The sequence below is a fragment of the Arachis ipaensis genome, chromosome B8, assembly GCF_059453495.1.
Source record: "Arachis ipaensis isolate K30076 ecotype BB chromosome B8, ASM5945349v1, whole genome shotgun sequence".
In the NCBI taxonomy this organism is placed as follows: Eukaryota; Viridiplantae; Streptophyta; class Magnoliopsida; order Fabales; family Fabaceae; genus Arachis; species Arachis ipaensis.
Genome location: NC_142443.1, coordinates 140865529 through 140969907, shown reverse-complemented (window position 1 = coordinate 140969907; position 104379 = coordinate 140865529). Strand labels below are relative to the sequence as shown.

The following is a 104379-nucleotide window of genomic DNA, read 5'->3' as shown; positions in this document are numbered from 1 at the left end:
AAAAGATGGATTTATTTTTGATGTACTGATAGTATAACATAATCGTCTAATTCATTTTTTTATTTATGCGGTGAATATAAATTGTAATTATTTTTGTTGATGTGGTGTTATATATAAAATATTATATGTACGTATAAAATTATTTTATAACGTCAGTATACTAAAATTAATTTCTTATCTATAATTTTTTGGATATTATGATAGATTTTGTTTTCTTTTGAAATTTATTTTATTGGTGTTAAAATATTTCTATTACCATTTTGTGGTTTTCAAACTCCTCATCTTCTTATGTAGTGCATTTTGACTGGTCCACTATCATCAACTAACTCCATTTTCTTTTCTTTGTTTCTCTTCCAAGTAAGTGATAATAATAATAATAATAATAATAATAATAGAAATAGGAGAAGGATTTTTTAGGTCTAAGAAATTAAGCAAATTCTCTCATTTGGTTACAAGAAAATGAGCCTTCTACTTAATTACTATATTGCCTAATTAAGCAAATAAGTAGTAGAGACTCTAGAAATGTTAGAACCAATAGTGTGATTAAAAGAAGAAGGTATTATTGGAAAAATAAACAATCTTAAAAAGAGTTTTATCTCTATATAATGAGTTAAAATATCAAGCCTATTTTATTTTATCCGCAATATTACTAAATATTATTATTTTAGATTAATATTTAATTAATAATAATTTATATTAATATCTATTAAAATTTATATACATAAAACACACAATTTATATTTATAATTATTAGAATTTATGTACATATAAATTAATATAATTTATATTTATATATTTATTAGAATTTGTATACATAAATTAATAAAATTTATTTATTAAAAATAATTTAATATTTGTACTGATTAATTATATTACTGATCAAAATTATCAAAAAAAATTTCTATTTATTTTATCTCACTCACATACACATCAAAGAATTAATATCTAGAGACACAAGAATGTGTCATCAAACCAAACCTGTAGTCACTCAAGCCAAATTTATATAATGTCCAAATAATGAACAAATTTTGGATAATAATACTTAAAAAACAACTTTATTATTATATGTTTTATTATATATGTTTAACAAAATTTAATAGGTAAGATTTTGATGTATATCGAACTCATAAATTTGAAAAAATTAAATCCCTATTCACATTGTAAAATTTGTAACCAATTTTGCAGTTAAAGCTTTGCTTGGATTGTTATGGATAAATTAAAAAGGATGAAGACCCGTGTAAATAAACAGGAATTTGTGGGTCCTATTTTTCTCATAAATAAATGAACAAGAATTAAATTAAATAAATTAAGAAGGAAAAAGTCGCCATCTCAGTAGAAAACAATAGAGTCAATTAATGATATTTAAGTGGGAGATATGCCTAATATTTTTCTTTGGCTTTTTACGATCGGAAGGTAATAATAATTATATAATAATAAATTGCATATTATTATTGTAGCAAAAGGAAATGAAAAAGGAAAAAAAATTGGGATTATTAAAAGAAAAAAATTATAAAAAGTTATTTCCAACCAATAAAGAATAAAAGGATAAAAGAAAATTAAAATTAAAAAACAACTAAAATCTTTCTTGATAGTATTGAAAATGAAATAAATTACGATTAAATAAATTTCTAGTCCTTATAAAATATTTACTTTTTTACATTTTGATCCTTATAAAATTTTTCTTTTGGTTTTAATCCAATATAATTTAAATGATATTTATTTTAGTCCATATCGTTAGTTTGTCCAGTTAAGTATTGATGTACTTAACAAGTTAAATTCTATGGCAGAAACTAAAACAACTTTTTATGTTTTACTAAATTAAAATAAAAATATTTTATAAAAATCCAAAACAAATTTAATTCAAGAAATTAATATCTGATGTTTAGCTTCTTATCTAACAATTTTGCATTTTTTTTACGGTATTTTCTAATTCAGAAAAGTTAAAGACTAATCTGAACTCTATTTAAGGGTTTGTAGTTGACCAATGAACTACTGTATACACAAGACAAGATTCGAAAGTTTCTAGTTTCTCATGGTATTCCTCAACCCGATAGACAAATAACAAATTCGTCGCAAATCTGAGTTTCATTTAATGATTTACCACTAGCCAATAAATTACTACATATATAAAGTAGTATTCAATCCCCAACTCGTACTTAAGCGAACTAATAAAATAACTACTAAATTTGGTTAGTTTTGTATTTATTTATTTATTTTTGTTTCTCACACGGTATCTCTCAACCGAACAGGTCAATGACTAATCCGCCACGGTATTGAACTCTATTTAAAGATTTGCCACTGGCAAATAGGTTGCTGCATGCACAAGGCGGGACTCGAACTTCCAACACTTATTTAAGCGGATTAGTGAACTAACCACTAGACCAGTCCAATTTGATTTATTTATTTATTACTACACACAATAGTCACACATGATGTTGGTTGGTAGTGCTATCCAAATTGGGTTTTTCATGACAAAAACCATATTGATGGGGTCATTGATAATAAGATAAGATTGATGAGAGAAAGAGAGAGACAGATGGAATTGGGCTTAAGTTGTTTTGACCTAATTCTATGATCCTTTATTTAGCCCACACAACACACATACACTTCCTCCACAATTACTCATGAGAGTGGGGAATGGGGATTGATTTCATTAGGTGTTAGTCTTTTCTTTGTTTCTCCTTTTCCTCTTAAAATTAAAATAAAAAGGAGTGATAAATTAATTATTATTTATACATTTTTTATAATAAGTATTACTTATTTTTAAATTTTGTTTATCCTTAAATAATTAAAGTATATTAATTTTTTTTATAAAAAGGTTTTATTCCTATTAAATAGAGAGTAGAGGTAAAAGGAGATCAAAAAGTAATAATTAATAAATTAAGGACAATTATATAAAATTATACATAATTTTATATCTTACATTGAAGTTCCTCCTGTTAAAAAAAATGTATATACTTATCTGATGATAATTAATGGGTATAATAATTAACTTAAATGTATAGTTATATGATGATAATCAGTATAAATAACTTGATACAATTTTTGTCTGATTGATATAAATGCTGAAGATAATAATAGGCGATATGATAAAAATGTATCTGATTATTGTGTCTTTTTTTTTTTTATTATTATTTTGAAAGTGTAAAAAAACATTTAGAAAAATCATAAGACATATCTCAAATTATTATATAAATTGTTCCTAAACAGTAACAACAATAATGTCTAATTCACGAAGTGGAATCGAATAGCATATCTTGTGAATCTAACAACATCCTCGTTATTGCATTGTATTATGATTCTAAATCAATGTCATTATCCTAAAACATAAAAAAGTCTTAATTGTCTCCTCTATTTCTTAATTTGTCGTCCAAGCATTTTTACATGAGTTTAATGTTAATACATTAATGACACTATAAAATATTTTATATAATTATTTATTTTTTAATAATTATTTATACGATTAAAATAAAAAATAATTATTCTTTGTTAATGTGACAAGATATAATTAGATGCACATGTACTATTTATCAAAATTAAATTCTATTTATATTTTCAACAAATTTATATTTTTTTATAAATTTAATTTTGATATACTAAAAGTGTGAAGGAATTTTAGTGTATATTCAATTACGTATCACTATAGCAATAAAAATAATTATTTTCAATAATCAACATGTAAATAATCATCTAAACAAACAGACGTAATTAAATGACTATTACTGCATCTAAATTAAATTCTACTTTTATATATGGACACGATATAACGAGTATAATTAAACTTACTAAACCAAGTTGGATTGGTCCAGTAGTTAACTCACTAGTTTGCTTAAATAAGTATCAAAAGTTTGAATCTCGTCTTATATATATAGTACTTCATTGACTAATAATAAACTTTTAAATGGAACTTCAATCTACATTCAATTAAAAATAGGTTTAATTACTCTGTTGGTACCTATAGTTTCGCGAAATTTTCAATTAGGTTTCTATACTTTTTTTCTTTTTAATTGAGTCCTTATACAATTTTTTTTTTAATTGGGTCCCTACACTTTTTTTTTTCTTTTATTTAGGTCCCTATACCAATTTTTTTTAGTTGGGTCCCTATAAAATTAAGCCAATTACTACTAAGAGGGACTTAATTGAAAAAAAATTAGTGCAGGGACCCAATTAAAAAAAATATAAAGACCTAATTAAAAATTTCACAAAACTATAACAGAATAATTAAACCTTAAAAATACCGTGAAAAAAATAAATAAAGTTACCAAATAAAACATGAGAGCGACTAGAAAGTGAGTCTATAACAGAACCAAAAGTTCTTATCAAATCACTTATTCAAATTCAACTCTTTTCAAGAGACAACAAAACCTATTCATATATATACATATGAAATTAATTAATCCACGACAAGCTATGTATATATATACATGAAACATGCAACGTTTCTTCCGTTAAAATTGATAAATAGCTCCTATAGAATCTAGCAATTAAAACAGCATGTAGCAGTTTTATGTCTAGGTACTTTTCAAAAGAAAGCCGTTAATTTCGGTTGGTATCGGTTAATTGAACTCATTTTATGTTCCATTACCTTAGCTTCCATGTTTGATGTTTCACAAACTCCTTCACGCTTCAAGTGGAACGTGTCATCCAATATTATTAATTATTTCATTCATCATGCATATATTATTAATTATTATATAATTATAATTGCACCCTTGAAAAGGACATAGTAATAAATATATATACTGCATTCAAATTAAAGCACAGTTTTTTTTTTTCTTGTCACGTTATCTCCCAACCCGATAGGTCAAGGACTAATCCGTCGCAGATTGGAGCTCCATTTAAGGGTCTGCTGCTGGCCAATGGGTTGTTGCATGCACAAGGCAGAATTCGAACTCTCGACACTTGTTTAAGCGGACGAGTAAGCTGACCACTCGACCAACCCAAGTTGGTTAAGCACACTTTATATAGGAATAGGAATGATATTCAACTTTGAATACTGCATTTACATTATGCATGCATGCATGAATGGATCGGAGCCATCTTAATCAATATTAATTGGATCGGAGTTAATTTCTATCCTCCTCTTTCAAATCTTAATGGAAAAAAAAAACGAAGGAAAAAGTTTGTATTCCAAAATAATAGTTTCATAATTTGGTGAAATAAATAGTGAAAACACAATAATCTTATTTCTTTTTGAAAAAATGCCGAGTGTTCACAAAATTCAATTGTCAAAATCAGTTATCATGTATTTATGTAGTTTATTTTTTTTAATTTGTATTTTGTATTATAATGTGTATTTTATATTGATAACTAATTTTAGTGGTTGATTTTATTGTATGCCTAGCTAGCATAGTTTTTTTTATCTTTAATTTTTGTTTTTATTACCTTAACTCACCTTTTAGAAAAATTTGAATATAAATATATGTAAGAAATAAAATCAAAATCTAGATAAACTGTAAATAAAAGAGTTTTGCTAGGTTTAATTTCATTTATGTTGAGTGTTTTTATAAAGAGAAACTTAGTACGTGTTTATATTTTAGATAATGTTATAGAACATTATATTTTTCCTTTTTTTTTGGTTTTATTAGGCTTCAAACCGTTATATAATCTTTTACGGTGCTTTTGAAATCGTCGCAAATTTTAGTGTTACAAAGATTTATAATCCTTGTATGAGAAGGACTAGTTTATACATCTCAAAATGTTATTTTTGATGGGTCTATATTTCTATATGACTAAATCCCCATAGTAGTCCCTTAGATTCAGCCGGTGCACCGATCGATTTAGCCCCTGAGATTCCAGTTGCACTATTTATGTCCTCTAGATTGTGCTCCGGCCAACATAATGGTCCTTTGGTATAATTCCGACGTGACTCAGCGACGGCCTTGCTTATGTGGCACAGCCACTGCCACGTTGGACATCCGAAACGACGTCGTTTCATGGGGAAAACTTTTCAAAGCCCAAACGTCGCAGTTTTGATTACAGTGAATGTAATAGTTGCTTGGGAAAAGAATTTGGCATTCGTTACGTCTTCTCCATATTTTCTCATCTCTCTCAACGCTTGGTCTCCTCCTCCATAACCAGAGACAGTGGCGATAGCCTAAGGCACTGCTGCTTGCTCACTGCTTTCTTACCATTGTTGCATTGAACTTGGGGGAAGGTTCGTGGGAAGCCATTGAAGCAACGACTGAGGAACCGTTAATCTAGCTTCAAGGTAATTTTTTTTTTAAATTTTTTGGATCATTTTTTCATTCCTCGGACGGGCGATTGTTAAAGTTGCTCGTATATGATGCATCTAGAATTTGTTGGAATCCATATGTTATTAGGGTTTTACTTGTTCATATGTTCCAACCAGTAATGGATGCTCTATTTCTTTTCAATAGAACAGGGGGCAATCTCTGATGGTGTATAATGTGGGTGTTATTTGTTGTTTTTGTATTGCATGCGTGTTAAATTTATTTTTTCCTCTGTTATGTTGCAGATGGACACCGAAGTGTTAGACATAATGTTTCATCATGGGAGAAATTTTGAGAAGGGTAAGGATGGGAGATGGACATATTATCCTGACAATAAGTACTGTTTGGGTGATCTGGATGTGGACAGGTTGGATGTATTCTACCTGAGAAATTACTTCAAAGAGCTAGGCTCTGAGATAATGAAGGAGGTTTGGTGGAAGGTGCTAGGGATGAGCCTGGAAGTGGGTTTGAGGCATTTAGACTCTGATATCGAGTTGAGAGAGATATATTCTCAGGGTGGAAAGAACAATAGGGTAGTTAATGTCTACATTGAACATGGTATTTCAGAACCTGAGATACTACAAGGGCAGGATGTTATTGTGCATGTTGATGACCAGGTAAGGGATCTTGGAGAGCAAGCTAAGTTGAATGCCAGGACTGTGAAAAACCCCCCTCCGAAAATTACTACCGAAAATGACCCTCCGATGAGTTTAAGCATAGTAACATACAAGCCCCAAGCTAAAGAGGCATTACCGAAGGAGACCAATGTGAATTCAAAAATGGAGTCCAAGCCAAAGCCTAAGAAAGTTCCCAAATCCAAACCCATACCCACACAAAACAAAGTCACTAGGTCTAGGAAATACTGTCTGAGGTCTTCAGGGAAAGGTTTTTCAAAAGCAAAGGAAAATGGAGGTGACTATGTTGTTCTATCCTCTGACTCAGACTCTTATGACAGCTACGAGAGTGCTGAGGACAATGCGTATAAGCCACAAGAGCCGGATGATAGTTCAGGTGAATTGAGCATCGGATATAACATTCCTTCACACAAGAAGAAAGTCAAGAAACCCAGTGCAAGGACGAAGGTCCAGGCAAAGAGTGGAAAGAAAAAAGAGAAGGCCAAGGTTTGTGTTGATGATGATGGATTTGTGCAAGATGTTTCTGATGAAGATGTGGACATAGGATTTGTGGGGGGAGGGGGAAAGGCTGATAATGAGGACGCTTTTGATTCGGGGTCAGAATCGGATGGTGCCAATTCATGGCACTCTTTGGAGATGAAAACACCACCTAATTCAGAGGATGAGTTGGTTGGAGAAGAAAGTTCGGATGAGGTATTTCCAGTGTTAGGCACGATGCTAGGTTCGAGGAATTGCATTTGGAAGTCGGCATGAAATTCAATACTAAGTGGGAATTCAAGGAGGCAGTGAGGGAATTTACTATACAAGAAGGGAGACGAATGAGGTTCAGGAAGAATGGTGATTGATGATACCTCTGTTATTGTTTGATTAGTTACTATACTTGTGTGGTATGCTGTCTGTTATAAGTTAGATAGATTCTGAATGGTGCAATTCAGGGACTATTATGGTGAACGATTATGAAAGTTAAGGACTTTTATGGTGAGGAGTGATAAACTTAGGGACTATTATGGTGAACGATTATCAAAGTTAGGGACTATTATGGTGACTGACTATTGTTGTTTGTGTTTTTGTAACATGATCTTTGCTGCCTTCAGAGATTACTGCCTACCATGAAAGCGGTGATGCCTGATGTGGGTCACCGTTTCTGTGTCTGGAATCTGTGGCAAAATTTTAACAAGCAGTGGAAGGACCTGGAGTTGAGGGGACTATTATGGGAGTGTGCATGAGCAACTACATTTCAAGAGTTTAAGGTATGTAAGGACAATGTTCTTTTTTTGGCGTGAGTTTACATGGACTTTTTTCACCTCTCTCAATTCTTGCCATTCAGGAATACATGGACAGGATAAAGAGGCTGAATGAGGATGCATAGGCGTATCTTAACAAGTGGCCCAGGGAGGCATGGACGAGGTCACAGTTCAGACACAACCCCAAATTGGACTCGATTTGCAACAACGCTTGTAAGGTTTTCAATTCAAAGATCAAGAAAGCAAGGGGAAAGCCAATGGTTACTCTTTTAGAAGAGGTGAGGATGTTTGTCATGAGGACTATGGCTAATAACAAGGTCAAGTTGGACAATCACCTGGGGCTGTTACCACCGGTAATCAAAAGTAGGCTAGAAAATGTGAGGAAGGAGTCCAGGAATTGGCCTGCTATATGGTCTAGAGATACTGGTTATGAGAAGTTTGAGGTTCATGGGCGTCCTACAAACCATGTGGTGAACTTGGGAAAAAGATTATGTACCTGCCAGTTTTGGATAAAAACAGGTTGTTTTTCCCAATCATCTTTGTTCATGGATATTTACACTTGTCTTATAAATGATTTTTTGTAACCTGAGCTGCCTGTATATGAGCACTTGTAGGAATTCCATGCGTTCATGCTTGTGCTGCACTAGCCCGAGTGAACAAGCACCCAGAAGATTTCTGCCACAAATTGATAACCATGGAGCCTTACAAGGAAACATACAAGTACCACATAAATTCTATACCTGGCCAAGCCTTCTGGGAACAAAGTCAGTATAACAGGCCATTGGCACCACCAATCAAGAGGAAGCCAGGGAACCTTCAAATAAAGAGGAGGAAGGACTCCAATGAAGGCACAAGTTCTAGTAAGAAAGCTAATTCAGGTACAGCCATGAAAAGACAGCTTCAACAATTCACCTGCAGGTACTGCTTGCAAAAAGGTCATATCAAGAGAGGGTGTAAAAAGAAGAGAGCAGCTAATGCTTAGCTGCAGCAGCTACAAAGGCTGTGGAGGCTGCTAAAGACCCTAAAAATGCTACTGCCCAGGCCACTGCCACTTCTACTGGCAAAGCCACTGCTACTTCGTCCACACCTACTGCCACAACTACTGCCCAGACCACTGCAACTATTATTGCTACTAGTACAATTATGACTACTGCTACTGTTACAAACAATATTCCGTCTGCAACCAATTCTGCTCCTATTGGTCAAGCTTCAGAGATTGAACTGTCACAGCCAAGTTGTTCTGAACCAGAAGATTCTCAAAAGGTACAACAGTAATTCTATAATACACCTTTTTATTAATTCTTCACTAATAACTCTAAAAAAGGTTTAGTGAGTGACGAATTTGGGTTTTCGTTTGTTGTTGGTGTTTTGTGTAGTTCACTGAACTAAAAGCGGAACCAGCCACAAGACCTGCCAAACTACCTGCTAGAAGAAGGTCATCACCGCCAACCCCCTCTACAGCACTGGACCCAATGAAGGGTGCGAGTTCAGCCACTGCCTCACAATTCACAAATTTTCCGAAGTTTGTACCGACTCCTGGATTTAAGCACCCCCGGAAGAAGTGAAACTTAATATTAGGACATTACACTTGTGAAGTGTTTATTTTTTGTTAAAAGAAACTGTCGAGTTAAGAAATTAACTAAATTAATTAGTGATGACAAACATTATTTTTGGGCAAAATAAATAATTAGTGTTAAGTATTAATAATTATATGTTGCTAATTATTTATTATATGTTGCAGGCTAAAACTTAGTTCAGCAGCCCAAATTGGTATGAAAATAATATAGCAAGGTTGGTGGGTCAAATAAATAAACAAAGCCCATGAGGAAACAAGGCTGAAAAATCAAAACGGGCAAAAAGAAGTGATTCGATCCAAGCCCGTGTCCATCAATTCAAGTTGATCCAAGCTTCTCATACAAGATTGAAGTCCTCATTCCCTCTCACTTGCTTTTACCAAAGCAACGTTCCTTTTTCTCTGACCATGTCAAATCACAAAACTCAGAAAAGTAAGAAAGAGAAAGAGAAAGCTTCTTCCCTAAGGTGATCATCAAAGAAGCAAGAAAGAGAAAGTCCAAGCTTGAAACTCAGAAGTCTAATCAACCATTTCAAACCAAATCAAGCTTAGGTTAAAGGTAACCCATTTCTTCATACATGCAACACACTTTCTTCTCTTCATCTTTAATTTCCTGTATCTCCATTTTGGGTTATATGAAAAAGAGTATTTCTGTTCTTCTCTGCTGTAAATTCACGGTCTCAAACATGTCTTGGGAATCAAGTAGTTTCTCAATGGCTAAGATCAAGTTGACCATGGGAAGATTTCTATGGTTACTGCTTTATGACTTTCGGTCAAGATGAAGAAGTCAGAAGCAAAGTTTCTACTCTAAGGATTAAAGTGAAAAAGTGAATCTGTGGGTTGGAGAAGCTCAAGGCTCAAGGTGTTGACCTTGGAAGAAGAACCCAACAACATGCAAGGAGATAAAAGAGGTTTGTTGTTCATTTAGAAACCAAGGAGAGAAAACCAGTGAATAGAGATTTGTTCTGAGAGAGCTCTTTGAAGAAGTTCAACTAAGTTGACAGTGTAACCTAATCAAAGGTGCATTCCACCAGTATGAAGAACTGAATCAGAGGCTTGCCAATCTGGTTTTTCGCATAGCACAGAGGCTGTTGATGAAGTCAATCTCCTTCATGTTTTACAGATTGTAATGTACTTTTCTATGTTTATCTTTCTGTAATTTCTTGTGAGAAAAGGCATATTGGGAGAGCTCAAGTAAAAGCCATGAGTGGAAAAAGGCTGAGTGAAACACTTGAGAGAAAAGCCTAGAGTTTGTTTCAGATTTCTTTAGGTATGTCTATGTCTTGTATCTTGTACCTGTAAGGTATCCCTTTCTTAGTTGGGTTAGCACTAAGAGTGAATAGTTAGGTATTAGCATAGCCAATGTCAAGTTAGGTTAGAACTTGAGTGTGAAAGGATTGGGTCAATCCTGTGAAATTGGTGTATGTAATACTGTTAACTATAGTGAAAATTCTTCCATAGTTGTGGAGGAGACTGGATGTAGGTTGCATAGCACAAGGCAACTGAACCAGGATACATGCTGGTGTTAGCTTTTCTCTTCTCTGCTGAGTTCTGTTTTCTGATATTCATGAGACAAAAATAAATTGTCTCATAAATTTCCACTGGTGAGTTCAAATAGAACCTGAATTGAAAGTTTATTTTAAAAGGATAATAACAGTAACTTACAAGGAAGACATAGATTCAACCCCCCTTCTCTAAGCCTACCACAACCTTTAGAAACTGTGACTGTGCTCACTCTAAACAATAGTTAATTTTGTTGATTATTAGTCAAATATGTCATATTACTTGCTCAAATACTTATGGCTGTAATATATAAAAACTATGAATGATTTGCCGTATCTTGGTTTAGATTAATTAATACTATGCATGGTTTGAATCAACCTTTCTATTACTTATTTACATGTACTGTTTATTTATCTAACAGGATATTATATTATAATAAACTCAGATCAGTTACAGAAATCTTGTGATGTTACCCCACAACACTTTCATTCATTAAATTAGGTACTACATTATATTGCCATGTTCTCAACACTTTATTAGCACCATTCCTACAAAAACAACAACTACCAAAAACCCAAACCCAAGAACTTGAGTAATGAATTTCAAATTTCTAATGTCTGCCTCCATCTTGCCCAACCGCCATGCAAAGTTCATCTTCCAGTCACCATCATCATCTCCTGAAATAGCTCTTTCAGGCAGCTCCTATTGCACACAATCTACCCAGACGAATAAGCCACACCATTTTTTTTCACTTGTTTGCAAACAACCATCCACAATTTACCGTCACAACTAAAAAAAAAAATCAATGAATTACAAATAAGTTACCTTCACTAACATTATAGTTGGGGCAACCAAAGAAGGGCTTGTTAGGATGTGTCTCCGTTGCTGACCACCTAAGCACCGGGCGACAACCACAGCCGCACCAGTCCGGAACCCGCCCTTGCCTGCTTCGCGTTGTGCTTCTTATTCAGTTGTTCGTCGATGATGACCGGTTCGAGCTTCCTGTAATGTGGCTCCCAGTTCCTCTCATGGAGGATAGCTATTGGTGTACATAATAGATGAAGAAGGATACATTGATGGAGAGAACCAGATTTAGGGGAGGCAAACGAAGTTTTAGGGTTTAAAAAGGGAAGAGGGACTACATTGGGAAATTTTACAATACAATCCACATCATCTGTTCACTATGACGTCCAATGTGGCAGTGGCTGTACCACATAAGCAAGGCCGTCGCTGAATCACGCTGGAATTCCACCAAAGGACCATTATGTTGCCCAGAGCGCAATCTGGAGGACATAAATAGTGCAATTGGAATCTCATGAGCTAAATCGGTGCACGGGCTGAATTTGGGGGACCACTATGAAAATTTAGTCTTTCTATATACTTAATTGTTTTTACTATATAAACTAATACGTCACAAAGTTTAGAGGAAAAAACTACCTAAAATAGTAACCATTGTTTTTTAGCATCCATAGACATTAAAGACTATGAGAGAATAGTACAAGGTTCTTATGAGAATTAACACATGGATGGACTTTGGTCCAAACTCCTCCTAATGCCTATATTATAGGATGCATATGGATTTTTGTTATTAAAAAAAGAGTAAATAGTCATTTTTTATTATGAAAAATTCAGAGACTAATAAAATTGATCATAAAAAATTAAAATTAGAATTATACCCATAAAAGATAAGTTATTTTCGACAAAAATGACCAATAAAATATGCGTTAATAATTGAATTCAAGGCATGCACAAAAGAACATGAGATGTTGTTCAATACGTATGATGATTTCAGGTTGTACGAATTTGTAGATTTTGACTGGACTGTAAATTTAGAAGACAAAAAATTATTGTTACGATTTTGTATATACTTGGGAACTTAGTGTCTTAGTATTTTAGGAAATAGACCACCTTTAATGGATCATAAAATGAAGCTAAAGTTCAAAGTTTGACAATTTGTGAGGTAAAATTGGTCTATGGATAAAAAAATTGCTTATGAAATTATAGATAAAGCTTTAAATTTCTCCACCTAAATTTTGTGATAACATGAATATAGTCTTGCTTGCGGCCAATTCAATTTTGCATAATAAGATAAAACATTTTTAATTAGATATCCAATTTCTAAGAGATAAAATGAATACAAAAATGCTTTATGTGGTTCACATTTCAGGTAGCGAGTAAATTACTGATATTTTTACAAAAATCATTGTCATCTTTCGTTTTTGATAAGCTGTGACTCAAACTAAGAATAGTTTTAAGACCACTAATGAGTCTGAAGATAGTATAATTAAAGAAGGTAAAGAACATTGTTACAGTTAGTTATAAGTGTTGATAGGAATGCTAAATTACAAGTTGTTGTAGCTTGTGTGCTGAGTACGTGTGCTGTGTGCTGAGCTTCACTCAACTGCTAAGTCAGTTGGAGGGAGTTAGTTAGATTTGTGCCTTGAGCTTTCTGTTTTAAGAAGTTAGTTAGGAATCAGTTAGATGGTAGTTTCTAGAAGCTAATAGAATCAGTTGTATGCTTAGCTTACATCTTCTAGAGTTTACACTCTTTTGCACTATAAAAGAGATCCCACCCTTATTGTTTAGCTCAGTTTTTCAGGAATCACAATGCAGATTCACAGATTCCATTTCCAACTTTCTCTATTTCTTCTTTTTCTTCTTCAATTTTTTATATTCTTCTTCTAAACCTTATATCTGAGTTTCTCGTACCTTTCATGATATCAAAGCTGAGGCACCATAGCTTTCGCAGGCAGCAGAACAGATCTCAAGAACGATAGCACAGAGCTTTGTTGCAACTCCAATATCCATGAAATTGGATGAAAACAACTATCTACAATAAAAAGATCAGGCAGAATCAATAGTTGAAGGTAATGACATGATGAATCATCTCACTGGAGAGGATATTCCTCAAGTCTTTCTTGTTGATGGCTCGGTAAATCCAGAATTTCAGAAGTGGAAGCAGCAAGATGCTCTCCTGAAATCTTGGTTGCTGGCTTCTATGTCAAATTCTTTCACCACAAGAATGGTTGGTTGTACACTTACTCATCAGATCTGGAAAAGGCTAGAAGATTATTTCTCTTCTCAAATTAAAGCCAAGGTAATGCAGTTAAAGAACAAATTGAGTACTATTCAAATAGGTGCATCAGTTACTGAGTATGTGTTAAGTACTATAGATGCATTAGCCTCAGTAGGTGAATCAATGAAGGAACGTGACCATGTTAATGCGATTCTACACGGCTTGACTGAGGAGTATGGTAATATGGTGACCTTAGTCTTAGCAAGATCACATAGCATAACTGTAGGAGAATTAGAAGCACTGCTGTTAGCTCATGAGAGTATGCTAGCAAGATTCATAAGATCTGAAAACCTTTGTGCAAGCGAATATAGCTCAATATTCACAGTATTCACAAAGTTAACAGAGCCAATTTCTCTCCCAAAATTCAGCAGCAAGAGGTAACTTTAGAGAAAATTTTTGTGAAAAAGCAAGAAGAATGAACTGAGGAGGCAGAATGATGCAAGATCTGCCAAATGGAGGAAGAGGAATGTCAGGCCAGTATACTGAGAATAAAGAAATGCAAGAACAATCACATTATAGATATGGAAGAGGACAGTATGGAAGAGGCAAAATGCATGATAGAAGAACGCAGTATGGACAGTATGAAATATCGCAGTATGAGAGGCCACAATGTCAAGTTTGTGACAAGATAGGACACATAGCCAAAACCTACTGGTACAGATACAGTGAAGAGCCATATGAAGGAAATTATAGTGATCAGATCAACTAACCCAAAGCCAACTTCAGCAATGTGCTAGCTAAACCAGTAACCATTTAAGACCCAAAATGGTATCCTGACTCAGGAGCTACACACCACATGACACATGATGAATAGAATCTGATTGAAAAAGAGGAATACATTGGTGATGAGCAAGTTGTGATAGGAGATGGGACATGTTTGCAAATCAATTCAGTTGGTAATGCATGCATTAAATCTGACTTGAGCTCTAGATTGTTTGTGCTAAGAAAATTGTTATTTGTACCTGAAATCACAAAGAATTTGATGAGTGTACATCAATTCTATTGTGATAATAGAGTTTTCTTTGAATTCCATGCTGATAAGTGTTGCATTAAATCACAGAAAACCAAAGAAATTGTGCTCCAAAGGAAGGTTGATAAAGGCCTCTATAAATTCCTTAATTTTACCACAATACATACACTAGCAACTTTTCATACCTCTCTGAATAACAAGACCAGTCTTTAAATCTGGCATGCTAGATTAGTACATCCAAGTCAAAATGTTGTGTCAAAAGTCCTAAATTTATGTAACATTTCTGTTTTAGCTAGTAGTCAAATAAAATGTCCATCCTGTTGCATAAGAAAGTCACACCAGCTCCCCTTTCCCACTTCATAAATAGTGTACTCCAGCCCTTTAGAACTTGTATACACAGACATAGGGACCTTCACCCATAGCTGACAATAATGGAAACTGGTATTTTGTGAACTTCATTGATGCATTCTCAAAGTTTACTTGATTATATCTCATTAAATCTAGAGCTCAGTTAAAGTTAGTTTTTAATCACTTCCAACAAATGGTTGAATTGCAATTAAATACAAAACTAAAAATGCTTCAAAGCGACAATGCAGCAGAATATAAAAGCTTATCAAAGGTCTTGCAGGAAAGAGGAGTTCAACATAGGTTCTCTTGTCCCCATGTACACCAACAAAATGGTTCAGTAGAGAGAAAACACCGGCATATAGTTCAAATGGGCTTAACACTGATGGCAGGAGCATCAATGCCAATAATATTTTGGGAAGAGGTGTTTACTACAGCAGCAAAATTAATAAACATGCTCCCTACACCTGTACTGAATGGACAATCACCAATAGAAAAGTTACTGAGAAAGAAACCCTCTTATGAGAACCTCAAGGTATTTGGATGTTTGTGCTTCCCTCACCAACGAGCCTACAACAAACACAAGCTTGATTTCAGGTCCTCTCCATACACTTTCATTGGATACAGCACAACACACAAAGGATACAAGTGTCTCACTTAGCAAGGAAGAGTTATCATAACTCCTCATGTTGTTTTGTTTGAAGATAGTTTTCCATTTCAACAAACAGGAAAGATAGTCAACAATGACTATGGTTCAGAAGCCTTAATTCCAACAATTCCAACAATTCCAAGAATTATTGAAGTCTCACAACAACATCAAGGTGCGGAAGACAACCCTCAAACTGAACCCTAGTCATCAAGTGTCTCTCCAAGCAGCAATCCTAGGGCTGAAGAAATAAATAGAACAGTACCATCAGGCCAGCACAGATCAACAACAATAGTCCCAAGTTATTCCAGAGTTAAAGACTTAATCAGTACAGAATCAATTTAATAAAGACCAGTCCCAAATTGTTCTAAAGTTGAAGACTTAATCAGGACAGAATCAGTTCAAAAAAGACCAGTAGCAGTGTCAGCAATTCCCATTCCAATGCCAATTAATGATATAGAAATTGTACTACCACTCTCTGAATCAAAAGTTCCCTATGCAGCATGCAATTCAAACAATTCACATCCTATGATCACTAGAAGCAAAGCTAGTGTGTTCAAGTCAAGAGCCTTTGCCTTTCAAGCAAGTGTAGAACCAAGAAGTGTGCAACAAGCTTTTAATTCACCTCACTGGAAAGAAGCGATGGACCTAGAGTATGAAGCATTGATGAAAAACAAAATTTAGGAGCTGATTACTCTCCCTCAAGACTGAGAAGCAATAGGGAGTAGATGGGTCTTTAGGATCAAATATAACTCTGATGGATCCCTACAAAAATACAAAGCAAGGTTGGTAGCACAAGGCTATGCACAGAGGCCTGGTTCTGACTTCACTGAGACATATAGTCCAGTGGTAAAGCCTACCTCAATCAGAATACTCCTGTCAATGGCTCTGGCCAAGTCTTGGGTAATCAAACAATTAGACGTCAACAATGCGTTTCTACACGGGGATCTGGTGGAAGAGGTATACATGAAACAACCAGAAGGGTATGAAATTGGTGACTCCTCACTGGTGTGCAAGTTAACAAAGGCCCTCTATGGCTTGAAGCAAGGCCCAAGGGAATGGTATCACAAATTGGCAGGCGGGTTAGCTGAAATTGGTTTCCAAGCAACAAAGTTAGATGTCTCGGTATTCTTGAGGAATGTAAGTGGTGTAAAGACCTTTGTACTGGTGTATGTAGACGACATCATCATTACTAGTGAGTCTAAATATCATGTAAGAGAGGTAATTGAGAAACTGAATGCCAGGTTTTCACTCAAAGACATGAGTGATCTCCATTATTTTTTGGGAGTCCAAGTGGTCAAAACAAGTACTGGAGGCTTGATCCTGTCACAACAGAAGTACATTGGAAATGTATTAGAGAAGGCAAATATGGCTGGGTGCACAAGCTGCCACACACCTTTGCCATCCACTATGAAGCTTTCAGCCTTTGGGGGCTCAAGCTTTAGGGATCCTCAACTCTACAGGTCAGTAATTGGGAGCCTGCAATACCTGACAGTAACCAGACCAGAAATCTCCTACTATGTCAACAAAATGGCGCAATTTGTTCAAGCTTCCTTGGAAACCCATTGAAAAATGGAAAAAAGGATACTATGGTACCTCAATGGGACAAGAAGTTATGGCTTGCAGTTAAACAAGGATAGCTCGATGCAAGTGAACTGCCTATAGTGATTTAGTTTGGGCTGGAGACTTTGATAATAGAGTATTCACAAGTGGATATTGTGTGTTCCTTAACTCAAATTTGGTCTCTTGGAATTCAAGGAAGTAAATAGTAGTGACAAGATCCAGTACAGAAACAGAATACAGGAGCATGGCTAATTTGGTAGCAGAATTACTCTGGATAAAGAACCTAATAATTGAGCTGCTGTTTTTACTAAAAGAAGCACCACTGATGTATTGTGATAACTTAAGTGCAGTACTGTTAGCAGCCAATCCAATTCTTCACTCCAAGTCAAAGCACTTTGAGATAGATTTACACTTTGTGAGGGATCATGTAAATAATAAATCTGCCAGGGTAAGTCACATTCCAAGGGTAGTTCAAGTGGCAGATATTTTAACAAAAGTTGTACCATCAAAGTTTCTTGTACTTTAGAGCCAAGCTAAGCATTGCTGAGCTAGAGTACGAAAAGAAGACAGAACAACTAAGAGAATAGAGTAATGACAGATAAAGCCTTCTTTTTTTAAAAAAGCAGAAAAGAAAAGAAAGTGGAGATGATGATAGAAATGCTATACTACAAGTTATTGCAGCTTATGTGCTAAGCATGTGTGCTGTGTGCTGAGCTTCACTCAACTGCTAAGTCAGTTGGAGGGAGTTAGTTAGTTTTATGCCTTGAGTTTTCTGTTTTAAAAAGTTAGTTAAGAATCAATTAAATGTTAGTTTCTAGAAGCTAATATAATCAGTTGTATGCTTAGCTTACAGCTTCTAAAGCTTACACTCTCTTACAACTATAAAAGAGATCTCACCCTTACTGTTTAGCTTAATTTTTCAGAAATCACAATGCAAATTTATAGATTTTCATTTTCAATTTTTTCTATTTCTTCAATTCTTCATCTTTATCTTCTAAACCTTTTATTTGAGTTTCTGATTTTTTTTTTTTTTGGATTATTAGTTTCTTCTATACCTTTTATTTGAGTTTCTGATACCTTTCCTATGGATTATTAGTTATATTAGTTAATTCAGTTACATAAGCTAGTGTAATTGATTAAGATCTATGTATCTGGTAATTTTATTTTATTTTATTTTATTTTATTTGTTTCAACACAAACCAATAAATCTATAGATAATGATGATGATATTACTTGATTTAATTATCTGCATAGACCATAGTCTATATATAAAATAAGTAGATGGATGGATGAATCCATAAGCAAAAGACAAGATATAGTGGCCTACTTTAATTTGTTTGATCACATTTCAAATATGCCTCAAATTTCATGGTAGCATTTTACAGATATGGAAATTGTATAGTCGCATTCAACACGTTCAAGTACCAAAAACAGAAATTTGTCAAATACCAACCACTTTATTTATGCTACACTTGAATTTCTTACAATCAAAATTATTTTTTATTTCACACACTCATGCCGGTGGTGGTTACAATAATATATTATACTTTTAAAATTATCCAACTCATAAGTAAAATAATAAATGAATAAAAGTAGAGTCATACTATAAAATAGGTTTAATATTATTCTTCATATAAAATTCTACTTGTACACAACTTGTCACACAACATGCTTTAATTTATTTAGAGAAATAAACATATGTTTGCAATTTGCAAATATAATAAAAATTACTTAAAATGTATTTTTATTTTATATTTATAACATATTTTTGGGATTTTAATATTTTATACTCTGACCTGATATTTATAAATACACATGTCTATATACCTTTATTTTAAAAAAAAAATTATTCCACTATATATAAAGCATATTGGTCATCATGAGCAAGTGTGGTGGATAAATTTTGATTTTTTTTATATAATATTTTTTCTCCAATAGATAATTCAATAATAATTTTGAAGGATGACACATAAACGAGTCATATTAAAAAAAAAACACAAAGAAAGAGAAAAAAAAAAGATGTTCATTTTGGGTTAAGAATAACCTAAAATTTTAAGATAATTAATAATATAAAATTTACACATATACTCTTTTACTTAATCCAATAGAAATAAAATTTAAAATTCACATTTAGAATTTTAGCAAACTTCTCTTAATGTGTAGTATTGAAAAAATTTCAAGTGTACCGAGAACACCAGTATTCTAATTATATATTTTAACTGTTAATTTTAATTAATTATATTATATATATTTTTTATAATTCAGATCAACGATTAAAATAATTGAAACATCGATGTTCCTGGTACACTTAAAACTCTTCTGATTTTTGTTCAGTCCCATACTAGTGTTTATATATATATATATATTTTCTATTAATAGAATTCACACAGTCATGCACTGTAATGTGGGGAATCAAATCCCATAAGATGCCAATGAAGCATGATCAAATAATATTTAAGGGGTAAGGGGTTACAGTTTGCAATGGGGTAGGTTATGGAATTTAATTTTAATTTTAATTAATTTTAATCTAATCTAATTCTGAAGAGACTAATAAACATTAGATATGTCGGTGCATGGCAGGGTCAAGAAGTGTGGCTTGCACACTAATTTAATTAATTTAATGTATACACATACCCCAGCTAGCTGTGTGTACTGGTGACCAAATTTTGTTGATAAATTAAATTAAAAAAATTTCTCACATGGAAGTTGTGTAACAAAATTTAATTTTTTGCATGCAATAATATTGATAATTTTGTGGAAGTTAATTATTATGTAACTATTTATAATTTCACTAAATTTTTAATTAAGTTTTATAATAAGATCAGAGCTGCTATTTTTTTTAAAGTGAGGCCAATTAAAAAAATATAATAGTTCTAAAAAATTATTTTTAAAATATTCTATAATTTTTATCCTGCATCAAATACGGAATTGAATATTCCAAAGATATTTTGGTTTTTTCTTTTGACAAAATATAGTTAGTAGCCTTTTTGTAAAATTTTTAATTTTTGTAAATCCAATACATTTATTTTTTTAGTCCAAATATAAATTTAAAAGTAGATATGTATCTGATAACGAACGAAGTATTTGACAATGATTTCTATATATGTATAGTTTTTCCATCTACTAGAGTATTGTATTATTTCCCCAAATTAAGCACAACAATATGAAAGAATATATAATATAATTAATTAGTTGTTGTATCTTTATCAATGCATGTCATGCGTGGTATACCATGTTTTCAACTAGTTACCCATGCAAGGGCACTACACTAATAAGAATTAGAACTTTAATGTGGCTACCTTTGATTATTGTTTTGTCTAGTAATTCGAATCGAGGTATAACTTTTTTTTCTGTGTGTATAAAATTTTTTTTGTCCTAAGAACACAGATATCAAGTTATATTTTAGTCATTAAAAAATTCTATGCTCAAGTTAGTAAGAATAGAAGATAAATATGAGTTATTTAAAATAAATAGCGTATTTCTTTATGTTATGAGTGGATGTATTTATAAAATTGTTGTACAGACAATTACTTAGTGGGTCTAATATTATGGAACTGTTACTTAATAGGTCTAATTATGTGATAACTGCTCTTTAGTGAGCTTGTTTAGAGAGATTTACGAAAAAATTCTTGTGTCCATCTGAGTTGGCACGTAATTATTTAATTTTATAGGATAAATTCGTTAGAAGATCAAAATAAATACTCTCCACGTATTTTAATATAACAAGTGTGTATTTAGTTGTAATTAGATTTCGATTTATAATTTGACTTGAGTTAAATTATAGTCAACGGATGAATTAATTATTATTAGAGATAGAGATATATATAAGTTGCTGCGGTGTTTTTTTTTTTTTTTTTTGTATAGATCAGATGTGTATATTTAATATAAAAATGGTATATAGTAGCAATTATTATCCTTTTTTTGGTTAGTTTACTTAGCTATTAAGTAATTAATTTTGCTAGGTAGTATTTGTTTTTAAAGATTAGAACGGGAGTTAAAAGAACTTTGATTTAGTATTATATTTAATAATCAAAGATTAAAAATAATAGGACATAAAATTTTAATTTTTTTAATAACTTTAGAAAGTAAAAATACAAAAAATTGAATTAATTAAATGAGGACTAAAATTTTAATATTTTTTTAATAATTAAAAGTATTTTAATAAATATTTTTATTTTATTTTTATATTTATCTTAAACTAAATAAGATATTAATACATAACTTAATCTTATATATTTTATATTAAATATAATATAAAAATTTAATTTAATTTTAATCTTTCGGTCTTTATTTTTTGGTTTATATTTTCCTTCTAAACGCAATCTTACAAATATAATCTCATATTCTATGCTTCGTGAATATATATGGAAATTGATTCTCTTAATTTTTTTTACAATTAAGAGAGTAAAGTGTGATCTTTCACTATTAATTTTATAAGTAGGACTAAAAATAAATATAAAAAAATTAATAAAAAATTAAATATCACACTTTACACTCTCAATTTTTTTTAACAATTAAAAGTATCCATTCTCAATATATATAACACAAGATGTATCCAATCTTCAATTAATCACAAAACTAATAGAATCTCTCACTCAAATTCTTTTATGGTATCACAGAACTTAGGTTAGGCATTTTTGGCTACTAGCACAGAATCATAAGTTTTCAAAGATTAAAAAACAAAAGATTATTACTTTACGACATGGCTTCTCTTTTGTGAAAACAACTTTTAAGAATCGCATGTTTAAAAGTACACATATATATTGGCCAGGTTTGGGCTAAATTTTAGAATTATTTTTATAAAAATCTCTAAAATTAAAGTATAATAATCTAAAATTCAGCTCAAATTAGTAAAAAAGTATGACATTTTCTGTTTCTAAATACTTGAAAAAGATATGCACTATGTATTGTTATACTATGTATATCTTTTTTGTTTTAGCCAAAACAAATTTTTTACCATTTATTAAAATTGAAACTCTTATTCTTGCACATAAAAAAACAATTGAACGCTCTAGAAAAATAAAATTAGGCTCAGTTTAGGCTAATTATATTCAAACTTATTTTTAAAGTTGAATTTCTTTCTTTTGTAAGTAATAAAATTATAATCTAAAATTTTTTTATTATAGAAATGTTGATATTATTTCATAAAATTATTTTCCACAAAAATTTAAACTGATAAAATGATATCCATAAATAGTTATGAAAGATACCAAAAATTAGTGAGTGAGAAAAAAAAGAATAGACTTTTAGAGAGAAGATGAGCAAAGAAAAAAGAAAATTTGTGATTATTATTCTGATTCAATAATGTTGTACATTTAGTTTATTACAAGTTTATATATGCGAGCAAAGATAGTGAGCCACTAACAAACTTTCCTGTAGGGGTGTGCATGATCCGGCCCGGCCCGAAGACCCAACCCGGTCCCGAACACTTTAGGGACTAATTTGGTGTGATTTCATCGGGTCTAGGGCCGGGTATGGGTCTCAAAAATAGACCCGGTCATAATTTTGGGTCGGATCCGGGCCATAGTTTGGGTCACCCGAAATCGGCCCGGTGGCCCGGTCATCATATATAATTAATATTTTGTGTTATTAGTGATGGATGATGGCTATTATTATGTGAAATTTAAGTGTTGTAAACCTTAATATTTTGTGTTATTAGTCATTATATATAAGATTATAAGTTAATATTTTATGTTTAAAATGCATAAGACTTTAGACTAATGCATAATATTGTGTTATTTGTATTGATTTAAATATTTGGTGTTATTAGGCAATATTAGTATTGATTATGGTTATGCTTTAATTTTAGAGAAGAGTTGGTTCTTAGTATATATTTCTAAGTGAATTTTACCATGTCAAATAATGATTGGAGTCTTGGAAATTTGGATATTTTTACATGCTAACTTACAAGAAGATATCAAGGTAATATAATGTTAACGGCCCGGTTTTCACCCGGTTTTTACCCGGTATAATCGTGGCCCGAAAGTGTATAGATTTCATCGGGTTTAGGGTCGGGTTCGGGTCTTAAAAATAGGCCCGGTATATATTTCGGGTTGGGTTTGGGTCACACCAAACCCGGTTTCACCCGGCCCATGTACACCCCTACTTTCCTGCCTCAGCATAACAGAAAAGAAAAGTTAAACTAACTCAACTAACTCTTCTAACTGATTACTTGCTCAGTATGTAATTGAGTTCATAACTTTTTCTCTATATAATCTACATGTGTTTCTCTATCATGTTCTCTATTACTAAATCTGCACTTTTAGTTTGTCCTAAAGTTATGTATGCAATTTGAACTGAACTAGAGACATGGCTTGTTTGAATAATTTTGTTTGTGACATAATCTCTTATAAAATGCAAGTTTATTTTAAAATGCTTTGCTTTTGAAGAAAAGATCGAATTTGTTGCGAAGAGCACAGCACTTTGATTATCACAATATATTATAGGCACTTTTTGTATAGACCATTTTAACTCACTTATCAGACCTTTAATTTGATCTAAATTAATTCTGCCATTAAATCTGTCAATATTCTGCTTCTATACTTGATCTAGTCACCACTCATTTATTAGACATTTATGGCTACTAGCACAAAATCACAATCTTTCAAAGATTGAAAAACAAAAGATTATTACTTTATGACATGGCTTCTCTTTGGTGGAAATAACTTTTAAGAATCGCATGTTTAAAAGCATACATGTATATTAGGTTTGGGCCAAAATTTAGAATTATTTTTTTAAAAAATCTCCAAAATTAAAGTATAGCAATCTAAAATTTAGCTTAAATTAATAAAAAAAAAAAAAGACATTTTTGCTTCTAAATACTTGAAAAAGATATGCATTATGTATTGTCATAAAATTATTTATCACAAAAATTTAAACTGATAGAATGATATTTATAAATAATTATATGTTGAACATTATGAAATTTATGATTAATATCCAACCACCATACACAATGTTATCCATATGACTCATCGTATCTTAGAAATTAAAGGAATTGGTTTATATTGCAATCTGTTATTGGTTCATTTTGGTTCACAGCTGGTTGATATGATTGTAAAAAGTTTTATATCACGCATGATAAGTGTATATAACTAAAGTCCAATTATTTTTCTATTAATATTTGATTGGTGATCTTTCAAAGATGACGATAAGATATTAATATATTATATATTTTCAAATATGATAAGGTTATTTTATTTAAGGTCATTGTAGAATTAGCCAGCTTCACATTTTTCTTTTTATAAAATCACACTAACCACATCTTCATTAACAATTGAGTTGTGCTGTGTGTGGTGTCTATTTTTCATTTTTTATTTATTGACGTTGTGTGGTGTTTATATATTGATTATAAACAAAATTTAGGTAAATTCGGTACTAATCAATTAATTAACCTATAAACTTATAAATATAAATACTTATGGATTGTCTATATATATATTCACACTCATCTACTCATTATCTAATGATGGAATACGTGTGTTATTACAATAATAAAAATATAAAATACAAATCATGCCAAATATAATATAAGTATTATAAAGTGAATATATAATAATAGAAACTCACGTATAGTTATTTTTATGTGAAGTTGGTAGTTGAAAACTGTTAGATAATTTAATAATTTTATATATTTGACTAAATTATTATTTAACGATTCTCAACTATCAACTTTACATAAAAATAATTGTACAAAGATTGAGCTAATAGAAGAATTGAAGAGTAAGTGTGTCAATCGACTTATAATTGATAAAAATAAATACAAATTGTTATCTCATCCTAGATTTTAAAAAAATTAAACTATTAATCAATTTTAGAATTTATGATCTAGGGTTTAAATTTAAAATAAATAAAATAATTTTAAAAAATTGACTGAAAAAAATTGATTATAAATAGTTATAAATAATCAGTTAATAAGTGGTATGATATCTACTTTAATTTTGTATGTAGAAACCACGTCAAATTGATTCATCATGAAAATGACTGAAGTAATTAACCTCCTCTACTAAGAAGACAAATTAAGCAAGGAACGTACTGTACGATTGATTGTACGTAGATTGTGGCCTTGGACCACTATATGATGGTGCAATTTGACCTTAATAACCATAATAATATCATGATATTCTATATGTGTCATTTCACCAAAGAAAACAAAGTGTATTTTTGTGGAAGCTCCTACAAGGGTTATCTGAAATTAGGTTATTTTTTGACCTGATCATGAGGTCTAGATTTTTTTAGGGGAGCGTCCGATTTCTATTAGTGTCGAGGTGTCGCCGTTTAAGTTACTCGTGAGGAGGTGAGGGTAGAAACATGCCTACTTTATACTGGAGGAAGGGGTTTGAACCCATTGGAAACATTTTGGAAAATTTTCTAAAAATCAACACAAGTTGACACTTGGCAGCGCTGGAGGGTTTAGAGCACGGTGAAATTGCAAATTGTTGGTCCATTGTACATTCACCTTCAACGTTGACTGAGCGGTTCGGACCGGTCCGATTTTTGCCAGTTTTTATCGGTTCACACCGGGTTAGACCGGTTCTCTACCTTAAACGGTCGCAAACTTGGACCAGACCGGTATTGAATTTGATTTATTAATTTTTCGGTAGAATCGACCGGTCCGGTCCGATTCTGACAACTATAATTAAGATCTCTCTTCTAGATTAATAAAAAATATCTTAAGAATTAGTTATTTATTTTAATAAATAGAATTAAATTTATGTTTTTATGTCTGACTTCTAAAATGTTAGAATAATTATCAATCAGATAACATCTTTTGATTAGACTTTATTTATTTTAAATTTGACTGTATTTTAAATCCGTATATGAACAGAAGTTAATGTCAATTTTAATGTACTAAGTTGAGATATTACAAGGTACGTGATAAGGTTATACATACCTAGAAAGCAAACAAATTTAAACATTTTATTTACGCCTACTAATTATATCTTTGTAACAATTGCCATGAAGTTTAATTTCCTAAAATGATGTCATCCACAAAATATATGCTGACAAAAAAAAGTTGTCAAACTATATAATATATACACCAATACTATTGATCATGAAAAATGATGAATAGTCGGTAGATTTCAATTGTTAATATTTTCCCCCTACACTAATCGAAATCTATATTATTTGATTTTAATAATGTTGACATTTGATTATATGTGTTAGAAAGAGAAGAAAGAACAATAAAAAAATATTTATCTAAAATAATATAATATAGAACAGTATTTATAGGTGTTAAGAGAATTAAAATAATAAAAATATAATATTCTATAATAAATATTTAAATATATTAAATAATACTAATTGATCAATAATTATATTCTAACGATATGTAAGAGTAAATTATTTAAATGGTAACAAAAATAATTTTAGAAAACAAAAATAATAAAATTTTTGAAAAATTTTAAATAACAATCTTGTCATTGAGCACAAATAGTAAAATACTGACGTGAAAAATACGGGTATATTTTAATAATTTATTCGCATTATCATAATAATGAAAATGCAAGTGTCAATTTTTGTTACATAACATAAAACAAAGTTTATAAATTGCTTGGTCCTAATCTACAAGCTAAGAGCTAAGGCTATAAAAATGGACATTTAATTAGTACAGTATAATCCGTATATGCATGGTTGTGATGTCAAATAATTAAAGCACGCGTGCTATAAGAATATAAACAGAACACAAAAACAAGACTCTATATAAATACAGGTACAATATAAATATATAATTTGAGACTATAAACAATGTATTTTCTCGAAGAAGATAAATTTTTTTGTTGGACATGTGAAGAAGTTTTTTTGGAACGATACCTACTAATAAGCCCATTTTCAAAAAATATTATTCTTTTAATTTTGGGCCGAATTTGACCAAAATAATTTGGAGCCAGGATGTCAATCAACCAAAAACAAAAGCCTATATATTTCTACTTTCTAAAACAAAAGGTTCTAGTTAAAAAAAAAAACCAAAAGATTCTATTTTATTTTTTGGTCATACAACACTCAATACACACAATGTCAATGGTTCATCTAGGCAATATTTGATTTGAGAGACATAGACACTGAGACACAGATACAATAATACATATTTATTGTTTATTTGTTGAGACACGAATTTTTATCAGACATGGATGGAGCTCGTCCATTCGTTGGGTGATCCCTTGCTCTCACGTTCGAGTGTTTGCTCGTCGTTTAGGCCGGTGAGTGAGAATTCTGCTCATTGCAGTCACCTTCGGGGTTCTTCGCACCTGGATAGTACCAGGACCCTTGTGCCCCGGCCCTTGATCAGATAAATCCGCCCGTCCTATGACCAAAAACGAAATACAATTCGAAATGAGCGCAAACATGAAAACCTTCTATTCTACCTTCTAAAATGAAATTAGCTCAATACACACAAGTTCGCAAGTACATAAATACACAAAATTTGTATCCTTAAACAACGGGTGAAACACAATTTTTAGACATAGACACAATTATTTCAATTTTCTAGACATCGACAAAAAAAAAAGACATGGACACAATTTTTTCCCATTTTTTTTAATTATGTCTTTTACAGATTTTCTTTTCCCTTCTTTTCATTTTTCATGCTTTATTTCTTTCTGCAGCAAATCTTCTTCTTTTTCTCCCTCACACCCAAACCACTATCTTCATCTTTCTCCTCCCTTTTTCCAACCAAACAATCATTGCCTCTCTTCCTTCCCTCCTTCCTCTTTTTCTTTATTCTTCGCTTCTATTCCATTACCGCTGCCGTCGCTTTTTGCCATGGTTGCTTCCAGATCCGTTTTTCACATTATCTCCATATTTGCTGTTCTTCTTCTCCCTTTTTGAGTCCGCCACTTTTGCTTCTCCTCTGTCGCCTTTCTACTGCCGCATCTCTCCTACTCTTTCTCTTTGCCCACTCTTTTTTAAATTTGTTTTAATTTTTCTTCTTAAAAAAAATTGTTGAATTGATTATTAAATAGAATTCTTGTAAAGAGTCTGGTAACAGTAATAGTGAAAGTAAATAATATGGATACTATAGACTTTTTAATAATTTATGTATTTTGTGTGTTTATGTTCCAAACATAAAATATGTATACATGTATTGTATGTCTATATTTTCTTTATTTATGTCTCAGTATCTATGTCTTTTGATATACACTAACCAAACGCAGTCTATTATCTCTAGTGAGACTTGAACCAAGGTACAGCATTTTAAGAGACATGATAATGGACTACTAAGCTAAAGCCTCAGCCGTAAAAAGGTTTTACTTTGAAAGAAAAAAGATTCTACTTCTATTTCTATTAGAAAAGCATTAAAGCAACTTGGTGGAGTAGTGATCCCACTTAAATAAGTGTCAAGAGGTTCGAATCTTGTGTTATATATGTAGTAATTTATTAGTTAACAATAAACTTTTAAATAGAATTTAAATTTACAACGAATTAATCATGATCTTGTCAAATTAAAAAATACCATAAAAGACTATAAAAAATAAAAAAAATATTAGATAATCAACACTGAAAAATATTATTACATAATTAGAATAAATTATTATTTTTACTTACGAATATTTAGAATGTTGACAAATTTATTTACGAAAAAATAAAACTAATCTTTATCCATTAAATATGAAAATATAAAATTCTCTTTATAAAATTACTCAAATATAATCTTAAAGAATCATTTAAAATGTCTAAATTACTTTCTAACCTAATATAATCCCAAATGTAATCTTACTCCACTACCATCAGTCCACCGCCATCAGAACAAAGTATATCTGTATATTGTTAAATCCTAATTAGTAAAAGCTTTGAAAATCAGAATAGGTAACTATTATGGTTTGATTTGCTACAATTTTTTTTTTTTATATTATTAGTTTGTGCAGGTATATCCAATCGATAATAAAGCATTATATGGTACATTACCAAGACAAAGGACATGCTATTTAAACAAAGATAATTTGGCTTCTTAAAGAATATAAAATAAAGAACGGTTCTATCATTTTAATAAGTTATTTAGCTAACTAGCCCCTTGAGTGATAAGGCGTGAAACGAGGAATACTATGAGTATATTTGATTTTGAGGATAGAATAAGATAAAATATTAAAAATAAAATATAAAAAATAAAAATATAAAAATTAATGTTATTATATTTTATTTGATAATAAATTAAAATAAATTATAAAATTTTAATTTATTTTTATTTTTTATTTAAAAATTTTAAAAAGAATATAATTATAAAAAAATAATAAATAATAAAAAAATAAGTTATATTTTTTATTAGTATTTCAGTATTATTTTTGTTAGAATGGATACAAAATATATTAATTTAATATTTTTAGATATAATATTTTTATTCATATTTCATCTATCAAATATTATTTAGTAACGTTGTATTTCTATCTTAGTATTCTGTTATTATTATAAAAATGAAATTTAGCCACTAAATTTTAATGATAAATATTAAAATTGTGATAAAAATAAATGAGTGTGTCTTTTATTTATTATGAAATATCGTCATAGTTGCTAAAATTTAACATTTTGTCATAAATAATATTTTTTGTAGCTTTTGAATTCGAAATTTATACTCATCTAACAATGTTTTCTCCGTATAAATCTATTTTTTTAAATAAATTTATTAATTTATACTATTATTTTTTTAAATATTCTGACATTAACACAAATTTATGAAATTAAATTCAAACATATAAAAAAATGAATTTAGATAAAACAAAAAATTATAAAGATTAAGATAATATTTTAATATTTGAGTTAATTATAAATATAAAATTTATTTAGCTAAAATAATATAATTTGGATAGATAATAAAAAAATCAGTAATTTTTAAGCAGAAAAAAAAGTTTTCAATGAATCTTTTAATAAAAATAAATTGTTTTATCATTTGTTGAATTTAAAAGAAATGAAGATAAGTTTTCAATGAATCATTTGTTGAATTTTTTACATGATTTTGTGATTTTTTGAGTTCTAATATTTAGTTTGTTTTTTTTATTCAATTTTGTATTCGGTTGTAGACACTTCTATAGAAAAAATCACAACTCGCAAAATGTCGACAATTTAAATTTGGCATTTGAAAAATGATGAAAAAAAGTTATGATGGAACTTGATGGCGATGGACAAGGTCGAGATAATGGTGCGAACTTATTGATACGGTTTCCGGGTGTAATGGCTCGTAGAGCTGTAAATTGGAACGGTCCTTGGGGCTGAAAATTTATGGTGTGTAATTAGTTTTAGTAGTATTGTATATTTTAACAAGTCTAAACGTATTTTTAGATTTATAACCGGTGGAGTCTCAGCAACGTATCTCAACAGGTTAAAATTTTAGAGAAAAAGTTATGAATATGAAGAAATCAAAATCCAGTTGGTAGGTCAAATTTTTGTTATCAAAATATGATGATAAAGTGCCTAATCTATTCAGTAATATGCCAAATATTTAGTTGGTGTATTTAATAAGTAATAGTTAAAGTTTTATATATATTTATTCTAGAAGATGTTAGAATTTTTTTATTTATGTTAAAATTTTTCTTATTATTGTTATTATACTGAATCGGTAAATCCTTATTAGTATATTTTTTATTGAAAAATGTTAAATATTATATATTTAAAAATTTTGATTTTTGTTATTAATGTTATATATAAATATAATTTTAATTTAATAAAACTGTTCAATTAGCCACGGTCAAACTAAAATAAAGGCTACAAATTATTAAAAAAAAGTTAGCTATGGAAAAACATAGCAAATTAGTACAAATTCGTCACGGATTGTATGTGAAAAATAGTGCGAGTTAGCTACAAAAATAATGTGATTAAATAACCCAACATTAGACACGAAAAAAATTGTGACTGAAAAATTCGGTCTGTATAAATTAACTACGATGAAGTGTGGTAGAATTATACTTTTTGATTTGATTATTCTTATTTAGCCACGCATTACGCGTGGGCAATGATATACAAATCGTAGCTCTTCGAAGGTCTCCACGATATTTAAAACAGTGGCTAATAACTCCAAAATCGTGGCAAATTGAAAATCCAACCCCCCGATTAGTCACAAATATTCTTTCGTAACCAATGTATGGTTGCTACTGTTATTTTGGAGTTTAGCCACAATTTTTTTTCCGTGGCTAAACCCCTTATTTCTTGTAGTGTGTGTTTTTAAACATTACTTTTATTTATTTTCATATTCTAAATTTTGAATTAGAATAAATGACCATTTGTACTCATGAAAGATGAAAACGCCGACATATGTACCCATAGTAGACCGAAACTGATTTTGTACCCATGCAAGATGACAAAAGTACCCTGCCTTAGATTGGCACTTGCTTCGTGCTTATACAAACCTACGTGGCACTCCAACCCTCCAAAACCCTATCTACGTGGAATTGAACGCTGCTATATGGTCGTTTGATAAGGATTAACACATCAAGTCGAAACCCTAGGGAGTCATCTTTTTCAATTTGAACCACACCCCAATAAATGCAATCGAGTTAAATTTCATCCAATGTCAAATGCACCTAAGGAGATAAAGAATTATCTCGTGAGCCCTGGAATGTCTTTGCGAAGATTTAACTCTGTTGCAAATGATGGAAGTCACAGCAGTTCTTCAAGTTCGAAGATGATGAAGGAAAATAAGCTCGACGGCAAATGCTTCTATGGGAGGATTGTTGTGTTGCTAGAGTCTGGCACCATGACGATCCCTAATAGATGGTTCATCAGATGTCCTGTGTGGGCGGTAATGGACAGGCTCTGTTATTGTTGAGGTGAGAAATCTATTTTTGGCATTATAGTTGATATTTGGGCTCTTTTTTTTTTCTAGACAAGAGACTGCAAATACTTTGTGTGGGTCGATGAAATTGAAGAAGGATGGGAGGGCCTAGCAAGACCTTTAGCAAAAAGAAATTCCGAGCAGTCTTATTCAAGGCACAAAGATGGACTGACTGTCACTTCTGGTGGGAAAAATCAACAAGCATCCTCAATGATGGTTAGGAAGATAGAAAAATTTAGGGGTGAACTTAAGAGAATGAGACTGTTGCTTTCAACCATTGCGTTGGGGATAGCATTTTGTTTATTTTATGAGTTGTATTTGGTGATAAAAATGTAAGATTTGTGTGATTTGGGATCTTTGGTAATAAGATAGTGAATTTTTTTTTCTGAGATTAGCATGACATGATGCTTAAGTCATGGTTACGTTGTTTTAGTTTTTTTTTTTTTATTTCTGATGCATTGACATATACACCAATTCTTTGATTTCTGGTAGCGTTTTGTTTAGTTTGTAGTTGTTGCTGCCATGTAAATTGACATAAAGTTTATCTTTAGACAATGCCAATGTAAATTCATATGAATCTCTCTATTCTTCTTAAGAAGGCAATTATCAGCTAAACAAGAAACATGGCAAGATGATGGTTTCAGTTTCGAATTCAAAGTTTCTTCCAAAATCAAACTAAGGTGCTATTAAAAGACTCATAAAATAACCATTGAAATTAGTTGATTCTGATTCTCAAAAATAGTAGTTATCACATAAGCCAATGAAGGCAAGTTTGGTTGCTCACAAGAGGCCCTCAATCCAGCATAACTACTTTACCCTAAAACAGACCATGAGCATGCATAACACAATACAAGAGTCTTGGGTCGCTCTTTAATATAACAAAACAACAAAAGGCAAGCATGAGTAGTCGACGATCAATGTCGAGTACATGAAAATACTAAAACATAACATTCTAAAAGCATTAAATTCCTCTCTTGGATACGTCTACAAACCCATCAGTTTCTATCAAATTGGGGTTGAGTTACTGCTCCCACTTGAGACACCATTTTTTGTTCTGCTTAATGCGCCTATCCTGCCACGTCCTCTGCTTTGACCTCTACCTCTAATAGCTGTTCCTCGGCCTCTAGCACCTGGAGTCAGCCCCGGTATTAGCTTGAACTGCACGAGTCGTGTGGTTGTCCCTACACTAGTACCTTATAGTGGATGAGTTGTAGTTTCAGAGTTGTGTGTGGAGGGTGTAGTAGATGGTTTGTTGGCAGATGGGGCAGGTGTTTGCTGTGTTTTTGCAGTCGGAGGTGGTCGCTTAACACTTCTTCTTTTAACTTATTTTTTGGATGTTGCGTTGTTTGTTGGAGGTTGTTGTTGTGTGCTTGTTGGCGGCAACATTCCCTGTGGTTGCCGAAATCTAAAGAACAAACCAATCAGAGGTCAACAATATATTCTTAAAGCAAATTAACAAATTCTTACTCATGTAATGCACTTACTTGAGCAGTGTGTGGTGTTGCGGAATTGTTTCTGTCCTCAGTGGCTGCTGCTTCAGCATCTGCAGCCTTTATGTCTCCTCCCATAATATTTCAGCCAGCATGTCTTCATCCTCATCCCCTGCAGGCACTTGCGAAGCAGCACTCCCTTCACCCATTGTCTCTTTTCTCTTTTTACAACTCCTCTTATTATGACCAGCCTAAGGCAAATAATATTCAATGTAAGTTCAACATGAATTGGTCACAGTATAATCATAGCATTTGGTAATTCTATTGGTCTTAAATTTCAGGATTCAATAGCTTAACTATTGAAGGGGTCAAGAATTGGTCACACATACCTAGAGGCAGTATTTGCAGACAATAGTTTCAATCCTCCTCTTTGTTCTATAAGGTCACTCTTATCAGCAGGGGCATCGTTTCTCTTGTCTCTGTTTGTTGAAGGTCTACCTATTCATTTTCTGTACCGTAGTGGCAGAATGGGTAGGGTGTCAAGGTGCTCCTAGAACTCCTGGCTTGGAACTGGACGCATAGAACACTGATACGCCGCATTGTATGCACCCATGGTCAGCCAGTTATATGCATACTCTTTCGGGTCTCCTGTTTTGGTAACCTAAAGCAGCACATGCATGTTTACACGGTAGCCCAGTTAGTTGCCAAAGTCTACAACTGCACGTACCTTTGCCCAAATCCACACTTACCTTCACGGATAGACATTGCACTTCATAAACATTGCCCGCATCATCTCCGGTGGGAAGAGGCCTCCACTTGTTGCTCTCTCTCTCTTCTCCCTTTCTAACCTGCTCTGCTAGGTTAGGGCTAACCTTCCGCTGTACCCAACCAAAGCCTTTTTATTCCTAGCCGAAATCCTCATTACGTAGCACCTCACTTCCTCTAACATCGTAATTATTAGTTTGCCCCTCATCTTCTTCACCTTGGCATTAAACACCTCGCAGTTGTTGTTTGTGTAGTTGTCCATCTTTGGGTATTCACTAAAATGGTCTCTGCTCCATTGTTTTGGACTGATCTTGTCCAGGTAATCCCATGCCCCAGCATTGACCTTTTTTGGCCTATCCATGGCAGCATTGAAGCCTTGTGTTGTGGTTGCCTTAGCACATGACCACATACACATTTTCAACTGTAAGTCACTCCATTTTTTGCAAAAGTTTTGCCATATATGCATGGCACAGAATCTGTGGTTTGTATTTGGGTACATTTCTTGCACAGCAGGTATTAATCCCTGCAGGCATACATCAAAATCAACAGCTCAAGAATCTTTCAATAAGATTAATAAGTGACTGACAGACTTCAATAAGTTCAAGAATTGATCTTTTAGTAAGTTTAATAAGTGACTAATCAATGAAAAAATTATAATAAATACGATAAATATCTGATTATATATCTTTAACAACAATATACAAAATCTACAAAAGCAAGCACAATCACTGCTGGTTGTAAAAAATATGTATAGGCATAATTAAAGTCACAACGAACTGATGAATGAAAAGCAAATAACAGAAGAAAAAGCACTTTAACCAAGTAGAATATATAAGCTAGACAACGCCATGCAACAAGAAGCACTTAATTGCTATAGCAAAAGCACTTTAACCAATAAACGATTCTTAAAATAGACTTCCAATATCCAAAAGGATATATTTTGATTCCACTATAAAGCTAGTAACCATGATTGATGGCAGAGGATAAAATTAACCTCCAATCATATACGCTAATTTATCAACAGGGTGCATATAGCTAGGTGTAAAATAATTAGACTTTTTACCCTAAACAAGCATTTTGATATACATCATATACATCAATTATCCTAAACAAGAATTTTGATATACATCAATTATGCTAAACAAGCATCAGGATATAAGTCAATATACATCAATTATACACATCAATATACTAAACAATGCATCAGAATATACATCAATATAACTCTAAACAAGCATCAAGATTGCAATATACACCAGATTTCATTTTAGTATATGAATCAGAATTTATTAAAAAAAGGTACCTTTTGCATATCTGATATGAAATTAAACCCATTCGCTTGAAAATCTCCCATATCCTCCTGAAGTATCTCTAAAAATCACTTCCAACTTTTTTTGTTTTCTGATTCCACAATTGCACAGGCAATAGGATAGATATGATTATTTGCATCGTGTCCTATTGCTATCAGTAACTGCCCCCTGTAATACCCTCTAAGAAAGGTCCCATTCAACCCTATTAAAGGTCTACAATCACCCACAAATCCTTTCTTGCATGCATCAAAGCACACAAAGATAGTGAAAAAGAGGATTCGAATTAGGCATAGGATTCATGTGTATCCTTACTGTCGAGCCAGGGTTAGTCTTCAGTATCTCATTAGCATAATCACGAAGTCGTGCATACTGTGCAATATCGGAACCCTCAATCCTCTCCTTTGCCTTCTTCATAGATCTATAAATTTTCCTCTCATTGATTAGTACATCATACTCAGCTATGAAGTATTGGTCAGCCTCTTTCACTGTCAAATTTGGTTGAATTTTAATCCTCTCCTCTAGCTCATCTATGACCCATTTTCCATCTGCTGACTTATAGTGATTGTCTCTGTTGTAGGTGTAACACCCTAAGTTTTATACTATCGCGGAGGTCTTTAAAATAAGGTGCCACACTTGATCAAGAAAAATAATGACTTAATCGTTGCGCAAGGAAGGAGTAAATGCGCGTAGAGCGGAAGATGAGTAGCACTAAAACGTTGGAATTTGAATAAAAGTGAAATAACATATTAACCATGAGTACGTTTCAAAATACTTATAGGAAACTAAAACAAGAAAAGAAACTAATTACGTCCTAAACTAATCTCGTCGAAGAGGCTCCCATACTTGCATCATATCCTATCCTTGATCAGGACTCTTCAGTTATTCACGAATCGAGGTACCAAGGGTCTCCCTCCAACACCTTTTCGCGTAGTGAAGACCCGGTTCCGTTGCGTGGGATGAACCAAAACTCGACGGGGTGCCGAAGTGGGGGAATAGGGCACGTATTCCACCCTTGGACTTCCGCAAGGGTTCAACTCCTCCTCTGGATCCTCCTCCATGGTGTCTTCCTTCTGGTCAGGGTTGTCGGATTCCTCTTCCTCGGTCTCGGAGTCGGACTCGAGGTGTACCACCTTAGGTGACCGCTTCCTAGATGTTGAAGCGTTCCTATCTAGGAAGGTTACGGCGGGCAGCTGGGGTTCTTCTTCCACGAGTTCTCGACCTAAGTAGATAGTTTGGAGCACGGTAGTAGTGGTCGCAACTACCCACGCGTGCTTTGAGGGGTCATACTCAGAAGTTACCCTCGGGGGCACTGCGTCGTCTCTATCCGCTGTACCATGTTCCTCTGGTGACAGTATGGGAAAAGAAAGGGAGTGGGAACCTAACGTCTCAGTAGGAGTGCTATGCAAGACCTCCATATCCATCTCCAGCCCACGTGCGGGATTTTAAAAAAAGGAGCGTATAACATGGCATGTAATATGCATCTTTCTTGTAAAACATGTGTGCAAAAAAAGGAAAGCATATAGGAAAATAGAAGGATAACATCTTAAGTAACATCAACATAATCATAATTAAATCTAAAAAGAAAAACATAGAAATCAAACTTTCATTCGTGCCTTCTCCTTTCTTAATTTATAACTTTTATGGAGGGTATTGAGCTCAAACCGGTATAAGTGAGAGTCCCCTTCCCTTACCGAAGGTTCTTATCCCAAACGTTTTGGCGATCACCTTCCCTTACCGAAGGATCATTCCCTCGATTCAATTTACAATTAGGTTGTTTAAACATACACGAGAGAAAAATCATATAAGAAGAGATCATGCAAGAAAAGGGACGATTGTGATGATAAAGGGATATATGAAAATCATGAGACTCTAGCATGTGTATGGATTTTCTAATTAAAAGATCTTGGTAATATAATAGCATGGATTGAAAGAGGTCCTATCAAAGTGCAGAAAGTAAGGCATTTTAAATAATTGCACAAAATATTAAAGAAATTATGTATTCTCGATCCTAAAGGAATAATATAATGGTGCAAACAATCATATAGGTGTACATAATAAGAATAGAGTATATTAAATATTTGAATAAAATATTTAAGAAAGCATGTACTCTTGACTTTAAAGGAGTAACAATAACATAATGATATGCACATAATAGAATAGGGTATATTAAATATTTGAATAAAATATTTAAGAAAAGCATGTACTCTTGACTTGAAAGGAGTAATAATAACATAATGATATGCACATAATAGAATAGGGTATATTAAATATTTGAATAAAATATTATAAATAATAATATAATAATGTAAGAGATCACACATATGCATATAATAGAATATGGTATGTTGAACAAGACAGTATAAGAAGGCATGTATTCTCGGCCCTAAGGGAATATTAATATAATAATATAGGAGATTGAATAAGCATTATAAGAAGGCATGTACTCTCGACCTAAGGGAATATTAACAATATAATCATATGAAAGAGCACAAAATGAGTATAGTGAATAATTGAATGAACATCACAAGGAGACATATACTAATGATTCAAGAAGAAATGAATGACATGGTTGACAGACATGATCAACATGATGAGTGAAAGATAATTAATGCCATGATAACATTCGTGAATGGAAGAAAATAAAAATGGAACATAACACATGCCAAGCATTTTAAAAACATAATTCCCTACTCTTTTTCCTAAGGCTTCTTTGAGCTTGCCTCTTGTGTTTGCCCGCAGAATATTATTTCTTTGTAGAGAGAGAAGGGAGAGGATTAGTGTTTGAGAGGAGTAATTTTTCTACCTATGTGTGCTCCCCTATTTATATACATTTGGGGATAGGGTGGTTGGGATATTTTAAATTTCAAACGAAGGGTGGTTACTAGGTTCTTATCCAAAAATTCAAAATTTTAAGCTTATCTCCCAACTGATTTTCAAATTTCGAATTTAACTTTTGGTTTCTAGAAGGGGTGGTTGTTACAGCAGGTTTGTTCATTTACAAAGGTCTTTACTTGATAACTTGTTGGAAATATCCTCTTGGCACTGTATATTTGCCAAGGACAGTGCTCATCGTAGCATATAGCCTTTGATCTTGTAGAATCACAAGGAGCAAAGAATATGCTCCTTCCAAATGTTGATATTAAACTTTCGGACAGCCTTCCTGAAATGGTTGAGAGTCTCAAACTCCATCCCCAACTCCAACCACACCTGGCTAACCGGGGCATCAGCATTGCTCTGAGGAAAAACTGGAGTCTGGTCAGTATCTTCGTCACTTGCTATTCTATGCAAGTCCTCTGACTCATAGCAATAATGTCCAGGATTTTCATCAGAAAAATCATCCTCATCAACTGGGACATAGAAGGTTGGCGGCTTGTCCGGATCAGAGTTCGGGATGAAGGATTGCCCCGAAGGGGGAGGCCTCCTAGTTGATCTCCTCTTGTTCACCTTTGGTCATCCATCAACCTCATTTGAAGGATTGCTTTGATTATTTTGGGGAGTCCAATTGGAACCAGAGGGTGGGCCTGACTCAGGGATTGATTGTGAAAGTGGATTCCTACACGGCTGTGGGATGTATTGGGTCAGTTGTTCAGGTGCAAGAGGTTCAGAAACATTGGCTTCAGAATGCGGGGATGGATATGAACAATCAGTGTGTAGTGGTTGCTGATCTTCTTCAAAAGGTGGCTGGAAAGGTTGGGACTGACTTGATGGTGGTTGATTTGGTAGGACAGGTGTTGAGGGAGGCTAAGAAACCTGTCCTGCTTCATGGGATGATGATAGTGGTGGATCTGCTGTCTCTTGGGGCATACTGACACTGTCCAGTATTTGGCCTCAACTTCAGCCTGTTTATTTTCTTCATGGGCCTCTTCCTTGATCTGGGCCTCACCCCTTCTTTGGTCCTCTTTCACAACTTGCACATGACCTACAATTTTAGCATCGTCATCATCTTCTACTACTAGCAATCTTCTTTTTAGACTCTTCTTAGGAGTTGGAACCCTTTTAGCACATGTCTTTATTCTCATTTTTGATGGAGTCATATTCTTCTCCTCAACTAACACAGGCTGATCCACGGATGCTCTGTATAAACATTTATTTTGTTACTATTCTTCACGGTTGCCTCATAGATTCTAACTATGTCCATATCAACCCTTAGGTCCCTCAACCCATCATCAAACTCCTTGCCAGGTTCTAGCCAATAAAAATCAGTAATAGACGTATATCCAATATCCTTCAGCAAATTAGATATGAAAAAACGATTGAGTGTATTAACGATAACCCTCTTGATTTCTGTGACTTCACCACCAGTATAACTAACCTTCCCACACGGCCCTCTCGCAAACCGTCCTCTATGATTAATACACAATGTTATATGGATGGTGGCCATTCCTAGAAGTGAAATTAATCATCACAAGCTAAGAAAATATTGTATATAACTGTAGCTCACACAAACCCTAAACCAACTTTTCTAACAATTCTCAGCAATTACAGGATTTGATAAGGTAATAGAATCTGTTTGACTAGTGGCAATGACATGAAATTAATCAACAATGGCAATGGCATACCTCTGTTTTCTGCGGACCAAAGGTAGTGACCTATGCGTTGTCGACGACGAGACCCCTGGGTTCGAGCTTTGCTCGATAATCTTTACAGTTCTCTCTATTACGTATTCGTGCTGAAGGCTTCGTACTTCTCCGGACGTCTTGTCCGAGTTGGGGATGACGGCGACGAAACCCCTGGTTTCAGGGTCTTCGCTTCGGAGTGCTCCACACGTCTTCTCCGAGTTGGGAACGAAGCGCCGACAATGATGAACTTCTGCTAGGGCACAGTAGATTCTCCCGCGAAATGTTCTTCAATCTCCAAACCCTTAGTAAAAAAAAAAAAACGTTTAATTCCACGTAGATAGGGCTTTGGATGGTTGGAGTGCCACGTAGGTTCGTATAAGCACGAAGCAAGTACCAATCCAAGGCAGGGTACTTTTGTCACACAGAGCGCATCTTGCATGGGTACAAAATCAGTTTCAGTCTACTATATGTCAGCGTTTTCATCTTTCATGGGTACAAATGGTCATTTATTCTTTTGAATTAATTAGGTTTATTCATGTTTAGTTGGTCTGAGATGTAGTCCATTATTCACATTATTCACAATCTCTATTGTCTACCTAGCGAAATTATAAAATAAATTTTTATTTAGTTTATTTAGTTCTTGTTTTTATTCTCAACTTGTTTCATTTTATTGTGTCTAGCTTTTTTGTTAAAAAAAATATTACGCATCCAAGTTTTTTTATGAACTAAGTCCAATCAAGTTAAATAATAAGATTTAGAATAATACTAGGCATAACTAATTTTTGTTATATTAGATTAACTTAATTAAACTTTGTTAACAAAAAGATTTGAATGCATAGCATTAATCAAAAAAAAAAAAATCCAGTTGTGTATGTATGTGCATCATATATATGCTTGCATGTTACAGACAGTTAAATACAACCATGATAGATATGCACTAAAATTAGTCATCATTATAAAATATTATTAAAATATAAAATATATATTAAAAATAAATTAAATTTTATATATATATATAGTTTAATTACTCTATTGGTCCTTGTAGTTTCGTGAAATTTTCAATTAGGTCCCTATACTTTTTTTTTTTTAATTGGGTTCCTACACCAATTTTTTTTCAATTAAGTCGGTCTTAATAGTAATTGGCTTAATTTTATAGGGACCCAATTAAAAAAAAAATTGGTGCAAGGACTCAATTAAAAAAAAACTATAAGAATCTAATTAAATTTTTTTTGAAATTATAGAAATCAGCATAATAATTAAACCTCTATATATATATATATAAAATAACTAATTTTAGTGAGTAAATAATATTTTTATTATAAACATAATTGCATCTAGCGATTCTTCTTTCATAAATGGAAACATGTAGATGACCTGACAAGTAATATATATATATAATGTTGATATTCTATTACTTATGTCTTCCAGAATTAAGTGAAGAGGAATAATGTTAGGTAGACAAAAAAAAAATTATTAGAATTTGTTTTATTTAGTATTAATTAATTATTGTAACAATTAATGAATACTAAATAAAGTAAATTATGGTTGTTTTTGGCTGATTTTCTTTAGTTACCAAATATTTCTGTTCTTTTTTTTTGAAAACTTAATTAATTACTTTATTGTATTTTATTTGTTAATCACAGTCTAGAATAAAAAGAATAAACTAACTTGAGTTAATTTAATAGTTAATTTATTAATTTATTTAAATAATTGTTAAAAATTTAAATCCTGCCATGTGTATGTAGTAACTCATTGATCAACAATAAACATTTAAATAGAACTCAAATTTTGCATTTAATTTGTCAGATTAAAAACACCATAAAAAAAATATGGAAAAGACGATCTGGTACACAATTTTAGTGTTAACATACGTTAGAAAAAGAGCTGCACCCAACACTCCTAAATATGCGTAATTTTTTATGACCTCCTGTTTATGTTACAGTTGAATCTGCAGAATTTTGGATATAGTACATGCACACATGACTGAGAGAAAAGAAATACTAGTGTCAAGTCTTTACATACTAGGTGTTCTCAACTTCTCATAGTTTGGGATATTGCTTTTGCTTGGATACACAAGGGTTAACATACATAAACACATACATTATTGTGAAAACGATAAATTAAAAAAGGTGAAAACTCAACTTTATGTAAAGTTGATAACTGAGAGTTATTAGATAAAAATTTAGTCAAATTAATCAAATTATCTAATGACTTTGATCTATCAACTTCATATGAAGTCGACTGCACTTGAGTTTTCACCATAAAAAAAATACACTATAACTATTTTGACCATAGTTATAAGAATTGAATTGGAATTGTTAAGTTATTAATTTATTAGTTTATTAATTCAACCGATAAATCACTAGTTTAACTGATAGAATCGGTCTTATATAAATAAAAAATGGTAAAAAAACTAAAATTAAAATTTAAAATATATATCTTCACTAATATTTTAAAAACAATCAAGTTTTAACAAATTATAATCAACAAGTTATAATTTAATTATTATTAAATAAATATATAAAATTCTAATATTTTTCATGATAAAAATTTTTTAATTTTATTTTGTTATTAAAGTATTTTTATATTTATTATATTGTTATATACTATATGTATTTATTAAAAAATAATATTAATAAATATCGTATAATCATAAAAAATAATTTTACTGTAATTAATAAAAATATTTAATATTTTTTATTTATACATATTTAATAATATTTATATTAATAATTATAAATAATAAAAAATATAATTAATTTAAATATAAGTGAATATAAAATTAAAATAATATCTACAAAAATGGATAAATCACACAAACAAATTAGATAATAGAGATTAATATTACACCAATGTCCTAAAATGAAATAGGTTACATGCATGTTATAAAATAACTTTATGGAAATCGAATCAACTAAATTCGATTTACATGTATGTGTTGCAGAAGTAGTAAATCAAATCAACTTAATTTGATTTACTATTGTTCCCTGTAAATCCAATCTTCCGTGTGTAAGGCCCAAAATGGTTTTCCAAAAATGAGTGATCAAAAAGATCGAATCACAATCCGAGTAATCAACTGCTTTTTTTATAAAATCTGCTCCCCCTAACTGTGAATTGAAGCTGGCTGAAAGCGTGACAGGCCAGCTAAGCCGGCATAAATTGAATTAGATAGATTCGATTTACATAAAATTGAATTTGAATTTGAACATGCATATAACCATTCTTCATTTAGGACAATTGTGTAATATTGAACTGCATTTATTTTATCTATGTATTTTACCCTAAAAAAAGTATTATGCGATTTTATTATATAATTAATAATTAGCATATGAAATAACAAGGAATAACATAGATTAATGGCAAGAGGAGTATGTAGTACAAAGAGAATCTAGATTCAAACCACATTTTTATCGACTCTGATTCGCCAATTTTTTTATTGAACCGATCGATCTAGGCCAATTTTACATCTATGATTTTGAGTTTTTGACATTAACAAAAATATTTTCAAATTTTATTATTAACAAAAATATCATTAAATAATATAAAAATATGTCAAAATTACCTAACTGCGATTAGAGATTTGCTTTATTAACAAAAAAAAGCGTGACATAATTTACTTGTCAACGTCTCAGTTTACGAAAGTATTTTTTTAATCACATTTTTTAATAATTTAAAAATATTTTTATCTGTAATAAAATAATTCAAATATAGTCACAAAAAAAAAATTCAAATATATTTTTTATGGTTTAACCCGAAAATATGCCATATAATATTTTTCTTTGTTAAAGGGATGATATAGAATGAGATGTTTGTTGCATGTGACTTAAAACAGAGCTATGGCCAAGGGGAAAAAATAATAATAATGGATTATCACTTTTGTTAAGAGGAAAATGCTAGAAACTAAAGTCTAAGTAGGAAAAAAAATCACGCTCAAACTAGTAGACAGTAGAGGAGAAACTAACGTTATTCTATAGCTAATTATCATATTTATTTATAAAAGATTTCAATATTGACAAAATTTTTCATAAAAAAATTAAACTCATTTTGTGTAAACTCGTAACGCTAGTATTTTAATTTCTTTTGTGCTGTCGAATTATTAGTTTATTTATCTCCAACTTTTTTTTATAAGTCAATTGTTTTCCATAAACGAGTCATATCTTTGATTAAAAAGAACGCTTAAACTTTAGAAATTAATTTTTCTTATTTGTCTTATATTAGAATTAACACTAGTCAATTCTCTAATTATTTCACTAAAAGTGTTTGTCTTCCACATTTAAAAACAAAACTAGAAATTTAGTGAAGAAGATAACTTTTTTGTCTCAATGAATTCAAAGTGTTTTCTTTACACTACCTTTATTGATTACCTTAGACGACACCGTTTCGCACGCCGCAAAAGTGAAAAACCTCTCTCTGTCGACGCTTGAAGATAAAAACAAAGAAACGAACCTCTCTGACTCTCTTTGAAGAAAGAAAAAAGAGACACGCACTTATTCTCTTTCCTTTCTCTCCCGCGAACTGTTTCAGAAAGAAACGGCGTCGTTTATGCTTACACTACCCGCGCACGACTCAAACCAGAAACAAACAAGACTTTCCCTTCGATTTTCTCGAGAAAATCCTCCGCCGAGAAAATCTAGCTCCCTACTCTACTATACATAGCTTCAACTGATGGATCGGAGGAGAACCGCTAGTCCGGTATACGGGCGGCAGTGGAGCGGCGGTTCCAGTAGCACCGGCTCATCGTCGCCGGCGATGTCTCCGGCGCATCCTCAGTCGCGGCTAGGTCCGTCTTCCACTGGAATGTCCACCGTCAAGCGCACGCAGAACGTGGCGGCCAAAGCCGCCGCGCAGCGTCTGGCTCGGGTGATGGCGTCTCAGGCAGCCGCTGCCGACGACGACGGCGAAGACGACGATGACCTTGACTTCCAGTTCGCTGCTCCTCGCGCTCCAGTTCCTTCTTCCTACTCAAGCAATGCAAGTAGTCTCAAGAGCTCCGGTGTTGGCACCACCGCCACCACCATCCCTCCGATCTCGCTCGCCAGGCCTAACAGATCTCCTTCTCCTGCGGTAGTTCTCATAATTCTCACTGCGACTCTTCCTGTTCATTCGGTTCCGATGCGTTTTCCTGAATTGTTTACATGAATTCGTTTGTTGAATTATGGAAAAAAAGGAACAAATATTTTGCATGCTCAATGCTGGAAATTTGATTGCTCTTGAACTTTTTTCGGTGGATGATTGGTTTGGCGCCATTGATAGTGATTGAGTGTGATCTAAGTGTTAAAATTATGGATCTGATTCAATTGTTATTCACCTGGTTCTTGTTGTGCTAATAAGATTTTGGTGCTTTTTGTTTAGTTAGGTCGGAACTTTGCAGAGCATACTCTTTCGGTACGGTCGACCTCAGCTGGAAGACCGGCAGTTTCGGTTCGCTCTGCGGCAGCAGTAGTACCTCCGCCGAGCAAATCCACAATCCGAACACCTATGGCTGTTCCTCCAATTGATCCTCCTTCCAATCGGACCAGAGAGAAAAAGTTGTAAGCATTACTTTACTTTCCCCAGCCTTACTATTTATAATTGCAGCTATTGGAATTAAACAAGTAAGGTTCTGTACGCCTTGTAGGCTTGTAGCGTTTCCAAGTAGGCAGTTTTTGATGTTTCAGACTGTTCTATGTCCCTAATAAAAATGAATTGAGTGAGCACAACCTTGAACTTGGATCTAACACCCTTTTATACTTGAGACCATGTTTTGATTGGTGGTAAGTGATGGAACAGAACATTATAGAATAAGATGGAATGCAGGAATGGAGAGTGGAGTGAGTAATATAATTATTCCACTTCATTATTTAGATATTCTAGTAATGTAATGGAGTAATGTTTCATTTCACTATTTAGACATTCAAAGAATGGCGATAATAAGTTTTTTATTCCAATAATATTGTTGCATCAAATACATTAAGATGGAATTACTTATTTAATTATTTCTTAGTTAACGAACTAGATTTAGGCCCCATGTCCTCTGAATAGGAGGGAAACAATCTGAAGGAGAAAAAAGAGATAAACCCTGGGAGAAGGGGGTGGAGGTTGTAATAGGATAGAACCTATTCTATCATATTCTGCTCTACCTTATTGGGAGTTCTCCATCCAAACAAAGGAAATTCATTTAGTTCCATTCTACTACATTACATACCAACAGGGCAAATATACCTGAACAAGTGACATGTTTGTGGCACTGGCTTGCACTCCCTATAAACGTGGTCTTTTCTTGAGATTCACGAGTGTCAAGACATCTATTCCTTATAGTATTATTAATAGTTCATTTATTTCACACAAATATAAGAGGAACAATATATCCAGGTCCATATTTCCTGAGGAAATTTATATGGGGGTTCAATAGGCTTTTTAGTTTTATATTCAAATATTTACCCGACATAGATGTAATAAATTTTCATTTGATGTATGAATGAGCTCAATCCTTATTTATCTATTGAGGTCATACATGCATCTATAGCTGTGTGTAGGCTGCAGTGGCCACTCTAGCCGTATCTGGTCTCTATCCTTCAAATTTTAATCACTGCTTAATGATTTCAGGTTTACTCCAGACGTCCCTATCAAACCAGTTAACTCGAGAGATACAGGAGATCAACGTGAAGCTTCTGCACTCCGTGATGAAGTATATATTTGAATGCATCAAATGCTCTGTCTCCAAAAAATTGAATCTTATATTCTTTATACTGGTGCTGATTTGGTAATTCATAAAGTATGTGCTTTGAAGCTGATTCATCTTTTATTTTGCAGCTGGATATGCTACAAGAGGAGAATGAGGTTATATTAGAAAAGGTGGTGCTCTTTCTTGCCTAACAAAGTTGGTTTTAAGCTCAAATATGTGATATTTAACATATCTGGTTGACTATATTGACAGTTAAGAGTTGCAGAGGAAAAACGCCAAGAAGTGGAGGCCAGAGCTAGGGAGCTTGAGAAACAGGTGAGGGTTCCCCCTCCTTTTTTCAACCCAAAAAAAAAAGATATTAACTGAGCTTTGAAACCTAACAATATTAATGTATAATACCATTGTTTAGATGCCAGTTTGATTTTTCATTTACTTAATACTTACCAATAGAAACTGCTTTACTCCTTGTACTGCCTTTGCTGATTTTTCGTGTCCTTGTTCATTTTAATTTTGGCAGGTTGCTTCTCTTGGAGAAGGTGTATCCCTAGAAGCCAAACTTCTGAGCAGGTAAGCTAGTTTTGAAGTCTCACATTATATGCTGCCTGGAGCTGAATATGTTTATTCGTTTAGGTCTTAATCTAAGGTTCTTGTGTGCTATTTATGCAGGAAGGAAGCTGCGTTGCGACAAAGAGAGGTATGCCAGAAGAATGGATATTAATCATATTATATGTGGCAGAAATATGAACTGAATGATGGTTGGAAGTTTGAGCAACAAGCTCACTAGTGCTGTTCTTTTCAAAGAATTTTGTGGAATACTCAAATTTATATTTATTTATTGTCACAGGCTGCTCTCAAGGCTGCAAAACAAACACAGGATGGGAGAGATGAGGAAATCACAGCCCTTCGCGTGGAAATTCAGGTAATTTTTGAAGAAAGCGTGCATTTCTTTCCATATTTAAATTATTTGTTATTCGTTATGAAGTTATAGCTATCTTCTTTTCTTTGTCTTTGTCAGAATCTAAAAGATGATGCAGCAGCAGCTTTGGAACAACAGCAAGAAGCTGAAGCTGAAGCAAAAGCTCTTCGTACAATGACACAGAGGATGATTTTGACCCAAGAAGAAATGGTTGGTATTTTCCAATAAAATGACAATTACCAGGTATTTCTGTTTGTCTCAATTATGTTTCTTATTTGTTGTTTAGGAGGAAGTTGTCCTGAAGAGATGTTGGCTTGCACGCTACTGGGGTCTTGCTGTAAAACATGGTAACAAACTTACTAGCGCACTCTGATTCTTACAGAAACAGTATCTAATCTTTATTCCTGCTACTCTGAAAAAAATATGCTAGTCGTGCTTTTTTTTTAATCTGAAAAACCATGGCTTAAAAATTTGTGAAGTGTATTTTACAGAACTCCATTATAATATTAGCGCTTTTAATTTTTGTGCCATGTTTCTTCCACACTTTTTAGGCATATGTGCAGACATAGCACAATCCAAGCATGAACATTGGTCTTCTCTAGCGCCTCTACCTTTCGAACTTGTCATCTCTGCTGGACAAAAGGCTAAGGAGGAATCCTGGAACAAAAGTGAGCATGAGTAAATACTCAGTTTGAAATTGTTTCTGTTAAATTATCTTCAGTGGGATCTAATTAAAGAGCATGTGCCAGGTGCTGATGATCCAGAGAGAAGCAAAGAAGTTCGTGATTTGAATGATCTCTCTGGGGAGGGAAATATTGAGAGTATGCTTTCAGTTGAGATGGGTTTGAGAGAACTTGCTTCTTTAAAGGTTCTCCATGAATATTATTAAAGTTAATCCTTTGTTTGCTCAGTAAATCAGTTCTTCATCTCATTTTCCTCTTGAAAATGTTAGACACAGAGAAGCATACTTTTAACAGCTTTTACCATTTTTTTTAAAGAGTGAATATCAAGAAATCAAACTTCTATACGTGCAGCTTGGTTCAAATCCTTTTCCTTTGTTCTTGACTTTAAAAAAGTATTTTGGTCAAATTTTATTTTGTAGGTTGAGGATGCTGTTGCGCTTGCATTAGCCCAACATAGACGCCCAAATTCAGTTCGGCAGTCTGTTCTAGGTATGTTAGTTCATCATCTTTTGTGGGTGTGTGATCTTTACCCTTGTCTCCAATCTCGAGTTCCATGCTTCTATTCGTGTTGATCCGTTTTAGGCTTGGTTTGGTAAAACTTTTACTTTTCAAAAGTAGCTTATAAAAGCTAGCTTTTAAAATATAGCTTTCTAAAAGTTGTAGCACCTATGTTTGGTAAATCAAATTAAAAATGGGTTTCAATAAGCACAAGCAACAATAATTGCGTTTGGTAAAATAGTTTTTAAAATTTAAAAATATTATAATAGACATAAGTGTAAGAGTTAAATTGAAAATTAATTAATGTATGAAGTTATATTAGACTTTTTTAATTTTGATAAGTACAAGCTATCTTTGAAAAGCTCCACCTTAGGTGCTTTCAAAAGCACCCCCATCTTTTAAAAGCTACAAGCACAAGTACATGATCTTTTTGATTTACCAAACACAAAACGAGTAGCTTATGCTTTTGAAAAGCACAAGCACCTCTTCAAAAAGTTTTACCAAACCAAGCCTTATTACTTCTTGTTCTTTTGTATGATGTACCCACAGGCTGTGGTTAGTGCAAACTCTTATTGTTTGAGCTGTTTCTTTTCCTCTTTTGATTCAGTTTTTGGTTTATTCATGTCTTGGTTTTATGATTTGTTTTGGATGCCCTTATAGTGGTGAGAGTTATGTTTTCTTCGATTCATGTACACATTTTTTGAAATTTTTCTTTAAATGATGGTTCATTCTGCGACTAACCTAAAGAAATAATAGTTCAGTAAAAGATTATTCGAATTTTGAATTAAATTGATAATTGATCATTTCTATTAATTTATTCTCAGATTCCAAGTCACGTGGTGATGCCAAATATGTGGAGGCATTTGGTAAGAAATAAGTTCTTATATATATTTTGGTGCGTAAATGTCATAAAGTTATGGTGGTATGCTTTTTAGGATTTCTCTGCTTGTCTTATGTTAATATTTTGTAGTATATGACATCTGTATTTTTTCCAACCATTTCTCATCGTCATTTGGTAACCTTTTCACTATAGAACACAAATCACGATTACCTTCTACAAACTAAAGGATTAAAATATTCTGGTTGTGTAATATGTATTTGATTGCATATTACACCCATGACTGCATCTAGCCATTCTTCGATACATGGAAATGTGTCTGGCAGATGACCTGGTGAATAATGTTGATATTCTCTTCTTTTATGTCTTCCAGAATTAAGTGAAGAGGAAGCAGAAGATGTTATTTTCAAAGAGGTTAGTAACTGTCCTTGAATTGTACTTCAGCATTTCCATTTCTACTAGGTTCTAATCATTAGATGATGGATAGAATCATGTCTAAGTTGGATTCAGGGATTTAGACGGATATGTCTGAATTTCCTGACTTGAGTCTTGACGTTATCAGGGAATCAGTTGTTGTGATTTTAAGATTTTGGTTCTTTGTTTAATTTCTTTCCATTCAAGATATATTCGTTTTTTAAAAAATCCAACTGATTACTTTATTGCATTTTTACTCATTAATCAGTCTTAAGAATGGAATCTCAAAAAAAAAAAAAAAAAAAATCTCCTTAATATACATGTTTTTTTATGACCTGTTCTTGTTACAATTGAACCTGAAGAATAGCTATTTCGGATATAGTATATGCACACATAACGTATTTATAAACTCTAAATATTTACAGGCATGGCTGACTTATTTCTGGCGAAGAGCTTTGTTTCACGGTGTAGAAGATGATATTGCAGATGAGCGACTTCAATTTTGGATTGCACGCAGTGGGCAGTCAGCAACTTCACATGATGCTGTCGATGGTAAGCTGTTGTCTTTCTCGTCCTCTTTTGTGGTTCTGGAGAGAGTAAATAACTTGATGAGTAAATAACCATGAAATTACAAGCGGGTACCTGGTCTTTCCCAGAAAAATTTGGGTGGTTATTTTGTTTCTTTTATCTGAATCTGCAACCCTACCAATTGGCTGCAATAACTAAAATACCATCTATGATGTTTAAGTTTGTTGTCCCTTAAAATCATAAAATGTTATATTACGAATAAAATCGAAGGGAGAATGACCTTAAATGTGTTCCTTAATCGGGGACTAAGTAGTTCACGAGATTTTGAAGGTGATAGATTTGTCCTTCACAATGTTCTTACTAGACAAATTTGTTATTCAAAAAAACTGAACATATTAATCTATGTTCATATACTAAAGGACTAATATTTTACCATTTTGAATAGTGAAGGATAAGTTTATCATTTTCAAATCATAAGGGATGACTTTATCTTCCATGTTTGGTCAAGGGACAAAACTGGGGTTTATCCTTAGTTTTTTTTTTCCCCCTTCTGATGTGTTCTTGAAGGTTTAGTATATGAACTTCTAAGCTCATTGTGCTTCCTTTTAGTTGAGCGAGGTTTGGTGGAGTTGAGGAAACTGGGTATAGAACAACAACTTTGGGAAGCTTCTCGGAAGGGAATTGATCAAACTCAAGGGTTGGCAGATGCTAATAATAAGACAACCACAGACTCTGATGCCTCGTCTTGATTTCGCAATCCTTCATTTGTTGATTGATTCTTTCTTCCTACGTGTATATTTGTTTTGTTTTATTCTATTTTCTACGCATGTTTTTTCTCTCTTTTTTTTCCTGTACAACCATGTTTTTCAACATTATATCTGGGTCTCATATAAAAGAAGCAAGAATCTTAATAGTCGAAGTAAATGTATCCGGTAAAAAGTAAAAGAAAAGCTATAGTCCTTTGCATTGGAAGAGTGTTGAGCTGTAACAATATAAGTGGGTGAGCTACGTGAGACTGAATTTTACCACAATTCATTTGATTAAATTTTGTAGATCAGAATCTCAGCTAGTGAGCCTGTTTGTTATGGAATGAAAATGGCCAAGAATAGAAGCCTTTGCTTTCTTTCTTTTCCTTTTTTGTTAATTCTTATTTCTTTTCATCTAGCTGCCTTGGTCATTATGATTCCTTCAGACACGATGAATGTTCGAATTTATTTGGTTGATTTGAGGTTTTGATTTATGGAAGTTCGGTTGTTATTTGATCGGCAACAATAGGCTGTATGTAATGTAAATTTCAGTAAAGTATGGTAGAATTTAATGGTATTATGATGTTAAATTATGCTTTTAATTTAATACTAATAATTATCACGAAGAATTTATAAAATATATATTAAAGCCTAATAAGTTAGTTAGGACAAGTCTAAGTCTAACATCAAGTGAAGTTTGGCTCTTTATTTGGCTAAAGTGTGATGGAGATTTGTCAGAGAATTAATTATTTGAATAAAATTAAGTGAATGATTTGAGTTGAAACTCATTATTTGACATCTAATTAACTGTCAATTTGTATTTTGGGTCAAATTTTGAGCATAATTTCATGTGATGTTCACAATCACAACCAAAATTAAGCGCCAACAAATTTGAGTGTTAATTTATTGTTGAGATCTAATTTAGAGTATGAATTGAGGTGAAGTTCACTCTGGCATCCCTAATTGAGTGCCAATTATTGGTTTGGATCAAATCTAAAGTATTACTTCACGTGAGGTTTACCTTTGTACCTGAAATTAAGTGCCAATTAGTTGTAGTTATTAAGATCGAGTATAGCGCATCATTTCATATTATTTTCACTCTTGCACCTCTACTTGAATGTCAATTAGTGATGTGCATCACTTTATCTGAAGTTCACTTTTGCACACAAAATTAGTATCAAATTAGTGATTAGGGTCAAGTTTAAAACATTACTTAATGTTATTTTGACACTTGCATCTTAAATTAAGGGTCAATCAGTGTTTTGCATCAAATGTAGAACGTTAATGATATGAAGTTGATATATGCAGGAAAGAGCAAGTTCAAGTGGTGGAATAATTAATTGTACAAATTAATTTATAACAAAAGAATTTAATAAATTGGTTCATAATTTTTTAAAATGTTGGAGAAGTTAGTTTTTAATAAAATAAATAGAAATATTAGTTATTTTAATTTAACAATTTCAGACAATTTAATCATTTAATCATATTATTTTTTTAAAAGAATTAATCATAGTTATCAAATCTACTTTGATCAAATCGGTTCGATAAAAAATCTAATTACTTGATTACTTAATTGGGTCGAGCCACTTTTCGAATTGCTTAAACATTAGACCTGCAAAAAATCGATTCGATCCATTCGAGTTTAAGCAAATCCAGTGATCCGCCCGATTTTCATGATCTAGACCGGGTCATGCTTAGTTTTTTTTTTAAAGGATTAAGTACGATTTTGGTCTCTAAGGTGGGTTGAAAATTTTGTTCGTTCCCAACCTTTTTTTGCATTGGAATTTGTCCCTAAAGTTTAACTTGATTTTAAAATCGTCTTTCGAACCAAAATATATTTCCCCTTCTTCACCAAAATCCTCATTTTCTATTCCTCTTTTTCTTCAAACACTAGCGTCGACGTCCGTCCGTCCCTCGCCCTTCCCCCTTCTTCTTTCCCTCGTCTGTCCCTCGCCCTTCCTCTTCCCCCTTCTTTATCTTTCCCTCTAGTCTTCCCACTTCTTTTCCCTTCTGCCTTTCCCCCTTTCCCGTGTTCTCTTTTTTTTTTTTTTTATAATATTTTTGTTAGGGGTAATTTAGTCAAAAATTTTAAGATTTAGGTCAAAAGAACGATTTTAAAACTAAATTAAACTTTAGGGACGATTTTGTATGCAAAAAAAGGTTGGAAATAAAAAAAATTTTCGATTTATACCTTAAAGACCAAAATCGTACTTAACCCTTTTTTAAAATTTGAAAAAGACGTCGTTTTCTAGTAAAGGAGAGGCAAAACCCTAATCTGCACAATGAATGTCTCCTTCCCAAGGTTCTGAAAATCGGTTCGAACTGCAAACCCATGGAAATAACGATTCGATCATATGCAAAAATCGAAGAATTAGAAAACCGGCATTAGACCGTCAAACCAGTCAAAAACCGGTCGGTTGAACCGAACCAGAATCTAGCCGGTTTTTTTAATTTCATCAAAACGCCACCGTTTTGATAGCTGATGCCCCAAGCCCCTAACCATTACCCAACCAACCGTAACTCCATCACTCCACAGTCCACACCACGGCGCAGCACACAGTCCCTCCCATCACCCTCGAGCTCGTGCTTCCTCTCACCGCCAGCGACCTCAGTCCCTCACTTCCGTCCAGCCGCCGGACTGCTCCCGCCGCCGTCGCAAGTTGTAGTCGAAGCCACCTTCGCCATCGTGCAGCTACCGTTTCAGCTTTGGAAGCACCGTCGCCGGGCTCGCCTCCTGCCTCCGTCGCGCAGCTCTGTTCCACCGGTTAGCGCTGTTCCCCCCTCTTGCTCAGGATCTGCTCTGCTCTGTTCTTGTCGAAGACTGTTTCCATAAGTGACCAGGCCACTGCTCTTGTCGAAGCCGGAGTGCCGGTTATTCGCTTGGCCGCCGGAGAACCTGATTTCGATACACCTGCCGTCATAGATGAGGTGAATTCTCGTTTTATTTTGTGTGAATTGTACTTTTATTGCTGCATCTTTCTGCTTTTGATTTAGGTGTATGATAATGAAATTATGATCATGAAGTAATGATCACGTGAATGTTTGATTAATGTGTGGTGAGTATGGTAGGCTGGGATTAATCGTATTCGCGAAGGATACACACGGTACACCCCTAATGCCGGAAAATTTGAATTGCGCAGAGCGATTTGTCATAAGTTGACGGGTTAGCTAATTTATGCACTTCAAGTGTTTGTGTTTTGGTTACTTTGGCTAATTTTTTTTACTGATTTTTTGAGATGGGGGCTTATGTGGCTTTTGACAATTTTCCTGAATTTTTATTGCAGAGGAGAATGGAATTACATATACTCCTGATTGGATTGTGGTAAGCAATGGAGCAAAGCAGAGTATTGCTCAGGCAGTGCTTGTAGTTTGTTCACCCGGCGATGAGGTATGCAATGGCTCTTTACCTTACTTGCGAAGACATTACGCTAGTTAAAGAAAAATGGTGAGTGTGCTTTAAATTTGTGCTGAAATACATGGTTAGGGGAAAAAATTGACTTCAACAATTGATTATGAAAGCATCAATTTGGTTGTATTTTAATAAGATCATGTGGCTTTGGTTGATGACATTTCATGTAGGTTTTAAATTTGGAAGATGTTTTAAAATTTATAGTAGACTATAATTATATTTTAGGATGTTTATTTATAATTTATTAATTATTTTATTTTAAAACGGTTTTTTCAGTTGAACTACGGTTAGATCGGTTGGATCAGTAAACCAGTGAACTAGTGACTAGAACGGTTTGATGATCGGTCCGGTTCTCAGAACCTTGCTCCTTCCTCTTCCTCAGTGTCTCAGTCTCGTCAGTCGCACTCTCGCACTCAAGCTCTCTTGTCTCCGGTCTCTCTCACTGCCTCCGGTCTCGCACTCAAGCTCATCGTAGCTCTCTGTCTCCTCACTGTCTCTCAGTCAGCGCGCGCAACTCGTCATCGCTGGCGGCAGAAGCAGCACGTCCCGGGGCTGGACGTTGTTCTCGTATTTTTGCTTTGAGCCTTGCATCAGCTTCCTCCTCGCCGTCAGCAGCTGGTCCCCGATTTGGTGAGTTCCAACAAATTCTCCTATTCTTTCTTGCGCAACTTTGTTGCTGTAATTCATCTCTGCACCTTGATTTTGTTGCTGAAAGTTGAATTTATTGCTGAAAATATCACTGAGCTGATTTTTTTCTTGCTGAAAATCATCACTGAGTTGCATTGTTTATGATTATCATCACTGAACCTTGAATATATTGCTGTCTTGTTGAAAAAATCACCTAGCTAAATTTTTTGTTGCTGTAATTCATCACTGCACCTTGATTTTGTTGCTAAAAGTTGAATTTGTTGCTGAAAATATCACTGAACTATTTTTTTGTTGCTGAAAATTATCACTGAGTTGAATTTGTTACTGATTATCATCACTGAATCTTGAATTGTTGTTGTCTTGCTCACTTAGCTAAATTTTTTGTTGCTGTAAATCTGTAAATCATCTTTTGCTGCTGAAAATTATCACAGTTGAATTTGTTGTTGAAAAATGAGGTTCATGCTCTCTGCAACTCAGAATAAAATTGTTTAGTTAAATTGTTGTTCCCATGCTCTCTATTTGTTTTTTGTTTGCTTTTTTGCTAGAATTTTAAAAATGTCTTCATCAGAATTCAGTTGCTATTATGAATTATTCTTGGTATTGATTTGTGAAAAAAAATACACAAATGTATATATAGATGCAAATCAAAATGAAGGAAATGTTGGTCAAGCTTCAAATTTGTCCTATGAGGATATAGATGTCGAGATCACCCCGTTGTGTTATTTTTTGCTCTCTCTTATTCATTTAAATTGAGAAAATATTTTGTACCAGTGGCTAGTTTATTATCTCTTTTTACATCATTAGTTATGTCTAAAAATTGATACTTGATTGTTATTAATGTTTGTGAACACATGCATTTTAAGTTTTAACTTTTGATTTTAATTTTATTTTTATAATTTTACATTTTTATTTAATTATGATCGGGTCAGCGAATCAGTGACCCACCCATTGAACCAGTGAGCCAATGACCCGGTCGTAATTACCGGTTTGATTCTGATAACTATGGAATTAATGACTAAAATGTTATTTTTATAAAAATGTAGGAATAAGTTTGGTTTATATTTTAAAAGAATAAATTACCATTTGTACCCATGAAAGATACAGATGCTAACAAATGTACCTATATAAGAATAAAACGATAATTGTAACTACGGAAGATGGTTTTCGTGTGCCAAGAGTACCTAACAGACCAATTACGTAACCAACGTTTGGGTACTCTTGGCATACGGAGGTCATCTTCCGTGGTTACAATTGTCGTTTTATTCTTATATGAGTACATTTGTCAGCGTCTATATCTTTTATGATACAAATGATAATTTATTCTATTTTAAAATATCATAATTAATTTACAAATGAAGTCTAACTAGTCTCTTATTCTCTTTCGCTGTTCTTCTTCTTCACCTCTTAAGCCTCACATGGTGGTTAGAGCACTGAACTTCATCTTCCATTCATGCCCTCCTCCTCTCCGCCTTTCCTCCTCCTTCTGTTGCTCCCCCGCCTTCCTCCCTCCGCATCCTCTTTCCTCCGATTATGGCGGCCGCAGGATGCCGTTTTGCGTGGCACAAAAGGCTTCTGGGGACGTGTTTGGGAACATAATCGATGTGCCTCTTCATTTTCCGTCCATCCAAACACGCCCCATTTTGTTCATAATATGCTTGACCTTAACTCCGAACTGAAGCAACTTGTGAAATGTTCTCAACTGCATAAAGCAAGGCACATGTTTGATAAAATGCCTCACAGAGATGAGGTTTCATGGACCACAATAATAGCTGGTTATGTCAATTCTTCAGACCCTTTTGAAGCGTTGATCTTGTTCTTAAATTTGTGGATCCAGCCTGGTCTTCAAAAAGACCAGTTTATGATTAGTGTTGCACTCAAGGCTTGTGCTCTTGGCATGAACATATATTTCGGGGAATCATTGCATGGATTTTCTGTGAAGTCAAGTTTGGTAGACTCGGTATTTGTCAGCAGTTCACTAGTGGACATGTATATGAAAGTAGGCAAAGTAGAGCATGGTTGCAAAGTCTTTGAAGAAATGGAAACCCGAAACGTGGTATCGTGGACGTCCATTATTGCAGGGCTTGTTCATGGTGGTTATAGTATAGAGGGATTATTGTACTTCTCTGAAATGTGGAGATCAAAAGTGGGTTGTGATTCATATGCATTCGCCATCGCTTTGAAAGCATCTGCTGATTCGAATTCTTTAGATTGTGGGAAAGCTATTCACACACAAACAATAAAACAAGGGTTTGATGAGAGCTTGTTTGTGATTAACACCCTTGCTTCCATGTATAATAAATGTGGAAAACCAAGTTATGTCATGAGATTGTTCCAAAAAATGAGGATGCCAGATGTAGTTTCATGGACAACCCTTATTACAACATATGTGCAGATGGGAGAAGAAGAGAATGCAGTGGATGCATTTAGAAGGATGAGAAAATCAGGGGTTAGTGCCAATCAATACACTTTTGCAGCAGTAATTTCTGCATGTGCAAATCTTGTTGTTAAAGAATGGGGCCAGCAGATACATGGCCATGTATTGCATCTAGGTCTGGTGGATGCCTTGTCAGTGTCGAATTCCCTCATTACACTTTATTCAAAATGTGGGATGTTAACTTCGGCTTCAATGGTGTTTTGTAGTATGGCTATAAAAGATATTATTTCTTGGAGCACTATAATTGCAGTTTATTCTCAAGCAGGTTATGCAAAAGAAGCTTTTGACTATCTATCATGGATGAGAAGGGAAGGGCCAAAACCGAATGAATTTGCTCTTGCTAGCTTGCTTAGTGTGAGTGGAAGCATGGCGCTTCTTGAGCCTGGGAAGCAGGTGCATGCTCATGTCCTATGCATTGGCCTGGATCATGAAGCAATGGTTCATAGTGCACTAATCAGTATGTATTCAAAATGTGGGAGTCTAAAAGAAGCTTCTAAAGTATTTGATGGGACTAAAACTAATGACATTATATCATGGACAGCCATGATCAATGGGTATGCTGAACATGGATGCAGCCAAAAGGCAATTCATTTATTCGAGAAGATTCCCAGTATTGGTTTAAAACCGGACTATGTGACTTTCATTGGGGTTTTGACAGCTTGTAGCCATGCTGGATTGGTTGATCAAGGTTTCCACTACTTTATGTCAATGATTGACGAGTATCGGATCAGTCCTTCAAAAGAGCACTATGGTTGCATGATTGATCTTCTATGCAGAGCAGGAAGATTGAGTGAAGCTGAGCTTATGATAGGAAGCATGCCTTTCTGTAGTGATGATGTTGTGTGGTCTACCTTACTTAGAGCCTGTAGGGTTCATGGGGACATTGACAGAGGAAGACGAGCAGCAGAAAAAATACTTTCTTTGGATCCGAATTCTGCAGGAACTCACATCACCCTGGCTAACATATATGCTGCCAAGGGGAGATGGGAGGAAGTTGCGCACATAAGGAAGCTAATGAAGTCAAAGGGGGTAATAAAAGAGCCAGGTTGGTCTTGGATAAATGTCAATGATCACTTACATTCATTTGTTTCTACGGATCAGTCTCATCCACAGAGCGAAGATATCATAGCCATTCTAAAACTACTAAGTTCAAGAAGAGGAGACTCTTTGCTGGAAACATGTTCAAGTGAAGATGTTGAAGATTAGCAACAGGCTAAATTTTCTATCATTGTGCTTGTGCTACAATCACAATTTTTCCATTAGCATTCATTACATTACATAGATTTCAAATGATTGTTGGGAATTGGTTGCCCAACTGCAATCACATGAACGCTCAAAATCCAGCTTATACCAGGTTTCTATGGAATTTGAAACTGAGACATCATTTAAATTACTTCAAAGATATTTTGAGGGATGAAAGAAATTAATCAAGAGGTAATTTTTCATTGATGAAAACAGCATATGCTTTCCATCTTCCTGTAAATATTAGTTTTGCTTCTTGTGAATTTATGCATTCTTTTTATTTGTACAGTACCCTTAGATCACTCGCTGTGAAATGTATTGTTGAATAACTTGGCTGGTGATCCATAATAAAAAAAGAAAAAAATGTTCTATTCATGTGTTACCATTTGCAGGAATACGATCAATACTAGAATCAAGCTTTACTAGTTAACTTAGCCTCAAAACCCTTCTTTCTTCGGCACAGGTATGCATTCCCTCATGCATTATTGATAAAATTGGCTTTCTATTGTTGGCATGGAATAAGTTTATGCATATAATGTCAGAAACTAATTTTTCTATTGGTGCAATGAGTCTAGAAATTAACTAACGTGATTCGAGATATGCAGGGGACTGAAGAGAATAGCAAAGTTGGCTTTTTACACAAAACCACATTCACAATTTTGAACTAATATTCCAATTAAGGTGAATTCTATGGTGTCTATTACTTGGTACCTAAATTAACTAACTTGTTCTTTTATAGTAAATTTTAAATATTTAAAAATTATTTACTTTTATACTTTTTAAAAATTAAGCATCACCTTTTAGGCATCATAACAATCACCTCCAATTTAATAAGAATTCTTTACGGGAGATAGTGGGTTGCCTCCTTGTATATATGAAGTTTGTGTGTTGTGGGTAAAAATCATAGTTCATCTAGGTTTATTTTGACGTGTACTATTTTTATTTATTTATTTATTTTTTTGCGAAAGCAGCTTTGGAGCAATGGCGGGTATCGGCGGGGATTTACCCGTCTGGGGACGGATATCGGGGGATTTTTCTATCCGCGGGGATGGGGAACGAGTACCCGTTAAATAAATTCCTGCCCCTTGGGTACCCGTATATTACCCGTTTCTGTAAAATGACTAAATTATCACTTATATATGGAGAAACCCATTTTTTGATCATCCTCTCTGCGCCGCATCCCTCCCTCCCCGCACATTCTACCAACTCTCACCGCCCTCTCACTCACTGTCGCCACCTCATCGTCGCCGTGTCCTACACTGCGCTCGTTCAACAGCGTCGCCACCTCCTACTCCATGCTCGTTCATCGTTGTCGCGGCTTCCTAATTGGTCTTCCTCATCATTGCTGCCTCCAGCCGAATCGTCACCAGCAGCCTTTTCACCGCTCATCATAGCTGCTCCCGCAGCCTCGTTGTCTACGCTGCATCATTCTTTCCTTCTGTCTCACCACCTCTTGTATGTCGCCACCTTCTGTACTAAGTCCCTTTCTCTAATTAGTTTCTTTTGAGTTTTTTTTTTTTCAACATTTGGGGGTTTAAAGTTTGTTAATTTTGAGTTTGTATCTCTGTTTGTTCAATTGTTTGTGCAATTGTTGCTGAATTTTTATTTGGAGGTTTAGGATTTGTTCCATTGTTAATTTTCTCTGTGAGAAATTGTTTGATATTAGGTGTAGCAATTAATCTAGTATTGAAGGTTTTTGCTGGACATGGCATGGGAACAGAAGGGGATGTTATGATGCTTGGGTGGAAGGGCCAGTAAAGAAGAACGAGAAGAAGGACTGGATAGCCTTTGTACCTTGTAAGTTGTAACCATTTGGTTATATTATTATCAGATATACATATATACATAATGGCAACTACTCAAATGAAGATGACAAAAATATCTTTTCATGAAGATGCTTTGTTTAAAAGTGTGGTTTATTTATTTAGCCACACTTTAAACAAAAACAACACTTTTATAAATATCAAAATCTAACCATACAATCTATTATCCAAAGATCAAAAAGAAATATATTCACATGAAGACAATTATAAAATCTTCATTGTAGTATCCACCTTAATATGTTGTTGCTTTGCTTAATCTATTGAATAGGATGAGGATACATTTGTTATTGTTTTTGTTCAGATTGATTGATCTATTTTATGTTGTGCTTGTTGCTTTTGATGCAAGTGTTTAAACCACTAAACCTCTACGTCCAAAAAAAAAAAAAAAAAAACCACTAAACCTCTTACTGTTTGAGTGCCCTTGGAGTATCTAACTATTAAAAGAATATGAGTTAATCTGGTATTGATTTTATATTATTATGGATTGTATTTACATTTTGATGGAGGATTATGTTTTTCTTTCTTTTTTTCAGTTTTTCTTTTTAAAAATTCCGTGGGGACCAAATATCTGGCGGATATCAGGTACCCGTCACGAATACGGGGTGGGAACGCGGAACTTTTCGGACGGGCTGAGCGGGGGTTAGGGGGCGGGTGGCATATCCTGTTCCCATGGGGATCCGATGCCATCTCTATTTATAATTCCTTTAGAAATCACTTCACAAAGCTTTTGTTGCTAACCATTTTTCATTCTTTTCAAAAAAGAGACCTTATAAATATTTCATGAGTGATGTGTCAAAGAAACAAGCATGTTTATCCATTTTTGAAAGCAAGATCAAGGCTTCACTGAACAAGTCCTCTTTACAAAAGCCAACTGATCATACTATTATATTTTGTGACATTCAAAATGTAGTGTTGTTTTAAGTCTCCAACTTTTGAATCAAATTTCTTCGAGGCATCTCTTTAAACAGAGCCTGGCTTCATCCACTCTTCTATTCTTTCAATATCAATCACTTATGATACTATAACCCCCCCCCCCCCCCCCAACATTAGGTTTTAAGTCCATTTTCGTCAAAGTATCAAATATAGTAGTTGCCTCATTCACCTTATCAAGAAAATATCCATCTATTGAAGCATTCTTTGCAACATCCTACAAACATTTTGAGGGCTTCCCTGGTTTTTCCTTCCTTACATGCAATAATTAATTTGCCAGTGACAAACCCTTAAATAGAGTTCAGATCTGCGACGGATTAGTACCATAAAAAAAAATATAGGTATGAAAGTCAGGTCTAATATTAGTTTCCACCATGGTGAATTATACGGTAAAGATATAAGTTTAAAGATCTTTCATTATATGGGATGAAAGAGAAATTAAAAAAATAGGTCCTATACTTTGAATAGTAATAAAATAATCAAAAATAACTATAAAAAGAATTTATTTTTTCTCTCTATATCACCTCAATCTAAATAATAGAGTGACCCGTAACCGACAACATTGTAAAAAATTCTCACGTCCAATCATCTTAGTCAAAATTTTCTCTACCTCATTTACTAGCCCCTCTTTACATAGCCCATCAATACATTATTACATCAAAGCTTAATTGGTTACTTCTCCAATATTTGCATCAATTCAATCGATTCAATATTTTACTAAATAATTAGTTAAAATTTATTTTTCTTAAAAATATATAGTTTTTATAAAAAATATTATTTTATTATATTTAATTCAACTTTAATTAAACTTTTAAATTTCTAACCACTTAAATTTAATAACCATTTTGAGAACCTTGTCAATAATCATAGTCAGAGACATTATAGACTCTTAAGTGATCCAATCCAATACAGAATCCATATGCCACCCGTTCATATTTCAACATCTTTATAAATAACCTGATGCATTATATCATCCATTAAATAATATCACATACTCCACAACACTTTTTAATTTTATTATGGAGGTGAGGATGGGGTACGACTCCGTTATAAAATTCAGGTGTGCTTTACATGCATGTGGTGTCAGTAGAAGAGAAATCGAACGGTGCGAGTGGGAGGGGTCTTGTCGGACGGTCCGATTTGCTCTAACAACACGAATTTCTAAAAAAAAAATTAACTATATATAGAACACGAACGATCCGATTTGCTTTGTTGAAGATTCAAAATTTCTCTACTTACAACGGACCCTCCGATTTGATCATCACCTTTTCCATACACACAATTCAGCATAATCCGAATTCTTCACACTGCAGCTCAAAAAGAACTACCCCACACATTAGTCTAACACCCCAAAAATCCATAACCAAGCATAACACATTCGTGGTTTTCATAACCGAAAAAATGAGCCTACCCCACAAATCCAAAATATGCCTTATAAATTCTTATCTCCGGAGCCCCATACTAATTTGAGCATAAGAATCATTACATATATTTTTTCTACTTAACCTAACAAGTCTCATGATAATATATAGTCACATAGTTCAGATATATATATATGGTGCTCTATACTCACGCGGAGTTTAATTTATTATTATATTTTATTATTTGTTTGGACACCAATAGTGGCTATGTATGTTACCCATATCATAAAAAGAATCAAAGCCTTTGCATAGTTTAATACTAAAAGTGGATAAGCTTTGCCTCCACTTGTATATTTTAATAAGAATGATGAAAAGGACCCAAAATTTCAAGTGTAAAAAAAAATTAAATTAAATAAAACACAAATATTATTACTCATAAAAAAGAAGGCATGCCTTTGCCATATTTGCAAGAATCCAAAAGTATAGGCTTCACTAGCACTCTTCTTCCCACACATTTTCCAAGTATGATGCTCAAAAGTCACATTATTAACCACTTCTATATACACATTGTTATAATTATAATATACACATTCATTTCATTTCATATTCAATTATTCCTAGTTTACATAAAATTTCCCAAGCATTATTATAAGCACCTACTACTATTCCTTTTATCCATCACTTTTTGTTTTGGAGTTGGTTGAGGATTAGGACTAGAATTTGGTTTTGAGGGTCAAATAGAATACCAAAGAAATCAGTGACACACTAGAGTAGTGCTAGTAATGATGAAATTTCAGAAACCTTTTGTAAAAGCTTACTAGGTAGGGACCATTTTTTATTTATTTATTTATTTAATTAATTTCTCTTTTCCTTTACCAGCTCCTTGAGCTGCACGTATAATAGAAGCATCATTCTCAAACAAATTTGTCATTTTATAGTTTGGTTTTATTTTTTCATACTCATTCAAAATGTTGTATTTCCTTTTTCTTCCTTATCTTACGGAGATAAAATAAAGGCCTATAAAATTAAATTAAATAGAGTGGTCTATGGAGACAAGGTTTTGTAGCAATCACACACACTATGACTAAAGCCAAACCATTTTTTTCTTCTCACCATCTATTGTTGAATTTTGTGATTTTGTCCATTTCAATTTTCAAACACCTATAAATAGTAAATACGTAATTTTTTTAGATATTGACCAAATTTTGATGTAATATTCGGTTATTAAATTTATGGTGTTTTTAAAATTTTAAAAATAAGAGAATACATTTTCTATGTATTGTATATTTAATATTAAAATATATAATATGTTTCCTGTGTATTGTATATTTAAATATTAAAAGTAGAATATATCTCTTGCGAATTATATTATTTTCAAAATTTTTAAAAAATATCATAAAATCTAATAATTAAGTGTTATACTAAAATTTATTCAATATCTAAAAAAATTAGCCATATAAATATCCTGATTGCATATCTATCATAATATAATATTTTGAAAAAAAAAATTATAGAGGTTTGACATTAGCGTCTCTAGTAGGAATTTATAATTTGAGATTCTTTGAATGTTATAGAAGTAATTATAGATTATTCATAAAAAAATGCTTTTATATTGATAATAAAAATTAAACGAATCATGGAGGTTTGACATTAGTCCTTCTAGTAGGAAGATATAATTTGAGATTCTTTGAATGTTATAAAAATAATTATAGATTATTCATAAAAAAAATGCTTTTTTATAATAAAAATTAAACTCACATTTTCCATGATGTAGGGAGTTTTTGTTTATGAATTGTATTGACACTTTTTCTATGTAATAAACATAAAATTGCTAAAAGACTTAATACTTCCCTAAAAGTAATGCAAATTGGGTAAAATTAGCTAAAATTAGTTGGTAATAAAACTAATAAACCAATTAACTTAAAAATAAAAAGAAAAAGCTAAAAAAAAACCCTAAATTCTAGATGTGAAGTTCATTACAATAATAGCAACAATTTGTGCAAATGAAATTGTGAATTGTGAATTGATGAAGGACCCACATGGAAGCTGGTGTGGAAAGGTTTGAGGCCACCATGGGAGACATGTGGCTCCATAGAGGCTAGCATGTGAGTTTGTATGAAAATTAAAAAAAAAAGAAGAAGAAATATACAAGTTTTTAATGGGGGGGGGGGGGGTATTCTTGCTTTTGCACCACAAGGACAAAAAGGTGTATTTGAAGAATAAATAATTAAATAAATAAATAAGAATCAATGTGTTACAAATATCATGATTATAAGAAATGCCTTTACACAACTGGTCAAATAGAACAAGTTCATTCCCACATAAGTACATAAAGATAAGTCTTAACTCTTAACCACCACAAAGGGGAATAAAAAAAATATTAGGCTTTTTAATAGGGCTTAGCTCATTTCATTTCCAATTCCACTTGTGTTATAATAATAATAATAATCTATATCAAATTTCAACAGTACACTTATTATGGGCCTGAGAAAATCAAACCTCATTCCCATATCTTGTTTCTTTAAATAGCATAGATTCTGTGTGAAAGGGTTATATACTACTAAATAATAATATAATTGTTATCACTAATATTAAAATAGTTTAATTATTTTGTTAATTTTTATAGTTTCATTAAATTTATAATTAATTCTCTATATATTTTTTAATTAAATTTCTACAATATTTTTAATTTTATAATTAAGTGTTTTTCATGTCAAAATATTAAAATTAACAAAATATAATTTTCTCAAAAAATATATAGACAAAGATCTAATTAAATTCTTAATTATTAATAATTTTAATTTGTGAATAAATATTTAGTTAATTCTAATTTTTATACTAAAAAATACTTAATTACAAAATTAAAAATAGTGTAAAAAATTTAATAAAAACATATAAAAATCTAATTATAAATTTGATAAAACTATAAGAATTAGTAAAATAATTAAACTTACTATTAAAATTCAACTAAAAAGAATATAAAAGCATGCTAGTATATACATTAGAAAAGTAGTTATCACATGTACTAAGAATATTAATATTTTATTGATTTTTATTATAAAATATATACATAATTAATATTAATGTTCTTAAAACCCATAAAAATTTTCCTATATATTAATCATTTAAATTCATTAGTGAGTATTTTTCTTTTTCCTTGTTCTTTTTATAGTCAGTGAAGCATTTGATTACACTTTAGAACATGTAGGTTCTCTGACAAAGGCACAAATGCAATGGTTTATTGGAAAAATAGGATGGCTCTATTTTCATTGGAATCTCCATTCTGTAACCATTTATCTTGTCTATGTTCCAAATCTTGCTCGTACTTGTTGATCAATAAAAGCTAATCAATCAAACAATTTTCTTTTGGGAAATCCAAAAAGGAACTGTGTATCTCAGATTTATGTTATCTCTCAAGTCTTAATCTTATGAAGAAATGTGGCATTTTATTTATTTATTTATGTATTTCATTCCACAAAATAAATAAATAAAATAGCACAAACTATATTTACTTCTTTTTAAGGATAGGTGAAATTCAATTCAGCTTCTCTTTATTTTAAAAATTCAAATTGAAAACTTTTTTCTTTTCTGACTTAGTTATTTTACTAATAATGTATTTGATGCACTTATATTTATTTATAAACATAATTCTGATTAATCTCTTTAAAATGAGTTGAATGTCACATGGACAAATAAAAAGAAAATAATACAAATTAAATCACATTAAATTTATCAAATATTTAAAAATCTCATTATAATAATTTGCTCAAAAAGTTATTAAAAAGGAAAACTATTATGATAGTGATTTTGCTATTTTTTTTTTTTTAATTCTTGAAAAGTAACCCATAAAGCATTTTCATTTTTCCTTGGAAGCGACAAACTCAAGAAAGATACCTAAGGATATATATATATATATATATATATATATATATATATATATATAATAACTTATTTTTTGTTTTTTTCCCAAGGTGCAAAAAGGATATAAGATCTTTGATGCTAATGCATCAATTAAGAAAAAAACAAAATGCAAATATTATTTTTGAGAAGGAATTAAACTAGTCCTTCAATCAAGGCATATACATATTTCATTTTCATATGATGAAAACTTAGACTATGTCTCATAATTATTTTTTTTAATTTAGTTTATGAGACAAAGGAGGCACAGCTTGGTGATTAGTACCTGTGTCACATCTCTTTCAACACCATTTTCAGGCCTGCAATCATAAAGCTAACACTGCAATCATATTTAGAATAGAATACATAAATTCCATCCAACATTCTGCCCCACATTTCAAACCCCTTTTTTCTATGCTCTCTACTCACCGGCTACCATTTCTTTTTTCTTTTTTAATAGTTAGGTTTTATGTATATATGATAGGAAAAATTTCAAGTGTATCGGGAACACTAGTGTTTCAATTGTTTTAATCGTTAATTTTAATTAATATATATTATATATATTTTTTATAATTCAGATCAACGGTTAAAACAACTGGAACACCGATATTTTCAGTACACTTAAAACTCTTCCTATATGATATATGTAATTTTGTTTTGACTTATGCAATATTTATCATTAAATGAGATATAGATATTTTGACTATAGTAGATGACAGCGTTGAGACTTGTTGGGACGGAAAAGAAAGCGTGTGTTAACACAAGGTGAAAATGTGAGAGGTAAAATTAGGGTTAGGAAGAATAATTAGAGGTTGAATGTGTCTTTTTTTTTATGTAATGGGTCTAAAGTGTAGTCTATTATTCACGTTGTTCACGTTTTTTATTATTTATTTAACAGAATTCTATTTGGATTGATTTTATACTAATAATAATAGTAACTAGTATGTGAATTAAAAAGATTTATATTATATCCGTTTAAGGAAAGAGAAATAAAATATGTTTTATAAAGATATATTTTTTTTGTAGATATATTTTGATGAGTTAAGTATTTTTTATTTTTCCGATCTTTATCAATAACAAAACTATAAACTTCGAAGTATTAAAAGAGACAATATCTACGAATAATTCATTAAGATATTAATGTAAAGTCCTACATCGATTGAAAAACAAACAAAACACACATTTTATGAAAATATTTTGATCTTCTATTAATACCAAAATATACAATATCCACAAACAGATAGACTGGATTATTACATGTTTATTAGATTATTGCTCACTGAAAATATACCATTATTTCTCAAATTAACTAACCTCAAAATCCAAGTTAACTCTCTCCTAACATATGTCTTATTCAATATCAATTGATATGGAATTAATTATATCCAATAATTATTAATTTAGAAAAAAATATATTTCATCAACAACTATTAACTTAATTAAAGGATATTATTACCAATGAGTTATAACTCAAATAACATAGTCTTTTCATACTCATCTATGAGATCGTGGGTTTGAGTCTCCCTATCTTTAATAAAAAAAATAATTAAAGAATATTATCGCTAACAAGCTATAACTTAAATAACCAAGTTGGGTTGGTCTAGTGGTTAGCTCACTAGTCTACTTAAGCAAGTGTCGGGGGTTCGAATCCCGTTTTGTGCATGCAGCAACCCATTGGCCAGCGACAAACCCTTAAATGGAGCTCAGTACTCGCCTAAAAAATATGTATATTTCATCAACAACTATGAACTTAATTAAAGAATATTATCACTAACAAGCTAAAGATTGCGAGTTCGAGTCTCATTCCTAACTTTATAAAAAAAAATTAAAGGATATTATCTAATAGGTATACAAAAGTTGTCCTTTTAAATAGAAGACAAATCACACAAAAACTCTTGACTATAGTGTTCTTTGCCTCACTCCTCTGATCTCTCTTTCTCTCTCTCTAAATCCAAAAGCATGGCAAATGCCATGGCAGTGATGTTGTTGTTTCATCTGAGTTTATTATTATTATTATCTTCCATGGAGGTGTTGAGTTTTCCATCCTCCTCCTCTTCTTCTTCTTCTTTTGATGGAAATGAAGATAGAATTGGAATGCTTCCAGGACAACCAGAAAACATAGAATTTGAACAGTTCTCAGGATATGTAACTGTTGATCAAAAGAAGCACAAGAATCTCTTCTATTATTTTGTTGAATCACAAACTCATCCTTCTTCAAAACCTCTTGTTCTCTGGCTCAATGGAGGTACTACTACTTCATCATCATTATTCTCATTTCTAACTTTCGATCAAATAATAATTATTATTATCATCACTTTACTTATTTATTTATTTATTTTTTTACATTCATAAACACAAGTGAATTTGGATATATTAATTTGTTTCCATAATATTGATCAATGTTTTTATTCATGGTTTATTTATTTAGGACCTGGTTGTTCATCACTTGGAGTTGGTGCATTCTCTGAAAATGGACCGTTTAGGCCAAATGGAGAGTTTCTTATTAAGAATGAATATAGTTGGAATAAAGGTACTAATAATAATAATTCAATATTAATGCAATTTCTAATAAGTAGTAGCATAAAATGTTGTGAATTTCATTCATTGGTTCATTGATGTTCTTCTTATAATATATTATTATAATTATAATTCTAATTGAGATTTTCAGAAGCAAATATGTTGTATTTGGAGACACCAGTTGGAGTGGGGTTCTCTTATGCCAAAGCTACCTCCTCCTATTTAGAAATCAATGACGAGGCAACAGGTATCTATCAACTTTTTATTATTATTATTATTATTATTATTATTATTATTATTATTATTATTATTATTATTATTATCCAAATTCAAACTCGATTTATTTAAGATTTAATTATTTTGTTGGTCTTTATAGTTTTATCAAATTTGTAATTAAATGTTTATATATTTTTTTTTCAAGTGGATCTTTATACTGTTTTTAATTTTATAATTAGATCTTTCGTAATGTAAAAAATGTTAGAATGAACTAAATATTTCTTGGTAGATTAAAAGTATTCGTAATTAAAACCATAATTAGATCTTGACGACCGCATGTATTTTGGAAGAAATATTATGTTAGTTTTAGGGTTTTTGTCTTTTTGATATGAAAAAAAAAAAAAAAATATAGAGATCGAATTAAAAATTTAATAAAACTATATAGATCAATTGAATAATTAAATTTTAATTATTTTCTCTATTTTTAAGACTCTAACCTAAAATTAAAAAAAAAAATAGTCTTAGTCCAATTCCATGTTAATAATACCCTTAATAGAACATAACCTTACTTCGGACCATTTAATTTTCATTTTTACTTCAATCTTTTGGGAAAAAGAAAATAAATTACAAAAGGAAAAGTAAGTTTTTTGCTCATCAGAAAGACCCTTTTAAATTATACCCTGTATTGGGAAAGACACATACCATAATCCATATCCATGCTTCTTATGCTTTTTTTTTTTTAAAAGTTGGCATAAAAACAGTGATTAATGGTAAAAAAGAGAAAAAAAAAAGAAAAAGAATAGTTATGCTCACACATATTTGGTATAGTAACTTTACGTTATTATCATTATTACTCATCTCTTGTTCCTTAAGGAATATATGAATAGAATCATCGGAATACTATAACTTTTTATTGTCCCTGAATCATTATTTACACACTTTGTCTTCTGAAAAAGTGTTTTTTTTTTTTTTTTTTAATTTTAAATTTCTTAAGCTAGGGACAATGTTGTATTTCTTCAACGCTGGTTCAACAAGTTCCCTCAATACAAGAACCGAGATCTGTTTCTAACTGGCGAAAGTTATGCAGGTAATTAATAATTAAATTAAAGTCTAGAAAATTAAATTTCATTACAAAAGCATGTTACATTAATTATTAGCCATTATGTGTTCTAACAACCATATTGATGTATATTATTAATTAAACATTTTTTAGGGCATTATGTTCCTCAACTTGCAAAGCTCATGATTGAAATGAATTCAAAGAAAAGGATATTCAATCTCAAAGGAATAGCCGTAAGTTAGAAATTCACTTATCATCATCATCATCATTTTTTATTTCCACTATACTAGAAAATATCATTGAAAAAATTATAGAAATAAACTTTTGAGTAGTTAATTTTAATTAACCTTTTTTTATTGTAAAATTATTTTTTAACCTTTATTTTTTAGAGGATTTAGGATTTAATTAGAGTCCGAATTCAGAATTTAGAATTTAAAATTTTAATTAACTTTTTTACTGATACTAGTTGAAAAAGTTAATTATTTACCTGAATTCGTTATCGTGATACTCGATGTCTCGTATACCCTAATAAGTATGTCAATCAAGAATAATATGTGTGCGCGTATACGTGCATGTGCATATACGTTAGTTCGTATATTAAAATGATGTATTACTTACCCAAAGAGTTATTTAAAGATAGTTATATTATACTCGGTGTATGACGTATCAAACCCTAATAGTTAGGTCGACTATCGAGAATAATATAACTTAGTGATGATTAAATAGAAACATTAATTGTGTTTTGTAATTAAGATATTAAGAAAGTAATTAAGGTAGTATGATGATGGAAATGCAGTTGGGTAATCCAGTTCTAGAATACGCCACAGACTTCAATTCAAGGGCAGAGTTCTTTTGGTCTCATGGGCTAATATCAGATTCAACGTACAAGATGTTCAGCAATGTGTGTAACTATTCAAGATATGTGAGTGAGTACTATAGAGATTCACTTTCCATGGTTTGTTCAGAGGTAATGGGACAAGTTAGCAAAGAAACAAGCAAATTTGTTGACAAATATGATGTCACTCTTGATGTTTGCATTTCCTCTGTGCTTTCACAATCAAAGGTTATTTGTCCTCAATCCCAAGTGAGTCTTGTGAATCTTTAATTTAATTTAATTTTCACTCTCCTTTATTTATTTACTATTTACTATTTACTTTTGTGGCAGGAAAAGAATGAGAGGGTAGATGTGTGTGTAGATGACAAGGTTACAAACTACTTGAATAGAAGAGATGTACAACAAGCACTTCATGCTAAGCTTGTTGGTGTAAGAAAATGGGATGTTTGCAGCAAGTAAGATAAATTAAATCCTTTCTTAGTAATCAATTTTGTGTGGTTTTTGTAGAGGTCGAACGCTAGATTTTTTGGACATTAAAAATTAAGATTTATAGTCGATTAACGAAAAAACAAGATAGCAAATACTAAAGTGAAAATAGAAATAAAAAGAATTATTTTATATCACGAGACGAGCTTATTTATAAGTCAAAAATAAATTTTATTAAAAGCGACGGAATTACAAAATAGTAAATACTAAAGTAAAAATAGGAATAACAAAAATTATTTTATATAACGAGACGAGCTTATTTACAGGTTAAAAATAAATTTTATCAAAAACGACGGAATTACAAAATAGTAAGTACTAAAGTGAAAATAAGAGTAAAAAGAATTGTTTTATATAATGAGACGAGTTTATTTTGTAGGTCAAAAATAAATTTTATCAAAAAGAATGGAGTCACAAGATAGTAAGTACTAAAATGAAAATAGGAATAAAAAGAATTATTTTATATACTGAAACGAGCTTTTTTATAGGTCAAAAATAAATTTTATCAACAGTGAGTGACAGAATTACAAGATAATAAATACAAAGTGAAAATAGAAAAAATAAAAGAATTATTTTATATAATGAGACGGACTTATTTATAGGTAAAAAATAAAATTTATCAAAAGTGACAGAATCATAATTAAAATTATGATATTATATATGTTAAAAGGGTAATCTAATAATAACTTGAATGACCTATATGTTGACCTTGTTGATAATGTGTTTTGTGGTGACAGCATATTGGACTATGATATGCTTAATGTGGAAATACCTACACTTCCTCTTGTTGGATCACTAGTAAAAGCTGGAGTTAGGGTCCTAATTTATAGGTAAAATATTCTCCTTTTCAGATGCTTCATTTTTTTTTTCACTGCTAATTAATTAATTAACATAATTAACCATGTGTTGATTATTTTTCTCAATACAGTGGAGATCAAGATTCAGTGATTCCACTGACTGGAAGCCGCACTTTGGTTCAAAAGTTGGCAAAACAATTACAACTTAATACAACAATTCCTTATAGTGTATGGTTTGAAGGTCAACAGGTATATATATAACTATACATATTAATCTTCTTTTATATCTATATATATAAGTTCAAACTTTTTAAATAAAAAATCATTTATATATCAACATTTTTCAAATGATGAGAGACAAATTTGTTCATTTTTTTAAATTTTAAAAGATGATTTTAGCTTTCTTGTGATGATTTAGTCAATTTCTTTTAATTCAAATTGAATTTAATTTTTATGTATTATCAATTAAATTTTTTTTACATAATAACTAATAGAGTGAAAATTCACGTGCAGTTATTTTCATGTAAAATTGATAGTTGAGAATTATTAGATAATTTGATATGTTTGACTAAATTGTCGTTTAATAATTTTTAACTATCAATTTTACATAAAGACAATTTTACATTAATAAAAATAATTAATTTTAAAAATTTTTATACTGACAATACATCAAAATTAAACTCATTCGAATTACATATAGGCATTAAAAATTAATTAATCTAAAATTAATAATGAAATTATGTTATTATTTTAGGTTGGTGGATGGACTCAAGTTTATGGGAACAATATGCTTTCATTTGCCACAGTAAGAGGGGCAGCACATGAAGCACCTTTCTCACAGCCTGAAAGATCATTTGTGCTTTTCAACTCATTCCTACAAGGCAGGCCTTTACCACAAATTTTCTGATCCCCCAAAAAAAAATTCCCTTTTTAGTTTAGAATTTTTTTTTGTTGCCCATGATATCCTCTAGTCCAATAGGTTAAAGAGTAATCCGTCGTGGATCTAAACTCCATTTAAGGGTTTGTCATTGGTCAATAAATTACTGCATGCACAAGACGAAATTCGAACCCCAACACTTACTCAAGCGAACAGATGAGTTGACCACTCGATTTAGTTTAGATTTTGTAAGTATAACCATGGTCACTTCATACCCCATATATTATTTATTTATCATTTGTAAATCAATGTATTTGTGTCTATGCATAATGTCAAAAGAAAAATATGAAAAAAAAAATGGAAAATGTGAAGGTTTTTTTTTTGTTTTTCTTGGGGTTGGATTTGCCGTACATTTTTGTGTCCTTTTCTTGTTACTTGGGCTTTGTCACAAATATAAGGAGTTGTTGTCATGTAAGAGAAATTATTGGAAAAAAAAAAAGGAATTGTAAGTTTGTAACAGAATATGAGAGAGTGTTTTCTTTGTCTGAATTTCTATACAAACAATGTGAATCAACCATGTAATATAAATTTTTCTGCTTTTGCATCTAACTTTTTTTTTTTAAGTTTTCTCATAATAATGCAATGGTTTCTAGTTATTAAGGGGTAAGTACGATTTTGGTTCCTAAAGTTTTGTGCCAGAATCGAAATCGTTCCTCTTCTCATTTTGGATTTAAAATCGTCCTTAACATTTTTTTTCGTATTAAAATCGTCCTTTTAAATAAAATTTTTAATTTAATTCCTAAACTACCCCTATTTTAATAAAAAAATAAAATAAATATAAAATAAAAATAAAATAAAATAAAAAAAGAAAGAAAGAAAGGGGGATACAGAGAAGCGGGGTGGGTGGGGAGAGAAAGAAAGAAAAGGGTGGGGGGGGGGGGCGAGAAAGGGGGGGAGGATGGAGGGGGGAGAGAAGGGGGACGTCGCACCGCCGCCCGCCACCCGCCGCTTCTTCTTCTTCTTCTTCCCGCCGCCGCTGTAAACGCCCGTTTCTTCTTCTTCTTCCCGCCGCAGCACCGCCGCCCGTTTCTCACCGCCGCCCGCCGCTTCTTCTTCTTCTTCTTCTGTGATTTTTTGTGAAATTTGTTGTAGAATATTATTGTTGCTGATTTGTTGATTTGTTACTTTCTGTTTCTGCTTGTGTTAAATTTGTGTTTGAATTTGTTGATTTTCTGTTTTTGCTTCTATGTGTGGAGGTGGAGGTGGAGGTGGAGGTGGGGGGTGGGGTGGGGGGAAGGGAAGACGGGGAGGGGGAGGGGGAGGGGACGGGGTGGGGATGCGGGTTGGGGGGAAAGGGGAGGGGATGGGTGGGGACGCGGGTTGGGGGGGAAGGGGGAGACGGGGAGGGGGAGGGGGAGGGGGAGGGGATGGGGGGTGGGGTGGGGGGAGGCGGGGAGGGGGAGGGGGACGGCGACGGCGACGGCGTTGGTGATGGTGTTGGTGGTGGTGGAGTGGCAGTGGGTGTTGATGATGATGATGATGGTGATGATGATGTTGATAATGGTGGTGGAGTGGCAGTTGGTGGTGGTGGTGGTGAAGGAATGAATTATGTTGGTAGTGGTGAAGGTATTTTTGTCAAAAAAAATAATTAAAAGGACGATTTTAATACGAAAAAAAACGTTAAGGACGATTTTAAATTCAAAATTAGAAGAGGGATCGATTCTAGTACAAAACTTTAGGGACCAAAATCGTACTTATCCCAATTATTAATTATTATTACACCATAAAATTGAGATAATAGTAATACTCATTATTAGTTTGTAACTATACCATAAAAATTAATTATTAATATATAATATATATTAAAATGAATTAATTTATATTTATATTTAAATACAAATATATAATGTTTGAATTAAAAAGCACTAAGCATACAGAACATGGGTTCAGGCTTAAGACAGGGAAAATGAGAAAAGGCACATGTGCTGATGTGCTTCACAAACAACACCAAAAGCAAAGAACATTTTTTTTATCCTCCAATATGAAGAGAAAATGGGGCTCATAATAAATTGTGCCCCTTCAAGTGATAGAAATTTAATAAAAGATTTAAGAATATGTTTAAAGAATTCATTTTAACACTTGATCTAATATTTACCAATTAATTTTAACATTTTCTTTCTTTAAAAAAAATTGTATGTACTATAGTAACAATAACTAAGCCAATTACTAGTGTGCAAAGAGAATTATATTATGGATTCTAATTTTCTGTACCTCTGACTTCTCTTATTTGAACAAAAAATGTATTTGTAAATATTCTCACCACTCACCAATGCTGAAAATCTACCTTAGGAGGATAGCATTTGAAAGAGATTGAAATTGAGAGACAAAGACTAAAAGATAGAAATTAAAATAAGTTTTTGTATTGTGTTTGGTGTAAAGTAGGAGATAGAGACTGAATAAGAATGAAGCTCTAATTTAATTTGCACAAACAGTAAAATTAAAATTAATTAATTAAAATAAGAGTATTTTAGATATAAAATATTATTAAAATTTCAGTTTACGTCTCAAAAAATTTTAATCTAAATACTGAAATATTGAAATTTTGGGAACAGAAATTGGAATTTTAGTACTCATCTCTGGACCAACAAATATTACTGAGTTCTAATTTTCTAACAACCTCTATTTTAATACTTCAAAACAAATACTATCTTAAAAGTATTTTTTTCATTATTACATTTATTATTAGACACTTACTGTACATCATTCAATAATAATAATAACCACTAGAACTTAATTTTGATACATTAGAGTTAAATGGCATAATTTATCCATATTCAATTAAGAGGTTGTGGGTTCGAGTCTCTTAAGTCTTATCTTTGGTAAAAAAAAAATATTTATGTTTAGATGATAAAAGTAGTTATTTTTGCTGGTGTCATGTTGTCGTAATTAAAAGCATTTGTGCATTAAAATTATAAATCCTAATAATTAATGCAAAATTAGTGATCTTGAGTGAGTTGAATCTGAAGTAATAGAGACCTTATAGTTAGTATTAGTAGGTTCTTCCCTCCTCCAATCCACCCTTTGAAAAAAGCAAACTACTTTCCCTCACAACAATTTGTTGCAGCTTTTCCCTCCCTACAAAAATGAGAAAAGACCAACAAAACCAGCATCCTCTACTCATTACTAATCCTTCTCAACAAAATCAGGTTTTTATATATACTGACTCCCTCTTCTTCTTTTGCAATTTTCTCTTTTCGCACTAATTTCTACAATTCAAGTGGGAAAAATTGAAAAAGAAGAAAACTTGCATCAACCCCATTAATCTATATCACATATAAGCATCAAGTTCCAACTGTGATCTTGTAAAGTTTTAGAATTTACATGTGGGTGTGTGAATTGCAGGGAAAAGAAGAAGAGAATCATCATCATCATCATCAATTGGAAGTTGAAGCAGAGGATTCTCAACTTCCAGAGTCACCATTGCCTCTCACTGTTACTTCCAGGGTCTGATTTCTTCTTCATTATCTGTGTTGTGTATTTTTGTCTTTGTTTCTAACTTTGGGTTCCTATGTAACTGTCCAAAACTGAATAAAAATTGAAACTTGATTTTTGGGAATGAATGAAAATGCAGGTATTGTATATGTTGGGAGATATAGCAGCAGGGCCTGCGTACAAGTTCACGCAATGGCTTCAATTGGTTCGTAAACGCACTTCCAAGTTTGGACCTTCTGGCTTCCCTAACCGCCTTTCTACCATGCCTTCTTCTAGGTTCTTATTTACTACTACTACTTTCTACTTTCTACTTTCTACTTTCAATCCTCAGAAAATCAATTTCTATATATCACAGGAGTAAGTGATGTTATGTGTTTGAGTTGAAAATTGCCCCATCAAAGATTGAAAAATGAGGAATATGGATAGAAGAGAGTGTATAATTACATGTGTTTTTTAACTTATTTTTAACATGTATTTTGTATTTCAATACGTATTCTATACCAGTGTCTGATTTTTGGTGTTCACGTAACATGGTTTGGAATTATGGTGGTCGAAGAAGTTGTTATGGGAGGTTGTATAGTGTGGCACTCTTAGGAAGAGGAAATTAGTAAATTTCACTGATTAGGCAATATCATGTAGGATAATACCAGTCGATTTTACACCTGATATCACTTAATTTTGTGAAATGTGATACTGACATAGTGACATTCCATGTAATCGTAAGTTGAGGTAAATGCAAGCATGACAAATTAAATAGTAGCGTATTACTCAAGTAGGTTTGGTGCAATTTAAGTTTTCGTTTTGATATTGTTTCATTGAATGCTAAAGATTAATCTTAAGTGGGGTTGTAAAGGTGCATAATGAAAGCTTTTTTTTTTTCTTTTTCTCTGTGATGTTTTTGGTGTGAAATTGTCCATGTTGCTAATGTTGATCATAACTTTTATGTGTTAGCCCTGGTGAGGCTATTGAGGATGCAACGAGCGATCAGCCTCCAAAACAAACTGAGGTTAACTTGTGGGAGAGGCTCGGTAAAGCCGAAATGTTGGACATTGAATCAAGCATGTTTTCTTGGGACAGGCTCACTTCGCTTCACCACACTGAACACAGCAGCATCAATGAGAATTCCGAGGATGAAATGAACAAAGCTCTTGAGGTCTTTTTTTTCTAAAATCATAAATATTAGATATCTTGTAGTACTGAATTAGAAATAAAGAGCTTGAAGTGCACATGATTGATTTGTATGTGTAATAGGTAACTGTAAATTCTGGAGGGGTTGTCTTCTTTGCTTTTTTCAATGGCCTTGGGGACGATGGTGCTTTTCCGAAAGAAGCAGCAGCCGTTATAAAAATATCATCATCAAGATTGGCAACACAATCAGAACGCCTTGGTTATGAATTCGCTAGGTGGTTGGGAGTTCGAACTCCACAGGTTGTTTCTATGCTTTATTCTTTCAGGAACACAACCATCACATTGCAAGCTTCAGATATGAAGATTGACTTCTAGCGTATTCATTCTTTTCTATCTGGAAAATGCAGGCTAGAGTGATTCACAATACTAGTTCTGAGTGGCTCCAAATAAAGGAAGCTACAGAAAAAGCTAGAGATGCAGCAAGTTCTAAGGGTGATGAAAGTGGCGAAATGACTTGCTCAGAACTTTTGGAAGCACTTGAACTCGGCCGATGTCTCTATTTTATGAGGTACGATTGAAATCCGGTATTCCAATGATATGGTTTATAATATGTTTGTGAATTATGTTCTATTGTTGTCATGTTATCACTACCATCTAATGATATTATTTTGTTACAAACAATTATTCTAATTTCAATGCCTGGTCTTGATTTAGTCATTTCAGTTTTCAAATGTGGCGTGCGACCACCATAATTGTATTTTCGTAAGGATTTGTAATCTTTTTGCAGTTATGTACATGGTTCACCTTTGCTTGAAAGTCCCTATGCATTCGAATCTCGGGAAACTGCAGAAAGAACATCAGCAGCCCTTGGCAGGGTACTGATGTTGGACCTTGTCATTAGAAATGAAGATAGGCTCCCTTGCCGGCAACTTAGGTGGCGAGGGAACTCCGCAAATTTGTTGTTTGCTGAAAAGTTAATCTCAGCAAATACAGACACACTAGGAGAAGCTTTAGATTCTGCAATGAACCATTACAGACCAAGGGTGGTTCGAGCACTTCAAAGTGAAAGGAGGTCAGTTTCAATGGATTCCAAATCAAGTTCTCGTAATCCTACATTGTTATCACAACGCTCAGATGTTTCGGATATAGTGGAATCAGCAATATCTACTAGGATGAGTCTTAATGGTCAAACATCAGGAGAATCACCTTGTACTAACTTTAATGTTGTGGCTATTGATTCTGGTGTTCCTCGCCGGCCTCCTACTGGAAAACGTGCAGATGATCAGACTAATTATCCCAAGTTGGTTGAGTTGCTACTTAACAGTTCCGAGTTTTCCTCGAACCTGCTATATGATATAACCGGAGGCAAATTAGGATGTCCTGCACCTGAAGACATAAATCCGGCAACTGATGTACCTGCAACTGCTAGTGACATAACAGTAGTTCATGAGTTTCGTTGTAGTTTTCGCGCTGCTCTTAGGGATCTGCAGGGGTTCTATATATTCCTACTGACACTTCACCAGAAACTTGATAACATGTTACGATCCCTTATGAATATTAGAAGCAAAATTTCGTCTTTGGAATCTGAAAAAGATGAATTTTCTTCACCCATTGCTGCTGCTAGCAGTCCCTCTCCAACAGGTAGAGAGAGGTCTCCTCATGATAACCATCATGATTGTTGTGACTCCGGGTCTGCATCAAGAGAAGGTTGTCATGGAAAGCACTCGAAAGGAAGCGCAGAATCACATAGTGGTCTTCGCTTAACAGCTAAGCTTCGAGACTTCAATAAATTTGCAAAGGTTGGTTTCTAACATAATTTTGCTGTGTAAAATCCGCTTCTTTTTTTTTAACTTTCCTTGTGTCTTATACTTCATTCTAATTTCAATCTTCAAGGTTGATGCCGAATCTAGTAAAGAACTGGAACAGTGGAATGAAATGCTTAAAAATGATGTCATCAAGTTATGCCAAGACAACAATTTCAATACAGGTTTTTTCGAAGGTAGTGACGACAACTTTGTCATTGATGCATATGAACTGAAGGTAAATTCATTTTAATACACCAAAAACTAACATCTTAAACTTGGTACATTTATGTATCTCCATATAAAGCATTTACTCCTTGAACTTTCAGATAAGACTTGAGCATATACTTGAGAGGATTGTGTTGATATCTGAGGCTGCGAATACAGAGAAACCTTCCGCCGTTACAAACACTCTCTATGTTGGTGGAGCACTGGCTGCAAGATCTATATACACGTTGCAACGCTTGGGAATCACACATATATTGTGTTTGTGTACTAACGAAATTGGACAGGCCGATTCTCAGTTTCCTGATCTATTTACGTATAAAAATTTCTCTGTAAGTCGTATTATCATGTCTCACCCATCGAAATCTCCTTGCTTAATCATTTCATTTATTAAGTTATGTCAGTGATTTAACTCTTATATTGGTCCTGTTCTTTCTCATTGAAAACAGGTGAGTGACAATGAAGATTGTAACATCAGCAGCATATTTGAAGAAGCTTGTGATTTTATAGATTATGTTGAGCAGATTGGTCAAAGAGTTTTAGTTCATTGTTTTGAGGGGAGAAGCAGAAGTGTTACTCTGGTTCTTGCTTACTTAATGCTCAGAAAGTAAGTAAAAGAGATTTGAAATTATGCAATCTTGTTAAATAGTTAAATGTTGTTGAATCTTAATAGCTAATTATTATATTATACTCCTTTTCAAAATATGTCATTTTGAAACTTGACACACTAACAAATCAGTGTAATTTATATCAATATATAGGAAGTTCACTCTACTAGAAGCATGGAACACACTGAAACGAGTACACCGCCGAGCACAGCCGAACGATGGTTTTGCGAAGATCTTACAGGAACTGGATAAAAAACTGCATGGAAAGGTATCTATGGAGTGGCAGCAACGAAAACCAACGATGAAAGTTTGCCCCATCTGCGGCAAGAATGCCGGATTAAGCAGCAGCTCACTTAAGCTCCATCTCCAGAAGTTGCATAAAAAGCTGTCGTCCGGGAGTGTAGACAGTGCCATGACAATGGAAATACAGAAGGCACTGACGGCTTTGAAGGTTAGCCGCGGCGGCAGTGTTAGCCCAACACAGAGGCAGTCTCAGTCAATGATAGATGAATAGATTACTCTAGCAAGACATGAAGAAAGGTTACTCAACTCTGTTGGCTTTTCATTGTATTTTCTCTGTTTTTCTTTATGCAAAGTGTAAAGTAGAAAAAGGGGCTTGTTAATTATGCGGTTATAGTTCAATTCTTTTGTTACTTTATTAAATATAAAATAAAAATTGGTTCCTGAAGACATGAACGTGTCATATGGTATCATGCCATCAGGAATGAGTGTTGATTATTATTTTATTTCAAAAATGTTCTAATATCGGATTAAGTAACATTAACACTGCGTTGTCATTTAATACATAGCAGTCGCATTAGCAAACCTCCCTAATGGTTAAACAAAAATATGCAGTACATCTTAGTACCTTAATCTAGCTCCTATTGTACATCAAACGAGTTTTGGAGCATTGAACTGCCAGAGTGAAGCTTTTTCACATGGAGTAGCTAGGTTTTTATAACAATTTAAGTAATTTAAACTGTTTTTAGTATCTTGGATTAAGTTCTAAGCATTAATCCTCTGTAATTGGTAATCTTGCAATGTTGTGACAGTAAATCCGCCATCATATAGCAACATTTTTTCTATGGAGGCACTTGTGACTAAAGCAATTGTACTAATTACTTGGAACCTATCATTACATGTACTTCCTTTCAAGCATTTGAATACACCATAACAAATTAACAATTTACAACAAATGCAGGGAGATTACATAGATTGAACCATTGGAAACTTGAAAAAACACCCAGCTTTTGAAGTAATTAATTCATCAACGTACCTCACCTTTCACACATACCATTTGTCTTCTTCCATGGTCACCCCTTTCTTCTCTACTAGTTTTGATTGGCTATGGGCGAAACCTGGCTGGGAATCTGTGATCCATTAAAAGCTGAACGTCCATTGACAAGTAAAACAGAAACTATGACTATGGTTTAGATCAAATGTGTATATATATTATTATTAGTACAGGTATTACTATTATCAAAGGTTATAACCTCATTATACAGGAAGAGCCTCCTCTGGCAAGGACTCTGGAGTACCACTGCTACCATTGAGAACAATCACATTGCCATCAGCATCAACATCAACTATAACAGAGTCACCTTCTTTGATCTCTCTAGCAAGCATCTTCTCAGCCATGCTGTCCTCCAAAAGTCTCATTATGGCTCTCCTTAGAGGCCTAGCTCCATAGCTAGGGTTGTAACCTTCCTCAACTACTCTGTCTCTAAATCTTTCCGTCACTTGAAGTTCGATATCTTTGGTCTTTAGTCTGTCAAACACCTCCTTTAGCATTATGTCAGCAATCTCCTTCACCTCGAGTTTTGTGAGTTGCCTGAAGACAATCATTTCATCCAGCCTGTTCAAGAACTCTGGCCTGAAGTATTGTTTTAGCTCCTCGGTCACCAAGCTCTTGATTCGGTTGTAGCTGCTGTCCTTCTCATCGTAATCCAGATCAAATCCTATTTTCCGGCCTCCTTTCTCAATTACACTGCTTCCAACATTCGACGTCATTATGAGAAGCGTGTTCTTGAAATCCACGGTTCTTCCCTTGCTATCTGTAAGTCTACCATCTTCCAGGATTTGAAGCATCATGTTGAATACATCAGGATGGGCTTTCTCAATCTCATCAAAGAGCACAACAGTGTAAGGACGACGCCGAACTGCCTCAGTCAGTTGACCACCTTCGGTGTAACCAACATATCCAGGAGGTGAACCTATGAGTTTAGAGACGGTGTGCCTCTCCATGAATTCACTCATGTCTAGCCGAATCATGGCTTCTTCAGAGCCAAAGTAATATGCAGCCAATGCTTTCGCCAATTCAGACTTCCCAACACCAGTTGGACCAGAAAAGATGAAGCTGGCAATTGGACGATTAGGGTTTTTCAATCCAACCCGGGCTCGACGAATAGCTCGGCTAATTGCTTTTACCGCTTCATCCTGACCAATGACACGCTTGTGCAATGTCTCCTCCATCTTAAGGAGGCGATCGGATTCATCGGTTGAGACTTTCTCAACAGGGATACCAGTCCAAGAGGAGACAATATGTTGTATGTCAACTTCCGTCACAATGGGACCTGAGTCTCCTGCTTCACTCTCTGCCTTGCTCATCTCCTTGCCTTTCTCTACAAGTGTTGATATTTGTGCCTTAAGATCCATTTCTCTATCTCGTAGCTCTCCAGCCTATTAAAATTTCCATCTTTTGTCAATCTACGGGTCAAGAAACTGTACACTTGAATAATGAGTATTAAAACAACCGTAAACCCTTAAGCAAAATACATCAGTGAATCATTGTTTTCAGACAAACAATATTATCCCACTTGATCATCGTAGCTGAAAGAAAACATTTGCACATTTTACATTTAGAGAAAAACATTACCTTCTCAAAGTCTTGGTTGCGAACAGCTTCTTCTTTCTCCTTAACAATCTGCCTGAGTTCCTTGTCAAGTTCTCTTGCTTCTTCAGGCAACTAGAAGTACATAAATATAACCAAATTAGGTCAAAAACGGATGCTAGTTGCTACATGAACAGCTAGTTTTAAGGTAGGCAAACAACATACCTGTGCATGTTGCAGCCGGACACGTGAACCAGCTTCATCAATAAGATCTATAGCTTTGTCTGGCAAAAATCGATCACTGCAATACACAATTATTTTTGAGAGGGGAAATATGGCAAAACATAGAGCAATTGTATTATACAATTGCAATTGCTGATGCTAAATTCAATAAATCTAACATGAACAGCATCCTGAGTACAAGGACAAGGCGGCTTTCTCTACCCTAGATTGAATTTCACAGCAAATAAACAGGATGAGCAAAACATATGAATAATAACCAACCTGATATATTGGTAAGACAGCTGTGCAGCAGCTACAAGAGCCTCATCAGTATAGCGAAGCTTGTGGTGAATTTCATAGCGTTCTCTAAGTCCTTTCAGTATTTGTATGGTTTCATCTACAGTTGGCTCTGGCACCTTAACTGGCTGGAATCGTCTCTCCAAAGCTGGATCTTTTTCAATGTGTTTCCGGTATTCATCAAGTGTTGTGGCTCCAATACACTGGAGAAAACAAAACACTTCTTTAGCACACATTCCAGGGAAAGTAGCATCTGAATTTAGCAATATCAATCAAGTTCCAGATGCTCATTATTTTTGGTGTAGCTTGGCCATAGACAATTAACCCATCAAAATAGGCATAATTTGATCATCCTGCATCCTATTATTAACACACTGAAACAACTCAATGCCAATATTTCTATTTTTGTATGGAAGTTTCCAATGCTAATTTAGAAAGTTGAGCCCATTATTTGTTTGAGTACAAGCTAGCACCAACTTCTGACCGTGTATCATAATTAAGATGTGATAGCTAACCTATAGCAGACCTCCAATGTTTTAACTTTTTGGACTATGAAGTGGCTATGGATATTTTATTATCAGAAAGGTGTTTTGTCCCCTTTTTTCCACATTTTGATTAAAAGGCTCCCAAATGATGATACCAGTAAAATCCAAAAGCCAAATATCCTTAATATATTGACTTTGAAATAAATGTTCATCACACAGTTTATCCATAAGCCAGTTTTAACATGTAAAGGGAAATTACCTGCAGTTCACCCCTTGCAAGAGCAGGTTTTAGTATGTTAGCAGCATCAATAGCCCCTTCAGCTGCTCCAGCTCCAATTAGAGTGTGCACTTCATCGATAAAAAGTATTATCTCATCACTTTGTTTAATTTCCTCCATCAGTTTCTTCAACCTCTCCTCAAACTCACCACGATATTTAGTTCCAGCAACAAGCAAACCCATATCAAGGGTTATAACCTAAAACATACATAGTAGGATACATAATTAGAATATAATGAAACGTTATCAAAGGGTAACTACTAACTCCAAATAAAAATACATCTATGACCCCTTCAAACAGTATTTGTCTCTACCAATACTTTATTTCCCAAAATTTGACAAGATAAGAAAAGAAGAGATGTAAAAATGCATGATTTTCTCCTCAAGTGCCATTATTGTAATAGATTAGTAAAGTGTGTCAAACAGACATTTGCATGCCAAATGTAATTGAGAAAAAAAATCATTATTTAGAATCCCAAAAATCATACCAGACACCCCTGAAATTTAAAAAAATATGTATCCCAAACTTAAGTGAGATGAAATTACTATCACACAATCAGAAGAACAAAAATGAGACAGCATGATGTAAACGATGGCCGAACAATGTTAGGAAACAAATATTTTTTGTGACGTAAAAATCAGTGAAGAAACAGGATATTATTTTATAATTAGTTTGAATGAATCCAATAACTTGAAGATGTTTAATAGTATTGAAGACGATAATGACAAATCACGATTTTAACTACAAAATATTTAAGATCTGTTATGATAAAATTATTTCAACAAACCTTTTTTCCCTCTATGGTTTCAGGTACATCACCATTTGCAATCCTCTGAGCAAGACCTTCAGCAATTGCTGTCTTACCAACACCGGGTTCTCCAATAAGACAAGGGTTATTTTTGGTGCGACGACCCAAAATTTGAGTGACACGTTCTATTTGTGGCTGCCTTCCCACAACTGGATCCAATTTTCCCTGATTGCAGAGGAAAATAAGTGAGCTTTTATGAAGAATTCGGAATCATCCACACACACACATCTGTACCAGTTAACTAGGAATTCTCAATTACCTCCTCTGCTAACTTGGTTAAATTGGTGCCATACTCCTCCAATGTTGGCATCTTATTGCCACTACTTCCTGACCCAACAGTTGCAGTAACACTGTCAGCACTCTCACCAACCATGCGAATAACCTGTGCCCATTCAGCATAAACATATTAGACAAGATTAAAGAAGGTATATATGTATTATACAACACCAAGGAAGCAGAGTGTGCATGCAGAAGTAAGTGGGAAAAGAAGTAAATAAGGGAATAAAACTAGCCTGTGTTCGAATATTAGTTGGGTCAGCACCCAAGTTTTCAAGAACACGTGCTGCTACACCTTCACCCTCACGAAGAAGACCCAGAAGCAAGTGCTCAGATCCAATATAATTGTGACCTGTAAATATCAAGGTTTAAGACTTCAACATCACAAGCTAAGACCAAATAATTACAACTGAATCACTGAACATAAAATATTTATCATGTATTACAGACAAGAGAATCATTTGATTGTGGCACACCATGAATAGGTTAAGCCGCAATGGGCATGCAATAATTAGAAGCGAGATTTTATCACAAGATAGAAGTGTCAATTTGCATCAACATTGGACCCAACTTATAGATTACTCTTGGCACAATTGCACTTTACACAATATGGCAGCTTATTGAAAATGCTTTTTCACTTTGCTCATCATCCTCTATAAGAAATCAAACTTAGATATGAACCACTTGAGAAAAATAGATAATTGTATTGTGTCCCATATCACCAATCACTTCTACCTTATTTCAAGTAAAAATTAATTAAAAAGGGAAAACTTCATAGAAATAGGAAGATAAGCATACGGGGAATCAACCACTGTTAATGTACGAATGCTTTTTTGCAACCAAAACAAACAAATAACTATATAAAGATCGGTGAAAAAAAAAAAATTGTTTTTACCAAGTTGGCGAGCTTCCTCTAATGAGAGTTCCAAAACACGTTTTGCACGAGGAGTAAATGGAATCTCAACAGCTACAAACCCACTACCCCTTCCTATTATCTTCTCCACTTCAACACGTGCATCTTTAAGGTTGATTCCCATAGACTTCAGAACCTTAGCGGCAATACCAGTGCCCTCACCAATAAGACCCAAAAGAATCTGCTCTGTTCCAACAAAATTGTGACCAAGACGTCTTGCTTCCTCCTGGGCAAGCATAATCACCTTGATTGCTTTTTCTGTGAAACGCTCAAACATGGCTTTAGGAACACCTCTGATAGGCTTTGCTCGCCGTGAAGAAGTTGCAATTGACACCTTCGAGTGAAAATCCAGTCCAGGTCTCAACATAGTATCCAAAGGATTAACTGTACGTAGTCCTGAAAAACCTGCCATTCTTAGTCCATTTGTTCGTAAAGCACACATCATTTTGACAGATCTTCTGGATTTTCCTGATCCCTTATGTTGGCCACGCCGATGCCCGGCCACTAGACCAGGGACATTAACTGACTGAGCCAAAACCCTAGCCATGATTCCTGAATAGCTAGCTGCAATTTTTATGAAGAATATTAAGCAACAAGTAACACACTTGAAAAACAGAATATCTATTAACAAACAAAAAGATTCACCACGGCAAGCATCAATCGAAAAATTTTGTACTACATGACAGCCATGAGAATAAACACTTGTACATACATGTCATAGATCAAAATATTTAACTTCCTCCTCAAAGTTGAAAAAATAATAGAATATATAAAACTGTTATGGGAAAAACAACATTCAGAAGAAGTTTAGTGCAAAGGAATTTAAAATACTTGTTAAGCAGAGCAATGATAATAACCAAACTTCAAAGCAAGTTATCAGATAGAGCAACAGATCCGCTGATCATACCTTTCAAACATACAATGAACATCAAAGATATTTCTAACCATTTGGGAAATAATAAAGATGACCAAAACCAAGGATGCCAAAGCTCACAACACATTATCTTGCCTACAAAGCATTACATCTTATTGGAAAAACTAATAGAAATCATGGAAATAAAGTTCAAGGAAGGAATCAAGTGTTAATTCGTGTGGTCCTTTCAAGATATCATTTTGCTTCTTCTGAATTATCCATTTCTTCTTCCAACTAAAACCCATCTACAAATTACAACATACTTGGAGCTTGAAAAAGCTAATGATGATAACAAATAAACCAAGAGATCAAAAACTAACACAAGATTACAAAAGAACACAATAATCAAGTACATACGTATAGCTAAACTAGCAAGTAAAACACTAATTAATGGAATAAACCATAACAGTATATAATCCACAATTGGGAAACGCTTCAATTAATGAATCAGTAACCTTAATAAGAAGATGAAACTACAGAACCGAATAATAATAATAATAATAATAATAATAATAATAATAACAACAATTCAACAATAATTGAAACCAAAATCGAGAAACGCAAACTCCAAAACAAGATAAACAAATGAATAAATAAATAAAGAAAACCTAACTGAAGCAGCTTTTGAGCTAACAAAGGCAGAGAAGAAAAGAAAGGGAAAGAGTAACAGAGCAACACCAAATCCAAAATGGAAAAGAAAATTGAACTCACCAGAAACTCTGCACAAAAATCCGAAATCCGATAGGGTTATTAAAATTGAGAAAAAGAAAAAGAAAAAGAATAGGAAGAGAGAGAGAGAGAGAGAGAGAGAGAGAAAGGAAGGTCCTTTTTTATGAAGTGAAAAGAGGAAATGAAGCAGAGAAAGTGTTTATATAATAATAATAATAATAATAATAATAATAATAATATAATCAAATATATATAAATATGGGAGAGAAAGGGAAAAAAGGAAAAAGAGAGATAAAAATAAAAAGAAAAATGTGGTCGTAACCCACTCCTTCAAGATATCTTTTTCTTTTGCCTCTAAAATATATATATATCTAATTTTTAGTGACATCACCTCACCGACTCTCATTTTCTAATACTTCACATGTAAAATAAAACTAATTTTAATAATTTATATAAACATCTAATTTGGTCATTTCAACAAAATAGTCATTTTTTACTATACTATTTGAATAATTTGTAAGGAGAAAAATTGAATAATTATTTATAACATTTATATTATTAATTTATCAAAATCAAATGAAAAATGAAATAAGAAAAAATTATAAAAATTATTAGTTTATATGAAATAAGTTGATTTTTTTCAAATATGTTTATCTACTCATTAATAGCATTTGAGTTAAGTGATAAGTAAATTTCTTTTTACTTTGAGAGTCCCGCTAGGGAGCCAATGAAGTATTTGTATAATGTGTACAATGAGCTGCTTATTTAGCTCAATACGAGTTAAAAATAAAAATTATCTACGAAATAATAAATTTAAAAACTCTATTAAGTTATTTCACATCAAATATCAAATTTTAAATTTCAAATTCTCCAATTTCAAATTTTAAATTTTTAAAAAATCCAGTTAGTTATTTCAAATTTTAAATTTTTAAAAAATACAGTTAGTTATTTCAAAAAAATCTTCCGATACTCTCTTCTTTTTCAACCGGCAGCCACCCCACCTTCATCAATAATCATCCCAATTGGCCGGCAAGAAATTTGGAAAAGATGATGGTGAATTTTAAACGTGTATTAGAGGTTATGGTAAAATTAGAAATAACTGTAAATAGTATGAATGGATTTAAATACTAATCTTAATTTTCAAATTTTAAAATTTGAAATTAAATAATTAATTAATGATATAATTTTTAATTTTAATTTTATCTTTTTTTAATTCATTGTACACAATTAATATTGGTTCCAATACTTTCTCTTATTTTGATAGTTTTGAGTTCAGATATTTAAAAAAAAAAATCATAATTTTTCAAAAAACAATGAATCATAATTTTTTAAATCAAATTAGACATTTTTATATAATAAAGTTCAAATAAATGTCAAAAACCTTTAAAAAAAAATCGCCTTGAACTTGTGAGAATTCTAATAAAAATATGCCTATTGAAACCATATTTTCATACGATAAAACTAATCTTTTGAAACGATAAAATTCTTTGTCAAAAAATATATAAAAACATTTCTATAAAATATAAATATGAAGATAGTAGGGCCAAAAATGAATTTTTTATTTAAATAAATAAATAAGTTATAATAATTATCGAAATAAATAATTTAAAAAATATTTAGCGAAATAAATATCCCTCACTTATCTCGTATGTAAACGAGATAAGACAGGTGGACGCGAAATGTGTATATCTCGTTTACAATATAAACGAGATATATGTATTTTTTTTAATTTAAAAATAATAAAAAATATTAATATTATTAATAATCCAAATTTTTAGTATGCAATTAGTACATAAAAAAGTTGATAAAAGAGATTAAAATGGATATATTTGATCAATTGGTATTCAAAAAGGTTGATGGAATAGTCAGATTAAAATCGAAACGATTATCTCTCACGTTATCTCCCACTATTTACGTGTTTCAATTCTCTCCACTATTCCATTAATGTCTCCTAACAATTGGCAAACGGTTATTTTTATTTTTCAAATTCAAATCAATCCAATTGGATCATAATTTTTTTTTAAAAAAAAATTATGATCCAATTGGATTGATTTGAATTTGAAAAATAAAAATAACCGTTTGCCAATTGTTAGGAGACATTAATGGGATAGTGGAGAGAGAATTAAAATGGTTATCTCGGGTAGTGGAAGATAACATAACCGTTTCAATTTCTTCCTATTATTCCTATCAATCTCTCCTAACAATTGGCGAACGGTTGTTTTTATTTTTCAAATTTAACTCAATCTAATTGGATTATAATTTAAACTAAAAATTTTTATGTACTCTTTTTGAGTATTAATTGATCAAACATATCCATTTTAAAAAATTTTAAATTAAATTATGATCCAATTGGATTGATTTAAATTTGAAAAATAAAAATAACCGCTTGCCAATTGTTAAGAGACATTAATGGAATAGTGAGAAGAGAATGGAAATCGTTATCTCTCACGCTTCCCACTATTCCATCAACTTTTTGAGTACCAATTGATCAAACATATCCATTTTAATCTCTTCTACCAACCTTTTTATATACTAATTGCATACTAAAATTTTGGATCATTGATAATATTAATATTTTTTATTATTATTATTTTTTTAAAAATATATGTATCTCATTTACACTGTAAACGAGATATACACGTTTCGCATCCATATGTCTTATTTCGTTTACACTATAAACGAGATACATACAAAATTATCTTATTTACAAGATAAACGAAATAAGAAAAATATTTATTTCGATAAATATTTTTTAAATTATTTATTTCGTTAATTATTATAATTAATTAATTTATTTATTTAAATAAAAAATCCGGCCAAAAATTGGTTTTACTCAACATAAAAATTTACATACTAATTTTTTTATCTAAAATTGATAGTAAAAATTGTTAAATAATAATTTAATTAAATTTATTAAATTATTTAATAATTTTTAAAACTTCTTATAAAAATAAATACACGTCAATATTTACCTTTCTTCACCCATGATCATGAATGAAAAATTGCAAAGTGTGAATGCCGAAGCCGTCGATTGATTCGAGGTCTGTGTTTGGAAACGTGACACGTAGCCCACCTTCATTTCACTACTCTCACATGCACTGCACGTGACATCTACTATTCAACAATCATTTCAGACACAAAATTTTATTTCCTTCTTAAAATTATTATAAGCAATTTAGTTATTCATTTCATACTCAGTTTGAGTATTGAGGATTTTAACCACAAAAAATATAAATTTATTTTATATCTAATAAATTTTAGGTTCAATCAAGTAATTTTGTTAAGTAATTATATCAAATGTGATTCAATTTTCTTAAACATTCTTCCTGTTTACATTAAATAATCTATTAACTTAGTTTATTATATCTAATAAAGGTTAGGTTCAATCAAGTAATTTTGTAAATATTTTTATTATAAAAAATAATAGTTTATTTTATAAAATACTTAATTTAGTCTTGATTTTATCATTTATAATTTAATTTAGTCCCTATAATTATATTTGTAATTTAATTTAATATTTTTTATAATATCAAAATATATACCCATTATTAACTTGAATTATACTTATTTTAGAGACAAAGTTAAAAATTTACTCATTTATTTCGGTTAAACCCTTCATTAATGAATTGTTTGGTTTAAAGGAAATTGGGTGGAAGAAAAACGTAAGGATGGAAAATGAATGAAAAATTAACTTTTCTTCTGTTTGGATTAAGATAGAAAATGGGAAGGAAAACATAAAATGGAAAAGTTTTCTTCTCGGACATGAGATGAAAACTGGTTAAAAAAGTATAAACAATGGTAAAAGACATATTTATCCTTTATAGAAACAATGGGTAAAATACATTGATATAGTATTATTTATATATAATATAGAGAATGATGTTAATGTAATTTCACTTAGTTATGATTTTTTTTTCCTTACTTTTCTTTCTATCCAAACAAAAGAAAAAATTTTTCCTATTTTCTTTCCATCTATTTTCTCTTCATCCAAACAATATAAAAAAAATCAACTTTTCCTTTCATTTTCTTTCCTTCCATTTTCTTTTCTCCAATTTTCTTTCCTTTCATTTTCCATCTTCCATCTAAACAAAGTGTAAGAAAACTAATGAATTGAACTATAAACCAATTCGGTTCAACACTAGTATTTTGACGGTTTAAAAAAGAAAATGGATTAAAATCAATCAAAATCAAATAAAATCGTAAATCAACAATTAATAAAAGAAATTTTTTCATTATATTTTAAAATTTATATTTATTAATTATAATTTAAATCATTTAACCAAAAATTTATTGACTAAATTAATAAACTAATAAATTAATAATCTGACCGATTTAATTACCGATTTAATTACCAATTTGATTCTGCCAATTATGGTTTTCTTCTTTATTGCTGCATGCTTAACTAACATCAATGAATCCGACAAAAAAAGATTCTAAATATAAAATCTAAAATGAAATGGAAATTTCAATTTTTCCTTTTAGAGAGAAAAAAAAAACCTAAAAATATATGATTGATTCTTATTTTGTAGTCTTAAATATCAACGTCGTTGTAGCAAAGCCGTATAGGAGACCAATTTTTTTAATGATTTTTTTCTTCTAACTTGTTTGTTCCTTGTTTACTATCTCCTAACCTAATAACCTTCCCATTTGTTTTTATTAGCAAAACAAAACAAAAAGCTGCATGTGTTCAATTTGAGTTTTTTTCCTCTCATGTAAGAAAAAGAAAATTCAGATTTCATAACTCTATATTGTAAATTAATTCAAGCAATTCTTTTTCGTTTTAGTTGAGAAAATAATGTAACATGCAAAACACAAAAAGTGAGAATGCAATGGATAATGTTGCTTCTGACGATAATAAAGTCAAAAATTCAAAATATTAAAGTTGACTTCGGAGGAGTAAAAACAATTAAAAAAAATTCAATAATATTTTAAGTTGTAGACCACGTAAAAATAAAATTAAAAAAAGACAATTTATCATAATAAATAAAGTGACTTTTAATATTATTAATATACACAATTTGTAAAATGGATACCAAAATGTATTTTTTCTATAAATTATGTAAACTGTGACAGGAGATCCGCGGTTTACAAATACACGTAAACCGCTACAAGAGTATCGCGGTTTACGTTCTATGTCAAAATTAACATAATCCGCGATAGGGGTGTCGCAGTTTATGTTTAAATGAGTAGTGTGCGTAAACCGCGACAGGTCCAACAGTTTATGCGTTAGTATAAATACGCTTCAGGGTATCGCGGATTATTTATTTGTGGTTGTTTCCATGTTTTTAGAGAGAGGAGAGGTCTTATAGAGAGAGAAAGAGAGAAAAGTGTGGGTTGGTTGAGCTTGTTCGAGCTGGGACTATAGCAGAGGAACGCAGTCTTTACAAGCTCAACGGCGTTGCGCACGTTACTGACAGCATAAGCGAAGAGGTTAGTTTGGTTATTTTTAGTTAATGTATTTCGTATAATATTTTTTCAAGGCTTGTGATTTAGGTATTTAAATTTAGATTTAAATTATTATTTTAAAATCATAAAATTTAGTATTTAATTAATTTAAATTAAAGTCTTAAATCATTTATGCAGGTTTTATTGAATTTTGTGATTAGAAAATAGGAACTGTATGTTACCTGTTTAAACTTTAATATTGTATTTTTTGTGTTAGATTACTTTAAATTAGTGTTGGAATTTTTATTTGTTTGGTTTCTTCTATCACATGCTCTAGCCGACTAGGTGTATTTATAGTCCGGAGGCAGCAGAACATGTCTCTGGATGACAGGATCATACCCTATTTGGAGAGGGTTGGTTTGTACCACCTGGCGAGACTCAACGCGAGGTGGTTCTGGTTGGACGAGCCCTTAGTCAGCGCTTTCATTGAGAGGTGGCGTCCTGAGACGCATACCTTTCATATGCCTTTTGGAGAGTGCACTATCACGCTGCAAGATGTAGCATACCAGTTGGGGCTGCCCGTGGATGGTTTACCTGTATCCGGGTGCCTTACAGATTTTGAGAAGCTTATGGAAGAAGGCAAACCGGTGTGGAAGTGGTTTCAGGAACTGTTTGGCGAGCTTCCACCACAGAATAAGGTAAAGCAGTATACAGTCCACTTCACCTGGTTTCATGAGAGGTTCAGGGTGCCTGATAACAGGTGCGTGGAGAGGCAATGACGCATTGGTACCCAGGCTATAGATCAGGAGTGGCGATGGCTAGATGAGATGATTCAGGATGACACAGCTAGTGGCGACGGAGTAGGACATGTCGATCATCGTGTCCGGCGTGGCCGTCCTCAGCGTCGAGGTGGTGCATCAAGAGTTACATCTGGTGGTCCTGGTGATAGACCCACTGAGCAGGCAGGGGCGGGGTCCCAGGAGGTTCCTTTTATACATGTTTCAAGCACCCAGATATACCATGAGATCCATGGACACATGTATGATGACTTGGCAAGGCCGACTTTCACGATGGATATGGACGATCAGGTCGGCAGTTCACAGTTCTATTCCGACTTTGCAGATCTCATCTGGGATGACGACCCTCCGCATTTTCAGCACCAGACCCCACGGGATCAGGTGCCGGAGTCCCAGCCCCAGATGGACGTTGCGCAGGGGTACCGCCCAGATATGGAGGAGATTCAGCGGTACCAGTTGTAGATGTCTGACCCTAAGGGATACCAGCCCCAACCACAATTTCATGTAGATCTGAATGAGCCTGCTAGCAGCCTGTATGACAGTTGGTTCAGCATGGGAGGGACGCCTCCATCTACATATGGTGTGGGCATGCCCGTCAATCCTCTAGCACAACAGCGCCAGAGGCCAACCAGAGTGAGATGGGCTGCTCGATGTGGTACAGGGTCGCATCTCCTAGGCGCATTCGGGGATGACTCTCACGAGGAGGATGAGGACAGGCAGGAGCCGTAGCTGTTTATTTTATGTTTTCATTGATGATACCTATGTATGTCTGATTTGTCGTGTACTTTTGTATTATGTGATGGTACTTAGTTTATTTCCATGGACTTATATATGTGTTACATATGTTTTTATTTACCATGGACTTAGTTTATTTTATGTTTTTGCATACTGCTCATTCACGCATAAACCGCTGGACCCCTGTCGCGGTTTATGTACACTATTCATTCACACATAAACCGCGACACCGCTATCGCGGATTATGTTAATTTTGGCCTAGAACGTAAATCGCGATACTCCTGTAGACTATAGCGATTTACGTGTATTTGTAAACCGCAGGTCCCCTATCGCGCTTTACATAATTTATGGAAAAAAAATGTATTTTAGTATCCGTTTTGTAAATTGTGTATATTGATAATATTGGAAGCCACTTTATTTATTATGGTAAATTGCCCTTAAAAAGTGTAAAAATTAAAAGATTGTCGATGTATTTTAAGAGGATGTGTAAACACATACTAAAAATAAATTTGAACTTTTGGTAATATTCATCTTATGAGGCAAAATATGAAACTTAATTTATTTATGGGAGTGGATCCTCTCAAGTGGGAAAAAAACTGGATAATGTTCAGTGTTTAATCCTACCATTCATTGCTTTCTCTCTCCTATTTAATTTTGGTTCCACTTATAAAATTAAAGGTGAGAAATCACACTTTATTCTCTCAAGTGTTCAAAAAAATGGAGAGGATCCATTTCCTTTATTTATATATGAGGTTATAAAAATTAATTTTAAATTTAATTAGATAATTATTAATATATGAAATTATATTAAATTTTTAAAATACAAACTAATTTTAAAAAATATATTCTTATATCATTTTAAAGTACCTATAATTTTTAAAATATATAATTATGAGTACTAATTTTTTTATTTATCAAACACAAAGTAAGATAAATATTTCTCAAAAAAATTTTACCGAAATAATTCTTAAATGCCAAACAATTTCGATAATTGCTAAGTCATGCACGAGTTAAGCTTATCTTATTATAAGACATATTATATATAGAGAAAGTTTAGGAGGTAGTATTTTTATTAAAATTTAGTCAATATTTAACTAGCACAAAAAAAATGAATAATTTTATACTATTAGATGTAATCTCGTACCATTAAAAATATTAATAATAACTAATTATAGCTACAAATTACAAAATTTGTTGGCCTCTAACACTCCTCTTATATATAGATATATATAAAATATATTAAAGTTGTTGAGTTTGAAAAGCTAATATTAAAATGATGATCAAATATTATTAAAATATTAATTAAAAGGTTATTAAAATATTACCAAGTGTTTGTTTGATATATTTGGTTTAGTGTGAAGGAAAGAAAATTAAGTTTCATATTGGCCCAATTAAACAAGCTCATTTTGATCACTAAACAAGTTTAGCCTTATACCAATTTGTTTCAAATCTAGTGGCTGAACTTTGAAAAAGAAAGAAAACAAAAAAGGCCCAAGTCCTTGAAAGCCCTTTCGGTTACTTTCACTCTTGGTAACTGGAACTTAAAATTTATTTCAATTAATTTTTTGAAACTTCCACCAAAAGCTTCTTTCTTCTCTCTCTTGCTTCGGCCACATCACTCAATCAAAGAAGAAGAAAGAAGAAAAATGAAAAGTACAAAAGGAAGGTTTTGAAGAAAGGCAAAAAAATTAATGCCAAATCAAAGCAAAGAAAAGGAGCTACAACTAAGTAGCCAGTCTCTCTCAGTCAAAGCACAACAAAAGTTTATTTCATTATTTGTGCTACGACGAGGAACGAAGAAGAAAGTCACAAGGTCTCAAGCACAGAAAAAGCAACCATGGAGAATGTAAAGTCAACATGGTTCAAAAACTCATCAACGCTCAGAATCAAAACTTGGGGCCAATGTCAAGCTCAATGGTCAAGATTGAAGAAGTTTGAAGAAAAAGGATAAGAGAGAAAAAGTGAGCATGCATGCAACAGACTCAATTCTTTCTATTCTCTCTAATGAAGCCGCTGCTTATCTCTGAGGTTGGAGAAGAATACAGTGTTAGGGTTGAAAGTAAGGATAGTAAGTAAAAAGTACAGAGTTCACACCCATAGCTACCTAAGATGTTAGAGTTCTTTTCCTTCATGTAGTTCATTTAGTATTTTTTTTCTCAGTTTTGATCTGTCTGAGTCTCATTATAAAAGGCAAACATGGTGAGGCTACATTGCACTAAGTAGCTGAACCAAGATACATCTGGTGTTATTTCTTCTTCTCTACTTCGATTCTATTTCTGTTACTTATGAGACAAAATGAAAATACTCTCAACTCAGTACGAGACAAAAGTAAAAACATCTCCTAAGTTTTGTGAGAAAGTAAAAGCACTATACATAAGAAAAAGAAGTTAAGATTCAATCCCCCATTCTCTTAGCCACTGATAATTATCAATTGGTATCAGAGCTTGGTCTCAAAGAGATCAAACTTTGCAACTTAGAAAAAAGGTCCTGATGGCAAACAACAGTGGTTCTAATGTGGTGACCTACACTCTGTCAGAAGGACAATCCAGCAACAGACTTTCGTTCTTCAATGGAAAGAATTACAGCTACTGGAAAGAGAGAATGAAGATCTTTGTTCAATCAGTAGATTACAATATCTGAAAGATCATTCTGAATGATCCCCAAGTCCCAACCAAAATAGGAGCAGATGGCGTGGTCACTCCCAAGACTGAGGCCGAATGGAACGAAGAAGATAAAAAAGAAAATAGAGCTCAACGCCAAAACTGTCAACTTAGTTAACTGTGCTATCAGTTTCGAGAAATTTCGAAAGGGTATCTAGATGCAAAACAGCAATGAAAATCTGGGACAGGCTTTAAGTTACTCATGAAGGCACTACACTAGTCAAGCGAACCAGAATAGATATGCTGAGCAAAGAGTACGAAATATTCTCCACAAAGAAAGGAGAGACGATTGATGAAATGTTTGAAAGATTCAACGTCATCATCAATGGCTTGGATGCTATGGGGATCACTTACCCTGAACCTGTGCTAGTGAGAAAAGTTCTAAGAAGTCTCATTAAAGAGTGGAAAACAAAAGCTATAGTTATAGCTGATAGTAGTGGTATTGATCAAATGACATATGATGATCTGAGAGGAAATTTACTTGCTTTTGAAATCACTTATTTGAAAAATGATTCAAAGAAGAAAGAAATTGCTCTCAAATCATTCACTAAGTCCCTGAATGATGAATCTAGTGATAATGTATCTGACGATGAGTTTGTTTTGTTTGCTAAGAAATTCAGGAAAATGATGAAGTAAAAAGAACGAAACAAAGGAAGCAGTTCAAGAAAACCAAAGAGGGACTTAAGCAAGATCATCTGCCATAACTGCAAAGAATCTGGACATTACAAGTTTGAATGTCCAAAGTTGAAAAAGGAAGACAAGACCAAGAAGGATAAGAAGAAAGTGATGATGGCCTCTTGGAAAGATTTGGAAAACGATTTTGAAGATGAGAAAAAATCAAACAGCAAATCTCAAACATGTCTCGTGGCCGATCAAACTGATGAGGTACGTTTCATTGAACCTACCACTGAAGATCTTCATCTTATGATTGATCATCTCACTGAAAAACTTAGATGCTTCTTGAATGAAAATCATGAACTTGAGTATCAAAATATCATTCTAAAGACAGAAAATGGTTTTCTCAAAGATAAATTAAGGAAAGTTGAAATCACTGTTTAAGCGGCTAAAGGCTGAACTTAAGGGCTGTGAGAAACAATATTCTGTGATTGCATACTTAAATTATTTTGAAAAAAAACGAAAGATTGCACAAAAAGGTAAAAAGTCTAAAAGAAGACCTAACTAACTTTGCTCAAAGTTCTGAAAATTTGAATCAACTCTTGACTAGTCAAAAACCTCTTTATGATAAAGCTGGTTTGGATTTTCACAAAAAATCTGAAATATTTATTGAAAAATCTCCTCTTTCAAATATGGCTTCCATTTCGGATGACATAAAATTTCAAAATCCAATCAATGTGAAAAAACAGCAACCAAAAAGATTTTGTTGGTTATGCAATCGGAATGGGCATTTTTCTATTCAATGTTTCATGAGTGAAAGAATAATTGGAAATAAAGTGTATAAAATAATTGAAAATTACAATGGTCTTGTACAAAAGAGATGGTTTGACATCAAAGAATCCAAAAAGATTTGGATACCTAAGGTCACTTGAAAATTTTTGTAGGTTTGCGTAGCATCCAAAAGAAAGGACAACATGTGGTATTTGGACAGCGAATGCTCTAGGCATATGACCGGAAGGTCTATATTCTTCATCAAGTTAGACGAGTATGATAGAGGGTTTGTAACCTTCAGTGACAATGATAAAGGAAAGATAGTGGTCATAGGTAAAGTGAACGATGATGCAGGAAATGAAGTTGAGGAAAGTCCTCAAGTGAATCAAGAAAATGTCAATTCAGATCCTCTATGAAAACTGTTAGTTTTGTACTTGCTTCTCAAAACGAATGAGACATTTCTGTTTTGTCTCCTGATGATGCCAGAGAAGTCAGAACAATGAATGAAGTAGAACCAAGTTAAAGTCAAGCTGTAACCTCTTCTCAAAAGCCAAGGGAATGGAAGTTCTTGAAGAACTACTCCACGAGTTTATCATTGGAGATCCATCTCATAGAGTCACTACAAGATCCTTAAGAAAAAATGCCGAAACCAACAATGTTGCTTTCTTATCCCATCTAGAACCTCAAAATGTGAAGCAAGCTCTTGAAGATCTCTCATGGGTAAAAGCCATGGAAGAAAAATTAAGTCAATTAAAAAAGAATGAGGTTTGTTCTCTTGTACCTTACTCAAATGGTAAGAATGTAAGGGGTACAAAATAGATTTTTCATAAATAAATTAGGTGAGGATAATGGTATTGTTCGTAACAATACTAGATTAGTGGTCTAAGGTTACGATCAAGAAGAAGGTATTGATTTTGATGAATCTTTTGCACCGGTAGCAAGAATAGAAGCAATTCGGTTGCTACTTGCTTATGCTGCCCACAAGAACTTTAAAATATTTCAAATGGATGTCAAATTTACCTTTTTGAATGAATTTCTTAATAGAGAAGTATTTGTAGCTCAATTCTCCGATTTTAAAAACAAAAATTTTTCTAATTATATTTTTAAACTATCCAAAACTTTTTATAATTTTAAACAAGTTCCAAAAATTTGATATAAAAGATTTAGTGCTTTCTTATTGTAAAATATTTAAAATTTATCATAAAAAATAAGTTCGATAAATTAAAGGTACAAATAGTAAGTATAAGGAATTTGGCCTTATAAATATCCATAGATATGAGTTATTCAGCAACTTATTGAGATTGCTTCATTACTAATTTAGTGATTAACATGGAGCCTCACAAAATATTTAGCCTAACCAAATTCCAACTTTCTATATTTTCAAGTAATAATCTTGTCGAATGAAACAAAATATTAAAATGGGAAAAAACGAAAAAGAATTGCTTGAATTAATTTACAATATAGAGTTATGAAATCTGAATTTTCTTTTTCTTACACGAGAGGGAAAAAAACTCAAATTGAACACATGCAGCTTTTTGTTTTGATTTGCTAATAAAAACAAATGGAAAGGTTATTAGGTTAGGAGATAGTAAACAAGGAACAAACAAGTTAGAACACATGCAGCTTGTGATTTTTCTGTATTTTAATAAGGTTAATCAAAACACACATTAAGGGGAGTATAGTGATCAAAAGAAAGGGAGAGTAATTTGTAAATCATCAATGAAAATTTTTTTCTTCTAATCTTTTAATTTATTTTAATAATGTTTATTATTAAGGAGGAGATTGTTGAGTCTAAAAAGCTAATATTAAAATGATGATCAAATATTATTAAAATATTAATTAAAAATTTATTAAAATATTACCAATTATTTGTTTGATGTATTTAGTTTAATATATAGAAAAGAAAATTAAATTTCATATTGGCCCAATTAAGCAAGTTCATCTTAATCACTAAACAAATTTAACCTTATACCAATTTGTTTCAAATCTAGTGGCTGAACTTTGAAAAAGAAAGAAAACCAAAAGGGTCAAATCCTTCAAAGTCCTTTCTGATTACTCTCACTCTTAGTAACTGAAACTTGAAATTCATTTCAATTAATTCCTTGAAACTTTCACCGAAAGCTTCTCTCTTCTCTTTCTTCTCTCTCTTACTTCAATCACATCACTCAATCAAAGAAGAAGAAAGAAGAAAAATGAAAAGCACATAAGAAAGGTTTTGAAGAAAAGCAAAAAGATTGATACCAAATTAAAGCAAAGAAAAGGGACTACAACTAAATAGCTAGTCTCTTTTGGTCAAAGCACAACAAAAGTTTATTTCTTCATTTGTGCTACAACGAGAAACGAAGAAGAAAGTCACAAGGCCTCAAGCACAGAAGAAGCATCCATGGAGAATGTGAAGTCAACATGGTTCAGAAGCTCATCAACGCTCAGAATCAAAATTTGAGGCCAAAGTCAAGTTCAATGGTAAAGATTGAAGAAGTTTGAAGAAAAAATATGAGAGAAAAAAGGTGAGCATGCATGCAACAGACTCGATTCTCTCTTTTCTCTCTGATGAAGCCACTGCTTGTCTCTGAGGTTGGAAAAAAAACAGTGTTAGGGTTGAATGTATTTCAACCTTGTAAGCTTCACTCTTCTATATTAAGGGTGAACGACCAAGGGTTGAAAGTAAGGAGAGTGAGTGAAATGCACATAGTTCACTCTCATAGTTACCCAAACTGTTAGAGTTCTTCTCCTTCATGTAGTTCATTTAGTATTTTCTTTTTCTTAGTTTTGATCTGTCTGAGTCTCATTGTAAAAGGCAAACATAGTGAGGTTTGTAAGAAAAAACCAATGAGAGATAAAAGGCAGTGAGTTAAACAGTGAGAAAAAACCATAAGATATCTCAGAGTTTCTTTGTACATCTTTTTGTTTTGTGTCATGATCCTATGGAAATTCTCTTGCAAGTTGGGTTAACACTTTGCTGTTGAAAGTTAGATTGAGGTTTAGTAAAATTTAAATTGGGGTTAGAATTTGGATTTGTTCCATATAAGATTGAGTAGATCCTAGAGAAGCATTGGTGTTTATAATCTTAAAAAAGAGACAGTAAAATTTCATCATAATTATAATGGAAATTAGATATAAACTACATTGCACTAAATAGCTAAACCAATATACATATGGTGTTATTTCTTTTTCTCTACTTCGATTCTGTTTTTGTTACTTAAGAGACAAAATAAAAATGTCTCTTAACTCGGTATCGAGACAAAAATAAAAATATTTTCTAAATTTTTGTGAGAAAGTAAAAGTACTATACATAAAAAAAAGGCTAAGATTCAACTCCACTTCTCTTAGCCACTAATAACTATCAAAAGTATTTAAGAATTTCTCCTCTCTATATATTTACCAATTTTAAACAATATAATCTCTAAGACTAATCTCTAAAATATTATATTACTAACAGGTGCATGATAATATATAATAAGATTTGCGTGAAGAACTTAATCTAGAAACATATATATAATTGAGAATTGGCGAATCATATCGAATCGTAAAATTCACAAAACATTTTATATATATATATGATACTATTAATAATATAATATTTTAGACTAAAAAATTACAAAATCATCAATAGAATGGTAATGACAAAAAAGATTCCAATGGTGATAGTGTTAAGATACATGAATTTAATTTTGATGTATAAAATAATTTTATACGTGTATCTAATTACGTAATACCATATTAATAAAAATAAATATTTTTTATATTGATAATGTGAATGGTCATCCAAATAAATAAATGTGATTGCACAATTATATAAAATATTTTATACTATCAGTATATCAAAATTAAATTCTATAATATATATTAAAATAAAAAATACATATTAAAAATTAAAAATGAGTTAAACAACACATATATTTATAAACAAATATATAATAATTAAATTAATAATTAATTTTTTATGTACACATAATATTTTTATTTATAAAATTTAATTTTTATATACCATCAAACAATCAATTATGTATTATTGCATCGATAAAAATTTAAATTTGTTAT

The 104379-nt window shown here is 32.5% G+C and overlaps 6 protein-coding genes and 2 pseudogenes across 14 annotated transcripts; 7 read left to right on the top strand and 1 right to left on the bottom strand.

Annotated features, from left to right (window-relative positions):
* The first annotated feature begins 6478 nt into the window (after positions 1 to 6478).
* On the top strand, positions 6479 to 7713 carry LOC148550093 (uncharacterized; annotated as a pseudogene).
* Positions 7714 to 32333: 24620 nt separating this feature from the next.
* On the top strand, positions 32334 to 32885 carry LOC148550092 (uncharacterized). Its single transcript, XM_088496489.1, has 2 exons — positions 32334 to 32516; positions 32601 to 32885. Exons 1-2 carry the CDS (start codon positions 32334 to 32336, stop codon positions 32883 to 32885), a joined length of 468 nt encoding a protein of 155 aa, XP_088352615.1.
* Positions 32886 to 44980: 12095 nt separating this feature from the next.
* Positions 44981 to 52277, top strand: LOC107613325 (coiled-coil domain-containing protein SCD2). 2 transcript variants are annotated; one of them, XM_016315272.3, is made up of 17 exons: positions 44981 to 45677; positions 45966 to 46144; positions 47199 to 47280; positions 47406 to 47447; positions 47530 to 47592; positions 47795 to 47844; positions 47944 to 47971; positions 48122 to 48196; positions 48293 to 48403; positions 48480 to 48540; positions 48745 to 48861; positions 48943 to 49061; positions 49296 to 49365; positions 50199 to 50240; positions 50586 to 50626; positions 51052 to 51178; positions 51764 to 52277. In XM_016315272.3, the coding sequence occupies exons 1-17, from the start codon at positions 45279 to 45281 to the stop codon at positions 51901 to 51903; spliced, it is 1746 nt and encodes a 581-aa protein (XP_016170758.1). In that variant the 5' UTR covers positions 44981 to 45278; the 3' UTR covers positions 51904 to 52277. The 2 variants fall into 2 exon arrangements, 1 of the variants encoding a protein (XP_016170758.1); XR_015896409.1 differs by lacking the exons at positions 50199 to 50240; positions 50586 to 50626 and having other exon boundaries at positions 45066 to 45677; positions 49296 to 49391; positions 50994 to 51178; positions 51764 to 52073.
* A 2129-nt stretch (positions 52278 to 54406) lies between these two features.
* LOC107613766 (putative pentatricopeptide repeat-containing protein At3g47840) lies at positions 54407 to 61523 on the top strand. Of its 4 annotated transcripts, XR_015896408.1 has the most exons (6): positions 55027 to 55063; positions 55185 to 55288; positions 55586 to 55939; positions 57367 to 59825; positions 60026 to 60096; positions 60239 to 61523. XR_015896408.1 is itself a non-coding variant. In XM_088496842.1 (4 exons), exon 4 carries the CDS (start codon positions 57408 to 57410, stop codon positions 59595 to 59597), a length of 2190 nt encoding a protein of 729 aa, XP_088352968.1. In that variant the 5' UTR covers positions 54407 to 54828; positions 55185 to 55288; positions 55586 to 55939; positions 57367 to 57407; the 3' UTR covers positions 59598 to 61523. The 4 variants fall into 4 exon arrangements, 2 of the variants coding, with proteins under 2 accessions (XP_088352968.1, XP_088352967.1); XR_015896407.1 differs by having other exon boundaries at positions 60026 to 61523; XM_088496842.1 differs by lacking the exon at positions 55027 to 55063 and adding an exon at positions 54407 to 54828 and having other exon boundaries at positions 57367 to 61523.
* A 7980-nt stretch (positions 61524 to 69503) lies between these two features.
* On the top strand, positions 69504 to 75035 carry LOC107611780 (serine carboxypeptidase-like 45). Its single transcript, XM_088496378.1, has 10 exons — positions 69504 to 69889; positions 70073 to 70174; positions 70313 to 70408; positions 71372 to 71464; positions 71591 to 71670; positions 72234 to 72521; positions 72603 to 72727; positions 73493 to 73585; positions 73684 to 73801; positions 74307 to 75035. Exons 1-10 carry the CDS (start codon positions 69604 to 69606, stop codon positions 74457 to 74459), a joined length of 1434 nt encoding a protein of 477 aa, XP_088352504.1. The 5' UTR covers positions 69504 to 69603; the 3' UTR covers positions 74460 to 75035.
* A 2381-nt stretch (positions 75036 to 77416) lies between these two features.
* On the top strand, positions 77417 to 82424 carry LOC107612518 (dual specificity protein phosphatase PHS1-like). Its single transcript, XM_016314213.3, has 11 exons — positions 77417 to 77635; positions 77832 to 77933; positions 78061 to 78197; positions 78873 to 79074; positions 79173 to 79349; positions 79457 to 79617; positions 79837 to 80848; positions 80943 to 81089; positions 81181 to 81408; positions 81526 to 81683; positions 81838 to 82424. The coding sequence occupies exons 1-11, from the start codon at positions 77573 to 77575 to the stop codon at positions 82196 to 82198; spliced, it is 2748 nt and encodes a 915-aa protein (XP_016169699.1). The 5' UTR covers positions 77417 to 77572; the 3' UTR covers positions 82199 to 82424.
* Positions 82425 to 82778: 354 nt separating this feature from the next.
* Positions 82779 to 89551, bottom strand: LOC107612517 (chaperone protein ClpC, chloroplastic). Of its 5 annotated transcripts, none has more exons than XM_088496374.1 (11): positions 89418 to 89551; positions 87776 to 88357; positions 87117 to 87232; positions 86864 to 86986; positions 86584 to 86769; positions 85778 to 85993; positions 85019 to 85236; positions 84740 to 84815; positions 84560 to 84649; positions 83178 to 84363; positions 82779 to 83071 (listed from the first exon to the last, which is right to left on the bottom strand). In XM_088496374.1, exons 2-10 carry the CDS (start codon positions 88338 to 88340, stop codon positions 83182 to 83184), a joined length of 2772 nt encoding a protein of 923 aa, XP_088352500.1. In that variant the 5' UTR covers positions 88341 to 88357; positions 89418 to 89551; the 3' UTR covers positions 82779 to 83071; positions 83178 to 83181. The 5 variants fall into 5 exon arrangements, with proteins under 5 accessions (XP_088352500.1, XP_088352501.1, XP_088352502.1 ...); XM_088496375.1 differs by having other exon boundaries at positions 82779 to 83054; XM_088496376.1 differs by having other exon boundaries at positions 89320 to 89431.
* Positions 89552 to 95134: 5583 nt separating this feature from the next.
* On the top strand, positions 95135 to 96019 carry LOC148550091 (uncharacterized; annotated as a pseudogene).
* The last annotated feature ends 8360 nt before the right edge of the window (positions 96020 to 104379 follow it).

Bases quoted from the DNA above. Each gene is read 5' to 3' on its own strand.
- LOC148550092 (XM_088496489.1), top strand. From the start codon at position 32,334: ATGTCTTTGCGAAGATTTAACTCTGTTGCAAATGATGGAAGTCACAGC. The intron at 32,517-32,600 runs GTAATGGACAGG...TTTTTTTTCTAG, and splicing joins TCAGATGTCCTGTGTGGGCG to ACAAGAGACTGCAAATACTT.
- LOC107613325 (XM_016315272.3), top strand. From the start codon at position 45,279: ATGGATCGGAGGAGAACCGCTAGTCCGGTATACGGGCGGCAGTGGAGC. The intron at 48,197-48,292 runs GTAATTTTTGAA...TGTCTTTGTCAG, and splicing joins CCCTTCGCGTGGAAATTCAG to AATCTAAAAGATGATGCAGC. The intron at 50,241-50,585 runs GTAAGAAATAAG...TATGTCTTCCAG, and splicing joins CAAATATGTGGAGGCATTTG to AATTAAGTGAAGAGGAAGCA.
- LOC107613766 (XM_088496842.1), top strand. From the start codon at position 57,408: ATGCCCTCCTCCTCTCCGCCTTTCCTCCTCCTTCTGTTGCTCCCCCGC.
- LOC107611780 (XM_088496378.1), top strand. From the start codon at position 69,604: ATGGCAAATGCCATGGCAGTGATGTTGTTGTTTCATCTGAGTTTATTA. The intron at 69,890-70,072 runs GTACTACTACTT...TTATTTATTTAG, and splicing joins TGTTCTCTGGCTCAATGGAG to GACCTGGTTGTTCATCACTT. The intron at 72,522-72,602 runs GTGAGTCTTGTG...CTTTTGTGGCAG, and splicing joins TTATTTGTCCTCAATCCCAA to GAAAAGAATGAGAGGGTAGA.
- LOC107612518 (XM_016314213.3), top strand. From the start codon at position 77,573: ATGAGAAAAGACCAACAAAACCAGCATCCTCTACTCATTACTAATCCT. The intron at 79,618-79,836 runs GTACGATTGAAA...ATCTTTTTGCAG, and splicing joins CGATGTCTCTATTTTATGAG to TTATGTACATGGTTCACCTT. The intron at 80,849-80,942 runs GTTGGTTTCTAA...TCAATCTTCAAG, and splicing joins ACTTCAATAAATTTGCAAAG to GTTGATGCCGAATCTAGTAA.
- LOC107612517 (XM_088496374.1), bottom strand. From the start codon at position 88,340: ATGGCTAGGGTTTTGGCTCAGTCAGTTAATGTCCCTGGTCTAGTGGCC. The intron at 85,237-85,777 runs GTAATTTCCCTT...TGTTTTCTCCAG, and splicing joins TTGCAAGGGGTGAACTGCAG to TGTATTGGAGCCACAACACT. The intron at 84,650-84,739 runs GTATGTTGTTTG...ATGTACTTCTAG, and splicing joins TCCGGCTGCAACATGCACAG to TTGCCTGAAGAAGCAAGAGA.